This window comes from Paroedura picta, chromosome 3, assembly GCF_049243985.1.
Source record: "Paroedura picta isolate Pp20150507F chromosome 3, Ppicta_v3.0, whole genome shotgun sequence".
NCBI classification, from domain to species: domain Eukaryota; kingdom Metazoa; phylum Chordata; class Lepidosauria; order Squamata; family Gekkonidae; genus Paroedura; species Paroedura picta.
In genome coordinates, this window is record NC_135371.1 from 171,185,085 (window position 1) to 171,307,818 (window position 122,734).

The 122,734-nt window shown below is 50.6% G+C and overlaps 4 protein-coding genes across 15 annotated transcripts in view; 3 read left to right on the forward strand and 1 right to left on the reverse strand.

Moving 5' to 3' along the window:
- The window catches only part of LOC143831450 (myoD family inhibitor-like), a 17,854-nt gene extending 15,410 nt beyond the window's left edge, over positions 1-2,444 (forward strand). For all 5 annotated transcript variants that reach the window (XM_077324441.1, XM_077324444.1, XM_077324446.1 and 2 more), the window contains one exon: positions 1,427-2,444. In XM_077324441.1, the coding sequence (XP_077180556.1) occupies positions 1,427-1,701 (275 nt within the window). In that variant the 3' untranslated portion in view covers positions 1,702-2,444. The remainder of the gene's footprint in view (positions 1-1,426) is intronic.
- Positions 2,445-8,899: 6,455 nt separating this feature from the next.
- MAGIX (MAGI family member, X-linked) lies at positions 8,900-45,559 on the forward strand. Of its 8 annotated transcripts, none has more exons than XM_077329526.1 (12): positions 8,900-9,616; positions 10,193-10,281; positions 11,972-12,052; positions 17,575-17,753; positions 17,858-17,934; positions 22,946-23,491; positions 25,662-25,991; positions 33,663-33,812; positions 34,033-34,124; positions 36,650-36,793; positions 37,947-38,085; positions 42,563-45,559. In XM_077329526.1, the coding sequence occupies exons 4-12, from the start codon at positions 17,689-17,691 to the stop codon at positions 43,048-43,050; spliced, it is 2,031 nt and encodes a 676-aa protein (XP_077185641.1). In that variant the 5' UTR covers positions 8,900-9,616; positions 10,193-10,281; positions 11,972-12,052; positions 17,575-17,688; the 3' UTR covers positions 43,051-45,559. The 8 variants fall into 8 exon arrangements, with proteins under 8 accessions (XP_077185641.1, XP_077185636.1, XP_077185640.1 ...); XM_077329521.1 differs by having other exon boundaries at positions 11,975-12,052; positions 16,069-17,753; XM_077329525.1 differs by having other exon boundaries at positions 11,975-12,052.
- Positions 45,560-59,045: 13,486 nt separating this feature from the next.
- Positions 59,046-77,442, forward strand: PLP2 (proteolipid protein 2). Its single transcript, XM_077329545.1, has 5 exons — positions 59,046-59,256; positions 70,895-71,050; positions 72,883-72,978; positions 74,423-74,516; positions 75,582-77,442. The coding sequence occupies exons 1-5, from the start codon at positions 59,167-59,169 to the stop codon at positions 75,599-75,601; spliced, it is 456 nt and encodes a 151-aa protein (XP_077185660.1). The 5' UTR covers positions 59,046-59,166; the 3' UTR covers positions 75,602-77,442.
- Positions 77,443-77,921: 479 nt separating this feature from the next.
- On the reverse strand, positions 77,922-120,644 carry PRICKLE3 (prickle planar cell polarity protein 3). Its single transcript, XM_077329529.1, has 9 exons — positions 120,372-120,644; positions 110,036-110,121; positions 107,761-107,944; positions 97,602-97,715; positions 94,056-94,193; positions 84,049-84,252; positions 82,934-83,120; positions 80,607-81,113; positions 77,922-79,823 (listed from the first exon to the last, which is right to left on the reverse strand). Exons 1-9 carry the CDS (start codon positions 120,411-120,413, stop codon positions 79,174-79,176), a joined length of 2,112 nt encoding a protein of 703 aa, XP_077185644.1. The 5' UTR covers positions 120,414-120,644; the 3' UTR covers positions 77,922-79,173.
- Between the last annotated feature and the right edge of the window lie 2,090 nt (positions 120,645-122,734).

Genomic DNA, 122,734 nt, shown 5'->3' on the forward strand with positions numbered 1-122,734 from the left:
GGACTCAGAAGAAAAAAGGAAATCACGAGGCACCATGATATAGCAGTCTTCTCTGTGTTTATAGGTGAAAAGGTTATAACATAAAGTCTAAATGGTCAAACATATGATCAAACATTAAAGAGTTAACCAAAACGGGATCCTAGGTTAAGTGACCCCGCTTTCTGTTTTATCTTCGTCACTGGTTGCTCTGCAAAATGAATAGACAATATATGCATGTAGAATTTCAAAACATAGTTCATAATTTTACAAAGCAGCATAACATACCTTCCAATATATTGTCATAGTAGTAGTCGTAGTATCACATTGGCAAAATGCTCATAATCGTCTGGGGATTTCATAAAGTGCCCAGAATCCTAGGAAGGATTGAGGCCTTCATGAGGACACCAGAAGAGCCCTGCTGGGTCAGACCAGGGGTCCATCCAGTCCAGCCTCCTGTCTCACCCAGGGGCCAACCAGTTCCTGGAGGGCCAACAACAGGGCAGAGAGGCCGAGGCCTTCCTAAGAACATCAGAAGAGCCCTGCTGGGTCAGACCAGGGGTCCCTCCAGTCCAGCCTCCCGTCTCACACAGGGGCCAACCAGTTCCGCTGGATGGCAGCAACAGGGCAGAGAGGCCGAGGCCTTCCTAAGGACATCAGAAGAGCCCTGCTGGGTCAGACCAGGGGTCCCTCCAGTCCAGCCTCCTGTCTCACACAGGGACCAGCCAGTTCCTCTGAAGGCCCACAATAGGGCAGAGAGGCCGAGGCCTTCCTAAAAACATTTTTTAAAAGCCCTGCTAGGCCAGACCAGGGTCCATTCAGTCCAGCACCTTGCCTCACACAGTGACCAACCAGTTCCTCTGCAGTGCCAACAACAGGGCAGAGAGAGGCAAAGGCCTGATGTTTTATCAGGGCTGTGACAAGCCCAAGTACACCCAGCTGGCTGCATGTGGAGGAGCAGGGGGATCAAAGCTGGCTCTGGGATTAAGAGTTAGTGTGAGAGGGATGGGAGAGGAACTTACTCTGAACAAACAGGAATATTTCCCCACAGGGGAGTTTTCATTCCGGCCATCTACAGCCTGTACTGGTGCAATACATCCCAGAAAAGTTTGCCTGCAAGATGATCTGTGTATCTAGAGAGCCCCTCTAGCTTATGGTTGGAGCTTAGTCCAACCGTGCCGCTATGGGGAAAACCACTGGAGGTTGCAGCAGTTTGGGGAACCCCGCAGGGCAGGGGTAGTCAACCTGTGGCCCTCCAGATGTCCATGGACTACAATTCCCATGAGCCCCTGCCAGCATTTGCTGGCAGGGGCTCATGGGAATTGTAGTCCATGGACATCTGGAGGGCCACAGGTTGACTACCCCTGCCGCAGGGAACCGAGTGGCAAGGCTCCCCGATCCGTCCCTCCCTGCCCCCTAACTTTCTCCCTCTTCCTCCCTCCTTCTGCAGACCGCTGTGCCCACTGTGCCCTTGCCTGCCTCTTCTGCGAGTTCATCTCCCTCTGCTCGCTGGCTCTGGACTGTGTGGGCGGCGGGGGCTGCCTGAAAGCCTGCTGCAATGGGGACAGCGAAGAACCCCTGACGGAGTGCTGCTGCTGCTGCGGGGAGGCGGGCAGAGGGAATTTCCCCTGTGGGTTCGGCTGCGGGATGCTGCAGGACTGCTGCGGTTCTTCGGACTGCCTTGAGATCTGCATGGAGTGCTGCTCCATCTGCTTCCCGGCTTGAATTCGGGGCGGGGGATCCGGCTGCAGTTCCCCGGCGGGCCCTCCTTGCCCCACACTGAATGCGCGCGTGGTGCGTCTGCTCTTTTAAGAATCATCCTCCTTATCTGTCACAGCGCCTGGTAGCAGGCCATGGCACACAAGGGGCCCCGTGGACAGCAAAATCATCAAACAAGTTCCTTTATTTGGCTCGCTAGCCATACGTGTACGCGCACGGCTGAGCACGGTTATGCTCAACGAGGTAAGGCCTGCGTAGGGTGTTCTGATGCCAGGATGCGTCCTCGGAGAAGCACGATGTTACCGGATCTGGCTAAGCAGGATCTGGGCAGCCCAGGTCACGTCAGGCACGTTCGACTCCACTCAAGTCCTGAAATGTAATCGGATTGACTTATATTTTTCCTACTGTTATATTTTTCCTACTGTGATTGCAAGAAAGAACAACATTCTGCTGCTTTTGCAGACAGAACCAGGCTGGACCCACCGAGACCAACAGACTTTCACACCAACGCCGTGACGTCCCCCAGGCAGGCCAATGGCAAAGACTCCTTCGGGGATTCCCCGGAAACTTTGGTTCCTTTGGTGTGACGTGCGCCTCACTCCCAGCTGTTCATCCCATTGCCCCTGCCTTGAGCTTTCTGTTGTGGTTATTCTGCCTTTGTGCCTGGAAATGTGTCATTATGTTGCCCACAGGGACTGACTGACTAAAATAAAGGAATGAAGAGGGATACCAGCTCTTCCCGTCCTCTGTCCACGCCACTTGCAAGCCTTTCTGCCCCCTGGCTAGCAGACCTTTCGGCATTAATAGGCCCTCGGTCATGTGAACGGCTCTTTCAGAGCAAGTCAAGAAATATAGCCCGGTTCTCTGTTGCTGAGGGACTCCCGGGTCTTCGGCAAAAGTCCTTATCACTTCTGCAGTATGAGATCTTTTTAACTCACTAGCTTTTTAACTCACTATTGCTTATGCTTAGGGCTGATCCTGCGCTGAGCAGGGGGTTGGACTAGATGGCCTGTGTGGCCCCTTCCAACTCTATGATTCTATGATTCTATGATTTAGGATGCTTAGGGCTGATCCTGCGTTGAGCAGGGGGTTGGTTGGACTAGATGGCCTGTGTGGCCCCTTCCAACTCTATGATTCTATGATTCTATGATTTAGGATGCTTAGGGCTGATCCTGCGTTGAGCAGGGGGTTGGTTGGACTAGATGGCCTGTGTGGCCCCTTCCAACTCTATGATTCTATGATTTAGGATGCTTAGGGCTGATCCTGCGTTGAGCAGGGGGTTGGACTAGATGGTCTGTGTGGCCCCTTCCAACTCTATGATTCTATGATTCTATGATTTAGGATGCTTAGGGCTGATCCTGCGTTGAGCAGGGGGTTGGTTGGACCAGATGGCCCCTATGGCCCCATCCAACTCTATGATTCTATGATTTAGGATGCTTAGGGCTGATCCTGCGTTGAGCAGGGGGTTGGTTGAACCAGATGGCCTGTATGGCCCCTTCCAACTCTATGATTCTATGATTCTATGATTTAGGATGCTTAGGGCTGATCCTGCGTTGAGCAGGGGGTTGGTTGGACCAGATGGCCTGTGTGGCCCCTTCCAACTCTATGATTCTATGATTCTATGATTTAGGATGCTTAGGGCTGATCCAGCATCGAGCAGGGGGTTGGACTAGATGGCCTGTGTGGCCCCTTCCAACTCTATGATTCTATGAGTAACCAAAGTGCTGATGGTTTTTGTCACCACTCCAAGACATCATAGTGAGGGGCGGTATGTAAATTAAATGAAATGAACAGGGAGGGGGGGGGGACTGAGCATTCTTTGCCCTTTTCACTGTCCTGAGTAGAAACTCGTCAGCTTTTCGTTTTCTTGTATCCCTCTTCCCATGCTGAAATAAGGCACTTTCACCTCTGATACTGAAACGTGTTTATGAAGAAACAAACTTTGACGCCAGTGATGATTTAAGACCAACAAAGTTTAATTCTGGGGATAGGCCCACTTTGAAGTATGCATGCTCACAAAAGCTTATACCCAGATTTAAGCTTTCTTGGTCTTAAAAGATGCCATTGGATCGAACCTTCATACTAAACCGTGTTGGTGTGACTTATACGAAGCAATCAACACACTGGTGAACTTTGTGGCCTAACGGTGGCTCTCCAGACATCCCCTGCTAGCATAGCGCTGGCAGGGGCTCATGGTCATTGAAGTCCACGGACATCTGGAGAGCCAGTTTGGCCACTTCTGCTTTCGCCCAAGGCTGGAGACACGGCGTGGCTGCCCTCTGCTGGGGAATTGGAGGAATGAAGGAGTTGGTTTTTATACCCTGCTTTTCACTGCCCAGAACCTCTTGTGGCGCAGAGTGGTAAGGCAGCAGACATGCAGTCTGAAAGCTTTGCCCATGAGGCTGGGAGTTCGATCCCAGCAGCCGGCTCAAGGTCGACTCAGCCTTCCATCCTTCTGAGGTCGGTAAAATGAGTACCCAGCTTGCTGGGGGGTAAACAGTAATGACTGGGGAAGGCACTGGCAAACCACCCCGTATTGAGTCTGCCATGAAAACGCTGTGAAGTATTATCATGGCTGTGACAAGCCCAAGCTCACCCAGCTGGCTGCATGTGGAGGAGCGGGGCATCAAACCTGGCTGGCCAGATTTCTTATCTCACTACATATGCTGATCTCATCCAGTCCTTCTGTCTGCTTTCCTAACAATCCCCCAGAAGGGTCACGGTCCTGTTTTATTTGCTTTGGCATTTGGGATAACGGAATTGAAGAGTGGTTTGTAATGTAACATAATCATAGAATCCTAGAATAACAGATATGGATGGGGCCTCCTGGATCATCTAGTCCAACCCCCTGCACTGTGCAGGACACTATCGCTCATCCACTGTAACCTGCTACCCCCTTGAGCCTTTATAGCCTCTCCGTCAGATGGCTCTCCAGGCTCTTAAAAAATTTCCAAAGATGGAGAACCCACCGCCTCCCGAGGAAGCCTGTTCCACTGAGAAACCGCTGTCAGGAAATTAATGGTAAAATGTTGTGTGATTTAGAATGGAAGACTGAAATGTAATTCTCAAATGTGAGGTCAGAGCTCCACACTGCCGGTCACTCATGGGGTTGCCTCCACGCTTGGATGGGGACGAATGGAGCGTAGTGACAGGTTCTCTCTTAATTATGGGTTTCACAACTGTGAATGCATCTGTCTATTAATCTTTAATCTTGATGTCTTACTTCTTGGATGCTTTAGGATGCTTTGGGCTGATCCTGCGTTGAGCAGGGGGTTGGACTAGATGGCCTGTATGGCCCCTTCCAACTCTATGATTCTATTTCCTTTACTATGTTCCCTCCCTCCTAGAGTTGAACTCAAACATATAACAGTAAACATCTTCATTATGCAGTGTACTAATCCATGACCTCTGAGCCTCTTGTGGCGCAGAGTGGTAAGCGACAGAAATGCTGTCTGAAGCTGTCTGCCCATGAGGTTGGGAGTTTGGTCCCAGCTTGCTGCTGGGGGGTAAACAGTAATGACTGGGGAAGCCACTGGCAAACCACCAAATACAAGTCAGGGCTTGGCTTCCGAGACCTTAGAAGTTGCATGACCACACCTGGAATACTGTGTGCAGTTCTGGAGGCCTCACTTCAAGAAGGACGTAGATAAAATTGAAAGGGTACAGAGGAGAGCGACGAGGATGATCTGGGGCCAAGGGACCAAACCCTAGGAAGATAGGTTGAGGGACTTGGGAATGTTCAGCCTGGAGAAAAGGAGGTTGAGAGGGGACATGATAGCCCTCTTTAAGTATTTGAAAGGTTGTCACTTGGAGGAGGGCAGGATGCTGTTTCTGTTGGCTGCAGAGGAGAGGACGTGCAGAAATGGGTTTAAACTACAAGTACAACGATATAGGCTAGATATCAGGAAAAAGATTTTCACAGTCAGAGTAGTTCAGCAGTGGAATAGGCTGCCTAAGGAGGTGGGGAGCTCCCCCTCACTGGCAGTCTTCAAGCAAAGGTTGGATGCACACTTTTCTTGGATGCTTTAGGATGCTTAGGGCTGATCCTGCGTTGAGCAGGGGGTTGGACTAGACGGCCTGTGTGGCCCCTTCCAACTCTATGGTTCTATGATTCGATGACTGCATCAGACCCACTTAATCTGTTCTCTCAGAAGGCGGGATGTAAGCGGCTCACAGCTTAGCATGAGTTTTGTGTGGAAATGACTGTTTCAAAATCTGTGATCTGTTTCTTAGATGGGGTTCTGGGCGCGAAGCCATATCTTCAGAGTTTTTTTTCTCAAGCGAGAACATTGCTGAAATGGTAAAAAGGAAATGCTCAGGCCTATTGTTCAGGAGTCGGTGCCATTAACGGAGCAACATCACCAACATAATTAGAGAACAATGCAAAAAAGGAAAAGACGATGGTAAAGCAGAATTGCAACCCTCGGGAATAACACAGTGGAACACATGGCGTACAATAAACAGTGTAATATACCTAGACTGCAAAACAATGGGAAGGAAGTTTTGTTGACTGGCTATACGTAAGTGCTTCTCCAAAACACCGCATACGCACACATGCTCTCTCTCTCTCTCTGCTGAATTCGTCCCAGTTTGGACTTTTTAAAATGGGGAGCAATCTCCCTTTTGCCTCACTTGCCCTTTCTCCCTTCCTTCATGGGGGGAGTACATCAGGTCCCAATTAAACCCATTCCAATGTGCAGCCAGGAAAGTAAATGGTCAAAGTGAGGTGCATGTTTGGAGGGAACGTCTGCGTAACGATTCCATGTAAGTTATAGAATGTTCAATGTAAACTGCGCAGAGCTGCAAAGAAATGGGCGGTATAGAAATCCAAACAAATAAATAAATTATAGTATATAGTATATATAGTATATAGCAAAATTATAGTTGCTTACATCCTCTTTTTCAGAGCCTCTTGTGGCGCAGAGTGGTAAGGCAGCGACATGCTGTCTGAAGCTGTCTGCCCATGAGGCTGGGAGTTCGATCCCAGCAGCCGGCTCAAGGTTGACTCAGCCTTCCATCCTTCCGAGGTCGGTAAAATGAGTACCCAGCTTGCTGGGGGGTAAACGGTAATGACTGGGGAAGGCACTGGCAAACCACCCCGTATTGAGTCTGCCATGAAAACGCTGGAGGGCGTCACCCCAAGGGTCAGACATGACCCGGTGCTTGCACAGGGGATACCTTTACCTTTACCTTTACATCCTCTTTAAAATAGTCATCTGTGTGACTGAACAACCTGAAACCACTGTCTGTAAGGTACACCATCTAACACGGAGGTCCCCAAGATGGCATCCATGCGTGCCCACCAACACCTTCCTTGGTACCAGCCAAAAAGAGCGCAGGGCGGGAGCAGCTTTCCCCCGCAAACCTTCTGATTGGTCGCTGTAGATTTGTTTAAAGTGTTGCTTTGGTAGCAGCTTCTACCACCAGCACAAGGATCTTTCACTGAAGGAACGCTGTGGCATCCATCTTGTGCCTGGCTCCACCCCCTGTGGCAGCCATTTTTGTGCTGTGCCCACCAGGCTGTGTCATCTCTCAACCTCAGATGGAACACAAGGTCTTTCTGATTTCAGCAATCGGCCCAAACGTTCACATACACACACCCTGTGACTGAAGATGTGATCCTGTCGCACAAACAACAAGGCATCAGCATTCTTGGGCAAGACACAGGATTTTTCTCCTGTTTTTATTAAACACAGGCTATTTGCATAGCCTGGAGAAGAGCCTAAGGACTCCCTGGAGAAGAGCCTAATGCTGGGAGCAATTGCGGGCAAAAGAAGAAGGGGACGACAGAGAATGAGATGGCTGGATGGAGTCATTGAAGCCGTCAGTGCGAGCTTAAATGGACTCCGGGGAATGGTAGAGGACAGGAAGGCCTGGAGGATCATTGTCCATGGGGTCGCGATGGGTCGGACACGACTTCGCACCTAACAACAATTTGCATAGCCACAGTTCAATTCAAAGGTGCTTTACAACAATAAGTGGGTAAAATGAGACGATTGCATCCTTTTTAAGGAATCTGTCGCAGGGTTCGGGATCCGAGGACTGTAGTTTATAATTATCCTCTGTGGAAAGCAGGGCATTGCATTCAGAACCCCCCCCCCCGATGCTCCCTGGGTTTTGGCCTCTGGGTGACCCAGAGATCCTCTAGCCTGACCCAGCACGGCTAATCATATGTACGTGTGTTTGGGGCAGTGATGGTCTGTCTTCGTGGTGCTTGGGGGACACAGTGGGAGGGCTAACCCCTTTGGTGGACCTCCTGAAGGGCCCTGGGTTTTGGCCTCTGTGTTGGCCGGGAGGGGCCGCTGGCCTGCCTAGCAGGGCTGTTGTTGCCCCTGGGAGAGGGCCAGGAAAAAAAACATGCCTTCGGGCTCCAGGCGGGCTCCCTCCCGCTCTCGCTCCTTCTGCCGCCAGGCCACGCCCCCGGGCCCGAGTTCCAGGTCTCGGCGGGAGACTTTCAAGCGCCGGCCGGGAGAGAGGAGGGGCGGGAGGGGCGCAGTGAGCGGAGCCCTCTAAAAAGTGATCCCCGCCAACGGAGGGCGGGGAGCGGCAACGCGGGAGACCCCCCGGGAGCGCCAGGCCCTCCGCCGGCTCCGCTTCCCGCAGAGCCCCGGAGGGGAGACCGAAGACGGGGCGCGAACCCGGGAACGGGCGCTCCCTCCTCGGGGAAAAACTGCGCGCAAAATGGCGGCCCAAAGGGCCCCTGCGGTCGCGCTCTCCTCGCGCCTCGCAGCGGAGGCCGCGGGAACTACAACTCCCGAGAGGCCTTGCGACCAATGGGGACGCGCCAAGCGGCGGAGCCCGCGGCCTCATTGGCGGGCGGGGAGGTTGAAAGCTCGCCGCGCGTGCCGAGTCGGCCGCCTCGAGGAGCGGGGAAAGAAAAGGGCGGGAAGGGTCGGGGTTCGCCCCTGAGGGGAAAGGCGTCTGAGGGCCACGTTAACGAGCCAGTGGTGGACCGTCATGGCCAAGCAGGGTCCTTGTAATGGGAAGGCACCCCGCCATTCCAGTCACTCTCTGAAAGGAAAGGGGTGCAATGCACCCCTCCCCCTCACTCAATCAAAACCAGCAGCTCCTTCACTAGAATTGCAGTGGGAAATCTGATGCTTGTTTCGTCGTGGGGTGGGTGGGTGGGGGACAGGCCAGGAGGGAGAAGCTGTTTCTGGGCTGTGGGGAGAGGGGGGGAGACCTTGTCCTGCCCCAGGGGATTTCGGCTTCTGCCCTCAAGCCAGTCACCTTCAGCTATCACCTTTTCTCTCAAGAAGAGTTGGTTTTGCACCCCGCTTTTCACTGGCTGAAGGGGTCTCAAAGGGTCTTACAGTCACCTTCTCTTCCTCTTCCACAGGTACTCTGTGAGAACAGCTCTAACAAGACTGTGACTAGCCCAAGGTCACCCAGCTGGAGGAGCAGGGAACCGAATCCAGTTCTCCAGATTAGAAGCAGCTGCTCTTAACCACTACACCAAGCTGGCTCTCTGAGTTGGCTTTGTACCCTGTTTTTCACTGCCCGAAGGAGTCTCAAACCTCTAACCGGACTGTGACTAGCCCAAGGTCGCCTAGCTGGCTGCATGTACACCAAGAACACCCAACCCCTAAATTTCACAGTGCTTCTGAGCCAGGCAGACCCTATGCTTTCCCTTGCAGTGGGGTGGGGCTTGAACTTGGGTTGCCCAGCTTGGAATCTGGAGGCTGGTTACATAAGGAGACCCACCATTCAACGCATATGGGGAACAGTGTCCCCTCTTCTTATTTTTCCTATGGAGCAGAGCAGTTCACATCCAGAGTGGGGCTTCCTGGGTTGATGAGTGGTTTATAGAGGCACAGAACTTGGTCTCAGATGTGTGGCCAAGTGGCACAAGCTTGCAGACTGCCTGAACCAGAAAGAACAGGTTTGAGTCTGGGCAGTGCAGAATCGAGCCTGGAAAAGGGTAAATACATTTCTATGTTTTAAAAACAGTCACAACTAATCTGTTTTGAAGGACTGCCCAAGGAACAGGAAAAACCAAAGATCCTCTGGGGTTGGCTCGGCTGTCGAAGAGTGCTTGCCACCTTCAGGCAGCAAAAGAGAGCCATTGTAGCCATGCAGATTATGACACCCACCCACCTCTGGAAATATTTTTCAGGTTTTCCATCCTAATTCTGACAAATTAGCCTCTGGGGTGGGAGTTATGGACTAAACCGAGGAAGAAAACACAGAGCCACTTTTCTTTCAGAGAGTAGATGACAAGATGCCAGCCTCTTCTTAATTTTTTAATAGCCAGATTTTTTAATTACCAGAATGGCTTTATAATTGCGAGTTTATTTTTAAATAATAAATGTAGGAGATCCTTTCCTCTGGCCCCAATGACTGATTCTGTGTCATTTGGCGCTATCAAGGAGTGTATCTTGGGCCGGGATCCTTCCTGATATAATCTCTCTAATTCTGCTGGTTGCATGTCTTTTGATTTTAGCAGATAAGGCAAGCAAGACAATATCTCTGATTCAGCTTTATTATCTTCTCTCAGGAGGAATAAACGTTTGTCATCTACGGTCACTATGTGGACGCAGTCTCTAAAGGACGAGTCTTGGGACAGTGCAAGTTTCTGGATACAAGGTTTTGTTTTTGCTTTCTTGTTTAGTGGGTTTGGGCCCCACACCTATTGTGAAAATCTGCCAGCAGAATTGACTTTCGCATGACATGAGTCACCTATACTGGATCAGGGCATATATGTACAGGTTTCTGTTGAGTTCCTGACTTCTTACCAGTATCAGAGCTTACCTACCAGGGGAGTGTTATCTCTCTGCTGTGACATTGCTCATCTTATGAGTAGTGGATTTTCCTCAAATGCCACACATGTACCTGATTTCGATCAGGCCCGTGGCATGCATGGAGAATTTCCCAGCCTGCAAATTCCCAGTTATTCTGTTTGCTAATCCCCTATGAAAGTTGTTTATTCCAGTGGCCTATCACTACATCCTTTAGCAGTGAATTCCATATTTTAATCGCTGTCTGCGTAAAGTGGTATTTCCTTTTTTTCTATCCTGAACCTTCTGCCCTTTAGCTTCATTGGATGCTCTTGAGCTCTAGTATTTTGAGAGCAGGACAAAAAAGTTCTCTTTGTTGATTCTCTCCACCCCATGCATATTGATTATATGAAGTCCCCTATAAATGGTCTCTTTCCTAAAACCGAAAAGGCCCAGAATCTTCAGCCTTTCTCATAGGGAAGGTGCTCCAACCTGCTAATCATATTGGTCTGTACTTTTTCCAACTCTGTGATGTGTTTTTTTGAGATTCAGGTGACTAGAACAAGTATTCCAAATGAGGCCAGACCCTAGATATGTACAAGGGCATTATAATATTGGTTGTTGCATTTACTAATAATCTTGAACGTAGAGTTTACCTTTTAAACTACAGCAGCATACTGGGCTGACACTTCCATTAAGCTATCCACTATGACTCTCAAGTTCTTTTCCCCTCTCAGTCTTGACAAATTTGGATCCTGTTAGTATATACCAGAAATTGGGATTTTTGTCCCAGTGTGCATCACCTTGAAGATATTCACGTTTTTAAAAAGGGGAAACAGGCAGGTGTTGAAAGATTTCTTCATTCATATTCTCACTTTCTCCCCAATGCAGATCCAAAGTGACTTACGTTATTCTCCTCCCCATTGTATCTTCACTCCATTGTTGGCCCTCTGGGAGCTGCATGCCCTGCGGGAGCTTCCAGCATTCTACAGGGCCTGCAAAACAGAGCTCTTCCACCAGGTCTATGGTTAAGGCCAGTGCGGCAAGGAAGATCTGTATGGCCCCCCTTCCAGGATAGAGGGATGTGAATGGCAGCTGTGAGCTCCATCTGTGTCCCTCTTCCCACCCCCCACTCCCCGTGAGATTTCTATTGGAGGAATGATAGTGCTTCAAATTGTTATTTCCGCCGTATCTACTTTTTGTACTGTGACTAGCTGAATCTATGTTATGTTTTATGTCTGGGGTTTTAATGGGGGGTTTTATTGGGATTTTATTCAGACTATTGCAACCCGCCACGAGCCACTTGGGAGTGGCGGGTAATAATTTGAAATAATAATAATAATAATATCCTAATAACCCTTTTGAGGCAAATGTGTGAGTGGCCAAGAAGATTTATGGGAAATTGATGATTGGGGCTGGAAGTACGAACAAGAATCTGGTGGCATCTTAAAGGCTAAAAAGATTTATTCTGGTATAAATTCATCCCTGTGAAAGTTTATGCTGCATAAAATCTTGTTAACTATCAAAATGCTCCATACTCTTGTTTATTTCTGCTTCAGCAGGGCTCTTCCTCTACAGTTGGGAATGTGCTTGCAAAGCTGTGTTACTGGTGGATGCCTGCATTGTAAAGGAAAAACAAGGTATAAAACAACATTAATTCACACTAAGAACGAAACGTTGCAGTGGAAGGCCTCTGTTCCAGCGGCCCCTAAAGGCAAAAGTCTGCATGGCTTCAGCTGGGGGGGGGGGGAATCCACAGCCTTGCAGATTATCTGCTGCTGGGCTCTGCCATTGGCCAGCCCATCCGTCCTTCTCCTCTGCCTCCTGCTCCAGCATCACTTGCTACCGAGCAGGACCAGAAGGAGGGTAGCAATTCCTGTCGCCTTGGCTACGGCCAATGGTCCCTCCCCTGCTAACTGCTGCTATTTTGGGCAGCATCACTATCCCAACTGTACTACTGCACTCTCTGCTGCGGCTAGAGCAGGGGTACTTAGAGGGGCAGGAAATCCAAGGCAGAGGACAAGTCAGTGCACCACAGAACAGCTCTGGCGGCGGGGGCATCTTCAGAGGTAAGGCAAATTCTCCCCCCCCCCCTCTTCCCAAGCCTCTCTGTTCCCAGCATGGCGCGGGTCGGAGGATGAGCCGCTCTAATTGGATTGCCCAGTCTCCTCTGCAGGGGGGGAGGATGGGGTAGGCGGAGGTCACGAGGCAAAGGATCCAGGGTAGCAGCTTGTGGGGGGGGGGGGATCAAGTGGCAGTGAAGGTGACGAATAGAGCTAGATCCCAACCAGTGGGAGTGGCTGATAGAAGTGGGGAGAATTGAACGGATGATGGGGAGAGATGAGTAGAAGATGACAGCCTTGCTGGGGGGGGGGTTGATGGACTCATGCAAAGAGGGTAGCAAAGGGTTGGGGCAGGGTGCAGCTTGTCTCCTGTCAGGGTCACGTCTCCCCCCCTCCCTCCCTCCTCATTCGCCTGCCTGCGAATGCCTCCTGATCGCAGCAGTCCCATGGCACCGAAAGGCAGACAGATCGATTCCAGAGAGCAGGGATTAGCCCGGACCTTACTCCAGGGGCATGGCCTTAGCTCAGTCATGGTTGCCAAGCAGGACATGAAGAAGCCATGGAGGGATTTTTCAGGCCGAATCCTAGGCTTCCGTAACTGCTGATTGCAGGAGGGGATGGGCATGCTGATCAAATCTCGGTTAGATGATTTTGGTTGGGGTCTTTTCCATTTTTAAAAAAGAGTTATTTCTCTTACCTCTTGGGAATGGCCTGCTTTCTGAAGAGTTCTCTTTTAGCAGATCCTGACAAGAACCCCTTATTGTTATGGTGGGTCCCAGCTTGCGGGGGGGGGGGGGACTTGTTCCCTGATTTGTGGGAAGGATACAGAGATTTTTTACATGCTGAAATATGATTCAAGATAATGAAGTCCCAAGCAGACTGCAAAGACCTGCAGGAGAAGTTGTTTCTGCGAACTAGATGATTAGGCTAGCAGATGAGATCCAACAGAGATGAAAAGAATTGCACTTTGAAACAAAATAATCCTGTTACACAAACAATGCCTCTTAGTGTTAAGGGAGATAGAAATACTTGAAATCACTGCAGAATTCACAGCATCCACAGAGCTGGTTACTAAAACAGCTCAGAGAATGTGTGGAAGTTCTTGTTCTTTCAGTTCCAGAGTATAAAAGATACAAAAAAATGTGTGTAAGGGGGGGGGGGTTGCTTGATTAAATGTCTTATCTGGATATTCTGTTCATTTTGTATTATTTGAGTTCTGTCCCTACCTGTACAGCATTTCTAAGTACACCTGGCTCTTCAGCAAGTGTTCCATGAGATGAATTACCCACTTTAATTTTGCATGATACAAAATGGACCAGCTGCTGTTGGTATAACTGCGTGCACTTTTGAGGTGAAGAGATCTGTATAACTTGGAAAGGTGCATACTCTTGCATCATGAAAAATAGTTCACATTTGTCCTTCAGATTGTTCAGTGCTATCCTAAATGGAGTTGTACCCTTCTAAGCCCATTGACTTCACCTCTATAATTCCATTTGGAATTCCACTGTGAGTGAACTTACAGCACCAAAGTAAAGAAGAGCAGTGATTATCCCTGTATGTTAGGGAGACATCTAAGGTCATATAGTGACTGTGCTTGAATGAAATATACACCACCTCTTGAAAGCTGGTCTTCCCAAATTCCTCACCTACTCAGTGTCTCCTAGACCTATTGTTCATGATGGAACAGAAAATATTGCAATTGCACAGTTTGGTTCCCCCCCCTAATCGCCATTTAGACCCCTTCTATTGGTAAATATTTGAATACCATATTTGCCGGCGTATAAGACGACTGGGCGTATAAGATGACCCCCCAACATTTCCACTCAAAACATAGAGTTTGTTACAGTACATTACAGTACTATGGGCCACTATAGGCAGCTATGTCTATCCCAACTGAAGTGCACCCGGCGTACAGGACGACCCCCCCACTTGGAGACATGTTTTTCAGGGGGGAAAGTAGTCTTATACGCCAGCAAATACTGTACTTCTCTCTTTGCCTAGCTCCCTCCCATAAAAAAGCCCAGTTGGTGAGTTCATGACATGCTGGTTTTCTGCCTAAGAGGAACTTTATCACTTAAGCAGATAATCCTTGCAGCCTGAACCAGTCAAGTCCAGGGAAGCTTCACCACTCCAACTTCAACTGTAAACCAGGAAATTCCCCCATTCAGAAACCATTGACAGGTGGCCTTCAACTCTTCAGTATGCAGTATGTGCACTGTAAGAACTTCAGAAGAGCCCTGTTAGATCAGACCAGTGGCCCATCTAGTCCAGCATCCTTTCTCATACAGTGGAAACCAATTCCTCTGGAGGGTCAACAACATGGCGTTGAGATGCCGGAGCCTTCCCCTGTTGTTGCCTCTGAATGTTACTGTGACTAGTAGCCTCTAATAGACCTATTTTCCATAAAGCTATCTAATTCCCTTTTAAAGCTTTCTATGCCTGCGGTCATTACCACACCCTCTTTCTGCAAATCCCACATTTTAATCACTCGCTGTGTAACAAAATATTTCCTTTTGTCCATTCTGAACGTATCGCTATAACTTTGTTTCAGTGGGCCTCTATGAATTGTAATGGTTTCCACAGAATTTCCTGACTTGTAAATCAGGATGGGCAGAGCATGCTGCGATATTCTATTTATTGACGTTTCCAACGTGAGTCCGACTTCCTCCAGCATGAAAGCTGTTTTGGTAGACCGGTTGGAATGTACAGAATTTCCCTACCTTAAAATTGCTTATAATATGAGATACAGTCTTTAAAATAAAACAGAATTCTCAACAGAATAAATGTCCAAGGCATGAGTTCCCACTTCAGGGGCATAAACATTTTTTATAACTTGTATTTAGATAATGGTGCTCATTGGAGAGTTCAGAGAATGTCACGGTTAGACCCAAGGCTGGGTGTAGTTATATGGCAGGGGTGGCCAAACAGTGTTCCCCAGATATCCATGGACTACAATTACCATGAGCTCCTGCCAGTAGCCCATGGACATCTGGAGAGCCACCGTTTGGGCGCCCCTGTTAGATCAGTGGTCCCCAACCCCCGGTCCGGGGACCGGTGCCGGTCCGTAGATCAGTTGGTATCGGTCCACGGCTCCTCCTCATCCTCCTCCCTGGGTGCTGCCTTGAGGGCTGCCCTGCCACTCTGCCGCCAGCTCACCTTTGGTGCTCTCTAGCAGCCACCTTGGCTGGGGCTCCCCCTTGGCGTCGTACTGCGCAGCTGCTGCTGACAGCGCCCCCCAGTGGGCGACGGGAAGTCAGGGGCACCGGTGGGAAAGCAAGTGGAGCAGGAGCTCAGGCAGTGGCGACATCCATCGGCAAAAGACTACCCCCCCCCCCGCCCTGGGTCTCAGTAAAATTGTTACGCGTTGACCGGTCCCCAGTGATCAAAAGGTTGGGGACCACTGTGTTAGATGGCTCGTATGTGCTATGAAGGCTGAGCCTTCTTCAGGCAAAGAGGGCAGGCGTGGATATTGATCAGTGAGACTGGCAGGCAGTATGATGGTATGTCTGGGTTGGCCAGGCCTGGGATAAAAATAGGAGATGCACCATCGGAGCCCTAATGCTGATCAAACTCTTCTGTTGTTTTTCTTTCAGTGTCTGTGCGTGCACACTGCTCTTAATCTGGGAGGGGAATTGCCACTCTGGGAATGACGGGAAAGATCTGCAACCGTCAGCACCTTCCACTGATAGATCACTGGACCCAACTCATCATCCATAAAATCAAAAAGACAAGTGGAACATTCTGCCCTGGCTACCCTTGTTCTTCCTCACTGCCTGTTTGTGAGGGCAGAGATCAGCCTTGGTTGCCTATAAAAGTTCTGTAGGGTCAAGTGAATGAACGGCACTGTGTTTATTATTGCTAAAGCTCATACTGAATTGTGGCTTGGCTCCAAGCATGTTTTTCTGCCCAAGGAAAGGTACTTCAGCCAGTAGATGCGGGGCCATGATTCTTTTGCTCATTCTTCCCTTCACGCTGCTGACCCCCCACACCGCATCCTGTGCTATCTCTGGGGTCTGCTGCAGGCAATCTTTCATGTGGAACAGTGCACTGTAGCAAGAGAGGGGGGCCAGAACGTTCCATTTGTCTTGCTGATTTCCACTGGTGCTACTTTGGATCCAGCCAGTGTTAGCATCAGCCAGACAGGACAATCCTACCCAGTGGGTGGCCCTAGTGGGCCAAAACTTGTCCACCCATAGAAATAGCATCAGAAGTGCATGGCTGGCAGTGATTGAGTTTTGTTTGGCCATGCTGATTGCAATTAGAGTTGGTCCCAACCGCCATATTGCCCTGCTGTTTTCCCTGCTGTATTTTTCCTGCTGGAAGCAGGGCTGGTTCCATCGAGCAGATCAGGCAAAGATCTGTGAGTTCCCCAAATCCTGTGAAACCAAACAGCATTCTAGAATTTCTTTCTCTCTGATCCTTTCCCCCTACTTTATGTCAGAGCCCTGCCCTCATCCGCGACAGCCCAGTAGGGGAAGAACATCAGCATCTCTTCCCAAAGGACTGCATGGCCTGAGTTTGTATGTTTTTGAACCACAATGGGAGAGAGGACACCACCAACTTTCTTGGGTCCCATGTCCCCCTAAGCGCAGCAGCCTTGTCCTGCCTTTCTGGCTGCCTACCTGGGATTTCAAAAGCAGGTTGTCACGCTTTTCAGGTAATGCATAAGTAGCGAGATGCAAGTTTATACAGACCTTACTGAAGAAAGCCTCTCCACACATCCTGTGGGTTCAGACCAGTTTGGGCTTCCCGTGAGCATCCTGCATGAAACCAGAAAGGCCTATCGTACAAGGCTGCCTTATTTGTTCGACAGCCAAAGCGGTGGTAGGATTAAAAAGCAGTGGTCTCTGGTCTGGAGAATGCGGTTTATTCCCCATTCCTCCAAATGCAGCCAGCTGGGTTGTTTTGGGCAGTCACGGTTACCTTAGATATGTTCTTGCAGAGCAGTTCTCTCAGAGCATTCTCAGCCTCACCTACCCTGTTGTGGGGAGATGAAGAGAACGGTTTCGAAAGCTGCTTTCGGACGCCTTTGGGGAGTGACAAGTGGGGTATAAAACCCAGCTTTAATTGGAACTTGTTTGAATGTTTATGTCTCCCAGCAGGACAAAGCAAGGCAACCCCTGGGGGCCCTGCGAAGCCCCCCTGTAGGGTGTGGGGGGCACAACTTGGGCCCCCGAAGCGAGATCCCTGGCTGTGCAGACTGCGGGGTAGCCATGGGGGGTGCCGGCCCCCATGTGCATGACTGGGGATCAGAGCGGATAGAGCCCTGTGGCATCAGGTCAGTCCAGCTCTCTGTGCTCCTCCCAAAGAGGACTGGGGTGGCGGGAGGAAGAGTCACCCATTCCCTCGCTATATTCACCTTTTGTTTTCTCCTTCCCGAAGCTGCAATACCCGACAAAGCCCCCAGGTAACGTGTGAAGCTCGTATCCCAGCGACAGAGACCACCCCCGCCGCAGGAGGTGAGTGGGAGAGGGAAGCCGGTTTGGGGGTGTCAGTAGGATGACCTGAGGCCTGGAGAGGATGGTGTTAAGTAGAAATCCGTTTTTAGACAAGGGCTAGGAAATCAGCCCTGCCTGCTCCTTAGAAGGCCAGATCCTGAAGATGAAACTCAAATACTTTGGCCCCCTCATGAGAAGGAAGGACTCCCTGGAGAAGAGCCTAATGCTGGGAGCGATCGAGGGCAAAAGAAGAAGGGGACGACAAAGAATGAGGTGGCTGGATGGAGTCACTGAAGCAGTCGGTGCAAACTTAAATGGACTCCGGGGAACGGTAGAGGACAGGAAGGCCTGGATGATCAATGTCCATGGGGTCGCGATGGGTCGGATACGACTTCACACCTAACAACAACAACAAAGGAAATTTGACCCAATCCCACAAAAACTGAGACCTGGACAAAGGGTTCTTTAACCCCTTCTCTCCCGGTGCCTAGAGTAGAGGTGGCCGAACTGTGGCTCTCCAGGTGTCTGTAGACTACAATTACCATAAGCCCCTGTCAGTTTGGCCACTCCTGCTTTAAAGCATCACTAGCTATGATATCTCTTGCGGCACCTCAGCTGTTAGCGTGTGTACAGACTCAGGTAGCTGAGGTAAGGAGAAGGCTCTGCCCAAAGCCTCTTGCCATTCATGCTAGTGGAGAGCAAGTTGAAGAGCCCTTTGCCTTGGAGAGCGCAGCTAGGAGTATAATGTTGGGGCAGCGGGGTGGTCTCTCTCCTGGGAATGCATGACTTGGGAATGTGCTTATCCACAACTGGGAAATATATTCAACCAGTTGCTCCTGACCGTAAGAGGACATGTTTTTCCTAGACTGATACTAGGATTGTCTTGTATAGAGCTCAACTGTGATGACTACATCTGCTGTTGTTTCTCTTTTCCCCTTGGAGGTCACTAATAAAGGCTAGGAAGCAAAGGAAAAGCCTAGGCAAACTAACAGTGGGTCGGGGGGGGGGGGGGAGTGTTGTTGTTGCATGCTTTAAAATTTACCTGTTGCCTTTTCTGCCCCCAAGTTGTCAAAACGGAGTCCTCTGCCGCCTTAGAATATGGGTAGGTGGTATGTGCTCTAGGTTTACTATTTTAGTGGAGATGCAGCATCTCTGGACACTGCGTTGTACCACCCCCGCCCGGCCCGCTGAAGTGTAACTGCTGAGACTGCAGTTTTTGCCCCTCAAATGCATGAAGAGAGAGGGAAGCCTAGAAATAAATTGGAATGATTCTTCTAGCCAAATAAACATCATGAGAAGTCCAGAGCAATCTTAACCCCCTGAGGGCAATGTACTCTGATCTTCTTCACTCATTTCTTTTAGTTTTAGAGATCTTTTTTTTTCTTCTTGGAAATTATGAAGACATGGGGAGAAAAGCATTTTTCTGGCTTTTTTTTTCCAGAAAGAAACCAGATTTGGGGAGAAAGCTGAAATTCGTGCAATTCTTGACTTTCAGATCAAACCTAGGCTTACTTTGCTGTGTTAAGGCATATACCATTGTACTACATGAGATATTTATGAAAGTGTTTTTGGCATCTGAAAAACAGGACAAAGTTGTAAGTGGAAACCATAAATTTTGAAGCAAACAATAGATTCTTTATTAATTGGACCCTGAAACATGGGTCTTGCAGTCATTGCTTTAAAGAACTACCTGCAGCTTTGGATATTAGGTTATATTTGACAACACTGAAAACCATCAACTTTTCAATAATTAAGGTTACCAGCTCCACCTTGGGAAATACCTGGAAATCTCAGGGGTGGAACCTGAGCATGGTGACGTTTGGAGAAGGGAAGGACTTCAGTGGGGTATAATGTCACAGTCCCCTTTCCAAAGCAGCCATTTTTTCCAGTAGAACTTTGCTGCCTGGAGGGCAGTTGTAATCCTGGAAGATCTCCAGCTACCAACAGGAAGTTGGCAAGCCTTTCAGTAATGTCTCCTGATGAGGCACAGTCCCTCATACTACTTTTAGACAAGGTTAGTCTCCTATAAACATGCTGAACATGTATACAATGTATACCAGAATTATCATTATCTAATAGTTATATTGATATTGATACCGTTCTATGTAAATGAGAGGGGACATGATAGCCCTCTTTAAGTATTTGAAAGGTTGTCATTTGGAGGAGGGCAGGATGCTGTTCCCATTGGCTGCAGAGGAAAGGACATGCAGTAATGGGTTTAAACTACAAGTACAACGATATAGGCTAGATATCAAGAAAAAAATTTTCACAGTCATAGTTCAGCAGTGGAATAGACTGCCTAAGGAGGTGGTGAGCTCCCCCTCACTGGCAGTCTTCAAGCAAAGGTTGGATACACACTTTTCTTGGATGCTTCAGGATGCTTAGGGCTGATCCTGCGTTGAGCAGGGGGTTGGACTAGATGGCCTGTATGGCCCCTTCCAACTCTATGATTCTAAATGTTCCAAAATGTTTTATGTAAACCGCCCAGAGCCATAGGGAAGGGCAGTATAAGTAAGTAGTAAGTAAATAAATAAATATTACAGTTAATAAAAAATCATTGCATTATATACCCGATTCTCACAAAGTATTTTGAGTGAGTAAAACTTTTCCTTAAAAGGCATCTCACTCATTTCTACAATATAAAATATTTCATAGGAATTTTTAATTCAGTGTTTCCTCAAAAATCCATATTTTTTTTCCCCCTGTGGAAAGATTGAGAGAAAAAAAGTCCTTAGGGAAAAAATTGCTTTTTCCACATTTCCCCAGACCTTTATATTTCTGTTTGGGATCCTTTCTCTATCAGAGTCACATTTGTTTGTTGCAAAACATATGGTCATTATTTTGGTTGAACTGAAGACAGCTTCATCGTGTCTTCCCACATGACAGTGGATCACAAGCACTTTTACCAATCCTATCCTTCAGAGGAGAAATACTCTATTATATCATCCTAGAAAAGAGTAAGAGTCCAGTGGGCCATGAGTTTTTGTGAGTCGTTGCTCACTTATTCAGTGACTCATGAAAGCTCATCCCCTGCCACAAATGTTGTTAGTTTTAAGGTGCTGCAGGACTCTTGCACTTTTCAACTGCTACAGACAGACTAACCCATCCTAGAGTCGGTCCCAGATGAATATATCATTCTGAAGGCTCCCAAGGAAGGAGAAAAATACCCAAAATTTTCAGACTGGGGCAAGTATTTCTTTGAATTTACAGGACTCTTATCAGATTTAGAAATCTATCCTCAGACTCTATTCTGTTTTGCAGTCACTGGATATCTTTGATCCCACAACTGCTCTAGGGAGAATATTTTTTTCCTCCTCAATGTTTGAAAGGAACCAATTTATAGCCTTGCATTTTGGTCTTGCAGTCTGTAGCAGCGTACTTCATCTTGGCTAGAGCTGAAATGGATACCTGAAATTTGCCAAAATTTACCTTGTGAATTTTAATTTCAGCATCTGAATTCAAATCATGAATGTTAAATGTTTCCTCAAAATTCACATTATGTAGACTTGCTAGCATTTCTTTTTTGCTTTGGCAGGCATCTTTCTTCCTCTTTATTTACACATGCATCTCCTTAGAAACAACCACTCCCTTGTGCTATCCAAATAACTCACAAAAGATGTTAGTGATACTGTGTAATAGGTCTGAAATTTCACAAGCTGCCCAGTACTGTCCACACCAATGACATGCTTTCAATCAAATGTTATTTGATCTCAAGTGTCTTTATGTGTCAGCTATCAAGTCTAATCTATGGGTTGGATCCAGGGCTGCATATCCACAGGGGCCAGGACTTCCACCCATGAGCATAACTTTCTCAGCTCCCCCCTGTCATAGCAGCCCCAAATACCTCTGTGCTGCTTAGCAGGGTAGACATGGCACCAGGGTGTTCCAGTCTGAAGTCAGAGATGCAGTCAGGACAAGGACCATTCAGGAGTATAGTCAGAATCCAATGTCAGGGCAGGCAGCAAGTAGGAGCATGGTTAAAGGCAGAGCTGAACATAAGGCAGGCAAAGGGTCAAGGCATGGTCCGGAAGCAGTTCAAAGGTCCAACAGGCAAAGGTCAGGTTTCGGAATAGGCCAGGTAGGCCCTGTGCAAAGGAGAAACAGTATTCACAGCCGTTACATCCACACTGACGTGCTGTTGCATACCATTTATATAGGGCACAGCAATCCCCAAGTCCTGATCCTGGAATTACTTCCAGCCATTGGGTCCCTGCATTCAGCTCTCATCCTTCAAAGATTTCCCTCCTTCCAGTTCCCTGTGACAGCAAGCCCATAGGCAAGCACTGCGACTTCTCTCTTTAAATTCTTGTCTTTGCTGCTGTCTGCTCTTCTCTAATGGTATGCATGTTTCAAATGAGCCAGGCACTTGTTTTTCTGACAGCGCTGATGGTTCAGGGAAGAGAGATTTGTTATCAGGAAACAAACTTTCTGTAGGATCTCTCTCCAGAGAGTTTCAGGCTGTTTGCTGGTTGCATTTGGATCCTGACTGATAGAGCCAGATTCCTTGTCTCCTGAAGAGTCCCCCTGTGCCAAGGGCTAACTCCTGACGGCCCCCAAGACCCATTTCTGAGGGAGAAGGGACACCAAGAGCAGGACCTTAGGGGACATTTTAGGGTGCTGAGGGAGGGGAAAGCCGTGAAAGTCATTCTCCGTGGGCAGAAGTCCTTGCACCCATGGAAATGTTGCATTTGATCCCAAGCCTGTGCCTGAAAACTGTTGACAGGTTATCGCTTGCTAACCGTCAACTACCGTCAAATGCTAAAGCATGTTAGCTTCTAAATGCAGTCAGGCACTGAATGCCCATTTGATTAAACCCGTCAAATATCACAGGACATCCAATGCATATGTCACGCATTGGACCGATATTTAGCAAGTGACGGAGAAATACTTGGGAGTGTCAAAATTTGCAAGGGACAATTTGGAAGATGTTTTCTTGGAGCAGATTTCTTTCAGCCCCAGCCTTGGTTGTAACAGGCACTGCCATTCTCAGGCCAGGATCGTTCTCTCTCCCCCACACCTTTCCTTCCTGCAGTGAATGTCGTAGTAGTGGTTGACGGGAACTGCATACTCCAGTATACCCACCGGCAATCACCTTGTTCCTGCCTCTCTGACGGGGAGCCCCTCTTGCCCCGCCGCCCTCCACCAACTTATGGTGCTGTGCCCCCCAGCCCCACCATTCCCCGGGGCCCAGCCTGTGGCCAAGAAGCCGGACCACTACCCTCCCGCAGGATCCGGGGACTCAGCGTCCGCTGTTGTACCAAAGCTTGCCTGGGTGACGAAGAGGATCATGCCGAGCGGCACTTCCACCGGGGGGCAACCTGCAGCCGCCTCACCCCAGTTCCCTTGCCCCGCAGCCCCTCTGGGCCCTGGTTTGGAGTGGGATGTCTCAGCGGGGGCAGACCAGGGGCTCGGGTGGTGAAGATTTGGGACCGACAGAGATGCCCTTTGCTGGAGGAAGGAGACGTCATTGCAAAGGTGAATGGAGCGGACGTCCGGGATCTGAGCCCTGGAGAAGTGGAGACTGTCTTACAAGAGCATACGCGAGCCGGGGATGTGATCCTGCTGGTGGAGAGGAAAGGTAAGAGTCACCTGCAGGACTGGTCTAATTGTTTTTTTGCTACCTGTGTGTGGTGCTGTCAAGTTGCAGCTGACTCATTGCAACCCCGAAAGATTTCAAGGCAAGAGACGTCTAGAGGAAGGTTTTTTGCATACTATTTGTTTGTTTGTCTTTCGATTTATATACCGCTGCTTTTCCTAAGAACTTGTGGCGGTTCACAGAATAAAATGGTAAAAACCAGTAAAACCCCATAAAACCCTCACTGGGAAGGGGACAAGTAACAAGCGGCAACGACATCCAATCGATCAATCCCCTCCCTCCTTGTTTAGCCGGAGGCCAAGTCTTCTTCCACAAGGGAGTGGGTGCAGATCTACCAAACCATGGGCAGGGGTCCTAGTTGGAGTGCCGGGGTTCTGCCCTAGCCTCAACCAGGACTATGAAATGCTCCTGTCCACAATAATTCTACCTCAAGACTCAGTCACCTCACTCACCACCAATATGCATAGATCCAGCCTTTCTCTCTTCTATAACTGGCTACATTCTGGTCAGCCACTGGATGAAAGTCCTGTAAAGCAAGGGATGTCACCCCAGTTGACAAGCATAGTGTAGTAGTTAGGAGTGGCAGAAGCTAATTTGGAGAACCGTGTTTCATTCCCCGTTCCTCCACATGCAGCCAGCTGGGTGACCTGGGGTTAATCACCGTTCTCTTAGAGTTCTCTCAGCTCCACCTACCTCACAAAGCATCTGTTGTAGGGAGATGAAGGGGTGGCGATTGTAAGCAACATTGAGACTCCTCCGGGTAGTAAAAAAAGTGGCATACAAAACCCCCTAGCTCTTCTCAACCCATCATTGCTAGTAAGGGTTTTTCTGTTCTTAAAAAGCATAGAGCTAATGGATGCAAATTGAGTTCTCCAACTGTCTAGACAAACGCTGGTTGATTTATTTGACTAGTTATGCGGCACCAGGAATTTACATGGCATTATAAATAAATTTTATGTCATAAACAAAAAAAAGAGGCAGGTCATGCATCTGTTTTCCTGTTGCACCTCCCTACGGGCTTGTCGGTACAACCCTGCACAAAGTCACTTCCAACAGCTGCCTCAGGCAGGTGAAAAACCACAAATGCCACGAGTAATGCTGTCCAGTTATCCTCTACATATGGAGCCCCTTTGAGTGCTTGGAAACTGTCACAGTTCAAAGTGCCCCCCTAAAAGGTGGTCTGCGCACAACTAATGAGAAACCCCATATATGGGGCAAACAAAAGCAGATCCCCGATCCTAAAGAAAGTAGAGCTGAAATAGAACTTCATCCAACGGCAACAAATGCAATTGTTTTTTAAAGGTTTTCCTGTTCAGTTTTTTATGAAATCAACAATGTGTGATTTTTTTCACAGTTACATGTTGACGTCAGCGTTTGCAGTTTGATTGTTTTACGTCAATAACACGTTCTGTGCAGTATTTTCCTGGAAGCATGCCCCATTGAATAGACCTGAATAGATTTTTAAGACTTGCTTAGGCTTGCTCTCTGCATGAATGATTGAAGTTAGAACAAAATGTGTTAAATGCTACTATATGTCAGTTATTGGCCACTGCCCAATGTTGACTGCTCTATATAAGATCCAATCTGTTGCATGTTTCCTGGCACTGTATGCCTGTTTGTCATTTAATCTGCCCCCTTCCCCCAAAAAAGGGGGAGGCAAATACTGATTCTCACATCCACAGAAAACTGGCAGAGTTAGGGTGCGCACAGGGTTTTTTTTTTAATCAAATCTATAAAGCCCTGCACAGTTTAAATGGTAGGTGTGGGTATATAAACTCTATGGCGAAGGTGGAGGAGTTTCAGCTTAGTTGCCCTAGTTCTCACAGAGAGCGTGGTGTGTAATAGCGTTTGCAAATGTTGTAGGTGGATGTTAAATCAGTACTGCTTGGCCTTCTAAACTTTAAATCAGTACTGCTCGTTCTAAAGTTTAACAACTTTAAGACTCCTTGGGCAGTGAAAAGCAGTGTATAAAAAACAACTGTTCTTCTTCTACCTATTTTCTGTATGTCCTAGAGGCAGAATACAGAATACAAATGCACTCTGTTCACCGTGGTATTAATACCTTAACCTACAGGGCTGTTATGACGATTGCAACAAGATAATGTATGAGAATATGCAACTGAAATTCTACCTCTCCCCCTTATTCCTGCAGGCCACTTCTCCCGGAGACACCCTCACGAAAACTGCTCTTTCAGACGGGAACACCTTTTGCCCGATCCCCCGCACAACAAAGGAGTCCCGCGAGATACACCAAACCCTTGGGGAGGCTCTGCAGGTGACACTCTAGCTGTGACCAGTTTTGTGGGGCCTGAGCCCCGGGACGTCCTAGTGTGCCCAGCTCGCTGTTGCCAGAGGCTGAGGCGACCCCGGCCAGCGGGAGGGGTTGGAGAACCGACGAGCGGAATGGATGGTCCCAAAGAAGAAGACGGACACAACGCCAGTATCATTATGCCACCTGACGGCAGTGGAGCTGGACGTACAGGTGAGATTCTGGTGGTGGCACTACATGATCCGATGTGTGAATATTATGTGCTTCCCCTCGAATTCCAACCATTCCAGACAGAGGTTCAGCCAGTTCCATATAGTTGCATAAATGAATTAATACAGAGCTGGTTGCAATAGCTGGTTGCATCACACTGTCTGTTGACAGCATGGCACAAAAAATAGTCTGGATGGAATATGTTGAGCGGAACATGGGTTTTCCTCCAATATACTGGCCACCTGGGATTGTTATAGGTTGGATAAATGGCACACTGGAGAAAGCAGAAGTCTCTTTTCCACGTGTACCACAGTCCTGATCCATACTGGCCACTGTACATGAGCAGTTGGGTATGATTGTGGTACCTCCGACACTGAGCAGGGACTTTGTTGCTGTTAGGTGTGAAGTCGTGTCCGACCCATCACGACCCCATGGACAATGATCCTCCAGGCCTTCCTATCCTCTACCATTCCCCGGAGTCCATTTAAGTTTGCAAGGGACTAGGGGTGTGCAAAAATGAAAACGTTTTTTGAAGGTTTTGGTATATTAAACCCAAACAAAAAAATTGCAGTATTCCTGAATCCAAATACCAGTTTGCTATTCAGATTTAGTAAATATTTAGTAAATATTTAGTAAATATTCAGATTTAGTCAGAGACCATTATAGGAAGAACTGTCTGAGGAGGAGAAGGATTTCAGCAGGAATAGGATCCCATCCAGCCCACCTTCTGAAGCTGTCTTTTTCTTCAGGAATCTAAGCAAGGTGGGCCCTAGTCAATACTGGGATGGGAGGTCACCAAGGAAGGTGGGCAATGGCAAGCCACCTTAGAATCATGGAATCAAACAGTCCATCTATTCCAACTCTCTGGTCAATAGAGGAGCAGCCTAAAGCATCCAGGATAAGTCTCTCATCCTTGGTCCATCTCTCACTAGGAAAACACAGCAGCAAGAGTCAGACTGCTACCCTCCTGTTGCCCCCAAATTCTTCATCACGCCTCTACTGACCCCAAATTCCTTAATGCCACCCGCCGGATCTTTCCACCCCCCCCCCCCTTGGGGCATACTGCCTACTTTGGGAACCCCTAGTAAGCAGCTTACAATATTATTTTAATTAAAAAAGGTAAAGGTATCCCCTGTGCAAGCACCAGGTCATGTCTGACCCTTGGGGTGACGCCCTGTAGCATTTTCTTGGCAGACTCAGTACGGGGTGGTTTGCCAGTACCTTCCCCAGTCATTACCTTGCCAGTGCCTTCTCCAGTTTACCCCCCAGCAAGCTGGGTACTCATTTTACCGACCTCGGAAGGATGGAAGGCTGAGTCAACCTTGAGCCGGCTACTGGGATCGAACTCCCAGCCTCATGGGCAGAGCTTTCAGACTGCATGTATGCTGCCTTACCACCCTGCGCCACAGGAGGCTCATTTTATTCTATTATTTTAATAGAATGCATTATTCACATGTTTATAAATTGTTTTATGTACTGTTGTTGTTCTTATGTAAACCGCCCTGAGCCCCTGGGGAGGGCGGTATATAAATATAAATAAATAAAATAAATAAATAAATAAATAAAAACATACGACCAAAATTGTAAAATCTTAGTTTAAGACTGCTTTAATTAAATGCAGTTCTCAATAATGCTATCTTCAGTTGCCTTCTAAAGATTGAAAGTGAGGGGCTGGGCACCCCACCCGGGGGAGATGGTTCCATAGTCGTAGGGCTGCCACATAAGAGGCCCCCTACTAAACAAAAATTTTTGATCAGTCAGGCAATCAGGAGGACCACCTTTGATTGCTACTAACAGTTTTAAATTGTGGTTTTAATGTTTTTAATGTAAACCGCCCAGAGCCGTATGGAAGGGTGGTATAAAAATCTTAAATAAATAAATAAAACTACTCTATTTTATTTATACTCCATAAAACACCTGGACCTCCATCAGGAAGAAAGGCAGCTAAGAAATGTTATAAAAGTCAGGTACTGCATGTGCAGGAACCTACAACTCATGTCTGATATTTAACACAAGGTGAGAATACTCCTAAAGTAATGTGAAGTAATTGATCAATTCCCCCTCCCCCCTATCCATTATTTGGCATCAGAAAGCTGATATTCAGTCTGTCAATTTCTGAGCTTACAGGTGAACAGGATTTTAAAGAAATGACTCCAAGAAACCCCTGGGTCATTATAGGTGTGGGGAATGTGGAATCTCCTGTAAAGACCCATCAGTGCTTCTCATCAGAATTCTCAGCATTTTTCGGTACAAGTAATGACTGTCGTCACTTTTATACACCTTTGTGGCTGAAATAAGCCCCCTGATCAAGAATAAGAGTCTCTCCCTTGACACTTTTTGATAGGAAACTTATAGTGTATTTCTGTTTCATGGGCAGGAAGGGGGAGTAATTTGGGGAGGCTTACATTGGGGTTTGTAGGTTAGGGTGATGTTGTTCCGATTGGGAATGTGCATGAAGAAACACCTGTTGCCTGGTTCTACCTTGCATTCAGAAAAGTGGAACAGGAAATGCCAGACAGAGTGTAGTAACCTGGAACCTTTCCATGTACGCAGAACAACAACAGCTCTCTCCTGGCTCTGAACAGGTTAAGGCTTGGTCTTCTCCCCTCCCCTGAAAGTCCTTGGCTTATCAAACGAAGCCTCTGTGCGCAGAGGAATTCCTGAGAGGTGGACGGAGAACAGGCAAGAGGGTCCCTGGAAAAGCAGGGACAGAAGGAGGGGGGAATTAATCAACTCTCTCCTTTACCCAAACTGCGTTCCTCGCTGCTTCGTCCTTCTCTATCTACCTCCTGAAAATGCTGGAGCAAGTCCAGTCCTTCCTGCACCGCATCCAGGATTTCAAGCGTAAATACCTACCTCCTGCCAGTTTTACTTTGTAGTTTTTTGGGGGAGGAGGATTCTACATTCCAGAAATGGGGGAGGGGAGGAGGGGAGCACAGGTGCAATGACGTCTCCCTCTCCCTCCAAAGTGGGGTCGGGTGTGTTGCTCTCTACTTATAACGAGTGGAACTAAGATGTTGGTTTGGGTAGGAGGCATGCAGTTTATTAGGGGGGAGCTAAATATTAAAGAGTGGAGAGTATGTTTGGGAGCAGGTTGACAGCTGGAGCAGTCGTGTGTTGTTCAGATTGGGTTTGTGAGCAGGGATGTGGAATTTCGCTCTGAGTTAGGGAAGAGCCTCTGCTTGGCATGTGGAAAGGACCCAGGTTCAGTCCCCGGCATCTCCAGCTAAAAGGTCAAGGCAGTACGTATTGTGAAGGACTCCTGCCGGAGACCCTGGAGAGCCACTGCTGTACTGACCTTGATGGACCAGTGGTCTGATTCGATATCAGGCTGCTTCATGGGTGGAATTACAGCTCATCTCCGGACTACAGAGATCTGTTCTTGTGAAGAAAACAGAGGTTGGACTCCATAGCATTTTATCCTGCCTGAGGTCTTTGTCCTCCCCAGGCTCCACCCTGAAATCTCCAGGAGTTTCCTGGCCTGGATCTGGCAACCCAGCCCCCTCCATCCTCTGCCTGTGGCCAGGAGGACCTATTTGTGAGGGACATCTGTCAGCCCCAAGACTCCGAAGTCCCTACTTCAACATTGTGTATAGAAGAGGAGTGATCCAGCTCTTTCCTTGACTTCTGCTGATTTGAGGCACTGGGGTCGAAAAAGGACGTGAGGGTGTGTGTGCGTGTGCGTGGTGGAATGTATGAGGGTGTTGCAGTGTTACATATGTACTATGGGGTGTGAGTGTTGGAATGAGGGTGTTGTGCAGCCCCACATGCCAAGGAGGAAAGTTTATACAGAAGTCTGGGAACAGCGAAAATTGTTTTCTCGGAAGGAGTACCCTGTTTGTGGGGCTTGCTGTTGCATCAGACCTTAACTATAAAATCGACGAGAACACAGGTTGGTTTGAATAGAGGTCTGCTCCATTTTCACTAACTGCATTGGTGAGCAACACATTTGGAACTGAAGAGGCATGTCAAAATCAGAGTCCAGTGGCACCTTTAAGACCAACAAAGATTTATTCAAGGTGTGAGCTTTCGAGTGCAAGCACTCTTCTTCAGAGTCATGTGTTCGTCATTGTTGCTATCGGTGACAAAACCTTGAAAGTGAGGCAGTAGCCCCAAAGATCTATTGGTAGCTTTAAGCCAGAGGTAGTCAAACTGCGACCCTCCAGATGTCCATGGACTACAAGTCCCATGAGCCTCTGCCAGCAAAGCCTGCCAGGGGTTCATGGGAATTGTAGTCCGTGGACATCTGGAGGGTCGCAGTTTGACTACCCCTGCTCTAAGCTTTATAGAGTATTTAAGGACAATTAAGGGGTATTATTAACTGATATAAGAGCCTCTTGTGGCTCAGAGTGGTAAGCCAGCAGACATGCAGTCTGAAGCTCTGCCCATGAGGCTGGGAGTTCGATCCCAGCAGCCGGCTCAAGGTTGACTCAGCCTTCCATCCTTCCGAGGTCAGTAAAATGAGGACCCATCTTGCTGGGGGGTAAATGGTGATGACTGGGGAAGGCACTGGCAAACCACCCCGTATTGAGTCTGCCATGAAAACGCTGGAGGGCGTCACCCCAAGGGTCAGACGTGACCTGGTGCTTGCACAGGGGATACCTTTACTTTTACCTTTATTAACTGATGTATTATTGTTGTGATGTTGTTTTTATGGTATGTTTGTGAACTGCCGCAAGCCGGTTCACAACGGTGTAGAAATGTAATTAATAATAATAAGAAAGAAAGAATCTCATGGGTTTTGAGAAACTGTAGAAAGTCCCTGCATGCAGTGAACAGGAGTGGAAGGGTGTCCGGGTGTGTGAATTCAGAATGCAGGTGCATCTGCTTTGCGAGACTGGTCCATATTGATGTGGAGAAGGGGTGCAGCTAAGTCCTAATGGTCAGATATGGCAGGTAAATATTGACTTGGAGAAATTTGGAAAACTTTCAGGGCTGCTCTATTAAACGAGAAGGAGGAGGAGGATTTCCAGATTGGCATGTATCCCTTTAGTTTAGCACTGCTCAAGAGAAGACCTACACTTTCCATAGATGTGCAGGGGTGGGTCAAGCGTTTCAGCATAGCTGATGTATCCTTAAAGATTACATTTCCAGGTTAACACTGGCAGCTCCTTCTGTAGGTTTCACTCAAGGCAAATGCCTTGTGCCTTGCATACATATGAAAGCGCCATATCCTGCAGTTGTACATGTCACAGAAGAACTGTGCCTTTGCATATACAACAGGCCCAGTGCATGGATTCCCATGTGCAGCAGTGAGCGACATTTGTGCACAAACTTGCCAAATTGTCAGATCTGATAGCAGTGGTCACCTGTTGGGTCCTGGGTATAGTTCCTTCCCCACCCTCCCAACCAGCACAATGAAAGATAACTACACTTGTCATCTATAAAGGAATGCCGCGTGGATCCAGATACCCTAAAGCCAGTCCATGCATATAGTCTTAAATTGTCATATGCAAGCATGCCCCCTTTTTTTTTTTTATGCTTTGCCATGCATGGACCTTATTCAGGATCTGCTGGCAGAAACCAGTTTCCACATGATGCGACTTGCCGTTGCTGGATCTGGACAAATGTGTACAGGTCGCTGGTGTGTCCTTAATTTGCAGCCAGCCCCTGAGCTTCCTAGCAGGCAGACTTTACCTTGCTGTAGTCGATGCTGTTTGTGTGGTTTGGGAATTGAATTACCGTAAGCAGTTCTGCCTGGCTGGGGTGCATTTTTAGAATCTGAGCACCGCTTTTGAGCATGTTTCACACTTGTGTCGAAAACCACCTGTCTCCTACTGTTGCTCTGCATGTGGAAAAGACAACTATAGCTACAAACACAATTTTGCCGGGTTTTTAAAATGGAGCAATGGCCCCGCAGGGAAACTCGATTTACAACTTAATTCCAACTTCCTTGCAGTCTGGGGCTCCCTGTAAATGGAGATATTCCGTCTAAAGTGCAGTTCTAGTCTTTCATCATCACAATTTTTTTCTATAGAGGGGGACACATTTAGGATTTCCTCCCTACACAAACATACTTTTAAACCTTTTTTTGGGGGGGGGATTCTCATCAGTCTTAATTCTTGCCCGTTCACCTTTTTTCCTTGCCCCTCGCTGCTGTTCCTGAACACTACATATATGCAGCAGCACGCAAGAAATGAAACGGATGCAACGTCACAGGTCTTGTTAGGGAGAGTGGAGAGTGCAATTGAGAAATTATTCTTGTGGAATTGCATCTGAGTCTCCTCACAGGGCAACATTGTGAAGAGGCCAGTGCAGGAGAGGTTTCCTTTGCCATAGCGGGGTGGTGGTGGTTGCAGGGCCCTTTCCTACAAGAAGGGCACACTCTGTGGACTTCGATAGCATGTTTTAACTAGAGGAAGTGGGGGGACTGATCATGAAAGCCCTTTAAAAAGCACACATTATTTCAGTGCTGGCGAACAAATTCCCAGTGAATTGTGTTCCACGTCTGCATAGAAAGAAGTGGTGCCATTTAGACTTTGCGCCAAACTGGCTCTTGAGTGCTGAAATTGTGTGTCCTGTTGCCACAAGCACGGGAGGCTCAGAGTAACACAAGCCCCTACGCAGGTCAGACTTAAAGGCCAAAATCAAACGGTGCATTGTGTGGTCATTAGTTGGCTTGCGAGCCTACAGAAAGCGGCCTTCCTGTTCTGCACACCAGCCTGGGCTCTGTGGGATTGATAAGGGCTGCAGTTGCCTATCTGACAGAGTCCAAAGCTCAGCTGAGCCCTCCTTTCTCCCCCTGCCAGAGCTGTGCCCCTCCCTCAAGGGACTTAAAGGGGCAGCACTGTGGCTTGGAGCCGTATCTGGTGGTGCCAACAGAATTAAGACTGGTGAGATCTCTCCCCTCTTCTCCACGGAGCGATGTTTAAAAATTAAAAAAATAATTCCTGAAAGCATCCACCTTGGGAGGGCGGGGGATGGTGTGGTAGAAGCCTAAAACTAAACCTATTTATTTATTAAATGTTTATACCACCCTTCCCAGGGGCTCAGGACTGTTTACAATATATGGGATGCAATGAGTTACCTAACAAATAAAACATGATCAGATTCAGTATAAACCATTGTATTAATTTTTTTTAAAAAAATATTAAATCAAATTAAAATCCTTTCCTCTAACATTACCTCTCAGGGATAGGAGCCATTGCCTATCTCAGCAGTGGTGAAGGGGATAAAATGCCGAAGCAGAGTGTATGATGGTAGATTGGCTGTATTAGATGTATATTTTATGTGTATTATTATGTGTATTAGATGTATATCAAATATGCATTTGATATGAACATGTAGGAAGGCCAGGATCATTGGTGGATTTATAAGCCTCAGCCATGGGCCCGGCAGAACAACTGTTGTCTTTCAGGCCCTGTGGAACTGTTTTCGGTCCTGCAGGACCCTGATCTCACTTAAAAGAGAAGGCCCCCTCTCTGGTTGTGTCCAAGTTCACTTCTCTGGGGACCTTAAACAGATGTGTGCTGGTGCACAAGCTCCTCTGAGGGACACAGGGGAGAAGTGGTAGACTGCTTTCCTTGACGTGGAACATCAAAACACAGGAAAGTCTATATCAAGTTGAAATCTACTTTCCTGCATGGCCGGAGATGCGAGTCTGCAGAAGCAGGGCATCTCCTTTTCTACCTCTCCACAACTGTTGACCCATCTGCTCTTTCTCTCTCCTCCCAGCCAGCTCCTTGTTACCCCATCAGGAGGAGAGCCCCACACCTCAAGAGGACGGGGGACTTCTTGCACGGCTATCCCATGGAGATGTCGGGGGCGTCTTCCGCCAAGCAGGCAGCCGGGTACGCATGAGGGTCCGGAGTCGCAAAGATGCTGGTAAGCAAGTACGTGGGGTGAGAAGATGGGGAGGAGGCTGAGAGAGAGGTAAAGTGGGGAAGCAAGAGTCCATAGCAGATGGGATAAACCGCTGGCACATGGTACAGATGGACAGCCCAGTAGCAGGAGGGGAAGAAAGCAGACAGCAGGGAAAGAGGCCGAAGCACCAGGAAGGAAAGCTGTCCTCGTCAAACTGATTTCTCCCCCAATTTAATTCCAGGAGTTTCCAGCGATTTGAACACTGCTGATATAGATGTGGGTGAAAGTCCTCGGAGCCCCACCTTCCGCCCATCCCATGTCCAGGAACCAAAGGTGAAGGAACAGACGGTGGATGGGGAATGAATGGTTTGGGGACCACAGCAAGGTCGAAGGGAGGATGGGCAACAACCTAGTTAAGTCTTGTCCCTGTAGAGCATGCCCTGGGAACTCCGAGATTAGACTACCGCAGTGCATTTTCTGTGGGACTGCTCTTGAAGACTGTCCAGAAGCTATGGCGGGTACAGAGTGCAGCAGCCAACATCCTGACTGAAGCGGGTTGCAGGGACCTGCAGTCTTGTTCCAATCACAGTGGCTCCCAATTTGCTTCCAGGCTCAATTCAGAGTGTTGGGATTGACCCTTAAAGGTCCAGGATGGCATCAGACTAGCAAACATTTGAGGGACACACCTCTCAGTTGAACCTACTCATCCACTCCGGTCCTCTTCAGAGACCATCTGAAGGCAACCCAAAAATCGGCCTTCTCGGTGATGGGGCTAAAACTTTGGAACTCCCCCGCCCCCCAAGAGATCTGCCTATCTCCTGTCATTGTCTTTCACCTTCTTTGTTTTGTTTGTACCCCCCAGAAACTCTTATTGGTTGTGATGTATGCGTTTGTGTTTCTGTATGTCTTTTATGGAATTGTTTAAATGTTTCGTACCTCATTTTCAATGCTGTTTTGACGTTTGCTGCTTTGGGAACCTTAGAAATGTTCTAAATAAATTGGATAAACAGGAGACTGGGAGGGGGAGTTGAACCTGACCCCACCATCGCTGCCATTCCCCTTCTCAGTCTAAAACAAGCGCCTCAAAGGGCAGAAATGCACAATACTCTTGACACATGCCAGGTCACAGGTGTCTGGCTGGACTGGCAGACAGATCTACATTGGAGGAGATCACAGCGCCTTTGTTCTGTGCAGTTCTGTGGGGGGGGGAAGAACTTCCAGGTTCCCTCCCACCCTGCTTTCACTTAGGAAGGACATGTGGGGCTGGAGAAAAGGGTTGGAAATCGCCCCTGCCACTGGCAAAAGCTGGACAGGAGAGGAACCAGAAGCTCCTCCCCCTGGAGAGCCAGTTTGGTGTAGTGGTGAGGAGTGCGGACTTTAATCTGGCATGCTGGGTTCGATTCTGCACTCCCCCACATGCAGCCAGCTGGGGGGCCTTGGGCTCTCCACGGCACTGATAAAACTGTTCTGACCAAGCAAGAATATCAGGGCTCACCCACCTCACAGGGTGTCTGTTGTGGGGAGAGGAAAGGGAAGGCGACTGTAAGCTGCTGTGAGCCTCCTTTGGGGAGAGAAAAGCGGCATATAAGAACCAACTCTTCTTCTTCGTCATGTAATTTCCTCTGCTCTGAGCAAGTGAGTGCTTTCTAAAGAGTTTTCCCAAAGTACTTCTGTCTGCGAGTCCAGTCATGCCCCTGTGACCCAGTATGCATACAACATAGCCTGCCATTTAGCCCTTACCTGTCCTGAAAAAGGGGCGGGGCAAACATCCCATCTGTCTAATGGGCCTGTGAGGCTTGGTGCAGGAAGAACTGGAGGAGAGGTGTCCAGGTCCTCTGCATAGGCCTCATAGTGCATGAAAATGCTTCTAAGCTATCGGGAAAGGACAGATCCAGAAGGAAGCTGTCGAGGAAACTGGGGGAAAGGTTTTACTTGGACAAAGAGTGCGTGAGCACATTCCTTGCATCCATTGCTCATGAGATAAGGGAAACCAAGTCTGGGTTGAAATCATACGCCAGGAAACGTTCTCTGCAGCTGGCCTGTTCCTGTAGACTTCCCTTTTCCTGGAGACATAGCAAGCATATTTTGGAAGCCCTGTCAAGTCTTTTAAACATTGGGCTAGTTCTATGTGCCTGGGGTTCTTGTTTCTGTTTTTAAAGGGAGTGGTTTGACCTGGATTTTACCTGTTTAATTTTTGGAAGCAGCCCGGATAGGCTGGCTTAATTTGAGCTTATCTGTGTAGTGTTTAAAGAGTGGCAGGCTAATGTGGAGAATGGGGCTTGATTCCCCACTCCTCCTCCTCCACATGCAGCCAGCTGGTGATCTTGGGCTAGTCACAGAGCTGTTCTCGCAGAGCAGTTCTCTTAGAACTCTTTCAGTCCCACCCACTGACTTCACAGGGTGTCTGTTGCGGAGAGAGCAAGGGAAAAGCATTTATAAGCCGCTTTGGAACTTCTGGTAGTGTAAAGCGGAGTATAAGACACACACACACACACACCCTGGACTCTCCTCTTTTGCTGCAGTCGAACACAGCTACCCACCTAAACTAGGAATTTCATTAGCAGCAGTTGCTGTATCCAGCTGTGAAACATCGGCTGTTATCACATGATGTACATGCAGGCCTTAAACGACTTTAGACAAAAGTGGAACCTCCATGATCCAAAGCAGACTGCCTCTGAGAACAAGATGCTGAGAGCAGATGAGTGTGGATAGCTGCTACCACTGTGCCTGCTAGGGTGGTCCCCAGATCTCTCTGGCTGCCCGTAGATGGAGACGTAATACCAAATGGGCCTTCGTCTGGTCCAGTAAGACAGTTTTCACAGCTTTTCTGATTCCAACCCCTTTTGCTTCCTTTGCAGGAGACTGCCCAGTACTCCGTGGAGCTGGTCCGAGGACCCAAAGGCTTTGGCTTCAGCCTGCGAGGTGGCAGTGAATATAACATGGACATCTATGTCTTGGCCCTCATGGAAGGTGGCCCAGCCCAGCAGTGTGGCAAAATCCAGGTACATGATACTTTCTGGAGCAGGAAAGTGGGTGCAGTTCCTGGCGTCATAGTATTGTGGAAGCCAAATATTAGAAGCCTTCCTTTTCTTTGAGTGCTGCTTCACCGATGGAGAGGCTGTGGCTGCCTGGTACAGGTGCAAGCAGAAGGCCTCTGGCTCAATCCCTGGCAGGTAGAACCATAGAATCATAGATTTGGAAGGGGGCCTACAGGCCATCTAGTCCAACCCCCTGCTCAATGCAGGACTAGCCTAAAGCATCCATGAAAAATATCTGTCCAGCCACTGACTGAAGACCGCCAGTGAGGTGAAGCTCACCACCACTTTAGGCAGCCTATTCCACCGCAGAACTACTGACTGTGAATTTGGGGGAGGGCAGAGAGTGATTCTCTTTGCAGCGGAGGAGAGGACCCACAGTAACGGCTTTAAACTACATTAGGGAGACAAATATCTAACCATCTACCGTTCTACATGTAGTTTAAAGCCATTACTGTGGGTCCTCTCCTCCGCTGCAAACAGAATCACTCTCTGTCCTCCCCCAAGTGACAGCCTTTCAAACCTCCTGTCCCCTCTCCACCTCCTCTTCTCCAGGCTGAACATTCCCAAGTCCCTCCGCCTTTCCTCATAGGTCCAGTTACAAGGAACAGGTAGTAGGTGATATGAAAGATCCTGGAGAGTCACTGCCAGCTATAGTAGACAATACTGACCTGAATGGGCTTAATAAAAAGTATTTTAATTTGGGAAAAGGTCACAATTTGGTGATGGAGCATCTACAAAAGGTCCCAGGCTGTATCCCCAGCATCTTCCATTAAAAGGATTGTGTGATACCCAAAAGACTACCTGAGATCCTGGAAGACATCAACAGAGTAGACAGTAGTGACCTTGATAGGCCAAAAGTCTGGTTTGGCTTAAGGCGGCTTTATGTGACTGTTCTATCTTCCTTCCCCATCAGTGCAGACCTGGGGAGAGGAATGGGAAGGCGACTGTAAGCCGCTTTGAGCCTCCTTCGGGTAGGGAAAAGCGGCATATAAGAACTAACTCTTCTTCTGATGCATCCTACCCTCCCCACACAAAATTGACACCAGGGAATCTGAACTCAGGTCCTCAGTATCCTATGTTGTCTGACCCTCACTCTGAAACTCTCTGATGGTGACAGGTGAGCGACCAGCTGATAGAGATCAACGGGGAGTCTACAGCAGGCATGACGCACGCGCAGGCAGTGGAGCATATCCGTAACGGGGGTGGCCGGATGCGCCTGGTGCTGAAGAAGGGCAACGGATTCATTCCTGATTATGGTATGTCTGTGTCAGATCCCTTACCTCTTTCCTGCGCAGCAGAGATAGCCAGCCTCTAACAGACTAACGCAAGCCATGTAAACGAATTCCTGTAAAGATGGAACAGCCCCTAGAGTGGTTTGTTTTTTGTTTGGGGGTGGAGGGGCGGGAATGGTGCGGCACTCACTGTGTAGACCTTCTCTTCCCCTCCCCCATCACAAGCAACTTTTCCCCACCTGCCAAGGGAGAGGAGGCAACCACTGCTAACATCTCTGTTTCTGGAGAGATGAAGTCTGACCCGTAGTAGTAAATCTCATAACAAAATCCTCGCCAAAGTACACCTCTCCCCATCTCCCTTTGGAGGGTCTCTGCAGAGAGGCAGGTTCCGGGGCTTGAATATTCACCCCTCTCTCCTCTTCTCTTTTCTTTCCTGCCCCTGTCGTTCTACGTCCGTCTGACTTCCCCCCATATGCTACCCCAACCCACCTGTTTGCCCCCCCCCCGTCTAATCTGTGCCAACCTTCCTTTATCCTGTCTGATCTGTGACGGCTTCATCCTCCACCCTGCCTGATTCGTGCTGGCCTCGTAACTTCCCCATCACCTCCCCCCCCCAAGTCTCCATCTGTCTCCGCCCCACAGGGCAGCCGCTGGCCAGTCTGGCTCTCTGCGTGACCAACTCCCCCCGGGGGGAGCCCTGCTTCTGCCTCGTGGGACGGGTCGAGAATAAATGGTGGGTGCCCAGCCCCCCCTATTGTGTTCCAGACAGCCAATGTTAAAAATCCTCTGCAGGTGATAAGAGGTGCTCTTATTCTGTAGGGGAGATGATCGTGCTGGAGCCACAGCCTACTTCCTCGATGGTCACCTCTCCCAGCCCGTCCTCCCTCCAATTTAATACCCTTCCCCAGTCTCTCTTCCATATTGCCTTGCCATCATTCCAGTAAACCTTCTCCTGTATTCAGAACTGTGTGGATTCCACCATTCTGCACAGGTACAGGAAAGTCATAGGATTAGGTTTCAACTGCAACATCTCGAGGGTCTCAGGGTGAAGGCAGACAGGGGGCAAAGGAGGGAAGTCCCTTCCCCACACTAAAGCCAAGCATTTTGTTTGTTGGTGCCAATTGGCTTGTGTTTGTGTCATCATGACCTGTTCCATCCCATAGCTCCATGGCAGTTTTGTTTTTTGTTTTGTTTTTTCTTTCAGTGCAACAGTCTGTGGGGTTTTCTTTTTTTGTGTTTCAAGCGGTAGTACTCCTATAGAGGATCAGGTCGATTTCCACTAATTCGTCCCTCCCAGCTTCTCCAAAGCCGGAGAAATCTCTTCCAGGTTCCAAGCAGTGATGTGGGTTTTCTAGGAAAACTTCAACTGGAAACATTTCTGGAAAATGTTCCTGCTTGAATTTAAAGGACTCAAGTAAATATTGAAATGATGCTAAGAAAAGAACGCATATCCACCACGTACAAATATGGGGTCTTGTCTCTGCTTTGTACTCCACATGTAGCCCATCTAGGACTACATGCATTTGCTGGCAGGGGCTCATGGGAATTGTAGTCCTTGGACATCTGGAGGGCCGCAGTTTGACTACCCCTGATCTAGGATGATGTGCAGCACAGCAGCCCAGATATTTGCACATATGCATTGGGCAGGGGGTTGGACTAGATGGCCTGCATGGCCCCTTCCAACTCTATGATTCTATGTGTGGTAGAAAATTTTCCATAGAAAATAGACAGCACTGGACAAATTTCTGGAACTTTTTCTGATTGGTTGGAATTAGCCAATCTTAGACTACTGTTAGCAGATTGCTCTGTCCTGGATAGCCCAAGCTAGCCTGATCATATCGGATAACTGGGAGCAAAGCAAGGTCAGCCCTGGTTATTATCTGGATGGGAAATCACTGGAGAAGTAAAGGGTCACTAGGCAGAGGCAGGCAATGGCTAACCATCTCTGTTTGTCTCTGCCCTGACAAACCACTTTTGTCCTGACAAACCACTGCCCTGAATATCTCTTGCCTTGAAAGCCCTACAGAGTTGCCATAAATCCACTGCATCTTCATGGCAAAAGGGAGGGGGGGAATTCCAGCCAGTTTTTCTGATTTGCTAGGAATTTTTCAGTCCCTCATCCCTGGTTTCAATGGATCCGAGTGTAGATGAAGAAGAAGAGTTGGATCTTATATGCTGCTTTTTTCTACCCAAAGTAGTCTCAAAGTGGCTTACAATAGCCTTCTTTTTCTTCTCCCCACAAGAGACACCCTGTGAGGGAGGTGAAGCTGAGAGAGCCCTGATATTCCTGCTCGGTCAGAACAGTTTTAACAGTGCCGTGGTGAGCCCAAGGTCACCCAGCTGGCTGCATGTGGGGCAGCTCAGAATCAAACCCAGCTTGCCAGATTAGAAGTCCACACTCCTAACCACTACCACCAAGCTGGTGTGGAAATATCAGTGCCTCACATAGCTCACTGACCAGCTGAAGCAGAAGAAAAGATGTCTAGGCAAAGGTCCATAAGAATTACCTGCCAGAGAGTCTGGCTTTTCTCAGTGCAGAATTGTGATTATCGCTCCCTCCTCCTCTTTTGTGCATGTAGCCCTCCTCCCCTCCTGTGACCTTTGGTTGCTTCCTTCATTTTCCATTGCTGACTAGTTATTCAGGACTTCCCCACATTTGAACAAATGGCATGAACTGCAAGACTAGATTTCACTACCACCATCATTCACCCCACCAAAAAAACACCCTTGCAGAGCTCTTTTAAAATTTCTACCTTCTAGGGATCCAGCTGGGGTAAACCCAACACAACAACTTGCTGGGGCCAAATGACACATTATGATGACTCACATGTTGTGGCTGGATTTCCCTGACGACTTTCCCTGACGAAGCCAAGTCAGGGAATTTGTTTCTCATGCTCATGGGGCCTTGATTCACATCAGGAGCATGGCATTGTGGGTAGGAGAGGTTTCAGGCTTCCCTCTTGTGCCATTTTTCCCAAACCAGAATGGCCCTGCAGGGAGAGCCATTTGCCCTCTAGGGGGGACTGCAAATGTACTACCGTAGCCATGAATGCAACCTCTCACTAAAGAGCAAAGAGGGCTGTTTGGGCTGGAAAAATAGCACAAAACAGAGGGGGAGGGGGGAGAGGCCTTTTAATTTTTTTCCAGTCCAGGCAGAAGGTGATGAGAAAGACCTTGACCCGAGACCCTGGCTCAGTGGCAGAGCCCCTGCTTGGCATGCAGAAGGTCCCATGTTCAACTCTCGGCATCCCTAGTTAAAAGGACTAGGCAGGAGAGGATGGGAAAGACCTTGACCTGAGACCCTGGCTCAGTGGCTGAGCCTCTGCTTGGCAGGCAGAAGGTCCCAGGTTCAGTCCCCGGCATCTCCAGTTAAGAGGACCAGGCAGGAGGGGATGGGAAAGACCTTGACTTGAGACCCTGGCTCAGTGGCAGAGCCTCTGCTTGGCAGGCATAAGGTCCCAGGTTCAATCCCTGGCATCTCCAGTTAAGAGGACCAGGCAAGAGGGGATAGGCAAGACCTTTACCCAAGACCCTGGAGAGCTGACAATAGTAGACAGTACTGACTTTGATGGACCAAGGGTCTGACTCAGTATCAGACCCTCATGCCATGGTCCTGATCTGAATCCAGGCCCCATGAGATAGGGCTACAAGTTTCCTTTCAGCTGACACATGGCTGTCTGAATCAAAGGCAGGTCAAGGACCCCCCCCACACACACACACACACACACACACACGGCAGGTCAAAAACCATAGCTTCTTGTTTGATCGTTAGTTCCCCTTGGTAGGATCTTTCCCCATAAGAACACCCCCTACCCCCACTGGTTGGGCAGAAATAATAGAATGGTCACGTTTGCGCACACTCTTCTCAGAACTCATTGGAGGGAAGCCCTGACAGTCAAACTGGCTTCAGCAATCACATGGACAGACTCTGAGCATTAAACATTCCAGGCGCTGGATCCCTTCCCTGGTGGAAATGCCTTGCACTAGTCTCGAGGCGCATAATCCACTCTGGGGATCAAAGAAATGCTGAACTGAAGCCCAGGAAAGTGCAAATTCCCCTGTGAAATCCCAGACAGGGAATCAGAGGGAAATTTGGGGTGGGGAGATGCCTTAGTATAAATAACAGCGGAAGGAGTGCCAACTAGTGAATGCATTAATGGCCAAAAGATTGGTGTGGGTTGGATTCAGCCGAAAAGTTAAGAGAAGCTGCTGCCAGAACAGATATGTCCTTGTCTTCCTCCCCCCCCCCCCCCCAGGCATCCTGCTGCTTTTGTTGAAAGTCCTCTTAGGAGCAACAGGAAAGCCTTGAAAATAAATTGCCCAATGCTACTGGAGGGAGTTTCTCGTCTTCCCTAGAATGCTAGCAACCTTTTGCTTGAACCGCTATGCAGGCTGGGGTGGGGGGTGGGGCTTCTTTATGAACCACAGACAAACCACTGTGCCCTGAACTCTGGATCATCTCCAGGCCTAATGCCTCTTGTTCTACCTCTCTTTTTCCTAGACCAAGAGTTCAGCCAGAGTCCCACCAAACTGCAGCTGGCACCAGAGGCAGAGGATAAAGCCAGGCAGCGGCGTCGGAGGTCAAACCCACCCGGGCCCGTGCAGTATCAGGGACCGAACATCTGCGATGGGGGCAGCCAGGAAGCGTCGCCCGGTAACAGGCAGCAGCTTCCCAAAACCCGGCAGCCTAACCGGCAGCACCACGGCTTCAAGGCCCAGGGGGACGAAGACAAAGAAGAGGGGGAGGGGGGCTGGAGGCCCCGGGAGCAAGGGAAGGCTGCGGAGGGCAGCGGAGACAGCTGCAAGCTCCTCTCCCCCAGGCCAAGCCGGAAGCTACGCTCAGACCTGGTCCCAGGGCCCTGGCTTGTCCCCAGCAAGGAACGCCTCTCTCGGGCTCTGTGGGGCGTCTGCATGGGGCAGGGGGAGGAGGAGGAGCAGAAAGGCGACACGGGGAGGGGGAAGGGCATGGAGGTGAAGAGGCGGAGCTAGAGCCCACCTTGCTTGGCGCAGGGCAGAACTACTCAGTGCCTGGGGCAATGGCATGCCCGCCCCCCACAAACCTGGACTATGCAATAGGGTCTACCTTTTTTGGTGTGCGTTCTCCTTTCTCCCGTCATACTATGCAACAGAAGCCTTTGTTTTGTTCTCTGCTCCCATCCCTACTCCATACTATGCAATGGGTCCTGGCACCACCTTCTCCCCACCCCCAGGCCCTGGACTTGTGTCTTCTCATTGCCACCCTCCCTGTAATGGAATCTTCCCTCCTGCTGCTCCTTTCCGAGGACTCACAATGGTGTTGGCCCTGTCTGAAAAGCCTCCTGCCCTCACATCTTCTAGGGCAGGGGTGGCCAAACTGTGGCTCTCCAGATGTTCAGGGGCTACAATTCCCATGAGCCCCAGAGGCATCATGGACATCTGGAGAACCACAGTTTGGCCAGCCCGTTCTAGGGCGATGGTTCCTCCTGAGCAGCATTCCTAGGAGCCACAACGTCCTGCAGAAGCTGATCCAGGAGCTTCTCAATGAGAAGGTCAGTCATGGCAGATGCGTCGCCCCGAAAGCTGCCGTATGCATCAGTACGGTACTGCAGGGGGAGTGCCAAACATGTCCTCGGACGCGCTCTCAGTTTGTTCAAGGCCAGGGCAAATTGCAGCTGGCCAGATTGGGGGCAGACATGGCCAGATTTAGTGTTTTCAGTACCTTTTACCCCATCCTTTGCACAGGGAGCTCAGGGCAGCCTACAGAATTCTCCTCCCTCATTTTACCCTCACAGCAACCCTGTGAGGTTAGGCTAGGAGGGTGTGGCTGGCCTTAGATCAGCCGGCAAGCTTCCACGGCAGAGGGAAGATTCAGATCTGGGCCTACCAAATCCTAGTCAGACACTCTATCAGGCGGCCCTCCAGATGTCCATGGGCTACAATTCCCATGAGCCCCTGCCAGCATTTGCTGGCAGGGGCTCATGGGAATTGTAGTCCATGGACATCTGGAGGGCCGCAGTTTGACTACCCCTACACAATGTGCTGAGGTTCCATAAGAGGCACATTCAGAGGTTCTTGAGTTGCCCCAGGAACTGAGACAACAGGGAGAAGCTGTCCCACCAATCCAATAAGCTCGCCCAGCACTTAAGAGGGACAGGGCTTTTTCAGTGGCAGCCCCACAATTATGGAGCAACCTTCCCAGGGAGTTGCTCCTGATCCCCTCACTTTTGATCTTTCGGAGGGAGCTGAAAATCATTTTTATTTAAGGCTGCATTTGATTAAAGCACTGCCACATGGTGATATTCAATTCTGATTTTATGTATTTTGTATAAGGGTATATATATGTACCCTTATTTTGCGTGTTTTTGTAATACCGTAAGCCGCCTTGAGCTCTGCAAGGAAGAAGCGTTGCTAATTATACGTTTTAAAGTAACGAGCAGTTATTAAATCAAAACACGCGAAGGATCCCCCTTAGGCCCCCGAAACTCTTCCCTCCAGGCTTTTGTCTGCCAAGAAATCCCCTTTGCTATCCCACACCCCGCAGAAGATTCCGGGTCGCATTCTAGAGTTCACACAAAACTAGAACCTGCTGGCATCTGATGCAAACTGAGAGTCGGTCTGTCGGATGTATGCCAAACTTCCCTCTGGCTGCTCACAAGGGCAAGGTAGGCCATCTGCCTGTCATAGAACCTTATCTGCCATCGCTGATCTTGCGGAGGGACACCCACTAAATTTCGGAGGAGTCCCAGGTTGGGGAAACCCATTCCTTTCTTGGCGTGCTTTCCCAGGCTGTTGTGGTTTGCTCCCCTTCATGGCTGTCTCTTTGGCACAGCCCGGTCCCATAGTTCATCCCTTTCTCTCTCCCCTGGGCAGAGTAGTAGTCAACCAGCCTTCTGGACCCTTTTCATTCCACCGGCGCCTCAAGCCACCTCGGAGCTACCCAGGCCCGTGTCCCTGTCTCTGCCCGGAAGGCCACAGTTTTCTCCATTCTGCTAGTGCCAACTGGGGGCGTGCAAAAAAACCCCTCTAATTTTTTTTGTTTGGGTCCCAGAAAATAAAAAAAAGGCTATTTCTGAAAAATCCAAGATGCCAATACGGGAATGGTACAGTTGAGCCTGTCAAAGCCATTTTCTCCCCCAGCTTTTATTTGGGGATATTCAGCTAGGCTGGATCAGCTGGGGCAATTTTTTGGGAGTCCAATTAACCTAAGAAGAAAAATGCCAATTTTTTTAGAAAAGCCAGCCTGACCCTGGGGCTGGCTTGGCTTCTGCAGCACAGTTTAAATTCTGCTGTGAGACGCTGGTCCCAGGATCTGCACTCTGGGGAGAATCATAGTTGGAAAGGACATCTGAGGTCATCTAGTCCAACCCCCTGCACTATGCAGGACGCTCACAACCCTGTCGCTCATCCACTGTGACCTGTAATAGATCTGCACACAGTCCTACCTGGGAGGTCTCCGCTTCCACCACCCCAGTTGATCAGCTGTAGTGGAATATCCTCAAATAAAAGTTGAAATTACCCAGCTTCTATTCAGGCTCCGCTATACCAGCAGTCAGTTGGATTATCTGATCATTAATCAGCTTAAATAATACCTGGAAAATACTAGGAAGGTATTTTTTGTTGGCTCTATTTATGCCGAATGCACACCCCTAGTGCCAACCAACACATGCATGGTAACTGTCACGTGCTATATGGGGTAGTGGAAAGCCATGTGTGCCCGCACCAACCTTCCGGAGCCCTACCTACTCTGTGCCACAAAGCCAGTCCTGGTCCGGAGATCTGCATTCAGACTGAACTGTTCCTGGCAGGGGATCTCAGTTTCCTCTCTGTGATTGGTCACCATGGGGCCCCGGTGGGCATGATCTCTGCCCACTTTGCTTCTTTCCACCTCAAGGCTTGCTGCTGATGAGCAACTGTGAGATCAGCTAGCAAGCAGACCTCTTGCTTCTCTCTGGCAGGTGATGCAGCCTCCCAAGAACGAGGAAACAGCCAGACCCGTACCCCTTTGACAAAAAAAGCCCTGAATTTCCCCCTTGCCTGATCTTTCACGTGACCTTTTAGTTTCTTATGCCCATTCATCTGCCCAGGCACCCCCCCCCCAGCATGTCCAGGGAAGAGGCGGGGAGCCTCAGCGCCACCCTGGGTCACTCGAGCAAATGTATACCTTGTGCCCACCCCACCCCTACGAGCCAATGTGCATTGCATGCAGTGTGCGAACACAGACTGATGGGAAATGTGCATGCATCCACAAGGTGCAAACACTTTGCAGACCATGCTTTCTTTTTCTTTTCTTTTTTTACCCAATGTGTGGCTCATGTACATGCACATGTGTCAGTGGGGGGGAACCCACAAGAGGCAGGCATGCGTGGCACACCTGCAAACACCCCATTGCGTTCTGAAAGCTCAGAAAATTTACCTAGCAGGCAGCCTTCCACCCCCCACACCTCCCCCCACTCTGGAAGTTGTCGGGCAGGCTGGCTGACAAAATGTTGCTGGGTTTCCCGTCCTCCCAGCAGCTGCATTCTTAATGCCTGCTCTCAGGTGTATTGGCACAGGTTACTTTGCCCGAGCATAAGGGGGACGCTCTCTCTTTGCAGGCTCAGAGACATTCCAGCGTAGCCCACCGGCAGTTCTGAGTGACGGTGAACTCCGTATGAAATGAACCGTGGTTCTGGCTATGGGGATGATGTTGGTGGTGGGGGCCCCCAGGCGGAGTGTTCCTCTGGCAGCACAAGAACCACCACTAGGTCACGCCTCCTGCCCTCCAAGGCAGGATGTGCCAATGGAAAGAGCTCCTCTTCCTTGACTTAAAGGAAGAGAGATGGAAATTGGGGGGGAACCAGGGGAGAAAAAAGAGAGGGGGGGTGTTTTTAAAAGTTCCACGTTGCAGGATGCGGCGAAGGTGGTCGGTCATGAGGTGTCTGTCCTTGTGAATCATTGGATGTGAGAATTCAACAGGTGCAAGACATGCTTTTTGACATTGGTGGTGGCTAGGACAGGGCCGTGAAATGTCGCAGGCATGCCTGGCAAGTGAAGTTATGCAACAAATGATTTTTTAAAAAAATAAATATTACAAAGAAATCTGATTTTTTTCCCCCCAGAATTGTTTTCTGCTTAGCCAGCCTCCTAACCCAAAGACCCCGCCTCAAAACAGTGAGCCTTTCCAAGGCTAGCAAACGAGCAACTGTTTCTACCACAACCCACCCTCAGCCCAGGGGATCAGGGGGCTGCACCTGTGCTAAACAAATCACACAGGCCTCCTACTAGCTGTTAGCCACACACAACCCTGTAGGGGGGGCTCCCTTGTCGGTGTCCAAAAATGCATCTCCAACCAGTGTTGATGGTGTCTGACATGAGCATCTCCCATTCCACAGTGCACCCATGGGTGGCTCACCCCTGAATTAAAGCAACCGGCTGTACCAGTAGAGGGACCCTATTCCCTCCTGCCGTGTTCTATCTAACCATCAAGCTTGGCGGAAAGTTATTCGTTTTGCTCGGTAGAAACCAAAGCGTAGTTGAACTTGAGTTGGTGTTTCCAGATGGATTTCCCGCCTCCAAGATTCTGCCATAGTTCTAGGCAGCAAACCTTGAATCCTGAAAATCTTGGGAATTCATTGATACCTTAAGTTACTGGTCCCTATGGTCAAGGAAATGGGTGTGATTACATTAGGGCTACATCTTGTGAAATCTCAAAAGCCAAAGAGGGTCTCAAGGCTAAAGGTGAGGGAATTCGAGGAACTTGGTTCTTTGCAGAAGTCTTCACCCGTTCTCATAGCTAATGGAAGCAAAAGATGCAAAGAGGTCAAATAATCATTATGCCCATTTGCCTGACTGGTATCATTTCTATTGAATACTTCCTAGGATCATAGAGTTGGAAGGGACCTCCAGGGTCATCTAGTCCAACCCCCAAGTGATCCTTCTGCCACCAAAAATGTCCACAATCCAGCCGAGCCTGGAAGAAATTTACCTACCATCCCACAGCGGCAATTAGCAATTCCCTGGGTATGCAAGGAAGGGCCACAAGAGACAAACCCTGACCCAGCCCTTCCTGCCCACCCACTCACAATCTGCCTAAATTAATAAAATTACCATTTCAATCCTGGAAATGTTCTTGGCACAGAATTCCTGTCACTGCAGGATTTTTATTTATTTTAGTATCCCAGGTGCATACACAGCCCCGCCTTTCTGACTGTATGAACAGGAATAGACGGGTGTGGGAATGATGCTTGCTAAAGTGGAGAAATCATCCCTCAGAGGAGAGATATCCTACCTTATGGATATTTCATGGACACTTTAGGCTGATCTTGCATTGAGCAGGGGGGTTAGACTAGATGGCCTATATGGCCCCTTCTGACACTGATTATGTAGCGGGTGTGGTGTGGTTAGAGCAACAGCCTATAATTTGAAGAACTGGGTTGAATTCCCCACTCCTCCACATTTTGCCTGGTGGGTCACTTTGGGCCAGACACAGCTCTCCAAGCTCTCTCAGCCCCTCCTCCCTCCCAGGGTGTCTGTTGTAGGATAAGAGGAAGGGGAGGCAATTGTAAGCCACTTGGAGATTCTTTCAGATAGTGAAAAGCAGGGTATAAAAACCAACTCTTCTGTTTTTCCAGTTTTTTTGCAATCTTTCCCAAAACTGCTTTACTACAAAGTTTGTAGAAAGACTGCAGTAATGCCTGGATAACAACCATGTGAGTGGGCGAGATCCTATCTATGGGTCAGACATGCCCTCCCCCTGCATTAGGGGGAGTTGCGTTTTTTAAATTTAGCAACAGGATATCACTATATCGACCAAATTTTATAACTGATTCTCAGAGTTCCAAGCATTCATCTAAAAAGAACAACTAGCCCTTTTTGTTGCAGGCATATAAGGGGAAAGGCTTATCCCTACTACATGGCTAGAGAGTTTTGTGGGTTTTTTTTAATGAAAGTAGGGAATTCAGAGAAACTGATACACAGATTGCTACAATGTATCGCTATGAGAATACTCCACTGGCAATCTTTTTTAAAAATAAAACTCCAGTGGCCTAGGAGAAAGGAATGACCTCTGATTATTGAAGCAAACTGGAGAAATCTGCCATGCTGTATCAGCAGCAGGAGCAGCACTGAGGAACAAGGCAAGCCTGCCCCCCAGTGGAAATCAAGCCAGGTGGGGGGAGATGAATCCTTTGCAGAACTTGTCCAGAGAAGTTCCTGGGTGGGCCATGCTGAGCTATGCAGGGCAAGGGAGCTGACTTGGCTAAAGAACAAGTTTCTCAAGAGGAAGGAGTCAGAAGCCAGCAGCGCCTGAAAGACTTACAATGTGTTTATTATTTTTCATAATTATATACCGCCTTCCCCTGAGGCTCAGGGTGGTTTACATGGAACTGTAGAAAAACAGTACAAACAACATAAGTTGAACAATATCAATACAATCATCTTAACACAGCCCGCGGCGACTAAATAAAGCCGTAAGGGCTCAGGGGGAGGAGTTAGGGCGGGCTCTGTCTGGGATGAGGAAGGGTGCCGATTGGTCCCTTCCTCCGGACAGACCATCAGCTGATCATGTTAGAAATCAGAAGAATAAGAAGAGTTGGTTCTTATATGCCGCTTTTCCCTACCCGAAGGAGTCTCAGAGTGGCTTCCAGCCTTCCCTCTCCTCTCCCCACAACAGACACCCTGTGAGGTGGTCGAGGCTGAGAGAGCCCTGATATCACTGCTTGGTCAGAACAGTTTTATCAGTGCCGTGGCGAGCCCAAGGTCACCCAGCTGGCTGCATGTGGGGGAGTGCAGAATCGAACCCGCCATGCCAGTTTAGAAGTCTGCACTCCTAACCACGACGCCAAACTGGTATTCTGATCCTGTTGATTTGGCTCTTGCTGTACCAGACCAAGAAGGCCAGGTGCACCACAGAATAACTTGACTGAAGGTTTTGTCTGGGCCATCCTACTTTCTTTTCCTGTGCGGCAAGCCAGCCGGAACAGGTCTGGATCTGCACAGCATTTTCCAACACCCTGGACTAGGTCAGGATGCCCAGGAAACCCAAGTAAGCTTACTGGATTCTCACTGAAATTGTGGTACAAGAGGAGGGGGGAATTGTGTGCCAATGAGCCACAGAGCCCCCTTCAAGGATCGCTGCCTTGTTGTGGCAAGGGGGCTTGCGTAGTTCAGTGAAGCTATGAGCTATGCCGTGCAGGGCCACCCAAGACGGACAGGTCATAGCTGAGAGCTCTGACAAAAGGTGATCCACTGGAGAAGGCAATGGCAAACCACTCCAGTATCTTTGCCATGAAAACTCTATGGACAGTTCCAATAGGCATAACGATATGACGCCGGAAGATGAGCCCCTCAGGTCGGAAGGTGTCCAATATGCTACTGGGGATGAGCAGACGGCTAGTACGAGTAGCGCCAGAATGAATGAAGCGGCTGGGCCAAAGCCGAAAGGACGCTCAGTTGTGGAAGTAACTGGTGGCGAAAAGACAGTCCGATGCTGTAAAGATTTTTATTCCATAGGAACCTGGAACATCAGATCCATGAATCAAGGCAAGCTGGACGTGGTTAAACAAGAAATGAGAAGACTGAACATCGACATTTTAGGAATCAGTGAACTAAAATGGACAGGAATGGGTGAATTTAATTCAGATGACCATCAGGTTTACTACTGTGGACAAGAATCTCGCAGAAGAAATGGAGTAGCCTTCATAATCAATAAGAGAGTAGGAAAAGCAGTCTTGGGATACAATCCCCAAAATGACAGAATGATCTCAGTTCGAATCCAAGGCAAACCATTCAACATCACAGTGATCCAGGTCTATGCCCCAACCACTGCTGCTGAAGAGGATGAAGTTGATCAGTTCTATGAAGCCCTACAACACCTTATAGAAGCAACGCCAAAAAATGATGTGTTTATCATCATGGGGGATTGGAATGCTAAAGTAGGAAGCCAAAAGATAACCGGGATAACAGGCAAGTTTGGCCTTGGAGTACAAAATGAAGCAGGGCACAGGCTGGTAGAATTTTGTCAAGAGAATACAATGGTCATAGCAAATACTCTTTTCCAGCAACCCAAGAGACTACTCTACACATGGACATCACCAGACGGTCAACACAGAAATCAGATTGACTATGTGCTCTGCAGCCAAAGATGGAAAAGTTCTATCCAGTCAATAAAAACAAGACCAGGAGCTGATTGTGGTTCAGATCATGAGCTTCTTGTTGCAAAATTTAGGCTTAAATTGAAGAAAGTAGGGAAAAGCACTAGGCCACTCAGGTATGAACTAAATCATATCCATGACGAATACACAGTGGAGGTGACAAATAGATTTAAGGAATTAGATCTGATAGACAGAGTGCCTGAAGAACTATGGACGGAGGTTCGCAACATTGTACAAGAGGTAGCAACTAAAACCATCCCAAAGAAAAAGAAATGCAAGAAATCAAAATGGCTGTCTGAGGAAGCTTTACAAATAGCTAAGGAGAGAAGGGAAGTGAAAGGCAAGGGAGAAAGAGAAAGATACACCCAATTGAATGCAGAATTCCAGAGAAAAGCTAGAAGAGATAAGAATGCCTTCTTAAATGAACAGTGCAAACAAATAGAAGAAAACAATAGAATGGGGAGGACCAGAGATCTTTTCAAGAAAATTGGAGATATGAAGAGAACGTTTCATGCAAAGATGGGTATGATAAGGGACCAAAATGGTAGGGACCTCACAGAAGCAGAAGAGATCAAACAAAGGTGGCAAAATTATACAGAAGAACTATACAAGAGCGAGCTTAACATCCCTGATGACCACAATGGGGTAGTTACTGACCTGGAGCCAGACATCCTGGAATGTGAAGTCAAATGGGCCTTAGGAAGTCTGAGCAACAATAAAGCTAGTGGTAGTGACAGCATTCCAGTTGAACTATTCAAAATCTTAAAGGACGATGCAGTAAAAGTGCTACACTCAATATGCCAGCAAATTTGGAAAACTCAACAATGGCCACAGGATTGGAAAAGGTCAGTTTACATTCCAATCCCAAAGAAGGGCAATGCCAAAGAATGTTCAAACTACTGCACCATTGCACTAATTTCTCATGCTAGCAAAGTTATGCTCAAAATCCTACAAGCTAGGCTCCAGCAATATGTGGACCGAGAACTTCCAGAAGTACAGGCAGGATTTCGAAGAGGCAGAGGAACTAGAGATCAAATTGCCAACATACGCTGGATCATGGAGAAAGCTAGGGAGTACCAGAAGAACGTCTACTTCTGCTTCATTGACTATGCTAAAGCCTTTGATTGTGTGGAGCACAACAAATTGTGGCAAGTTCTTAAAGAGATGGGAATACCAGAGCATCTTATTTGTCTCTTGAGAAATTTATATGCAGGTCAAGAAGCAACAGTGAGAACTGAACATGGAATCACTGACTGGTTCAAAATTGAGAAAGGAGTTCGGCAAGGCTGTATACTGTCGCCTTGCCTATTTAACTTGTATGCAGAGCACATCATGAGAAATGCGGGATTAGAGGAGTCACAAATTGGGATCAAGATTGCAGGGAGAAATATCAACAACCTCAGATATGCAGATGATACCACTCTAATGGCAGAAAGTGAAGAGGAACTAAAGAGCCTGTTGATGCGGGTGAAGGAGGAGAGTGCCAAAGTTGGCTTGAAACTCAACATCAAGAAAACAAAGATCATGGCATCCGGCCCTCTCAATTCCTGGCAAATAGAAGGGGAAGAAATGGAGATAGTGACAGATTTTATTTTCCTGGGCTCCAAGATCACTGCAGATGGGGACTGCAGCAAAGAAATTAAAAGACGCTTGCTCCTGGGGAGGAAAGCTATGGCAAATCTAGACAGCATCCTAAAAAGCAGAGACATCACCCTGCCAACAAAAGTGCGTTTAGTCAAGGCTATGGTCTTCCCAGTTGCAATGTATGGCTGCGAAAGTTGGACCATAAGGAAGGCCGAGCGTCAAAGAATTGAGGCTTTTGAACTCTGGTGCTGGAGAAGACTCTTGCGAGTCCCTTGGACTGCAAGGCGAACAAACCAGTCAGTCCTAGAGGAGATCAGCCCTGACTGCTCTTTAGAAGGCCAGATCCTGAAGATGAAACTCAAATATTTTGGCCACCTCATGAGAAGGAAGGACTCCCTGGAGAAGAGCCTAATGCTGGGAGAGATCGAGGGCAAAAGAAGAAGGGGACGACAGAGAATGAGGTGGATGGATGGAGTCACTGAAGCAGTAGGTGCAAACTTAAATGGACTCCGGGGAATGGTAGAGGACAGGAAGGCCTGGAGGATCATTGTCCATGGGGTCGCGATGGGTCGGACACGACTTCGCACATAACAACAACAAAGAGCCACAGAGCCGGATTCCTCTCTGCTCCAGAGATTGTGTACAGAGCGCTTAAAGCAGGGCACCCGTGGCCACCTTGGGAATTCTGACATGGTGTGGTTGGTACCGCCACAAAAGATCCCTCAATATGGCAGCTGAGGGACGCTGAGCCAACCATGATGCTCCAAGAGAGAGCAATACAATTAGTTGCTTATTGCTGCAACACAAAGGCTCGCCATGACACAATTTACTCATTAGCTCCTAATTTCCTTTTTCCTTATAGGCGTACTCTTATGATCCTCATTCCATTGTCTGAGGAAGAGTGCAGGCACTTGAAAGCTGACTCCTTTAATTAATCTTTGTTGGTCTTAAAGGTGCTATTGGACTGAAATTTTGTTGTACAAAGACTTGAGGTTAGACAGAGGCAAGACATGGAACAGATTTCCCCCCTGCAGATTGGCTACCCAGGGCAGATACCTGAATTAGCTTCAGCCTGGGCCTTTGAAAGAATTAGTGTTTTGGGATAACCCAGTCCGTGGATTACCCAGTCTGTGGCGCCTGGAGACCTCCTGAAGTTGCAAATTATCTCCAAATCACGTAGATAATTTCACCTGAGGAGAATTGCTGCTTTGCATGGTAGGCTTTATGACAGCTGATAAGAATGCTTCCTTGTTTTGCTCAGGCAAAGTTCTGCTCACACACACAAACAAAACTAATTTCTTATTCAATAAGCATTTTAGTGATGCCATGCACACTATAAACATGTGATTTCTGAGGGTGTGGCAGAGAGGTGTGGCCCGCTGGCATCACTTCCAGGGTTATTCGAAGCCTGAAGAATATTTCAAGGGCTACTCCACGGTCAAAATGTTGAGAGAGGCTGCTAGATGAGGTGGAATTCCAGGGGATCTTCAGGTCTCACCTGGAGACTGGCATCCCTAGTGGGGAGAGGGCTCAACAGAGCATATTGTCAAGGAGTCTACCCTACAAAACAGCCATTTTCTCCAGGAGAGCTCTTCTCAGGCCTCTGGAGTTTAGTTGTAATGCTATGATGAGTATTGTAATTCTTGGAACACCTGAAGGTTGCAAACCCTGCCCCACCCCAGCCACCCCTCTCTTTCCTCATCTAGATATGCATTTTATTTAGGGTGTAGTCTGCACGGGGCTTTTTACTCAGACCCAGTTCGAATGAATCCCTCCCGTCTACACTGAATTCGATGTCCATTTTGATTTGGAGCACTTTAAATTTTCCTTCTGCAACAAGCATGATTGATTCATGGCGACCCTACCTTTCCCCCACGATATCCTGGAGTGAATATAAGACTCAGTGTTTCAAAAACTGCCATGAGTAAATGTGCAGCTCTTTGTGAATTAACTTGCTTCCACAAGTCTTCCCTGATTGGCCAGGGTGTCAGTTCAAAGACTTCCTAGTTCCCATTTGCAAGGATTGTCTTAAAGTGACTGCGCTCCAGAAACCCTAACTTCTCTCAGCAGAGATTTGCCTCTTGTTATTTCCCTCTCCTCTGCTGTCTCCAATCCTCTCCCCCCCCACCCCCAGGAAAAGAAAGAGTCTCCTACTGTGCTTGACACCCCTCCCTGTTCTGACCTTCCCCAAACACTTTCTGTTTCAATTTGGGGAGGGAATAGAGGAAGACCCGAGTTCAAATTGATCTGACTTCAGCAGGATCCACAACAGAAAAAAACAAAGTGCAGAATCAGCCTAGGATAACAGAGTCCTAAAAAATAAAACACAATGGGGAGTCCCGCCCTGAAACCTTGGGACTAGCTCACTCATGGACATTTCAACGAAAGACCAGCGTGTTCTGGAACACTCCCTGCCAAAGTGTAGTCACACGGGCCAGTTCTATGCCCTCACCCCAGTCCTTTACACCCCGAAACCATGACATTATGACTTTCCTGGCAGAGAGGCAAGCAAAGGGCACCCTGCCAGTCTGCTGGCACAGGCACAAGAGTCCAGAGACCAGGGGTGCCCTTTCTGTGAGTCTCCAAATGTCCACGGATCACATTTGCCACCCTCCATGGACAGGGCTTGGAGATCTCCCAGAATGGCAGTCAATCTCTATAGAATTCAGCTCCCCTAGCAAAAATGGCTGCGTTAGAGAGTGGAGTCTATAGTGCGTTAGGCCCGCCTCCCCTTCCCCTGGCTTCAACCTCACATCGGCAGGAATTTCCCAACCCAGGGGTGGGAACCCTACCTCACTCTACTAAAACCACTCCTATGGAATTCCATCCCTGCATTTTTACTCTAGAACAGGGGTAGTCAAACTGCGGCCCTCCAGATGTCCATGGACTACAATTCCCAGAAGCCCAGAGGCTTCTGGGAATTGTAGTCCATGGACATCTGGAGGGCCGCAGTTTGACTACCCCTGCTCTAGAACATTATTTCTCGCAGAAGGTGGTATATCTATTTTCTAAGAACAGAAAGCCATATGGAAACCAGCCCCTGGTCTTTTTTACTGGCCATGGATTGGGGTGGAGACCTCCGGAGGGCTTGGTCTCCCTGATAAGAGCAGAGCCTTTGAAGGCCCTTCCAAATGTAGGACTCGGAAAACTTTACTCCGGGAGCTGATACCAGCTTTGCCGCCCTTCGCTTGCGGCTTCCTGAGTGGGAAGAGAACATAGGAGTGGCTTTGAAATGCAAACATTTTCCCCTATCTGATGAGGCTGGAGTCTGTGCCACTCGGCCCACGGGGAAACCTTGATAAAACATGAAACCGGCAGGAAAAGAGAGACAGGGATTCCAAATCTGAGTTTTTAAAAAGGATTTTGATAGTCTGCAGAAGCCTTTCTCAATTTTTTGGGGGGGTTTGAGAACCCCCTGAAATATTCTTCAGGCTTTGAGACACCCCAGAAGTGGCACCATCATGCAGAATACAGTTAGGAAGCACACCTGTGTACACAGTCACCCAGGGCCCCTCCCCTTCCAGGGCCTTCATTGGACATTTTGGGAGGGGAGGGGGTTCAATATGGTCATATCACCTGATGATGAAGACTTGGTTCTTATATGCTGCTTTCATCTACCAGAAGGAGTCTCAGTGGTTTACAATCCCCTTCCCTTTCCTCTCCCCAAAATAGACACCCTGTGAGGGAGGGGAGGCTGAGAGAGCCCTGATATCACTGAAGAAGAAAAGTTGGTTCTTAGAGGCTGCTTTTCTCTACCTGAAGGAGTCTCAAAGTGGCTTCCATTCACCTTCCCATTCCTCTCCCCACAACAGACACCCTGTGAGGGAGGTGAGGCTGAGAGAGCCCTGATATTCCTACTCAGACAGAACAGCTTTATCAGTGCTGTGGTGAGCCCAAGGTCACCCAGCTTGGCTGCATGTGGAGGATGATTGGGAAATCAAACCTGGCGCTCCAGATTAGAAGCTGCCGCTCCTAACCACACCACCAATCTGGCTCTCAAATGTCTAACAAATAAAAATTAAAATTAATTAACTCCCACCCATTCGGAAAACCCTTCCAGGGCTGTTAAGATATCCCAGGTTTTCATGAAGCCCTGGTTGAGAAACCCTGCCCTGTTTGATATCATTTGCACATTCAAGGGACGTCTGCCCACACAGTGGCTTTATTTCTGCAGAAATATGATGCTCTTTTGAAGAGAACTCAAAAAGGCTGGACAGAAATGGGGAGTTTACCACAGCCACATCTTCTCTAGCCTCAGTAAAACAATTACCACTTATAAACATGTTTTGTCTGGTTATTATGTTGTCATTTCACTACATAGTAATGTGTTGCTTTTATGCCACTTGGTAACTATGTATTGGAATCAAACATTTCTGAATTTATTCTTGGTATTTCGAGAACTACCCCTGCATTGCTGCAGCTCTGTTTTCTTTTTCTCATTAAAACGTGGGCAAACTAACGCATTCAGAGCAAAGGGAGTTTGAGATGCAGTGTCCTAAAATCACAACTTCTGGCCAGAGATTCTGTTGTTTTTTTTTGTTGGGAGAGGGCGTCTTCTGGGCATGGAATTGGGGTCACTGTGGGTGGGCAGGTAGTTGTGAGTTTCCTGCATTCTGCAGGGGGTCGGACTAGATGACCCCGGAGGCCCCTTCCAACTCCATGATTCTATGAAAAGTCGTAGCAAATGTAATTGGAAAGTGGAAAGTGCCCCAAATTGAGAAACCGAGGCAGAGAAAAACTTCTGTGTGGCTATAACAGGCAAAAAGGCTTTGCTCCTGCTGGGGCTATCAAGTCTTGGAGATATCTGAAGGCGTGTACTTGCACACAAATGCCCGTAATTGAACTCTGTCAGTCTTAAAGGTGGCCCCAGACTCAAAGTTCTTTGCTCGAATTCTTTGGACCAACAGGGCTACACACCTGGACTGATTTTGCACTTATTTTGTTTATTTTTCCATTGTGGATCCTGCTGAATTTGAACTCGGGTCTTCCTCTATCCCTCCGCCCAATTGAAACAGAAAGTGTTTTGCACTTGATTGGTAGAGCTCAGAATGGGGAGGGGTGTCAAGCACAGCAAGACTCCCTTTCTCTTCTTGAACGAGGGTGGAAGAGGGCCATTTTGCAGTCTCAGTAAGGTCAAAAGCCAGCGCCACTGAAGGGAGTGGCCGTGTACACCCGTGCCTGCTTACTCAGAAGTAAGCCCCCCCTTATCCACTGGGCATAATGCCAGGGTTGTATATGGACAGGATTGCAATCTCTGGCCTAGATTCAGGTGTGCGGCCTTGTGGGTCTGAAGCAGCAGAACAAAATTTGAGCCTAACAGCACCTTTAAGACCAACGTAATTTTATTCAAGGTGTGAGCTTTGTATCTGGGTGAGTATAGATTCAAGGAGAAGACAGAGCAGCAGTAATTTACCCTTAATTTACTCTCTCCGTATTATCTGTACTGTGACTGTGACGATTCCCGTTTAATTGCTTTTGGCAGGACCATCATGCCCAGATAACATCCACCGCTGCTAGTTTTTTTGTATTTGACCTTATTTACACAACATGACAAATCCCTTTGTCAGGCTAAATCGCTCTTTTAAGAATTAATTTTACTGGTCTTTTAGTCAGGCCCCTGAAGGTGTAGAATTGATTCGCACATCATTGCCTGCAGAAGTGTGCATGCACAGGAAAACACACCTTGAATACAACTTGGTTGGCCTTCAAGTTGCCCCGAGACTAAAGTTTTAAGGCCTTCATGAGGACTAGCCACGCCAGTTCAAAAAGCTCTCCAGGAGGGCTGCTTTCTAAGAGAGCCAGTTGAGTTGCAGTGGTTAGGAGTGCGGACTTCTAATCTGGCGAGCCGGGTTCGATTCCTGCTCCCCCACGCGCAGCCAGCTGGGTGACCTTGAGCTAGTCACAGCACTGATAAAGCTGTCCTGACTGAGCAGGAATCTCAGATCTCTCTCAGCCTCACCCACCCCACAGGGTGTCTGTTGTGGGCAGAGGAAAGGGAAGGCGATTGGAAGCCACTATGAGACTCCTTCGGGTAGAGAAAAGCGGCATCTAAGAACCAACTCTCCTTCTTCTTCTTCAGTAATCTCAGGGCTCTCTCAGCATGCACAGGGGAGCTAAACCAACAGTGAGAACAAGACCTATCTCGACGGGTGGGGAGCGGCCGTGGTGCCCCCGGGCGCCACGTTGGGGACCCCTGGCCCCAAGCCCCGTTCCCTCCCCCCCCAATTCCTTCGATTCCTTCTTGGCGGGCGCCTCCGCCCTGCCTTAAAGGGGCCGCGCCCATCCCTCCCTCCCTCCCTCCGGAGCCAGCCCTGCCCGTCTCGCCAGCCCAAGGCCAGCCCAGCCGGAAGCTCCGCCGAGCGCGCCTCGCAGCCCCGCGCTTGACAGCGGCCCAGCGGCGTCTCGGTCGGCCATGGAGTCGTCGGGCGGGTCCAAAGGGTGCATGGAGCAGTTGCTCACCTTCGTGCGCACCCACAAGGGCATCCTGCTCACCACCGAGATCGTAAGGGCGCGCCGGGGGGTCGGGGGGGGGTCGGATCCCGCTGGGCGCTCCCCAGCACCCTTGCCCCGGAGCCAGCCCTCCGCGAGTCCGGCAAAGGGAGAGTGAAATTGCTGGGCGGGAGGAGTGTGTGGGGGGAGGGGGGCTGTTGCAGCCTTCCCGGGTCCCGGATTCAAATCCAGCACGTGGCGAGCGGAGCGGGGCTGGAAAGCGGGCGATCCTCTCGCCGGTTGGGGCTTCTCCGTCGCGGAAAGGGCTGCGCCGGACCCCCGCCCCCAGGCCCCCTGCTGCGGGAGGAAACGCCCCGGAGAGGAGGGGTGGGGGGGAAGCAGGCGAGATCTCCCGCCAGCCGCAGGAGGGGAGCGGAATTCGGAGCGAGACCTGTTGCAGGCGGCGGGAAGAGGCGGAGATCCCCCTCCCCCCTCCCTCCGGGACTCCCCGAAGGGCCAAGTCCAGCTGGCCGCTGCACCCCCCCCCCCCCCAATTGGGGACCCCTGTCCCGCGGACGGACAGCTTCGGCGCGGCTCCGGATTCGTTCCGTGCAGCTCCGGATTCTTGGCATGGGCAGGGGAGGAGAGAGAGGGAAGGAGGGAGGGGGCGAGAAAGAACTGGATCTCCTCCGTTAGATCCCGGGGACAGTCGCGCCCGCCCTCTAGCCGTGGCTCTCCGGAGGCTTGGCGACCCCCGCGGTGTGTTGCGAGCAGACCCCCCCCCCAAAGGAAGGGGTCTAATTCAGGGGTAGTCAACCCGCGGCCCTCCAGAGGCCCATGGACTACAATGCCCATGAGCCCCTGCCAGCAGGGGCTCATGGGCATTGTAGTCCATGGGCCTCTGGAGGGCCGCGGGTTGACTACCCCTAATGCACCCCCCCCTCCCCAAATGGCCCCGCGCTCTTGTTTGCCCGCCGCGCCAAGCGCCCGCGGAGAAGCGCGTCGGAAAGGAAAGCGACTCCGGATTGCGGTCGCGAGACCTCCCCGGGCTGCTCCGCTCCGCTTCGCTTCCCTCCCTCCGCCGCCGCCTCCGGCCATGTTTTTGGGCGCGGCCGGCCGTGCGCGGCGGGCGCCTCCCGTGCCTTTGCGCTCCGGTGACTCATCGGCGCACACAGACCGGCCTCTGTGGCTCTGGCGGCTTATGGGCGACAAAAGGGACCCCCCCACACACACACACACAGGCCGCCACCCACCAGGGCAATGTTGCAGGTGCGCCTGCATGCAAGACCTTTGGGGTTCCCTTTGCACGTGGGAACAGGAGGAGATTTTCGGGCTTGTGGGTTCTTTTTTTCCTTTGGCGGGGCTCCAAAGAAGTTGGGATTTTTCCACGCAGCCTGCCTTGGAGCTTTCTCCAGAACTTCACATGGATTCTGGAGAACTCAGAAACTTGCGCAAGCCAAGGGGAACGCGGAGCTTCATAACACAGGCCATTGAGTGCGCTTGGGTTGCCTTTGGTTCCACTCCACTGCTTGCAATCTCGGTGCTTCTTTTCGAGGAAGCCCCACCTGTTGGATTTCTGTTTTTTTTTTCCCCCCTAGGGGAACCCCCACCAAGGCAGGAGTACCTCTGGAACAGGGCTTGTTGCTTAAAGAGAGCCGCGCACGTTGCATAATGCACTTCCAGTGTGTTTTTGCAGCTGGGTTTTCCTGTGGGGAACAGGAAAATCTACCGGGAGGGAGCGGGATTTAGCTTCCAGCGCATGTTTTGAATGGGAGCGTTGGCTCTGGCGGCTTGCAAAATGATGGCGCTTCCAGGCCTGTGCATCATAGTGGAGTCACTCTGCACACCTGCGCATTAGATGCTCCTAGGTGGGTGTGCCAGCTGCACCTCCCTTTTTGAAAAAAAAAAAAAACACACCATCCAACCGGTCAGTTCTGGATGTTTCAAATTAGGGTTCTGTCTTCGCTAATTAATTGCAGTTTCGTGCTCCTGACTGATGTGGTTTTGCTGGCATTTTTGTGCTGCTTAATTGCCAGCACCAAAGCTTAATGAGGGAGCAGGGTCTGTTCTAAGTAAACATAACGTGGCCTTGGATAGATAGAACGTCAGGTAGCTTACCTGTGGGCTCTTACCTTACTGCTGTTTTCCAGCGTTTCATAAAATTGTGAGAGGCAAAGAGCCTGTTGCTAATTTATTATATACTATCTTCATTGGTGCCCTGCTTTTCTCCCTACTGGCAGGGGCAGCCAAACGGTGGCTCTCCAGATGTCCATGGACTACAATACCCATGAGCCCCTGCCAGCTTTGGCAGGGGCTCATGAGTATTGTAGTCTGTGGATATCTGACAAACCACCGTTTGACCACCTATGTCAGTATGGACCCACAGCGCCTCATGTTTTCCTCTCTTCCGTTTGTCTGCACAACGGCCCTATAGGGAAGGCCAGGCTGCAAGTATATGACCGGCCCAAGATCACCAGCGATCCTCCACAGTAGAAACAATGGGATTAAACTTGAGTCTCTCAGTTCCTTCCCCTGACCTAGAGGACCCAGGCTAATCCAATCTCCTTAAATCTTGGAAGCTAAGCGTAATACTTGGATGGGAGGCCTTCAAACCCAACAGAGTCACCCGTTTGTGCATGCCCAGGGAAATGCCAATCGCCGCTCTGGGATTGGGAGGCATCATCTGGGCATGGAAATGGAGTCACTGTGGGCGGGCAGGTATTGTGAGTTCCCTGCATTTCCGCAGGGGGTTGGACTAGATGACCCTGGAGGGCCCTCCCGACTATGATTCCAAGTCGGCAGCCCCTTGACGGCACTTGCCACCCGCACCACACCCGGATCCTGTAAACGGCTCATTGATATTGTGCAGAGAATCTCTTGATTTCGAATATTTGACAGACCGTGGCTTGTGATTTTGGTAGCCTTCCTCAGTACACATTAGCATGACCACGTCTTTGCACCGCCTGTCCGTGGCCTGCAGAACAGGTGGGTTCTGTTTATCCACCCGTCCACCGTCTGCGGGGAAAGCCAGTGAGGTATATCATAACTCGTATAGATAATCTGCAACGCATACAGGTAATTCGCAAGGCCCCACAGAAGGGGAATGTACCCAGGGCGTGTCGCAGCCCTGACCCGTGGTCCCAGGAGAACGTGGCTTAATTATATCTGAGGCAGCGCGCAGGCATGCGGGTATTTTGGCTGCTCCACCCCACCCCTGGGAAGAGGCATTCGCTGCCGCTTTGCCCAGGCAGGAGGATGACGGGAACGGCCTGTGCGGTTGTAGGCGCAGCTGCGGCTCTGCCCTCTGCCAGGGCACTTGGCTCGGCTCTTCCCTAAATCTCTCCGCTTGCGTGAATGATTAACCAGGCCTCTTCCCAAGCAAGCTGCACGACTGGAGGAGCGTAACGGAGCCCGAATCCAGCGTCTTGGGAAGGCGTGCGCGCGGCGGTGGGGGACTCTCGGCCTCCCTCTTAGAAGGCCCTTCAAACAAGACACGGACCCGCCCCGAACAGAGGCCCAGATCTGGAATTGCAAAAGCCCCAGGTGGCTCCTTTAAGGCTGCAGGGCTGGGCGGGTGATATCAGCCTAGGAATGATAGATTGCGTTTTTATTAGATCGTCAACAGCAGGCCCCAACAAGACCCATCAGGGCAGCGAATGGAAAAAGCAAAAGCATTCTGCCCGCCTTGCCGCGCCACGCCCCGGCGCTTGGAAGACTCTGGCGCTCTGCAGCATACATAATCTGAGACCATTCTTCTTTTTAAAAAATCACAACCTTTCTCAGGCACGGTTCCCCAACGTGGTGCCCACGGGCACCGTGGCCCTTGCCATGTGTTTCGCTTGGCGCTTGGCAGGCTTGACAGAAAGTGGGCGGGGCCGCTGTCGGGTGGGGCTTGTTATTGTCGTGTTCTTCAGGAAGCTGAGCGGGGTTGGGCCAGGTCAGCAGTGGGATGGGAGACCCCCGAGGAAGCCCAGTGAGGCAGGAGGCTGGACTGGATGGACCCCTGTTTTGATACAGCTGGGCTCTTCTGGTGTTCTCATGAAGGCCTCGGCCTCTCTGCCCTGTTGTTGGTCCTCCAGAGGAGCTGGATGGCCACTGTGTGAGGCAGGAGGCAGGATTGGATGGACCCTGGTCTGACCCAGCAGGGCTCTTCTGGTGTTCTCATGAAGGCCTCGACCTCTCTGCCGTGTTGTTGGTCCTCCAGAGGAACTGGTTGGCCACTGTGTGAGGCAGGATGCTGGACTGGATGGACCCTGGTCTGACCCAGCAGGGCTCTTCTGGTGTTCTCATGAAGGCCTCGACCTCTCTACCGTGTTGTTGGTCCTCCAGAGGAACTGGTTGGCCACTGTGTGAGGCAGGATGCTGGACTGGATGGACCCTGGTCTGACCCAGCAGGGCTCTTCTGATGTTCTCATGAAGGCCTCGGCCTCTCTGCCGTGTTGTTGGTCCTCCGGAGGAACTGGTTGGCCCCTGGGTGAGGCAGGATGCTGGACTGGATGGACCCTGGTCTGACCCAGCAGGGTTAGAATCATAGAATCACAGAATCATAGAATCCTAGAGTTGGAAGGGGCCACACAGGCCACCTAGTCCAACCCCCTGCTCAACGCAGGATCAGGTTCTTCTGAGGTTCTTCTTTTCCGCTGGATCCTGCACACTTTTCCTTCCACATTCGCCAGGTCAGATCTGCGTCCCACTTCACACATGGAAGAGTCCGAAATGGACCCAGTGGGGAAGTGGAAGGAGAAGAGCTGCTCTTTTTGCTGGACTTAAAACCCTCTTGGACTCTTTGCCCCTCCTTTGCTGGACCCAAATCGTGTCCAGTTGGGGTCTTACTGTGGCTGGATTTGAAGCCTGGCCCCTCTCTTGTGTCCCAGGGGCTCCCGCAGTGAGCTGCCTGCCTGAGCAGGATAGTTTTCTTCTCTCTGCCTGCTTGAATTTACGCATTCAAGCCAAAGAAATGAACGCCCGTGTTTCTCTTGGCCGAATGTCCCAGAACTCTGTATTGCGTATATATAAGGCAAGGTATGTCCAGTATAGTTAGCTCACGCTTAGCGTAGACCTTCCTTAGCGTGGCTCATTGCCTGTCCGTCTGGACTTTCCCTCTGTACGTGTTCAGGAGCCCTTCTTTCGCCACCGTACAGGAAACACTGCTTCACACGCCTCCTTATAATGGTTTCCTGTCCCTCTGTTCACATTGTGTGGTATCCTTGTTTGATAGGGACGGCCCTGGAACCTGAGATGAGCTCCCAAAAGGTCCATGGCCCAGAAAAGGTTGAGAACAGCCAAAGTAAATGTCCTATGTATCTTAGGATGCATGCTATGCGTGTGTGTATGTTTGCATGACTTCAGATGTATATGTTTACATGCCTTCACATGTATATACACCTCTCCAGAGTTGGGGGGAGGGGAAGATCTACGGGAAGAATAAGGACCATTTAAACCAATGGTTCTCAACCTTCCTAATGCCGCGACCCTTTAATACAGTTCCTAATGTTGGGGTGACCCCCAAACATAAAATTAGGCAAGTGTTCTTTCTCAGAAATTAAACCAAAACTGACCAATGGTGTGAAGATCCATTGTTCAGGATTGTCTGTAAATTGGTTTTTTTCCTGGGGTTTCTCAGTTCAGTTCTACCTCTTGACCCACCATGCCGATCCCGCTCTTTTCCGCTGCTCTAGACAGACGAAGGCTCTATCTCGATCTACCCCGCAAGGCTGTTGTGTAGATGGTGCCCCCCCGCCAAGCTGCTCGCCCTGCTGCAACCGCTGTGAAAGGGTCATTCGACCCCCAAAGTAGTCCTGACCCCCAGGTTGAGAACTACTGATCTAAAACCGTAAAGCCAAGTGTGAGCGTTACGGTTTCATAGAAATTGCGGTTCAGTGTGTGTGTGTGTGTGTGGGGGGCGACACAGATGCTTCAATATCAGGGCATGCTGAAATTCATTGCGCCAAGGAATTTGGGAGCTGCTATCCAAAGTGGTTCATTCTAGTAGCGTGTGTAGCACGTGCTACAGGCCCTACAGTTAGGCGGCACTCACATTGTGACGATTAGGGGGTCTTGCGGACCGCAAGAACAAAAGAAAGGAAGTTGCCGATTGCTTCCAAAACTCCAGCTAACCCTGGGAGGGGTCCAGCATAAATAGCGAGTAAGTCTGGTGCTACGGGCCCTGCACATCCTTAAATCAGGGCTGGCTGCTGTGTGTTAAAATTTAAAAAAAAAAACATTATATTTATTGGTCATCATGTTCTGTCCAGCTGGCTTGTGTAAGCATAAAATACAATCAAGTCCCCAAATCCCCGTAAAATTCAAGACTTGAATTTAAGTCTTTAAGATAAACTGGCTTGTGTTAGAGTGATCTTTTTGACAATTCAGTAAAACAAAGAGACGGAATCTAGCTTCCGAAAGCATCTGGCATCCCAGTTTCCGCCTGGGCCAGATATATTAGCTCGCACCAAAGCTGGAGAAACAACTTGAAAAGAGAATGCTATTGCAGGGTTTTTCAACTAGGGTTTCGTAAAACCTGGGGGTTTCTTGACGGCCCTGGAAGGGTTTCCCGAAGGGGTGGGAGTGAATTGATTTTAAATATATTGTTTAAATTTGCTAAACGTTTATCGGGTGATATGACCATATATGGTCATGTTGACCCCCCTAAATGGCCAATGATGGGCCTGGAGGGGGGGAGAAGGGGAGGAGCCTTGGGTGGGCGTGTCCACAGCTCTGCTTCCCAGCCATATTCTGCACGATTGTACCATTCCTGGGGTTTCTTGAAGCCTGAAGAATGTTTCAGTGGGTTTCTCAGTGGTAAAAAAGTTGGGAAAGGCTGGCCTAGTGGCTAGAGAGCCCAGAAAGCGTGGCAGATCTCGGAAGCTAAGCGGGGTCAATCCTGGTTAGTACTTGGATGGGAGACCTCTACTGAGAGAAAGTTCCTCTTGGAGACGCAGCATGGTGTAGTGCAGGGGTAGTCAAACTGCGGCCCTCCAGATGTCCATGGACTACAATTCCCAGAATCCCCTGCCAGCATTCGCTGGCAGGGGCTTCTGGGAATTGTAGTCCATGGACATCTGGAGGGCCGCAGTTTGACTACCCCTGGTGTAGTGGTTAACAGCAGCAGACTCTAATCTGGAGAGCCGGGTTTGAGTCCCCGTTCTTCCCCCCTGTGCAGACAGCTGGGTGACCTTGGGCCAGCCCAGTTCTTTTAGAGCTGCTCTTGCAGAGTAGTTCTCTCGGAGCTCTCTCAGTCCCCCACTCCACTCCACCGTGTGTCTCCTGTGGGGGATATTTCGGGAGTTTCTCAATGGTAAAACGGATGAGAAAGGCTGCTCCAAAATAACAAAACAGTTCCGGTCAACTAATACCCAGAGAAGACGTGTGGCTTTTTTTTTTTACAAAAGCGTTTCAAATACACCGTTTTATTTTGCCGTTTGCAGTGATTTAAGTGTGACCGGCAGTCGGGTTGCTGCGTCTTTCTGGAGCTGTGGAACATGGAAATGTGGTATTACTTGATGACAACACACCGCCCTGCCCCAGGCCAGCCAGGGAGGGAAAAGTTTCCCCTTGCTGATTTCTAACATGATCAGCTGCAATGAGGGAAAAAGAGGCCGGGCCATTCCGTTGAGCCAACTGTCCAAATGAGGTCAGGATACAAATAGTTGTGCTAAGTTTAGTTACCGCTGTTCCGCCTCTCGAAAATTTCTCTTCCCGTCAGCCTTTGAACCCACAAATAGTCCCTCTGGGAAACATTTTGCCCCTTAACAGCTCTGGATCTCTGCCGGAGGATGGGACCAGCCCTGGCTAAGACAATAGTCCGCCCCCCCTCCGGCTTTGTTTTGCTCTTCTTGCAAACATGTTTTGCTTCCTACAGAAAATAGGGGTGGATGGACTGTTTGCCTAGAGTGGTGCAGTAGTTAAGAGCAGCGACTTCTAATCTGGCCAGCCGGGTTTGATTCCCCGCCTCTGCACTTCTAGCCAGCTGGGTGGCCTTGGGCTTATCACAGCCCTGATAGTGCTGTTCTCACAGAGCAGTTTCTCTCAAAGCTTTCTCAGCCTCATCTACCTCACAGGGTGTCTGTGGTGGGGAGAGGAAGGGAAGGCGATTGGAAGCCACCTTTGAGACGAATTCGGGCAGTGAAAAGCGGGGTATAAAAGCCAACTCTTCTTCTTTTTCTGGGCTGGAGTTAAGTGGAAGTGAAGGGAGTCCCCAATCATTTTTCTTTCCCAGGAGGAGGATCTAGTCACATTCAGCCGTTTCCAGAGAAGGCCGAGGCAGCAGCTGTGTTAGGCCAAAGCAGAAGAAAAGTTTCCTGCTGCAACTCATGTTCACAAGAGGGACGGTCGTTCAGGGACAGAGCACCAGCTGTGGAGAAGATCCCAGGTTTAGTGCTCAACATTTCACGTTAGTACAGGACAAGGTGGCAGAAGGGCCTAAGATCTTGAAGTGCCGCTGCTCAGGATAGACAACAGAATCTAACAGACCGAACTGTTGGACTTTTGGACTTGGTTAGTACTGAGTCCCTCCAGAAAATTAGAGCTGCAGAGTAACAGAGCAGAAAGTATGCAGTTATTCGTTACCTTTGCAGGTGATACACAATCCAAACTCACATAGCTTTGAAGTTTAAAAGAGAGTAATCTTTACTGGAAATATTTAGACTGTACATCATATTCATCTGCTTCAGTCTCCTTTCTGAAAAGGTAAAGGTAAAGGTATCCCCTGTGCAAGCACCGAGTCATGTCTGACCCTTGGGGTGATGCCCTCTAGCGTTTTCATGGTAGACTCAATACGGGGTGGTTTGCCAGTGCCTTCCCCAGTCATTACCGTTTACCCCCCAGCAAGCTGGGTACTCATTTTACTGACCTCGGAAGGATGGAAGGCTGAGTCGACCTTGAGCCGGCTGATGGGATTGAACTCCCAGCCTCATGGGCAAAGCTTTCATACGGCTGCCTTACCACTCTGCGCCACAAAAGGCTCTTCTCCTTTCTGAAGCAGAGTACAAAAGCTGGAAAGGTAGTTACAAAGAAATACATTGCAACATGCCCATCCATCAGCAGATGGAGAAAGCTGAGCTTAACAGACTTTGTTAAGGAAAAGACACATATTGGTCTTCTTCCTGAAGAAGCAGGAAGTGGGAGGTGGCTGGCTCAAGCAAAGGGAATTCTCAGAGAGCATGTGCCAGGGTTTTTGCACTGTTCATGGCTGCAATCCTGGCACTGACCACCTGGAACCCCTAGTGAGCACACAGGTGAAACCGCTTAACAACAACCCTTCAGAGCTGACTTCACCAAATTATGTGCCGATCGCTTTTGAGGTGGATGATTTCTGTCCTCAGAGACCCACGTGTAAATAGGCTGCATTCTAGTGATAAATTAACCCTTGATCCTGGGGTGGCTACTGATGCTTTTCCTAGCACCCATCAAGTGCCTGGAGAAAGTGGACAGGGCCAGACGGAGCTTCCGTTTGGCCCAAGATTCGATCGGCTGTGCAGATTTCTCAAAACATTGTTTTGGTATCAGCTGCTACCCGTAGCACAGGGATCTTCCCTGGCCCGGCCATTTTGTGGCTCCACCTCCTTTGGCAGCCATTTTGTGTGTCAAAATTCCATAGGTACCCATAGGCTCAAAGGGGTTTAGGGACCCCTGTTGAGCAAATCTTTCATCATCCTTGCGTGTCGTTCTTGATTCCTATCTGCTTTTTTGCTCCGCTGTTCCACGGCATGTGTCCCCTCCCTCCCTTTCACTCTGCCGGCTCAATCCTGCCTGTCCCTTTAACTGTGTTTCAGGCCCGAGAGTCTCTGGCCGCACTCCGAGTTTGTTTAGCGGTTGCCCGGCAACGACTCCTCCTGCTCCCGCAAGCTCTCCCCCTCTCAGGCTCTGCACACCGGGTACTTGTCCCCACACCTGATATTTTTAGCAGCCAGATGTTGCCGCACAGCTGCCCCTCTGTTTCCCGGGAAGCAGGCCCCGGAGCTGCTTCCAAACCTCTTCTCCACGGCAGCCCAATTGCTGGGGAGGGGAAAGGGACCAAGGGACTTGGTTAGTACTTGGTTAGACCAAGGGACCAAGCCCTATGAAGATAGGTTGAGGGACTTGGGAATGTTCAGCCTGGAGAAAAGGAGGTTGAGAGGGGACATGATAGCCCTCTTTAAGTATTTGAAAGGTTGTCACTTGGAGGAGGGCAGGATGCTGTTTCTACTGGCTGCAGAGGAGAGGACATGCAGTAATGGGTTTAAACTTCAAGTACAACGATATAGGCTAGATATCAGGAAAAAAATGTTTCACAGTCAGAGTAGTTCAGCAGTGGAATAGGCTGCCTAAGGAGGTGGTGAGCTCCCCCTCACTGGCAGTCTTCAAGCAAAGGTTGGATACACACTTTTCTTGGATGCTTAGGGCTGATCCTGCGTTGAGCAGGGGGTTGGACTAGATGGCCTGTGTGGCCCCTTCCAACTCTATGATTCTAGGATTTCGAGACGGCCCCTCTGATGAGGGCAGGAAAGCTCTGGGCAAAATAGAACCATTCCGGAGGGCTTTTTGCACAGGTTAAAGAGGACTGGACTGTAATGAAACGGCAAAAAGTTGCATGGGTAAAGGACGGGGCTGAGGCCTAGGGGAAATACAGATTTTGTTCCTCATAGGAAAAATGTACCGGACCACAGGGAGTTTCTACACTACTGAATGTCTCACATTCAAAAGCTCCTGCTTTATTTCAGCTCTTTTGCAGCATCCGGAGGCTAAGGGTGTCCGAGCGGTATCTCCAGGTGTGTGTGTTTGTGCGTGCCCACCTGTGCCACGCCGGCTTGCAATCCCACCACACTTTGCACAAGGCTGCAGGGGAGATTCCTTTCGTTTTGTACTGTGAACGCTGCTGGTTGCCTCCCCTCCAATCCGTCTTTCCAGTCAATGCCAACAGGGAGCTAAGTCTGCTGGTTGTCCTAGGCCCCTGGGACAGCGCATCTTGGTGGATTGAGCTCCCGGAAGAGCTGAGGGCCCTGCCGGAGTTGCCAGCTTTCCGCAGGGCCTGCAAGACGGAGCTCTTCCGTGGGGCGTATGGTTGAGGCCAGGTTGAGGTCCTGGAGTGACCATCAAGGGATCCACTAGTGTTAGTGAAATCTCACAAACTCTTATGCACGGCCATCTTTTAATGTGTCAGGTGATTTATAGGGGTCGAACTGTTTTATTCTTCTATTGTGAAACCGCCACGAGTCTTGGAGAGTGGCGGTAAAGGTAAAGGTATCCCCTGTGCAAGCACCAGGTCGTGTCTGACCCTTGGGGTGACGCCCTCTAGCGTTTTCATGGCAGACTCAATACGGGGTGGTTTGCCAGTGCCTTCCCCAGTCATTACCGTTTACCCCCCCAGCAAGCAAGCTGGGTACTCATTTTACCCACCTCGGAAGGATGGAAGGCTGAGTCGACCTTGAGCCGGCTGCTGGGATCGAACTCCCAGCCTCATCGTCAGAGTTTCAGACAGCATGTCGGCTGCCTTACCACTCTGAGCCACAAGAGGCTCAAGAGCGGCGGTATATAAGTCCAAAAATTGAATGAATGAATGAATGAATGAATGAATGAATGAATGAATGAAACTGCCTGGGAGAAAAATGAAAGGTCAGCTGCAAACATGAAAGGGTCCACCTTTAATCCCCGCCGCCATTCTGGATGTTTTCGACATGCCTGTCCTTGGGCGTTCTCTTTTGACGGGTGGTTCTGTTTCTCTTTTCCCCTAGGCCCTGTGTATCCTCATCCTGATCTGCTACGGGGCCTCGGTAACGCTCGGCTACGTCTCACTGGCCATCTTCGAGTTGATCTACACCATCATCATATTTATCATCTTTGCTTTTGAATTCAATCTCCAGATCTCTTTTATCCACTGGGGATGGACGGTAAGGCCTTGGCTGCGTGAGGATTTTGGTTTACATTTTTGCGGGGTTTTCTTTGGAAACTGCAAACCTGAAGCCGGCAGTTTCTCTGTTGGCCCGTTCCCTTCCCAGAGGCGAGTAGCGGGCATGTCCCAACCAGACAGCCCTTATTTTACACCAGAGTGTTATCAAGATCGAAGGGACTGCTTTGCCCAGATTTGGATATTTTCCTGGCTTGGTCTGAAAGTGCCTTTTGAGGGCCTCAAGGCAGAGGTTCCTGGCATCAGGGCCGGCTCTGGGTTTTACAACACCCTCCGCACAGTGCTTCCTCTTCCCTGCCCACTCCGAGGCCCTGCTCACCTCCTGCTGCTCTCCCACCCACCCGTGTTACACCCCCCCCACCTTGGCCTCCTACCACCCATGTCCACAACTGCCTGCACCAACCATGCAAGGAACTGAAGTGTGCTGCAAGAAGCACAAGTAATAAGAACGATAAGACGTGGTCAGGAACAGGGAGATCAGCAGCAATGGGCCCTCCAAGAAGTCCTGGGCCCAGGCAGGAGGCCCACCTTGCTGCAAGCCAATCTGGCCTGACCTGCAGTCCCAGTCATTCATTCATTCATTCATTCATTCATTCATTCATTCATTCATTCATTCATTCATTCATTCATTCATTGTTTAGGCTTATTGCCCGCCACTCCCAAATGGGCTCATGGCAGGTTGTAACTGTTCCTATTAAAAGCCCCATTAAAAACCCCATTAAAACTATGATTATGATGATGATGATGATATTTATTATATTTATTATATGTATTATATTTATTCCCCGCCACTCCTGGAGCCGGCTCATGGTGGGTTACAGATGTCCAATAAAATCCAAGACATTCATCCGTATATAATAACAGACTCCTAAAACCTTTTAAAACCATGGCGGTCTACAACCCACTAACCCCCCGCCCCCCCAGAAATCTAATACAGGAGTGGGAGGAGGGAATGTAGATAGCATAGCAAGCGCTTACGTTCTTAACCCTGGGGGGCCCATCAGATCTTCCTCGCCAGGCCGGCCTCAACCGTAGACCTGGCGGAAGAGCTCCGTTCCCCTGCAAGGGCTGGGGCGCGTTCTCCCCCAGTGCACGTCCTCCTCCTGAGCGTTGGGAAACAATTTCCCAATATCCTGTCTGCCTTGCACGGACAAGACCAGGAGGGCTGTGCAGCTTGGCAGCACGCAGCAAAACAAAGTCTGTTTTCCATGCCTTCTGACTCAGCAGGGTGGAGCTGCGCTCCCCTGGGGGGTGCGGACTCACCTATCCTTGGAGGTAAAATGGGGCAGTAGAGATGGGACCAGGAGGGAATCTCCTCCGCTCACTTGGAATGAAAACAGAAAAGAGCAGGGGTAGTCAACCTGCGGCCCTCCAGATGTCCATGGACTACAATTCCCATGAGCCCCTGCCAGCGAATGCTCATGGGAATTGTAGTCCATGGACATCTGGAGGGCCGCAGGTTGACTACCCCTGTTTTAGAGGAAATAGCAGCTCTTTATCCGTGGTTCCCAAGGCTTTTCGGACTGGGCCCCCCCTGCCAGTTTACATCCCTGGTGCCTCCCCACCTTCCTCTTACTGGTGTTAGGCCTGCCAAAAATTCAAAACATACTCTACGGCCGATGCTTCTTTTGGGTTGTTGTGCAGCGGCCCTATTTTAGTCTGCGAACAAGACACCCAAGTTCTTCGTAAAAGGTATTCATAAAAGCCAAAAGGGTTTGTGGTTTTGAGGATTAGGATGAGGCCGAGGCCGTGATCAACGAAACGGCACATGGATGGATTGGTTTCTAAAACGTTTTCTCCCCTCGTTGTCTTTAGGATTTCCTCAGGGCTCTCATTGGGGCTGTGGCCTTCCTCGTCACCTCCCTCATTGTCCTCATCAACCACCACGACGGAGCCGGCATCACCGCAGGGGTAAAAGCCGCTACAGGTTTCCAGGAGGGGAAGATCGGGGAAGGGGCGACTCAAGGAGGACTGGGACCCCACTGGGGGTCAAGGATGCCAGCCTCCAGGTGGGGCCTGGGCATCCCCTGGAATTCCAGCTCCTCTCCAGACTGCAGAGATCAGTTCCCCTGGAGGAAAGGGCTGCTTGGGAGGGGGGACTCTGTGGCCTTGGACCCCACTGAGGGTCAGGGATGCCAGCCTCCAGGTGGGGCCTGGGGATGCCCTGGAATTCCAGCTCCTCTCCAGATTGCAGAGATCAGTTCCCCTGGAGGAAAGGGCTGCTTGGGAGGGGGGACTCTGGCCTTGGACCCCACTGAGGGTCAGGGATGCCAGCCTCCAGGTGGGGCCTGGGGATCCCCTGGAATTCCAGCTCCTCTCCAGACTGCAGAGATCAGTTCCCCTGGAGGAAAGGGCTGCTTGGGAGGGGGAACTCTGTGGCCTTGGGCCCCACTGAGGGTCAGAGATGCCAGCCTCCAGGTGGGGCCTGGGGATGCCCTGGAATTCCAGCTCCTCTCCAGATTGCAGAGATCAGTTCCCCTGGAGGAAAGGGCTGCTTGGGAGGGGGAACTCTGTGGCCTTGGGCCCCACTGAGGGTCAGGGATGCCAGCCTCCAGGTGGGGCCTGGGGATGCCCTGGAATTCCAGCTCCTCTCCAGATTGCAGAGATCAGTTCCCCTGGAGGAAAGGGCTGCTTGGGAGGGGGGACTCTGTGGCCTTGGACCCCATTGAGGGTCAGGGATGCCAGCCTCCAGGTGGGGCCTGGGGATCCCCTGGAATTCCAGCTCCTCTCCAGACTGCAGAGATCAGTTGCCCTGGAGAAAAGGGCTGCTTGGGAGGGGGACTCTGTGGCCTTGGGCCCCACTGAGGGTCAGGGATGCCAGCCTCCAGGTAGGGCCTGGGGATCCCCCAGAATTCCAGCTCCTCTCCAGACTGCAGAGATCAGTTGCCCTGGAGAAAAGGGCTGCTTGGGAGGGGGGACTCTGTGGCCTTGGGCCCCACTGAGGGTCAGGGGTGCCAGCCTCCATGTGGGGCCTGGGGATCCCCTGGAATTCCAGCTCCTCTCCAGACTGCAGAGATCAGTTGCCCTGGAGAAAAGGGCTGCTTTGGAGGGGGACTCTGTGGCCTTGGACCCCACTGAGGGTCAGGGATGCCAGCCTCCAGGTGGGGCCTGGGGATCCCCTGGAATTCCAGCTCCTCTCCAGCCAACAGAGCTCAGTTCTCCTGGAGAAAAGGGCTGCTTGGGAGGGGGAACTCTAGGGTCTTCTAGCTTACCTTCCCCAGGCACCCGCCCCAAATCTCTTGATTTTCTCCAACTCGCACCACGTTGGGGACCCTAGGGCTTTGTTCACCACTGCAAGTGTGTGCGCACAATGTAAAAAGCCAGTGGGTATTAAAGCTGATTTTGTATTCCGCAGGTGTTTGGGTTGCTGGCCGGAATCGTCATGGCCTACGATGCCTACACTGTGTTCCCACAGCTAAGGAAGCCGCATACAGCCGTCCCCAACCCTGGTGAGTTTTCCCTGTTGATGGACATGAAGAAGTCCTTTCATGTGGCGGTTACCAACTCACAAGTAGACCTTCCTACTTCAGTCTCACTGCGTGGACTTCAGGGTGGGGCGGTTATCTTTTCAAGTGCTTTGATTGACAAAGGTTCCTGTTCCGCAGCTGCTCATTGGCTGAGCTGCTGTGATGTCACGGAAGTTCCGTTAATGAGAGATGGGTCTAAGTTGATGATAGTCATGTGGATGAACAGGAGCCCTCCCAGTAGAGGCGAGGAGGGTCGGTTGGGCTGCAGAACAGCTTGCTAGAGCCAGAAAGGGCAGGAGGAGCTGTCTGTGGTTGTCAAGGACCAGTGGGTATTCTGTGCAGGCAAGGAAGCTCCGTGGGGAGAAAGGGATTGAGATGGAGGGGGAGTTAGAAGGCAGGGTGAACACAGGAAGATGCCTCGTACCTCATCAGACTCTTTCCAGCAGCTCTCCAGGTTCTCGGGTCAAGGTATTTTCCGTCATCTCCTGCCTAGTCTTTTTACCTGGAGAGGCCGGGGATTGAACCTGGGACCTTCTGCCTGCCAAGCAGAGGCTCTGCCACTGAGCCAGGGTCTCAGGCCAAGGTCTTTCCCATTCCCTCCTTCACAGTCAGAGTACCTCAGCAGACAGTGGGCTGCCTCAGGAGGTGGGGAGCTCCCCCTCACTGGCAGCTTTCCATCAATGGCTGGACAGATCCTTATCCTGGATGCTTTAGGCTGATCCTGCATTGAGCAGGGGGTTGGCCCAGATGACCTGTAGGGCCCCTTCCAACTCCATGATTATAACCCAGCTGACATTGGGCTAGCCTGGGCCATCCTGGTCAAGGCAGAGACAAACAGAGGTGGTTTGCCATGGCCCGCCTCTGCGCAGCAATCTTGATATTTCCTCGGGGTCTCTCATCCAAATACTGACTCTTCTTAGCTTCCGAGATCCGGCTACCCAGGGGGATCTTCTTGTAGCAGTGTGTTAATTTATCTCTCTCTCGGTCTGGGAACTGGCTGGGATAGCATCGCTCAACCTTCCCCTTTGTTGTGTCCGCTCCTTACAGACACGTCGGGAGGAATCTGAAACCATCTCCGGCCACGAAACTCCACACTGGACCCTTCTCCTCTCGTCTCCCGCTGCCTCTCCACGAGGAAGACTCCCCCGCAGCCTTTAAATTCTGAGCATCCACGCCTCCCCCCCCAGAGGCCTGCTGATCCTTCCACGAGAGAATTTGATCCCCCTTTTTGCCCCCTCCCCAACGTCTATCATCCGACGTTTCTCTTTTCCGACTCACAGAGGAAAAGAAGACACCTTCGGGGAAAGAATAGTCGTCTCTCAATTGCAGGGGCCGTGGCGGGGAGGAGAGGCGTTTAGAGGATAAGGCCATTCTGTTCCCGAGACTTGGGTGGTGCTGGACCTCCACGCTGGCTGGGGTTCGTCACCAGTTGTCTTCGCGAATCTTCGCCATTTTCAGTCCCCCTTAAAACGCTGACAGCGGAAGACACTTCCTAGGCCAGTGGGGAGGACCATTTTGGCTGCAAAAACTGCACGTGAGGCTTAGAATGGCAGGAGGGCCTTCCTGCTTCTGGCAGATATTGGGGTGGGGATGGGACCCCTGGATTAGACCTCTAATTCTAGGAGGGGAGGATGAGGGGCAAAGGTGATGGTTAGAATTCAGCCTCACGCCGCCGGCTGTAAATGGCTTTCCCTTTTGATATGCTTCAGTTCCCCCCCTCCCTCGTTTAATAGGGGGCGGGGGAGACAGGTATAAATAAGTAAAAATGGGAGGAGACGGGTATAAATAAATATTTCCAAGCTGGGTGCTTGCGTGTATTTTATGTTTAGCTCTGGCTCAGCGGTTTCCCGAAGTGGCACCCGTGGGTACCATGGCAACACCTTTCCTAATAAAGTGTTTTTAGAAGGTGGGCTTGCCCACCAAGGCTTCTGATTGGCCACCGGGGGTTTGGTCATCTGCACCAATTTTTAAAATATCGCTTTTGGCAGTAGCTGCCACCACCGCTCAAGAACCTTCACTGCCTGAATGAAGATCAACCGTGGCAGCCATTTTGTGGGTGGCTCCGCCTCCTTTTGGCGGCCATTTTGTGTCAGAATTCCAAAGGTGCCGGCAGGCTCCAAAAAAAAAAGCCTCCGTTTGAGAGATCATGGATGCAAGGCATCAAGTGTGTATATTTTTTAAGAAATCTACTTTTAAACTTTTCGAAGGGGCAAGAATTTACGCGATAGCCCGTTTTTTTACATCCTATTTATACTGATCCCTGCTTTGAGAGGGATGAATATTTTTTTTTGTCATAGCTTTTCTATCAGATTGGAATGCCAGGTTTCAGGGCTAAGGGGAGGCCTGCCTGAAAGTTATGGCTTCGGGCAAGCCAGCTGGGTGCCTGCAAAGATAATCAAAAGCGTCCTTGGCAAACGCCTAGTGAATTCTCAGAGGCCAGAGGGCTCCTTGGAGACTTCCAGCCATCGGGACGGGAGCTGGTGATTTTGTTCCTTATCCTTCCCCATAATTAACATAAAGGGAGCACTTAGTACTGCAAAAATAAGCTTCCCCCCCTCAGGAATTATGGGTGATAGCTATGCAAATTTATACAGGTCACACCATGGAGCTCTTAGGAAAGAAATTGGGCTTACCGGTGCAGACAGTCTAATCTATTTTTTTAATTCATGGTTGCTGGGGACGGGGACTTGGATATAAGCTGTTTTGTTCTTGGGAGATTAAGGCTACAGGGCGGTCATTCACCACTGGGGACCGGAAGAAAGAGGGGGGAGGAAAGGGAAGTGGGGTCCAGTATCCGAAACAGCCAGGCTTCCCAGCTCTCTTGTCTGTTGCTTTCCCCCCCTGCTGTCAGCTTCAATTTGTGTGTGCTTTATGGACAAGATGGAATAAAACGATTTTGCAGACAAAATTAAGAGTTTTGTGTGGTCTTTCGTGTATGCTGGCGGTCTGAGCCAGTTTGGTTTTCCAAAGGCATGATAAAGCAAGACTCTATTATTAGTATTATTATACTTTAATTAGGTAGCCTCTTGTGGCGCAGAGTGGTAAGGCAGCAGACATGCAGTCTGAAAGCTCTGCCCGTGAGGCTGGGAGTTCAATCCCAGCAGCCGGCTCAAGGTTGACTCAGCCTTCCATCCTTCCGAGGTCAGTAAAATGAGTACCCAGCTTGCTGGGGGGTAAATGGTAATGACTGGGGAAGGCACTGGCAAACCACCCCGTATTGAGTCTGCCATGAAAATGCTGGAGGGCGTCACCCCAAGGGTCAGACATGACTCTGTGCTTGCATAGGGGATACCTTTACCTTTTATACTTTAATTATTATTATAGTTTAATTCAAGGCCCTCCAGATGTGGCTCTCGCAGTCAAATTCGCTGAATCGGAATGCTTTTTCATTATATTTTTTTATTTAAAGTTTGCTTAAATTAAAACCTTAATTAGAAAAAAAACAACAACACTCGGACATATATATTTTTTAAAATTGTGGAGAGATGCACAAATCTGTGGATTCAGAGATGGGGAAGGAATTCCAGTGGCATGGAGAGGTTGGGGGCTCTGCCCCCCATATTCAATTGGAAGGGGGGGTTGTTTCAGTTGAGGAGAGGTGTTCAACCGCACCCCTCACATACATACCAACATTGATATACTTAAACACAGCCAAACACCTTTATAGAGAAAAACGCACCCCCAAAAGCTTGAAACCATGCAACCTCGTTAACAGTCTAACATTAATAATGGCAACTTGAAAGGCTGAGGTTCAGAAAGATCCTCCGGGAGACGTGGCAAAAGATCAGAGGTCACAGTGGACAGGTCACAGCCAAAGTTCAAGGGTTCCCAGGTAAAGAAGCTAACAGGGCACAGAGTGCAGAAGTTTAAGAGGATCCTTCCTTTGCTCTCAGGCAGGGATCCCCAACATGGAGCCGGTGGGCGCCATGGTGCCTCTCAAGTGTTTTCAGGAAGGGGTAGGGGGCCAGGTGCCCAGCAAGGCTTCTGATTGGCCACTGGAGATTTGCTCGGTTGTGCCAGTTTTTAAAACAGTGCTGTGGCAGCAGTGGCCGTCGCAGCACAAGGATCTCTACTGCAAGACTAAGGGCAAGACCGCCATTTTTGTGACTGGCAACTCCTCCCGCGGCGGCCATTTTGAAGCCGCACCCAAAGGCGCCTGGAAAGGACCAGAAAGGTTGGAGACCCCTGCTCTGAGGGCTCGAGAGGAAAGGGTTACTCAGTGGTCAAAAGGTCACAGTAGAAAGGTCAAAAAGGCAACAGCGGAGAAATCAATACAACCGAGGTCAAGAGCACCACCACAGACCGGGAGTTTACGGGTCAGTATTTTTTGGGGGAGGGGGAGTTTACGGGTCTAAAGGTCAAAGGTCACCATGAAAAAAAAATGCCAGCACTCAAGTTGTCCCTGAGGAAAGGAGAGAAGATTTTCAGTGGTGTCCCCGAGGTCACTCCCAGAGGTTGCCTGGCAACGAGATGCGGGTCGAAGGTGAGAGGTCAGAGTGGAAGAAGCTAACATCACGAATGCCAGATTCAAACCCAGCAGCCCCCCCTCCCCGAATGGTCAACACTTAATGGCTCCGTAGACCCAAAGTCCTGAGTTCACAGTGGGATCGCCACAGCCAGAGCCTCAAAGGTGGACGGTTTACGCCACGACGCAGTTCTTATCCCGGACGATTCGTAGTCTCCGGCGCTGCTGTTTCCGTGCAGACTCAGCGGGCGGCGTGGTCTCTGCGGGGCTAGCCCCGCCCCGTAGGTGTGGGGGCAGGGGGATAGGCTCTCCCAAAAAGTAGCCTTCCTCCTCCGAGGAGGAGTCGGAAGAATCGGAGGAGCTGAAGTCCCAACCGGGGGGAGGGTAGCGGTGGTGCCAGGCAGGAAACGCTCCGTCGGAAGCTGAGTAGGGGAGACTGTTTCCCCTGCCCAGTCCGGCCCCCTTTCTGGGTCTCCACCCCTGGCCCCGCAGGTTCAGAGAATTGTCAGAAGTCGAACGGAGGTAGCGCCGGCTGGCCTCTCCGTTCTGAAGCAGCTGGGGGTTTAGGCTGGGTTGCTCAGGGCAGGAAGGGCTTGGCTCTCCGGAGACGAGAGGCTCTCGGAAGCTGACCCGCGGGGCTCCCGCCCGGGCAAAACTCTCCGCCCCTGGCTCGTTTCCTTCGCTGCGTCGTGTCCGGACGGGGGCTTGGAGTTTGGAAGCGGAACTGCAGCTCCAATCCGGGATTTTGGAAGGAGGCGTCCCCAGCTCGGGCATCGAGTGGCGCAAAGGAGAGGTGCGCTGGAATCGAGGCCGGATCTCAGGGCCTGTGGGAGAGAGAGAAGGGTTAGAGCAGGGGTCCCCAACGGGGTGCCCAGGGGAAATGGCATTTTGGGGATATGGTATGATTTTAAAAGTCAGGATTAAGATTAACAGCAATGGTTTCTCCACATAACTCTCTCTGCCACTGGGCTCAAACTTTCTACCTACCCACCCACCCACCCACCCACCCATCCATCCATCCATCCATCCATCCACCCACCCATCCACTCACCCATCCACCCATCCATCCAACCAGCCACCCACCCATCCATCCATCCACCCAGCCACCCATCCACCCACCCACCCACCCATCCATCCATCCACTCATCCACCCACCCACCCAGCCACCCACCCACCCATCCATCCATCCACCCACCCACCCATTCATCCATCCATCCATCCATTATTTATTCCATGATTTATATACCTCCCCTCTTGGTTGCCCATCTCAGGGCAGTTTACAAAATCTGGAACAATGAAGTCATCAAATACGACCCAGTTCAAATTATTATAAAATTATATAAACCCACCATTTATCACTGTTGCATCACATGGATTATTGAGGTCAAGCTGTATGATTACCCCCAATCAGGCTGGTCTGGTGGTTTACAGATGGACAAAGTAAATGAATGGAATAGAACAGAACGGACTGGCTGGGGCCACAGATGCTAACTTTGCAGGTGTTAATCTGAGCCCCAACCAAAGGTCTGGCCTGGGGACTGTGACCCCAAAGCCACTTTGGTCTGGATTCTCTCCCCAATTCTCCACCGTTCTCGGCTTTACTTCACCTGTGCCTTGTTCCTGCGGAGTGGCCGGCGGAGGGCAGGTGGAAGTTCCCCGGGAGGTGCATTTCACAGGCTCCTTGCCCCTTTGGCTGCAGCCCGAGCCGTTGCTCTCCGGCTCCGAGAGTTCCTCCGTCTCCGTGGGCGCCTCCTCCCCAGGCAAGCCGCTCCAGCTCCTTCGGGTCCTGGGGGCCACATGGGACGACGGTGGCTGGCCCCCGAACGAAATGGAGCGGGCAACGCGGGAGGACGGTGAGCGCTGGGCTTGCACCCGCCGCTGCTGCCAGCTGATCCGGCGGGAATCCTGGGAGCGGGCACTCTGGAAGGCCGAGTCGCAGGAGTCGGAGCCGTTGGGGTCTTCCCCCAGGCTGCAGGCCCGAGAGCAGAAGATCTGGCCCTGCTTTGGCAGGAATGGCTTTCCCAGCAGGGGCTGGTGGCAGCGGGAGCAGCTGAAGCAGGCGTCGGTGGCGTGCCAGTGCTGCCCTTCGTAGGTCATCTGGCCCTGGTCGATGCCTGGGAGGGAAGGAGGGAGGGAGGGAAAAGCCAAGACACTTAAGGGGGATTACTGGCAAATTACTCCAAACGCCATTGAAAAAGCAGACAAGAACGATCAAGGAAAACGTTGGGAATGTCGAGCTATAGGTGGAACATTTTAAGCATACATGGTGGACCTGTAAAAAAGCGAAAGAAGGAGAGTGGGTGTAGTGGTTAAGAGTGGCAGCTTCTAATCCGACAAGCTGGGTTTGATTCCCTGGTCCACATGCAGCCAGCTGGTTAAGCTTGGGCTAGTCACAGTTCTGGTAATGCTGCTCTCACAGAGCAGTAACATCAGGGCTCTCTCAGGAAGGGAAGGCCACTTCGAGACACATTCTGGTACAGAAAAGCAGGGTATAAAAGCCAATTCTTCTTCATCTTCTTTATACTCTGCTTGTCACTACCTGAAAGAGTCTCAAAACAGCTTACAATTGCCTTCCCTTCATTCTCCCCACAAGAGACACCCTGTGAGGGAGGTGAGGCTGAGAGACCCCTGACAGAACTGCTCTGCAAGAACAGCTCTAAGAGAACTGTGACTAGTCCAAGGCTGGATTCATGTGGAGAGGGGGAATCAAACCTGGTTCTCCAGATTAACAAGCCATTTCTCTTAATCACTAAATTCGTGGGGGGAAAAGCAGAACATACTAAAATTTGAATTCCCTATGGAAGCAAAAATTATGTTACTAGGAATATTGCCAAATGAATTGCCAAAAGTATTGGAAGAGATGTAGGAGTATATTGTGACAGCAGCTGAAATCCCCTACACAGCAAAATGGAAATTAGATGTCTGTCCATATTTAGAGGAACGGGAAAACAGATGTGCCGAGTAGGCAGTAATGGCAAAAATGATTATTTGGGAAATACATCAATTTCAAAATTCAAATTTGCAATGCAAGCAGAAGATAAACCTAGAGTGAGAGACAGTTTAAAAATATCTAAAAATGTATTGCAATGCATACAAATGTATTATACTGCAGAAATATGAGAATAAATTTCGAACATACAAGGTGTAAGAGAGCCCTATGAGGAAAGGCTGAGGGACTTTGGAACGGTCAATCTGGAGGCGAAGAGCAGAAGGGGGGGGGCAGGATTGCTCTCTTCAAGGACCTGAAAGGTTGACCCATATTAGAAGCAGCAAAGGAGAGAACTAGAAAGAAAGAGCTTATACCACAGGCAGTGAGATACCGGCTGGATATTAGTACTGAGGTCTTTACAGTAATAAGGGCACTTCTGCACATGCTAAATAATGCAATTTCAATCCCCTTCGGCAACCGTTCACAAGTATACCTTGCCATTTCATACAGTAAACCCCAGTTCCAGGGCAGTTTGGAAGTGTGCTCTTTTAGCATGTCCGAAAGCACCCTAAGAGTAGTTCAGCAGCAGAAAGGACAGCCTACGGACGTGAGCTCCCCCTTGCAGCAGCCAGATGAACCCAAGTCAGGGACGCTTTATGCTGATCCAGCCTTGAGCAGGGGGGTCAGACAAGACGGCCTCCACGGCCCCTTCCAACTCTTATGATTCTACGATTCACTTCTCAAACCAAAAGTACAGGAGAGAGGAAGTCCTAAGCCATCAGGCCGACTCTGGCTGGGAAAGGTTGAGTCCCAGCACAGGAACCTTTCAGGGGATCAGCAAACAGAGGTCTTCCACATCGCCTTTTCCCTGATACTTTTAACTCTGAGAACCACAAGGGCTCTTCCAGTGGGCCACAGCACCTCCCCGAGAGCCGGGCAGCCTCTGCCAAGACCGCCCTGCCCTCCCACCCTCGATCCCCTGGCCCAGACCCCGAGCCGCCTTACCGATGTGCTCCCCGCAGGCATCACAGTACTCTGCATAAAGGCTCTCGTAGCAGCGGCAGCAGTAGGGGCGGCTCTGGCGCATGATGTACCGCTGTCCGCCCAGCGCGTCCTCGCACTCGAAGCAGCAGAAGTGGCGCATGTGCCAGTGGCGTCCCTCGGCCTCCGTGCACTCGTCTGCAAAGATTATCTGGCAAAGGAAAAAGGGAAAAATGGATATTTGAAAAAAAATTAAGAATGGGCCAGGGGAACGGGAGGGGTTGGGAGTGCAAGACTGGGAAAGTTTGAGAAAGGGAAAAAATGAGTGTTAGGCAGGAGCTGGGAGGGGAGCGCATGGGAGGGAGAGTGCCACAGGAGGGGCGGGAAGGAGGTAGAGAAAGCGGGGAGAATCGGGAAAATGTTTTTTTTAAATATTAAGGATCAGCCAAAGTCAGACAATGGGAAACTATGAGCGGGAAAATTCGGGAGAGGATGAATAAGTGTGAGGGAAGAGCTGGGGCAGAGGCAAAGGGAAACTATGAGCGGGGAAATTCGGGAGAGGACGACAAGTGTGAGGGGAGAGCCGGGGGGGGGGAATGAGTCGCAGGATCAGGGGAAGGAAGAGCGCAACAGGAGAAGGTGGGAAGCAGAAGGAGTAAGAAGGCATAAAAACAAAACATGTTTTTTTGAAAATGAAGGATCAGCCAAAGAAAGGTGATGGGAACACATGACCAGGAAATTCCAGGAGGGGAAGAATTAGTGCGAAGGAAGGGTTGGGGAGGGGGGACTGTGTGCCCATTTTGGGAGAGGGATGAGTGTAATGGGAGGGGGTGGAGAGGAGACCAAGCAAGAGGGAAGGAACCAAAACTCTTTGTTAAAAAAATGAAGGATCAGCCAAGGGGAGGAGATGGGAATATATGACTCGGAAATTTCTGAATGCGAAAAATGAGTGTAAGGGAAGGGTTTGGGGGGGACGATGACTGTGTGGCAGGAACGGGGGAGGACAGAGTGCAACAGGAGTGGGGGGACAGGAGACAGAGCAAGAGGGGCAAAAGGGGGGGGGGCAGCAGGAAGAATAGGGCTTTCCCTCCTCGACTGCAAGTCCCCCCTGGGAAGTAATTCCGCACACGAGCCCTCACCTCGTCACAGGCCTCGCACCGCGGCTTGAGACGCTCAGCGTGATGCCGCCCGCAGTAGATCTTCCCGTCCTGGTAGAAGTAGATGAGATCCACGAGGAGCTCCCGGCAGGTGGTGCAGACGAAGCACTGCGGGTGCCAGCAGGCCCCGTGCCCGGCCCGGCTGGCAAAGACGGCGATGTCCCCACCGCATATCTGCTTCCCGCACTGCCGAGGAAAGGAAACCGGCCCTTAGTACTCGCATGGGGCTTTGACAAAGCCCTTTAAACATGATGCTCATGCGCTCCTGGCAATGCTGAGGGATTTCCAACTAGGCCTCTGTGGATCCTCGGGGCTCCATGAAAGCTCCCCAGCCGTTCCCCTAGACCAGGGGTGGTCAAAAGGTGGCTCTCCAGATGTATGTGGACTACAATTCCCATGAGACCCTGCCAGCATGTGCTCATGGGAATTGTAGTACATGAGAATTGTAGGCTCATGGGAATTGTAGTCCATGGACACCTGGAGAGCTACCATTCAGCCATCCTTACTGTAGATCCTACTCTAATGCAGGGGTAGTCAACCTGTGGTCCTCCAGATGTCCATGGACTACAATTCCCATGAGCCCCTGCCAGCGTTTGCTGGCAGGGGCTCATGGGAATTGTAGTCCATGGACATCTGGAGGACCACAGGTTGACTACCCCTGCTCTAATGGACTCTGCCAAAAACATATTCCCAGCATTGCATGAGAACAGGGAATCTTTGAAACCAGATCCAGGTTTGTTTGTTTATAACCAGATGCAAAACGCGCCGTTCCGGCAGGGAGGGCAGACTGCGCGGTTTCCAGAGAAACTTTATGCAGATCAAAAGCTCAAGTCCTGCGAAAACCAAAAAGGTTATTTATCTATTTATTATATTTATATACAGCCCTCCCCCGGAGGCTCAGGCCGGTTTACGTAAAGCATAGGAGCAATACAAGAAACAACCATAATATTAATACTACTAACTGATAATTATAACAGTGGTAACAGTGCAAACAGGTCCAGGAGCAGAATGCATGGATGGATTTCTGGCAGGGAGGGAGCAGCGCCCTGCAGATGTTGTTGGGTATGCCTGGTCTCAGCCAAATGCAGGCCCTGCGGAACTGTTTCAGCTCCGTCAGGGCCCTGTCCTCCTCCGGGGGCTCGTTCCACCAGCTAGGGGCCAGAACAGAGAATGCTCTGGCCCCGGGCGAGACCAGGCGGGCTTCTTTAGGGCCAGGGACCATTAGCTGGTTGTTGTTGGCGGAGCATAGAGCTCTTTGGCAGGGAGGCAGTCCCTCAGTCCAGGCTGTCCTCAAACCCAGGGATCCTCAACCTGTGGTCCTCCAGATGTCCATGGACTACAATTCCCATGAGCCCCTGCCAGCAAATGCTGGCAGGGGCTCATGGGAATTGTAGTCCATGGACATCTGGAGGACCACAGGTTGAGGATCCCTGCTCAAACCCACAGCCTAGCTCTCCCCTGCTGAGGCCTGCTGTATGGTTTTGATGCCTCTCTTCTCCTCCCGGTCCATATATATTTTTTAAATATCTCAGACTCCAAATAAAATTGCGTTGGCATTCATGATGCTTGTTTCAGAAGGCCGGCTTCCTTTCCTTCGTGCCGTCAGACTCCCAGCCCTAAAGATTCTCTCCCACTCTCCGTGGGCTTTTACACATCACGGGTCACCAGGTCTAGGCGGCAGACTTCGCATGCACGCACGAGGGGAATGCATAGGCGTGTTGCTGTGACTTGCTCGAGGAACGCAAATTAAAGGGCACGCACGCCCGGCCGGCCGTTCCAGTTTGTCTTTTCAGAAACATCATAGCATTTCCAAGGCCTGCTTTTGACTAGGAGGGGTCAGAGAGAGCGTGTCATAAACCGGCTCTCTCCGTGCTTAGTTCAAGGTGCTGGTTTCACTAATTTACTTCTTAAAACAATTAGACCCCACCTTTCGTCTTGGCTCAAGGCCGTTTGGGTGTCTAATTGTTGGTGTTGTAACTCACTGGAGGAGTCCCTTAACTGTAAGCTTTGGGCGGGTCCCGGTTTTGGGTATTTCTGGGAAGAAGTTATCAATTCTGTATTAGAGTGTTCCTTGACCTTTGAGGATGCTTATGTATGTTTAAAGCTACCTGCTCGTCTCTTGCAGGCTCAGTGACAGGGTTGCTTGATGCCCCCTGGCCACTGGTAAGGAATGGGTGTGTGTATGTGTGTGTTACAATTACCAAATCCAGGTTGGGAAACTCCTGGGGATTTAGGGGTAGACAGGGACCTCAGTGGGGTCCAATGCCCACCTTCCCAAGCAGCCCTTTCCTTCAGGGGAACTGATATCTGCAGTCTGGAGAGGAGCTGGAATTCCAGGGGATCCCCAGGCCCCACCTGGAGGCTGGCATCCCTGACCCTCAGTGGGGTCCAAGGCCACAGAGTCCCCCCTCCCAAGCAGCCCTTTCCTCCAGGGGAACTGATCTCTGCAGTCTGGAGAGGAGCTGGAATTCCAGGGGATCCCCAGGCCCCACCTGGAGGCTGGCATCCCTGACCCTCAGTGGGGCCAAGGCCACAGAGTCCCCCCTCCCAAGCAGCCCTTTCCTCCAGGGGAACTGATCTCTGCAGTCTGGAGAGGAGCTGGAATTCCAGGGTATCCCCAGGCCCCACCTGGAGGCTGGCATCCCTCACCCTCCGTGGGGTCCAAGGCCACAGAGTCCCCCCTCCCAAGCAGCCCTTTTCTCCAGGGGAACTGATCTCTGCAGTCTGGAGAGGAGCTGGAATTCCAGGGGATCCCCAGGCCCCACCTGGAGGCTGGCATCCCTCACCCTCCGTGGAGTCCAAGGCCACAGAGTCCCCCCTCCCAAGCAGCCCTTTCCTCCAGGTGAACTGAGCTCTGCAGTCTGGAGAGGAGCTGGAATTCCAGGGGATCCCCAGGCCCCACCTGGAGGCTGGCATCCCTGACCCTCCGTGGGGTCCAAGGCCACAGAGTCCCCCCTCCCAAGCAGCCCTTTCCTCCAGGGGAACTGATCTCTGCAGTCTGGAGAGGAGCTGGAATTCCAGGGGATCCCCAGGCCCCACCTGGAGGCTGGCATCCCTCACCCTCCGTGGAGTCCAAGGCCACAGAGTCCCCCCTCCCAAGCAGCCCTTTCCTCCAGGGGAACTGACCTCTGCAGCCTGGAGAGGAGCTGGAATTCCAGGGGATCCCCAGGCCCCACCTGGAGGCTGGCATCCCTGACCCTCCGTGGAGTCCAAGGCCACAGAGTCCCCCCTCCCAAGCAGCCCTTTCCTCCAGGGGAACTGATCTCTGCAGTCTGGAGAGGAGCTGGAATTCCAGGGGATCCCCAGGCCCCACCTGGAGGTTGGCATCCCTCACCCTCCGTGGAGTCCAAGGCCACAGAGTCCCCCCTCCCAAGCAGCCCTTTCCTCCAGGGGAACTGAGCTCTGCAGTCTGGAGAGGAGCTGGAATTCCAGGGGATCCCCAGGCCCCACCTGGAGGCTGGCATCCCTGACCCTCCGTGGAGTCCAAGGCCACAGAGTCCCCCCTCCCAAGCAGCCCTTTCCTCCAGGGGAACTGATTTCTGCAGTCTGGAGAGGAGCTGGAATTCCAGGGGATCCCCAGGCCCCACCTGGAGGCTGGCATCCCTCACCCTCCGTGGAGTCCAAGGCCACAGAGTCCCCCCTCCCAAGCAGCCCTTTCCTCCAGGGGAACTGAGCTCTGCAGTCTGGAGAGGAGCTGGAATTCCAGGGGATCCCCAGGCCCCACCTGGAGGCTGGCATCCCTGACCCTCCGTGGAGTCCAAGGCCACAGAGTCCCCCCTCCCAAGCAGCCCTTTCCTCCAGGGGAACTGACCTCTGCAGTCTGGAGAGGAGCTGGAATTCCAGGGGATCCCCAGGCCCAACCTGGAGGCTGGCATCCCTGACCCTCAGTGGGGTCCAAGGCCCTAGAGTCCCCCCTCCCAAGCAGCCCTTTCCTCCAGGGGAACTGACCTCTGCAGTCTGGAGAGGAGCTGGAATTCCAGGGGATCCCCAGGCCCAACCTGGAGGCTGGCATCCCTGACCCTCAGTGGGGTCCAAGGCCCTAGAGTCCCCCCTCCCAAGCAGCCCTTTCCTCCAGGGGAACTGACCTCTGCAGTCTGGAGAGGAGCTGGAATTCCAGGGGATCCCCAGGCCCAACCTGGAGGCTGGCATCCCTGACCCTCAGTGGGGTCCAAGGCCCTAGAGTCCCCCCTCCCAAGCAGCCCTTTCCTCCAGGGGAACTGAGCTCTGCAGTCTGGAGAGGAGCTGGAATTCCAGGGGATCCCCAGGCCCCACCTGGAGGCTGGCATCCCTGACCCTCAGTGGGGTCCAAGGCCACAGAGTCCCTCCTCCCAAGCAGCCCTTTCCTCCAGGGGAACTGATCTCTGCAGTCTGGAGAGGAGCTGGAATTCCAGGGGATCCCCAGGCCCCACCTGGAGGCTGGCATCCCTGACCCTCCATGGGGTCCAAGGCCACAGAGTCCCCCTCCCAAGCAGCCCTTTCCTCCAGGGGAACTGATCTCTGCAGTCTGGAGAGGAGCTGGAATTCCAGGGGATCCCCAGGCCCCACCTGGAGGCTGGCATCCCTGACCCTCAGTGGGGTCCAAGGCCACAGAGTCCCTCCTCCCAAGCAGCCCTTTCCTCCAGGGGAACTGATCTCTGCAGTCTGGAGAGGAGCTGGAATTCCAGGGGATCCCCAGGCCCCACCTGGAGGCTAAACCTCTAAACACACTAGTGTGCGCTAAAGTCTTTTTCTTCTTTTATTAGCAAGGACAGAGTCTGGATATACAAGCCGTTTTCAAACCAAAATTTTCATCAGTCACTCACTAATAAATCCTTAACACATCTCCTTATTTATTAGAAAATTCTCCAATGGCATTTTCTTAGCTCTGTTTACTGGAATTCCAAATATCGAAGTGGCTTTCAGCTCTCAGTCTATCAGTGGGGGACACACTATTTGCCAATTTCTAACTAAGGCTGAGAGCCTCTTGTGGCGCAGAGTGGTAAGCCAGCTGTCTGAAAGCTCTGCCCATGAGGCTGGGAGTTCAATCCCAGCAGCCGGCTCAAGGTTGACTCAGCCTTCCATCCTCCCGAGGTCGGTCAAATGAGTACCCAGCTTGCTGGGGGGTAAACGGTAATGACTGGGGAAGGCACTGGCAAACCACCCCGTATTGAGTCTGCCATGAAAACGCTAGAGGGCGTCACCCCAAGGGTCAGACATGACCCGGTGGTTGCACAGGGGATACCTTTACCTTTTAACTAAGGCTGACCCTGCTCCTCATCTGAGATCTGACAAGATCGAACTGGCCTGAGCCATCAGGGTCACAGTAAAAGGCCACTGATCCATTCGAAGTCAACAGCGATAAATAATAGAAGGTTGTCAAAAATTCAACCTCCCTCCACCTCTCTAATTTTCTGGAAAAGCCATTAAATGGAAGGTAAAAGAGAGGGTGGAATACCTCACCTGGGCTCTAGGTGTCGCTGTTGCCCTAGCATAATCTACCCTGGCAGTTCAGAGCAGCCTAGAAAAGCAAGATCTCCGCCAGATCTGAGTTTTGACAACTGCCCCAACTCTTAACGCACACCCCCGCCAGTGGGTTGGTGCTGCCTTCATTAGGACTGCCCTATAGTGCTGGGGATGAGGGTGCAATCTAGAGAAACCCCAGCTTGAAGCTTGGAGGAGCCGGGAGAGACCCTGCCCCAGGGGTTCTTTCTTCTAACCTTTCCCAAATGTCAGTCGGAGAATCTGAAACCCCACAGATGGTGTCCACCACGACCAATGTGCTTCCTGCTCCCAGTTTCTGAAGTTGTTCATAATTTGGGTATCGGGGGAGGGTGTCGAAAGAGGACCACACCGTAAAAACAGGAGAAAAAGTCATACTGGATCAGACCGGTGGTCCATTTAGACCTGCATCCTGTTTCACACAGTGGCCAGTCGGTAGCCCTGGAGGGGCCAGTAAATGAAGCACAGAGGCCAAAACAGGGGAGCTCTGTCAATGGTCTACTACATAGTTTTAGTGACTGAGGGAAACCTCCATGTCCAGAGGCACTAAGCCTTTGAATCCCAGAGCCGGAACATGACATCAGGAGAAGGCCTCAGCCTCTTTGGCCTGTTATTGGCCCTCCAGAGGAACTGGCCCATGCGGAAGCCTCCAGCTGACTGTAGCAGCTCCCAGCTGCTGCAGCCCATCCAACCTCATCCTCTCTATGCTGCTGCCAGCCCGTTAATCCACCCTCTGGCGGCACCTGGCATTTTCTTGTTTCCAGTAAAAAAAAAAAGAAAACCAGAATGGGACGAGGAAACCCATCCAGCTTCCTCTCGACGGCACCAAACCCAAGAGGAAAGCAAGGGTCACTGGAGGGAAGTCCAGTGGGAAACCGTGCAGCCACAAAGGAAGAAAAGGCAGTGATGAAGCCGCCCACAGGTGACTGTAGCGGCTGTCGGAATGGGAAGTCACTACAGTCCTTCAGAGGCTCCACGGTTGGGGCAACGTTTCCCCAGGACCTGCCGGTACAGATGAAACCCACATGAACGAAAGCGGAGTTGTCGCCACCTCCGACGTACGAAAGCAGGTGGAGGACGGAGCTCCTTCCCACCAGACAATGACCCACAAACGACCCGAGATAGCAAACGAGGGAGTGTCCTGGAATCACCCTGGAATGCCTTCCCGCTGCCAGCAGATCACAGCTTCTGATTGAACAACCGCTGCGAACGATTTCAGGTTCCCCGCTCGGATTAGGCCAGCCCAGTTCCGAGAACAGATACTACACTCCAGGTGTTTGAAGTCACAGAATCATAGTTGGAAGGGGCCTCCTGGGTCATCTAGTCCAACCCCCAGCACTAGGCAGGGCACTCCCAACCCTATCACTCACCCAGTGTCACCTGCCACCCCCTTGAACCTTCACAGAATCAGCCTCTCCGTCAGATGGCTCTCCAGCCTCTGCTTAAAAATCTCCAAAGATGGAGAACCCACCACCTCCCGAGGAAGCCAACCACTCTGACTGTCAGGAACTTCTTCCGGAGGTTTAGACGGAATTTCTTTTGAATTAATTTCATTCCCTTAGTTCTGGTCTGTCCCTCCGGGGCAAGAGAGAACAACTCTGCTCCATCCTTTCCATGGCAGCCTTTTAAATACTTGAAGATGGTGATCAGATCCCCTCTCAGTCGTCTCCTCTCCAGGCTAAACAGACCAAGCTCCCCCAACCTTTCCTCCTGCGTCTTGGTCTCCAAACCCCTCACCCTTTTTGTTGCCCTCCTCTGGACACGCTCCAGTTGGTCTCCATCCCTTTTCAACTGGGGTGCCCTAAACTGAACACAGGACTCCAAGTAGGCCACGGACATAAAAATCAAAGGGGGGAGAGTAGACCGAGTTGTGGTATTGGGGGGGGGTCTGGGCTGTCTTCTCAGCTCCTGCCCTTCTTTCTGACCTACATGAGGCACAAGCACCGTCGTAGTATTAAAAGTGTTGGGGGGAAAAGCAAAAGGAGGGCGAATTGTGCGGGTGGTGACACCACTTCCGTTGACACAGCACTTCCAGGAGGCACGGCAGGGAGGTGTGTCTAGCGGACATCACTTCTGGGGGTACTCAAAGCTTGAAATTTTATTTCAGGGGCTCCTCCACAGTCAGAAGGTTGAAAAAGGCTAGTCTGGAAGGTTCTAGCAAAAACAAGTCCCGATTGGTTAATCATTATCAGCTGACCTCAGTTAGCCAGGGAATTGTAAATGGGCTAAGATTTGTAAGAGGGCCGGCTAGCATGGACTCTGATCTGGAAATCATTTTTGGAAATGGGTGACAACACAGACGGAGCGCTAGAGCTGAGGCCTTTGATTCAATGGCTGGAGAACTGGGCCGTCTAAGACAACCCTTGAAGGTGTTAGCTAGTCCAGCTAGTTTTTCTTGTTTTTCAGTGTTGCACGGTTACAGTAGTGAGTGGCAGACAGATCAACTTGTATTTTGAGACAAAGTCAAGGGGGTAGTTTTGCTGGTCCGAAGCAAGAGAGAAGAGTCCCGTGGCACCTTTAAATCCAACAAATTTTCATTCTGGGGATACCCCAAGGGTGGCCAAACACTGGCTCTCCAGATGTCCATGGGCTACAATTCCAGATGACCAGGGACTCATGGGAATTGTAGCCTATGGACATCTGAAGAGCCACAGTGGGCTCATGGGAATTGTAGACAATGGACATATGGAGAGCCAGAGTGGGCTCATGGGAATTGTAGCCTATGGACATCTGTAGAGCCACATGGCCTCATGGGAATTGTAGTCCATGGACATCTGGAGAGCCACAGTGGGCTCATGGGAATTGTAGACCATGGACATCTGGAGAGCTACAGTGGGTTCATGGGAATTGTAGACCATGGACATCTGAAGAGCCACAGTGGGCTCATGGGAATTGTAGACCATGGACATCTGGAGAGCCACAGTGGGCTCATGGGAATTGTAGACCATGGACATCTGGAGAGCCACAGTGGGCTCATGGGAATTGTAGACCATGGACATCTGGAGAGCCACAGTGGGCTCATGGGAATTGTAGACCATGGACATCTGGAGAGCCACAGTGGGCTCATGGGAATTGTAGACCATGGACATCTGGAGAGCCACAGTGGGCTCATGGGAATTGTAGACCATGGACATCTGAAGAGCCACAGTGGGCTCATGGGAATTGTAGACCATGGACATCTGGAGAGCCACAGTGGGCTCATGGGAATTGTAGACCATGGACATCTGGAGAGCCACAGTGGGCTCATGGGAATTGTAGACCATGGACATCTGGAGAGCCACAGGGGGCTCATGGGAATTGTAGACCATGGACATCTGGAGAGCCACAGGGGGCTCATGGGAATTGTAGACCATGGACATCTGGAGAGCCACAGTGGGCTCATGGGAATTGTAGACCATGGACATCTGGAGAGCCACAGTGGGCTCATGGGAATTGTAGACCATGGACATCTGGAGAGCCACAGTGGGCTCATGGGAATTGTAGCCCATGTACATCTGGAGAGCCACAGTGGGCTCATGGGAATTGTAGACCATGTACATCTGGTGAGCCACAGTGGGCTCATGGGAATTGTAGACCATGGACATCTGGAGAGCCACAGTGGGCTCATGGGAATTGTAGACCATGGACATCACAGTGGGCTCATGGGAATTGTAGACCATGGACATCTGGAGAGCCACAGTGGGCTCATGGGAATTGTAGACCATGAACATCTGAAGAGCCACAGTGGGCTCATGGGAATTGTAGTCCATGGACATCTGGAGAGCCACAGTGGGCTCATGGGAATTGTAGTCCATGGACATCTGGAGAGCCACAGTGGGCTCATGGGAATTGTAGACCATGTACATCTGGTGAGCCACAGTGGGCTCATGGGAATTGTAGACCATGGACATCTGGAGAGCCACAGTGGGCTCATGGGAATTGTAGACCATGGACATCACAGTGGGCTCATGGGAATTGTAGACCATGGACATCTGGAGAGCCACAGTGGGCTCATGGGAATTGTAGACCATGAACATCTGAAGAGCCACAGTGGGCTCATGGGAATTGTAGTCCATGGACATCTGGAGAGCCACAGTGGGCTCATGGGAATTGTAGCCCATGGACATCTGGAGAGCCACAGTGGGCTCATGGGAATTGTAGCCCATGGACATCTGGAGAGCCACAGTGGGCTCATGGGAATTGTAGATCATGGACATCTGGAGAGCCACTGTCTGGCCACCCCAGCATATCCCCAGAATGAGACTTAATTGGCCCGAAAGGTGTCACCGGACTCAAAACTCTTGTTGTTTTTTGGAGAATTATCTCACTAAACTTTAGATATGTTTTCACCAAAACTGGTTTCCTTGTGCACGCTAGCTCTGGGAACCTGCGCTGTTCAGCTTGGGACCCCTTGACAACCGCCAGGTGCCCAGATCAAGGCCTTTCCGAACCCCTTGGCCCTCATCATTTTGCTCCCTGAGTGCTCCCAACACCACTTTTGAGACACCCCGAGAAAGAACGAAGCCCACTACCTGCTCACAAATGGCTCCGGTGATGGTGACGGGGAAGAGTCGGACTGTCCCCCGGCCAAGGTTCTCGCGCTTCCGCTGCTGAGAAAACAACTTCAGCTCCTTTGCCTCCTCCTCCTCCAGCGAGCTGCAGTACTGCGCCTGGAGAGAAAAAGAGCATCATTCGCGAGAGCCCCAGGGCTGCCTCTTCTCAGTGCTTCTGGGGCAGTGTCCAGGCTCACCATGGGGCTGTACCCTTAGGGACCTTCACACTACACAGCTTGGTGCAGTGGGTAGGAGATCTAATCTGGAGAGCCAGGTTTGCTTCCCCGCTCCTCCTCCACATGCAGCCAGCTGGGTGACCTTGGGCTTGCCCCAGCACTGATAAAGCTGTTCTGACTGAGCAGGAATCTCAGGGCTCTTTCAGCCGCATCCACCTCACAGGGTGTCTGTTGGGGGGAGAGGAAAGGGAAGGCGATTGGAAGCCGCTTTGAGACTCCTTTGGGCAGAAAAAGCGGCATATAAGAACCAACTCTTATTCTTCAGTAATATCAGGGCTCTCTCAGCCTCACCCACCTAACAGGGTGTCTGTTGTGGGGAGAGGAAAGGGAAGGCGACTGGAAGCTGCTTTGAGACTCCTTTGGGTAGGGAAAAGCGGCATATAAGAACCAACTCTTCTTCTTCAATAATATCAGGGCTCTCTCAGCCGCACCCACCCCACAGGGTGTCTGTTTTGGGGAGAGGAAAGGGAAGGCGACTGGAAGCTGCTTTGAGACTCCTTCGGGTAGAGAAAAGCGGCATATAAGAACCAACTTTTCTTCGCTTCTGACCAAGCAGTAATATCAGGGCTCTCTCAGTTTGGGAAACCCCTGAATATTCGGGGATGGAGCTTGAAGAAGACAGGCACCCTATGGGTGTACAGTATCAATGAAGGCCACCTTCCAAAGCATCCCTGTTCTCCAAGGGAGCTGATCTCTGCAGGCCAGAGACGAGCTGTAATTCCAGGGGCTCCCGAGGTCCTTTACTAGAAATGGAGCTGGGATGTGAGGTGAAGTCCTCAGACAGGGCACAGCAAACAAGGAAGGACAAAGCATCTCCCGCCTTTCCTGATTGGTCAAAGTTGGGCACGTGACAGTTGCCCAGCTCCCCAGCAAAACCTTTGCACTGCACGGTGTGCTCCCACCTGAGAGCTCCGCCCACTCTCTGGAGCACATGCTGCATTCCTGCATCTTGACCTCACCCGACCTCTGTCCTTCTTCGCCTCGCTTGCTTTCCCTCCTTCCTTCCTTGTCTGCAGGAAATCCCCAACTCGCCACCCCAGCCTTGGGCTGCAGCCCAAGCCCTGTAATAACCAGCCCTTGGACCAGGCGCGCCTTTGGGACGGCCGCCCGGATTTATTTGCGCTGCACCTGCCCAGCCAGGATTGTAACCTGAGCTCTCCTGCAGCAAGGAGACTGGAGCTGGTGTCCCCCCACACCTGCCCCCTGGCCCAACAGCTCCTGCCCATGGCATCTGGCACCTCTCCCCAGTCCTCTGATTATAAGGAAGGATAAAGGACAGCCCCGGAGCTGCTTTTGCCACACTAAATAAGTAGGATCCAGGCCTAGATCTCTATCTTCCTTTTTCTTATGAAGCCTTAATCACTTCCGATCCCTCCTGGCTCAAAAAACTCTTCTGGACGTTTTCTAGCTTTTCTTCCGCCTGTTTCCGGAACAGGGCCTGAAGGCAATCAAGAGGTATGCCGGAGCCCTTTGCGGGCCTGGAAGGAAACTGTGTCCGTCGTTCCAAAAGTGTTTGGCACAGTGGACAAAACCCAGGGGCCACCCGGAGGTCCCCAGCAGGGCCAGAACTCCAGAAGCCCTCCCACCGTGGCCCCCTAAGCGCAATGAATACAGAGTATCCCAGATGTAATAGAAGCCATGTTGGATCAGGCCAATGGCCCATCCATCCAGTCTAATACAATGGCCAAAAGCCAGGGGCCATCCGGAGGCCCACAAGAGGGGCCAGCACTCCCAAAGCCCCCTTGCTGATGCCCCCCCCCAGCACCAAGAATACAGAGCATCCCTGCCCCAGACATAAGACAAGCCATTTTGGACCAGGCCAATGACCCATCCAATCTAATACTCTTGTTTTGTGCAGTGGCCAAAAGCCAGGGGCCATCCAGAGGCCCACAAGAGGGGCCAGCACTCCCAAACCCCCCTTGCTGATGCCCCCGCAAGGAACAAGAATACAGAGAATACTACCCCAAAACACAGTTTTCCACCTAGACCGTGTGGACAACAGCCACGGATGGCCCTCTGCTCTGTATGTTTGCCCAGTCTTAAAGGGGACTGTAGTCCCCACCACTTCCTGCAGCAGTGAACTTCACCCCATGCCAATGACCTTTGGGGTGAAGTTATGCCAGTCGGAGAGAAAGGCAACTTTCCCAAGCTCACCTCTCTGGCTGCACGCGGAGGAGGAGCAGGGAATCAAACCCTGTTCTCCAGATTAGAGTCTGTCACTTTACATCACTCTCCGATGCTTTACTCCGCAGGGCCTGCAAGACGGAGCTCTTCCGCCAGGTCTATGGTTCAGGCCGGCGCACTAAGGAAGATCTAGACCCCCCTCCTGGGTCTCTCTGCTGGCAGAAGGAGATCTATAATCCCCTTTGTCCACCCCGGGAGGTGATAGTGGGTGGGTTTTTAGTTGATTTTTTCACCGCGGTATATATTTCTGGATTTGTGTCGGATTGTCGTGTATTTTGGAGTTTTAGGGGGCGATTTTATTGGGGATATTTTATGCATATTGTAACCCGCCACGAGCCTTTTCGGAAGTGGTGGGCTAGAAATTGAATGAATGAATGAATGAATGAATGAATGAATGAATGAATGATTGAAATCACGACACCACAACAGTTTTCAAGCGTCAAACTTTGCATGAGATGGCGGGAAAGGATTCTCATTCTTACACCACTGAGCAGCATTTCTCAACTTTTTTTTTTTACCATTGACAACCCCCTGAAACCCTTAGAAGAGGCACGATCATGCAGAATGTGGAAAGCAGAGCTGTGGACACGCCCACCTGGGGCCCCTCCCCTTCCCACCCCTCCAGAAGAAGAAGAAGAAGAAGAGTTGGTTCTTATATGCCGCTTTTCTCTACCCGAAGGAGGCTCAAAGCGGCTTACAGCTGCCTTCCCATTCCTCTCCCCACAACAGACACCCTGTGAGGTGGGTGAGGCTGAGAGAGCCCTGATATCACTGCCTGGTCAGAACAGTTTTATCAGTGCTGTGGGGAGCCCAAGGTCACCCAGCTGGTTGCATGTGGGGGAGTGCAGAATCGAACCTGACATGCCAGATTAGAAGTCCGCACTCCTAACCACTACACCAAACTGGCTCTCCAGGCCCCTCATTGGCCATTTGGGAGGGATGTGGGTCGAAGTGACCATATATAGTCATATCACCCTATACAATTTTTAAAATATATTAAAAAATCAATTAATCCCCACCCATTCGGTGGGCCGTCACAAAACCCCAGGGTTTCATGAGACCCTGGTCGAGAAATCCTGCCCCACATTGACATGCCCCTCCTTACCTCACTGTCGTGGGGGGGAAGCTGGTGCAGCAGCTGGCGGATTCGGTATCGTTCTCCGGGGCTGTTGACATAGGGGACCTTGTCTTCCGGGAGACAGCTGAAGAACTGATAGACCTGCGAGGGAAGAAAGAATTTCGAGTGGGTCAACAGGGCGCTTCGCAGAGGCTGGACCTGAAGCCCAGAAAGATTCTTCTTGGTTTTTTAACCAGCGAGAGACAGGGTACTGTAGCGGTTAAGAACGTCGCCTAGGATGCTGAGAGGCCTGCGTTCGAATCTTTGCTCTGGCGTGGAAGCTTGCTTGGTGGCGGTAGACCAGTCACATCTACCTCACAGGTCCTTTGTGACAATAAAACCAAGGAAGGGGTAACAACGCAGAGGAGAAAGGCAGGGCGTAAACAAAGTAAAACTATGATAATAAGAACGTAGTAAAACTATGATAATAAGGACGTCGTCTTGTCCATCCTTCAAGGGACTCCGGGCTCCAGACTGGATTCCCTTCTTGCATTTTCTCCCCAGAACAACTCGTGTGAAATAGGTCAGGCGGAGAGACAGAGTCACCCAGTAACTTTCGTAACTCGAAGCCAGGCCCCGGGTTCCAGTCCTGTGCCGGCTCTTCCACTCCTCTCCCATGCATGTTTTCCAGGAGTTCCCCGGGGCATAAAGACGCCACAGACCTCCAGCAGCACCTTAAAAGACCCAAGTTGAGCGGGCTTTGCCAGGACAGAATTCATTTCGTCAGGCGTGTGAGTCCAAAGCTGTAATTGGTGCTCGAGTTATTAGCAGTGCTCCCACACACCAGATGCAGCACCCAACCGGGAGAGCCCTGGGCAGTCTGTCTGTCCGTCTGTCTATCGATTTGTACACTGCCCCTGCTCAAGCTACCCGCCTCGAGGCAGTGAACAACAACAATAAAATAATAAAATCTGGATGGACAATAAGCCAATCAAACAATGTCCATAAAGAGTTTGTCAACACGCCAATAAAAATAGCCATAAATATATAAACAATAAAACTGAACCACTTTCAGCGCCCGGAGTTCGTTACAGGAATTGCATAGGTGGTAATCCCGGAAGTGGAGCACCTGCAAGGGTGACCCCACAAAGAGCACATGGGTTGTGACGCGGGGACAGGCAACAGTCAAGCACCTCCAAATGTCTCTTGCCGGCATCCGGACAGTCTTAGGATCTCCTGGCTATATTACACTCATGCTATATGATAGCTAAATAACTAAACAGATTGCCAGATGAAATTAGCTTTAACTAATGTGAGCCTCTTGTGGCGCAGAGTGGTAAGGCAGCTGTCTGACAGCTTTGCCCATGAGGCTGGGAGTTCAATCCCAGCAGCCGGCTCAAGGTTGACTCAGCCTTCCATCCTTCCGAGGTCGGTAAAATGAGTACCCAGCTTGCTTTGCTGGGGGGTAAAACGGTAATGACTGGGGAAGGCACTGGCAAACCACCCCGTATTGAGTCTGCCGTGAAAACGCTAGAGGGCGTCACCCCAAGGGTCAGGCATGACCCGGTGCTTGCACAGGGGATACCTTTACCTTTACCTTTAATGTGAGGAATTAATATTTTGAATACAATTTTTTTTTTAATTCAGAAGGGGAAAGACGGTGCAAGAAAAGAAAACAGACCCTGCATGTTTCATTGGCAGATCTACAAATATTAAGCTGGTATATAACAAGATATTTTTCCAAAATGCTTATTCTGCTTCTCCTGAGTTTATATTGCCGCTGTTCGCATATCTCTCATCCAAATGGTCTCCAACCACGGAGGGAAAACAAACAGACCAGCGAGAGCTCAGGTTTCACTCCTAGCTGACTAGCCAAGCCCTTGTGCTCCGCCCACACAGGTGTGTCACGGCTCTAAGCTTCGGAGCTGGCTGTAGACCCAGACGTCTCTGGGCTGGACGGCCTCTCCCTGTGCCCACAAAACACTCCCTCCTCTTTGGAAACCGGAAGCAAACAGAAGTCCGGCCACTCTCTGGAGAACTGCCAAGCCCCTCACTGGCGGCGGGAGACCACCCTGCCTCCAAGCAAATGATCCCTGCTGCTTTTGGCCAGGGGTTAGGCAGTGGGGAGAATATCAACAGCATCCTGACATGCGGATCTAACTCCCCATGTGCCTGGAAGTGACTTCAATGCCTTGCAGGAGGACACTCTGGCACTTGGACAAAACTCTGTAGTTAAATGGGCCAAGCTAGGGTTGGAAGACACCTGAGGTTTTGGCAGGGCGTGGGGAGGGTGGAGTTTCAGAAGGGGACGGAACATAGCAGGCGGATGACCACAGAGTCCACCTGACAAAGCTACCATTTTATTCGGGGAAATAGATTTTTGGAGAACAGGTGGATATTTCTGGGCCCCATCGGTATGGGCAGTCTGCCAGAGAGTAGAGCACCTGGAGGCTTAAAGAACAAAACAAGAAGAAACGACTTTGTACAGAGAGAGAGAAGAGCAAGAGAGACCTAACTAACTGTCTAGCTGTTGTTCTGTCTTCAGTCAGTCTGTTCTGGGGGCAAGCAGGGAGGAAGTGAGTTTAAAAAAAAAACAGGAAGTCTCCATACAAGCCAATCAGGATGCAGGTGGAGATTTATTTCCAAAAAAACATCAGGAAGTTCCCACTCTAACTATGCATAATACACATAATACACATCTCCTTCGATGCCCTCTGTAGGAGTCTTAGTTTTTTAAAAAAAATCATGCACATGACAGATCTTGCAGATTCCAACCATCTGGAGGGTGGCAATCCAACTGGTGATGCACCGCATTCACCTCTGGGTAAATGGGGAGTAATGTTAGGGTATCACCGGAAAAGGGAAAGCTAAGTCTCCCGCCAGCTGCCAGGGGGACGAATCTGATCCTACGAGCGTCTAACAGCTGCTCCTGCTTTCAAGAATCGGAACTCAGCTCCTCAGCTGCACGGACCTCCCGAAGGCCGAGGTTCTCGCCTCATTTGGCTGCCACAGACTAATCCGGAGGCTCACCCTACGCCGAACAGCCTCTCGTCCTCAAAGCGGGGCACCCACACGACCAGGACAGCTATTTTGCGACCCACCCTGCTTCCCGCCCACGCCGTTTCGTGGCAGCGTCCGCCACCCTGTCTCCAAATCCCCCGAGCGTGTCTCTCGGAGGCGGATAACTGCGGGGAGCACTCCCAGCAATGAAAAGCGCTCGATGCCCTGTAAGCTGCTTTTAAGAAGGGTTTACTAATTCCATCGCAGCAGGGGACCTTGTGGGAACGATCGGGTTACACAACCCGCGCGCCCAATAAGCTGCGACAGGGCCGGCAATTAAATTAAGACGATACTTCTGTTAAAGCCGCCTTCTCTGCTTTTGGGGGGAAAAACAACACAGCTTTATGCATTGAACAGCAAGCCACACAAATCATTGATATACTCCACACACACACACACACACACACACACACAAAGAGTTTGTGTTCCTTTCTTTTTTGGCCTTGATGGACTGGTGGTAAAGAAAATTATTGCAAACTTCTGACTGCTGGCTATAATTCTACATCCTGTCCTGGTAGAATCATAGAATCGTAGAGTTGGGAGGGACCTCCTGGGTCATCTAGTCCAACCCCCTGCATTATGCAGGACACTCCCAACCCTCTTGCTCATCCACTGTCACCTGCCACCCCCTTGAACCTTCACAGATTCAGCCTCTCTGTCAGATGGCTCTCCAGCCTCTGTTTAGAAATCTCCAAAGATGGAGAACCCACCACCTCCCGAGGAAGCCTGTTCCACTGAGGAACCGCTCTGACTGTCAGGAACTTCTTCCGGATGTTTAGACGGAATTTAGAATAATAGAATCATAGAATTGGGAGGGACCTCAAGGGTCATCTAGTCCAACCCCCTGCACTATGCAGGACACTCTCAACCCTCTCACTCATCCACTGTCACCTGCCACCCCCTTGAACCTTCACAGAACCACCCTCTCTGTCAGATGGCTCTCCAGCCTCTGTTTAAAAGTCCCCAAGATAGAGAACCCACCACCTCCCGAGGAAGCCTGTTCTACTGGTTTAAGTCTTTGCTTCTGACCGGGCAGAGAAAACAGCCTGTTCCCCTCTGGAGTGTAGTTTTTGATAAGCTCTCTCACGAGACCAAAGTTTATTTTATAGCTGAGAGAGTCCTCCTCAAGGTTAGAGAAATGGAGGGAAAATGTGTCACTAGGAGGGGGAGATAAAGGAAGCAGCTTTTCAGAACCTTTCAGCAACTTTTGAGGGGGCTGGCTTGGTGGCTGCAGGGTGGTCCCGTGGGATGTCCATGGGGGGTGGAGACCCCAGGTTATTGGCGTGACCCGTAAGGGCATCACCTCTCCCCACCTTCAATGGGAAGTTATTTAATCTCATGTAATTGTATTGTATTCCACACAGATTTGGGAACTCCTCTGTGTCTATATTTCTTCTGCAGTAAAAATATAAAAAGGTTTTTCATTGGGGATGGACAAAAGATCCCTAATTTGGTCGTTTGAGCCTTCTGCTTTTAATACCTCCTCCTAAAAAATTGTTCTGTGAGATCTGAAGACTAAGGGGAAGCCTGAAAAAAGTCGCGTTCAGAGACCGGAAGGACCCCAGTGGGGTATAATGCCATACAGAAAACGCAGGTGTTTTCTCCAGAGGAACTGATACCTGTCATCTGGGGATCACCTGCAATTCTGTGAGATCTCCTGGTCTACCTGGAGGTAGATGTCCTTAGGCTGGGGTCACAACTGGGTCAGGGCTACATGCCTCAGTTGTTCCTTCTTTGCTACAGACATCAATAGCTGCCAGGTCAAATTACACGGGGACCACATTTCAACGTTTCAACAGCGCAAAGTCGGCCCATCTCTCTTGACCTTTGGCCTCCCACCAAAGAGGGCCCCAGGAAGGGCTACTCTGATGTTCTTATGAAGGCCTCAGCCTCTATGCCCTCATGTTGGCTCTCCAGAGGAACTGCTTGACTGTTATGGGAGACAGGAGGGTGGACTAGATGGGCCACTGATCTGATTGAGCAGGATTCTTATGAGGTTCTTAAGAAGGCCTCAGCCTCTTTGCCCAGTTATTGGATCTCCAGCGGAATTGGATGGCCACTGTGTGAGATGGGATACTGGACTGGATGGACCCAGGTCTGATCCAGCAGGGCTCTTCTGAGGTTCCTATGAAGGCCTCAACCTCTGTTGTTGGCCCACCAGAGGAACCAGGCAGCCACTGTGTGAAACAAGATGTTGGACTAGATGGACCACTGGGCTCTGCTCATGTTCCTATGACCACAGTGACCAATCTGGAGATGAACATGGTTCTTTCCTTCCTCACGTCTACCTCCCGCTCTTCTCCTGAAGAGATCAGAGGAACATAGGTGAGATTATCCAGTTCCTATCCCTCTGAGGAAGGTCAGAGAAAAACGAATGGCCCAAGATCACCCAGTGAGGTCCAGGAACCAAGCAGGGATCTCAATCTTCCATCTCCCCTGTGCAAGTCCAACTCTATAATGCCCTGCCATGATGGGGAATGGACCCGTTCTCTCTGTCCTTCCATTTGCCCTGATCATTAAAACTGACGGGTCTTTCCACTGGCTCCTAAAACTCTATTAGATGCTTCAAGAAACAGCTTTGGAGGGAGAGCTATTTGCCCCGGAGTTTGCTATAGGCTCTAGCCTGCTTTTGTGGGGAAGTGTTTCCAAGAGGTTCAAGAGAACCTGGGGGGCAGAAGGACCAAGACCAAAGTCTGAAGAGGAGCATTTCTATAACACTGGCAGTCTTCAAGCAAAGGCTGGATACACACTTTTCTTGGATGCTTTAGGATGCTTAGGGCTGATCCTGCGTTGAGCAGGGGGTTGGACTAGATGGCCCATATGGCCCCTTCCAACTCTATGATTCTATGATTCTATGATTTAGAATGCTTAGGGCTGATCCTGTGTTGAGCAGGGGGTTGGGACTAGATGGCCTGTGTGGCCCCTTCCAACTCTATGATTCTATGATTCTATGATTTAGGATGCTTAGGGCTGATCCTGTGTTGAGTAGGGGGTTGGGACTAGATGGCCTGTGTGGTCCCTTCCAACTCTATGATTCTATGATTTAGGATGCTTAGGGCTGATCCTGTGTTGAGCAGGGGGTTGGACTAGATGGCCTGTATGGCCCCTTCCAACTCTATGATTCTATGATTCTATGATTCTATGATTTAGGATGCTTAGGGCTGATCCTGTGTTGAGCAGGGGGTTGGGACTAGATGGCCTGTGTGGCCCCTTCCAACTCTATGATTCTATGATTCTATGATTTAGGATGCTTAGGGCTGATCCTGTGTTCAGCAGGGGGTTGGGACTAGATGGCCTGTGTGGCCCCTTCCAACTCTATGATTCTATGATTTAGGATGCTTAGTGCTGATCCTGTGTTGAGCAGGGGGTTGGGACTAGATGGCCTGTGTGGCCCCTTCCAACTCTATGATTCTATGATTCTATGATTCTATGATTTAGGATGCTTAGGGCTGATCCTGTGTTGAGCAGGGGGTTGGGACTAGATGGCCTGTGTGGCCCCTTCCAACTCTAGGATTCTATGATTCTATGATTTAGGATGCTTAGGGCTGATCCTGTGTTCAGCAGGGGGTTGGGACTAGATGGCCTGTGCGGCCCCTTCCAACTCTATGATTCTATGATTCTATGATTTAGGATGCTTAGGGCTGATCCTGTGTTGAGCAGGGGGTTGGGACTAGATGGCCTGTATGGCCCCTTCCAACTCTAGGATTCTATGATTCTATGATTTAGGATGCTTAGGGCTGATCCTGTGTTCAGCAGGGGGTTGGGACTAGATGGCCTGTGCGGCCCCTTCCAACTCTATGATTCTATGATTCTATGATTTAGGATGCTTAGGGCTGATCCTGTGTTGAGCAGGGGGTTGGGACTAGATGGCCTGTGTGGCCCCTTCCAACTCTATGATTCTATGATTTAGGATGCTTAGTGCTGATCCTGTGTTGAGCAGGGGGTTGGGACTAGATGGCCTGTGTGGCCCCTTCCAATTCTATGATTCTATGATTCTATGATTCTATGATTCTATGATTCTATGATTCTATGATTCTATGATTCTATGATTTAGGATGCTTAGGGCTGATCCTGTGTTGAGCAGGAGGTTGGGACTAGATGGCCTGTATGGCTCCTTCCAACTCTATGATTCTATAACCACAAGCTTGCTCCTGACACACTTTGCTTGTCCTCCCCCTCTTCTCGGGATGGGACCTGCCAACACAAAGGGAGAATAGCTTGTTGGCACAGCTGCTGAAATGCTATGATTATATCCTTCGACGGGCCAGACGTGACTAAGAGCGAAGCGTAGGGACGGCTCCGGGTCAGGAAGGCCTAGAGCAGGTTCACCCCAATTGCCACCTCTTGACTTCATAGGGCCCTAAAGCCACCCTGCCTCTTTGTTTTGGTCCTTCCACCTGCCACTGGCCAAGTTTCACCAATTACGCGCTCTTTCCTCCCTCCCGACTGGATCTTCCGGATTCCTGGCCCTTTCGCCATCCGGTCAGCCTCCGGTTCGGATACCACCCGCTGGATGCTGGGGCATCCAAAGGCAGCAAGGCCGGGAGGAGGAATACGAGGAGGGAAAAGAGCAGATCCTCCCCTGTATGACAAGCATTGAGACAGCGATCCCTCCTTCCAGCTGGGGCCAGCGTTGCCAATCTCCAGGGGGCACCTGGAGATCTCTAGGAATTAGAACGGGTCTTGGTCTGTTTAGCCTGGAGAGGAGACGACTGAGAGGGGATCTGAGAACCATCTTCAAGTATTTAAAAGGCTGCCGTATGGAGGATGGAGCAGAGTTGTTCTCTCTTGCCCCGGAGGGATGGACCAGAACCAGTGGAATGAAATTAATTCAAAAGAAATTCCATCTCAACATCCGGAAGAAGTTACTGAGAGGTAGAGCGGTTCCTCATTGGAACAGGCTTCCTCGGGAGGTGGTGGGTTCTCCCTCTTTGGAGATCTTTAAACAGAGGCTGGAGAGCCATCTGACGGGGAGGCTGATTCTGTAAAGGCTCAAGGAGGGTGGCAGGTGACAGTGGATGATTCTGTAAGCTGCTTTGAGCTGCACTAAGGTGTCTAATAAATGTTTTGAATACATAATAAAAACAAGTACGGACACAAAGAGATCTGGGCTGGGGGGCCATGGATAAAGACGGGGTTGGGAACCTTGACCTCCATGTTTTCTCAAACGTTCTGAGAAGTTTTAAGGGGGTGGCAGGTGACAGTGGATGAGCGAGAGGGTTGTCAGTGTCCTGCACAGTGCAGGGGGTTGGACTAGATGACCCAGGAGGTCCCTTCCAACTCTATGATTCTTGTAACACCAAGGGGGCAGGCAACACTCACGGCTCCCCTTAAGTCTTGTTGCTTCCAGGCTCAAACACCCCACACAACTCAGTAGATACCATAAGCCCCTCTTCACACATGGACTCTAACTGTGAAACATACCAAGAGGAGAGAATATCTAACCCGGTTTAACAGACCTCAGAGAACTCTGGGAATGACTGTGGAAACACAGAATGTCAAACAACATTCAGCCCCCTCACCAGGCAATGATCCTCCCTAGAGAAAAAGTGATGCCATCGAAAATTGATGTATGTTTACAATGCAGATATGCTCTAGGAGAGTAAATGTGTTTCATTTTGGGTTTACCTCATTTAGAAAATGCAAGAATCACTGCATTTCCTAAATACAAATGAACATATTAATTTCACCGTTTCTGTACAAGCAAGGTTGCTTTTTTCCCCCATCTCTGTCTAATGTGAGGGCAGTTCGGTATTATTGCTAAACTCAAGTGATATAACCAGATATTTCCAGAGCACGAGGAAAACCTGGACTTTCCCCCCTAAGGGATTTCAGGGATTAAAATAGAAATTCTGGGAGAAACTGAAGCAACTGGAGTTACTTCTGTAACTATCGATACCAAGCTGGTATTGGAAGGTATGTTTAATTGTTATTTATATATTTAATTTCAGAGTTGTAATTGTTTTCATCCCACTTTTCGATCCAGTGGGGACGACTCCAAATACAAAATGCCCAAATAACATCTAAAAGAAAGAAGAGTTGGGTTTTATACTCCGCTTTCACTACCCGAAGGGAGCCTCAAAGCGGCCTCTCCTTCCTCTCTCCACAACACACACCCTGGGCGGTAGGTGGGGCTGAGAGCTCTGACAGAACTGGTCTACTAGAACAGCTCTAATAGAGCTGACTGGCCCAAGGTGAACCAGCTGGCTGCACGTGAAGGAATGAAGAATCAAACATTAGACTCCACTGTCTAAGAAACAAACATTAGACTCCTGATTAGACTCCACTGTTCTTTAACCACTACCACACACGGGCTTTCTAAGAAGAAGAGTTGGCTTTTATAACCTGCTTTTCACCACCTGACAGAGTCCCAAAGTCGCTTGCAATTGCCTTCCCTTCCTCTACCCACAACAAACACCCTGTGAGGTAGGTGGGGCTGAGAGAGCTCTATGAAAACTGCTCTACAAGTACAGCCCAAAGAGAACTGTGTAGCCTAAGGTCACTCAGCTAGCTATAGGTGGAGGAGGAGGAGAGGAAATCAAACCCAGCTCTCTGGATTAGGGGCAGCTGCTCTTAAGCACTACACCAAGCTGATTCCCCCTTGCTGCTGTTCAATTATAAGGAAGGCCAAATGTCAAAGAATTGAGGCTTTTGAACTCTGGTGCTGGAGAAGACTCTTGCGAATCCCTTGGACTGCAAGGCGAACAAACCGGTCAGTCCTAGAGGAGATCAGCCCTGCCTGCTCCTTAGAAGGCCAGATCCTGAAGATGAAACTCAAATACTTTGGCCACCTCATGAGAAGGAAGGAAGGACTCCCTGGAGAAGAGCCTAATGCTGGGAGCGATCGAGGGCAAAAGAAGAAGGGGGCGACAGAAAATGAGGTGGCTGGATGGAGTCACTGAAGCAGTCGGTGCGAACTTAAACGGACTCCGGGGAATGGTAGAGGACAAGAAGGCCTGGAGGATCATTGTCCATGGGGTTGCGATAGGTCGGACACGACTTCGCACCTAACAACAACAACAACAACAACAACCAATTGTAACGCCCCTTGCACAAACACAGCCCTTTGTTTCGATGAACGCTGGTAACACAAACGCAGAATTGGGCTTCGACTCAAAGCGTCCCCGTAATCTTCTCTTAGCATCACCTGTTCGGGCTTCAGTCCGGGGGGCACCCAAGCGTACTCCTCCGAGGCGCATCCTGAGTCGTCGTCCGAGATGGAGTGCCGCTGAAAATCGGAGATGAGCCGGCACATCATCCTTTCCAAGTCAACGGGCACGATCCGCACCGCGTGCTCCTCCCTCGGGCATTTGCAGTGCTGGCAGATCTTCCTGCGGAGAAAAGGAAACGCAGATAGTAATACAAGTCCTGTAATACCCTCGCCCTGTAGCTAATACCACTCTGCCAGCCTCAAGAGGTCCTGTAGCAAAACACAACAACCAGGACAGTTGCTCAACGTCTGAATAGAACTCAGTTCACCCATCGGGTCTTAAGAGATCCTGAATGCATGCTTAGCACGCCACTTCCTGGGATAAGCGCTCCCCCTTAGGGATGAAAACAGCCACACCAAAATGCTGTTTTGCACTACAATTAGTCTGCAAAGCCTCAAGAGATCCCTCAACTACCAGGTATTAAGGGAGAAACAGGGTTCCGTGCGGAGCCTTAATAACAGTTTGGTGTCTGGGAAAGGGATGAACGTTAGAGGTCGCGGTCTCATTCCACCTTCATAACAAGTTCCCACAGTGGGTAAGACAAAGATGTGGCTGAGATGGACTTGGAATATCTTGAATTCTGAAAGGGAAAGTTGTTTTGATAGGCCATGCCTATGCTCACAAGATCCAGCTGCTGGATCAGTCCAGGGGTCCCTCTAGTCCAGCATCCTGTCTCACATGAGCCAACCAGTTCCTCTGGAGGACCAACAACAGGACAGAGAGGCCAAGGCCTTCATAAAAAGGTAAGAAGGGCTCTGTTGGATGAGACCAGGGGTCCACCTAGTCCAGCATCCCATCTCACTGAGTTGCCAATCAATTCATCTAGAGGTCCAATCGCAGGACATTGACGTCAAGGCCTTCCTAAGAACATCAGAAGAGCCCTGCTGGATCAGGTCAGTGGCCAGTCTAGTCCAGCATCCTGTCTCAAACAGTAGCCAACTAGTTCCTCTGGAAAGATAACCACAAGGCATAGAGGTCGAGGCCTTCATAAGAACCTCAGCCCTGCTGGATCAGACCAGGGGTCCATCCAGTACAGCCTTCTGCCTCACAGAGTGGCTAGCCAGTTGGAAGGCCAACAAAACAGCAGAGTTTCATAAGAACTTCAGAAGGGTCAGACCAATGGCCCATCTAGTCCAACCTCCTGTCTCACACTGCGGCCAACCAGTTCTTCTGGAGGGCCAACAACAGGGCACAGAGGCCGAGGCCTTCACAACTCATCATCAGAGCCTTGATGGATCAGACCAGTGATCTCTCCCTCCTCCACCACTGCCTAAGATCTCCTGAACTCAGTGCGAGGATCATGCCAACACCACAAAGCCAGCAATGGGTAACATTCCACAGTTTAATGGTAAATCTGCTACCAGGCTCTGGTCCTACTTAATGAGTTCAGAGATGGAGGAGGGGGAGATGGAAGAGGGGGAGATTTCCATGCTCCTCCTCTCCACACAAGCCACTACAGTCTGAGCAGGTAGCCCGGGCGGAAAAACCACGTTAATAAAGGAAGAACACAGCCTAGTATAATAATAATAATAATAATAATAATAATAATAATAATAATAATAATAATAATAATAATAATAATAATAATAAAGCTTTATTGGCATAACAATAAGAGGCAAGTACAGCCAAGCAGGGTAACACAGCCTAATTGTCGTGGCGAGAGCAGAAACACAGAGGCACGGTGAAGCAAACAGGATGGGGACCGCTCCGGAGGGGGGAATCGTGGTGTGTGATGAGAACTGACAGGAACGAGACACGCTTCCACTCCACTTGCTCGGCTGTCACAGCGCAAATGGGAAAAGAGAACATCGTGGACCGATTGTGAAAGACAGAGGGGGGTGGGGAAAGGACAAAGCTGACGAGGGAGATGGTTTTTTTGGGGGGGAGGGAAAAGACCCGAAAAGAAAAGCAAGAGACGTTAAGGAAGGGGATCGATCGTGACAGGAGCTCCAGGGAGAAAAGGCCAAGTGGGAGAGTGTTTTTCGCTCTCGGGAAAACGAGAGGTGTGAAAGTCAGACTGGATCACCTCGCCGAGAAAGACGGAGCAGAAAGGAGTCACGGACAAAAACAGGGTCACGAGAGAGAGAGAAAGTGAGCTAATGAACAGGAGCGTGGAGCATACGGGATAGATAAACGGGGGTAGGGGGTGGGGGTGGAGCCAGATGGTCAGAGGGGAGTGGCCTGCTGGAGTGAGGGAAGATGTTCTACTACCTCCATCCGTGTACTAGGAAACCCGGACACAGCTCCCCGCAGGCTTGACACGGCTGGCCCCGGTCCGGGTCCTCCACCTCAGGTAGCTGATGTGGGACAAAGAGGTAAGCAATCAGACACCAAAATACCACCAGTAACACCAGCATTCATAGAACAGAATCAGAGAGTGGTCCCACCCCCTGCTCAATGCAGGATCAGCCTGAAACCTCCAGGATAAGGATCTGTCCAGCCATTGCTCCCCACCACTCTGCAGTAATTTAATGTGCCCCCACCCGCTGGGATGGCCAGGAAAGATTCATCCAGTACATCACTGGGAACATGGCCAGTCCCTTCTGGTGCAGCCAACTTACACAATGTTGTTCTAAAATGGATGTTGTCCATTGTCGGTTCAATTCCGAGTACGTCTGGCCTCAACCAGGGCCAGGGCCTTTTCAGTCCTGGCCCTGACCTGGCAGAACGAGCTCCCAGAAGAATTTAGGGGCCTGGTAGGACTGGGTCACAAGAGCCTCTTGTGGCGCAGAGAGGTAAGGCAGCAGATATGCAGTCTGAAAGCTCTGCCCATGAGGCTGGGAGTTCGATCCCAGCAGCCGGCTCAAGGTTGACTCAGCCTTCCATCCTTCCGAGGTCGGTAAAATGAGGACCCAGCTTGCTGGGGGGTAAACGGTAATGACTGGGGAAGGCACTGGCAAACCACCCCGTATTGAGTCTGCCATGAAAACGCTAGAGGGCGTCACCCCAAGGGTCAGACATGACCCGGTGCTTGCACAGGGGATACCTTTACCTTTAGGACTGGGTCAGTTCTGCAGGGCCTGTAAGATGGAGCTCTTCCGCCAGGCATTTGGTCGGGGCCAATGAACAGCACAGCGACTCTGATTAAACATCACTCAGGCTCCCTCTATATCGATAACCCTCCCCCCGAAAACCGAACGCTCTTAAATGAAATAATCTGGCTACACAGCTGGTACGACTGTTCTTAAAATGGTTTTAAAGTTTTAATGTTATATGTAAAATTCTATTTATTGCGTAGGTTTTATTTTATAAATAGTGCTGCAAGTCGATCCGAGCCAGGACGCTGGGAGGGGGCGGGGTATAAAAAGAAAAATAAATAAAATTTAAAAATACATAAAAGCAAATCAAGGACGGGGGTTTATTGCTGCAGGTTTCCTATTGTTAATGAGGGATCTCCAGGGCTCTAGGGTAATTTCAAACAGGGCAGCTTCCCCTCCCAGCCTTTTTCAAGGTACGATCTTCGTCAAAACTTTTGGGGAGCGAACATTCTAAGTTGAGCGCTATAGAGTTAGACCAATATGGAGGTGCCAAGGCATCTAAATGGGGCCACTGTAGTCTGGAGCTGAGCTGTAATTCTGAGTCAGGAATGACCAGACGGCACCTAACAACGAAAAAAGGCCAACAATCCCAGGACCTAGTCTGACGCTGCAAACGTCACACCACACCAGCCCCAAGAGAGAGCTGGTTTGCAAGCGCAGGGCTATTAAATCTACTCAGGGAAGGAGAGCGGAATTGCGGCAGACATCCCAAATCTACGGCGGAACTTTCTTAGACTCGAAGGCTTCTTTTACAAGGCCCCTCAGCTGTTGCCGTAGCTCCACGGGCCTGTACGGACATGGGGAAGTGAGGCGTTTCCGCACACATGTGCTTGCGTGTTTCTTGGCAAGACTACGCGCGCGTCGGCCATTCGTGTTGTCCGCGGACATGGAAACGGAGGGGTTCTAGGATTATGGCTCTGTGGACAGAAATCCTGTGCCCATTTAGGTGTGAGCCGGAGGTATAACCGGTGCAAATTCCTGGCCGGGAATTGTGGGACGAAAGGCAGCTTCGCCGGAGCCGGAAGGAAGCCTTCGGCAGGCCGGGACCTGTCCCGGCTCAGTTCGGCAAGGCATAAACAGAGGATGTTGGCTCCGTGCCACCCCAGGTGGCTAAGAGAAAGCGGGCAGTACAAAGCACGGATGAGGGGAGGCGGGGACGCAAATGGCCACAGCATACCTTTGGATCGCTCTTGGCTCCTTGGTATGAATTCCATCCTATTTTGAGGCTTGGGGAAAGCGAATCTTGACTTGTGAAACGCACAAAAGATCATTTTAGGTCAGTCGTACGGGTTCGGAGATAGATCCAGGTGGGCAGCCGTGTTGGTCCGCAGGAGCAGGGCAAATTTAGAGTCCAGGGGCACCTTGAAGGCCAACCAAGTTTGGTTCGAGGTATGAGCTTTCGTGTGCATCCATGCACCCTTCCTCAGATACAGGTTGCTCATAAGTGTCACCCAGTTTTCCGGCATTTCTCCATCTCTGGCCTACCCAGTGGATCTAAAAGTTTTTAACAGCTCCTGATGACCTTAGACCAGGGGTAGTCAAACTGCGGCCCTCCAGATGTCCATGGACTACAATTCCCATGAGCCCCTGCCAGCGAATGCTGGCAGGGGCTCATGGGAATTGTAGTCCATGGACATCTGGAGGGCCGCAGTTTGACTACCCCTTCCTTAGATTATAGTACTTCTGCTCACCTGTCTGCACCCTGCCCTTTCAACTGTCCTTTTGGGGGGGATATTCTAATCTGCCTTATTCAGTCAGGCTCTGACAATATGTCCCTTATCTGTTGGTGGACAGAGATCCAAGGATTACGCTGAACGTGACCAAGTATCTCTCCACTGTATTTTAAAGGAAAATACGGTGGAATCATGTCATAGGATCATAGAGTTGGAAGGGGTCATCTAATCCAACCCCCTGCAGAATGCAGGAAATTCACCGGCCCACCTACATTGATGCCAATTTCATGCCCAGATGATTGCCCCCCCCAATAAAACCCAAAATTCCTGGCCAGTCTGGCCTGGAAGAAATTCATTTCCCAATCCCGAAGTGATGACTGGAATTTCCCTGGGCACATAATACCAGAATGTCTTTATTATAATTATAATGAAGAGATACTTGGTCACGTCCAGCATAATCCCTGGATAAAGGCTCCTTTGTTTCTCGCTTAAGATCGCTGGATCTTAATGCTTACTAACAACGAAGGATACAACAAATTGGGGAGGGAGGGGGATCCAAGAATTGCTCCCATTTCCCCACGATCAAGAATCATGAATTTTATTACTGACAACATTATACCACGCCTTCCCACCCAGCTGGGGATCCAAAGCGGTTGGCATGGTTCTCCTGGTCTCTGTTATATCTTTACAAGATCCCTGCAAGGTAGGTCAGGCCGAGAGCATGGGCCTGGCCACAGATCATCCAAGAATCCCTGGCAGGGTGGGAATGTAATTCTTGGTCTCTCTGACACACTAACCTACAACATCACACTGGCTCTTAAAACTATCCCTGAACCATGGTGTATAAGTGCAGGGGCAACCCCATGTTTTCAATAAACCAAAAGAAAAAGGCTAAAAGAAGAAGAGTTGGTTGTTATACCCCGCTTTTCACTGCCTGAAGGAGTCTATCGCCTTCCCTTTCCTTCCCCCACAACAGACACCCTTAGGTCGGGGGTAGGTGGGGCTGAGAGAGCTCTGACAGAACTGTTCTGTGAGAACAGCTCTGACAGAACTGCTCTATGAGAACAGCTCTGTCAGAGGACTGCGACAAGCCCAAGGTCACCCAGGTGGCTGCACGGGGAGGAGCAGGGAATCAAACCCGGTTCGCCAAACTGGAAGCCACCGCTTTTAAGCACCACACCAAGCTGGCAAATTAGTAAAATGGAACGGTCGCCCGGCCAGGATTTCGTGCTCAAGGGCAATTGCCAGAATAGGTGGTAAATCCGTGAGTTACATCAACTGCCTTCTTGTCTTGCTGATTTCTAAAAGAATATGCACTACAAAACGCTTGACACATTCCCTAAAGGCCCTGCCCTGACATGGATTTTTTAAAATAACTACCCACTGTTCTAAGGAAAGGTGCTCAGCCCATGTTCAGAAGCGCTAAAATTTGGGGGGGGGAGTGGGGGAGGGACACCTCTAGCTTGAAATTTCCCCATTTCCCAAGGATATCCCCCATTAAAAGAGGCCAGATCTGACTCTAAAATATCTTACCCGGCATTAGAGACTTCCCCGAGCTAAATTACTCCTTTCCCTTCACATCTGTCAAGTGTCCAGCTTAAAAGGGATTTGGGGGGGGGGGAGGGATCTATTTCACCAGATGCAGCTTTGGAGAAATCAAATCCACCAGGACTGACAACACGGTCCGTCTTCCCCCATATTCAGATTTGGGATCGGCCATATGTAACCCCTCAGCTTCTCTCTCCCCCCCACCCCCCACCCCCACCCCCCACACAATTCCTCTCTGTTCAATAATTGCTTCTCTGCTTCTGCTGCCACCATCCCTCAATTGCTCAACATGACCCAGAAATGCCTTAAATCAGGGATAGTCAAACTGCGGCCCTCCAGATGTCCATGGACTACAATTCCCAGGAGCCCCTGCCAGCATTCGCTGGCAGGGGCTCCTGGGAAATGTAGTCCATGGACATCTGGAGGGCCGCAGTTTGACTACCCCTGCCTTAAATCATCCAGCAGTTAACTGGAACAGACCGGGGCGAAGGAGAGTTCCCAATTAGGGCATCTCAAAGACAGAACTGGGAGCCCCAAGCGGTCATTCTCCTGCAAAGGCTCAAACCCCAGGCCTAGGGTCATCTCCATGTTGGGGGCTTCCCAAAACTAACTCCAAGAGAAGGTTGAACAAAACCGGAACATCACACAGAAAGCCACCGATACCAACCCTGGCTACGTCTCACGCAGACCCCAAGATGTCCACTGTTCTGGTCCTTCTGGATCAACCCTAATTCCCCGCCCTCCTGCTCTCCTCCTCCAAAAAAGAGACATGGACCTAGCTGGAACTGGTCACCTGGGTTGCATGGACAGCCTTCTCTTCTAATCTGGCGAGCAGGGTTTGAATCTGTGCTCCCTCATATGCAACCAGCTGGGTGACTTTGGGCTAGTCACAGCATTGATAACTGTTCTGACCGAGCAGGAATCTCAGGGCTCTCTCAGCCTCACCCACCTCACAGGGTGTCTGTTGTGGGGAGAGGAAAGGGAAGGCGAATGGAAGCCACTTTGAGACTTCTTCGGGTAGAGAAAAGCGGCATATAAGAATCAACTCTTCTTCTTCTTAAGTAATATCAGGGCTCTCTCAGCCTCCCCTCCCTCACAGGGTGTCTGTTGTGGGGAGAGGAAAGGGAAGGCGAATGTAAGCCGCTTTGAGACTCCTTCGGGTAGAGAAAAGCAGCATATAAGAACCAACTCTTCTTCTTTTCCTCATCTGCCTTATCACGGAGGGTGTCCATCATATGAACACTCAAACTAAGGAGTATCCTTCTTGGTCAAGGGCTACAATACAGCCTGTCTAACGAAGGACCGACCGCAAATCTCCAGCAGAATCTCTGGGCCAATAATCCTTCTCGCGCCTCCCACCCATTTCTCTGGTGACGGAACCTCTGTGGCACGGAAGCCCACCAAAGTTACTAGCCCATTGAGACCCCTTCCCTTCACTGGCTCCCCATCCCCTTTGGCATCCAGCACAAACCCCTTCCCTTCAAAGCTCACTGCAGCCTTGCCCCAGCTTATTTTATCGGCCTGGTTTCCATGCCTCTTCCTGCCCATGACCTCCTCCTCCACCTCTACCAGCTAGGTGTCGTGGTTTAGAGCTATGTCCTCCAATCCCCTTGGGGCCAGACACAGTTCCCTCAGAGCTCTCTCAGCACCACCCAGCTCACCGGGTGACTGTTGCGGTGAGAGGAAGAGTAAGCGATTGTAAGCCTCCTTCGTGTACTAAAACGCAGGGCACAAGAAAACTAGCTCTTCATCTTCTTCTTCTACCATCCTCTGACATGAAAAAAGATACCTCCTTCCTTTAGAAACTCCGCCCATTCCCCTTCCTTGCTCCTTATGGCTGGAATTCCCTCCCCAAACACCTCTGTGATGCCTGTCTGTCTTCTTTCCAATCCCTCCCTGGCACCATCTCTTCCGAGAAGGCCTTGGCTCCCTCGGCCCCAACAGAAAGGAAGCCAAGGGACACCTACGTGCTGTTGTGTAGATCTCCTAGGAGGACAACCATCTCCAGGTGACAGCGACTACCTCATCTGGAGAAAATGGTTGCTTTGGAAGGGGGATTCTAGTGCAAGGGGTGGCCAAACTGTGGCTCTCTGGAGGTCCATGGACTACAATTCCCATGAGCCCCTGCCAATGCGCTCATGGGAATTGTAGTCCATGGACCTCCAGAGAGCCACAGTTTGGCCACCCCTGCTCTATGGGCTTATACCCTGATGAAGTCCTTCCCATCCTCAACTCTGTCCTCCTCCCCTTCCCAATCTCCAGGAATTTCTCAACCTGCAGCTGGCCACTCTACTTATAAACCTGTTCCCTTCAGCTAAAGACCACCTTCCAAAAAATTAGATTTTCAGCTCCTCGGGACAAGGAGGACTGGTTCTTTTCACTTAGGGATTCACGTGGGTAGCCATGTTGTTCTGAAGCCAAAGAAAACACTTCTTACAATGTATCTGAAGAAACACCTGTGTACATGAAAGCTTACACCTCAATATTTAGGTACGTGGGACAAACTCCCACCCCTGTTTCTCCCACTCTCTTAGGGCAGGGATTCCCAACCAGGGTTCCACAGCAGAAGAAGAAGAAGAAGAAGAAGAAGAAGAAGAAGAAGAAGAAGAAGAAGAAGAAGAAGAAGAAGAAGAAGAAGAAGAAGAAGAAGAAGAGTTGGTTCTTATATGCCGCTTTTCCCTACCCGAAGGAGGCTCAAAGCGGCTTACAGTCGCCTTCCCTTTCCTCTCCCCACAACAGACACCCTGTGAGGGAGGTGATGCTGAGAGAGCCCTGATATTACTGAAGAGGAAGAAGAGTTGTTTTTTATATGCCGCTTTTCCCTACCCGAAGGAGGCTCAAAGCGGCTTACAGTCGCCTTCCCTTCCTCTCCCCACAATAGACACCCTGTGAGGGAGGGGAGGCTGAGAGAGCCCTGATATCACTGCCCGGTCAGAACAGTTTTATCAGTGCCGTGGCGAGCCCAAGGTCACCCAGCTGGTTGCATGTGGGGGAGCGCAGAATCGAACCCGGCATGCCAGATTAGAACTCCGCACTCCTAACCACCAAACTGGCTCTACGCAGCCTGTCCCAGAAGTCCAAATGGCCACTGTCATCCCCAGATGTCCCTGGAGCCCACTTGCTCCATTGTGCTACAGGCCTAAACTCCTTCTCTGTAATGGAAACGGTAACTGAATCGATCGATCAATTGGCTGGCCCCCGCATCTTACTTCTGCGCCCACTTCTCCGAAGGGGCATGTCACCACTGTCGGGGGTCCTCAGAATCTGAATAATACTTCAGGGGTCCCTCCAGAATCAAAAAGTTGATAAAGGCAGTCTTAAGGATGCCTCAAGCTGAGGAATCCACAATTCTGGTAATTTCACAAAGCCGCCGGTCTGATCTCTAGTAAAACGGTTAGATACCATAAAACAGGGGTAGTCAAACTGCGGCCCTCCAGATGTCCATGGACTACAATTCCCATGAGCCCCAGCCAGCAAAAGCTAGCAGGGTCTCATGGGAATTGTAGTCCATGGACATCTGGAGGGCCGCAGTTTTACTACCCCTGTTGTAAAACAAAATCAGAGTCCAGGGGCACCTTTAAGACCAACAAAGATTTATTCAAGGCGTGAGCTTTCAAGGGCAAGCCTATGAGTCCATAGTCCTCAGACTATGAACTGACCATCATGACAGTGGGAATATATAAGCAAAAGTTAAACCTGTTAAATTAGGAAATTGTGTCACAACATCCAAAGACAGCCATATGATAATTCTTTGCTAAAACGGCTACACAGTCCTTTTGAGTTCAGTTGTACTTTACAAAAACATAGGAGAAATATAATTGTCTATGTCAGAGATCGATGGCTTCCATACCATGAAACCCTTGCTGGTTTTTAAGGTGCCACGGGATGAAAATCTTAACAATGCTGGGGGCTCCCTAAACCCCCCTTCCTCCTCCCAACCCACCCACATTTCTTCTACAATTCATGATCGGCCCCCTTTGAACATGCCTAAAATGTATATCTCAAAAAGAGAGAGATCAAATCGATGAAATAATGCAACCAATGGACGATTTCACAGGAACAAGGGATGTGCAGCTTTAAAAAACGTATTCAAATAAACCCCCCATTTTATCCGTGGCCAATATTTGCTCTCTAAGGTTCTGCAGCACCTCCAGAAGATAACTCTAAAAATCAAGTTAGAGCAAGACGGGTTAGTCTGTTGTAGCCGCAGGAGCAAGCCGGAGTCCAGGAGCACTTTACAGATTAAGACAATTTGTGACAGGGGAGGAGCTTCCGGAAGTCGCTGCTCCCAGATGCCAAGATGGGTGGCCCTGTTAGTCTGTCTGCGGCAGAAGAAAAGAGCAAGAATTCAGGAGCACCTTAAAGACTAACGTGATTTGTGACAGGGGAGGCGCTTCCGTGAGTCACGGCTTTTGTGTACGAGTGAACTTCGTCAGTTCTGTCTGAGGGATGCTCGTACACAAAAGTTTAAATCTTGAATCAAATCTTGTTGGTCTTAAAGGGGCCACTGGACTCCAACCTAAATCTGTACACATGAAGCTACCTCATGATGCATCAGAGCTGTCTCTCAGACTGGCAGCAGCTCTCCAGTGTCAGGTCAAAGTCTCTCCCATCCCCTCCTGAATGGTCCTTCTAACTGGAGATGCCGGGGATTGAACCTGGGACCTTCTGCCTTCCAAGCAGAGGCTCTGCTACTGAGCCAGGGTCTCGGGTCAAGGTCTTTCCCAGCCCCTCCTGCCTGGTCCTTCTAACTAGGGATGCTGGGAATTGAACCTGGGACCTCCTGCCTGCCAAGCAGAGGCTCTGCCACTGAGCCAGGATCTCAGACCAAGGTCTTTCCCATCCCCTCCTGCGTGGTCCTTTTAACTGGAGATGCCGGGGATTGAACCTGGGACCTTCTGCCTGCCAAGCAGAGGCTCTGCCACTGAGCCAGGGTCTCAGACCAAGGTCTTTCCCCTCCCCTCCTGCCTGGTCCTTCTAACTGGAGATGCCGGGGATTGAACCTGGGACCTTCCGCATGCCAAGCAGAGACTCTGCCACTGAGCCACGGCCCTTCCTCAGCAAGGAGGGCCCCCAAATGTTAGATGCAGCCAGCAAACACAGCAGGATTTTCTTCTGAGTAAACATGCAATTGAGTCCAGGGGCCTTCCCGTGTGTTTCTCTGTGGAGCCAGCAGAACATGGGGAGACATGCCTGTTGCATGTCCATCCTGTGCTTTGCATTTGAAATACACATCAGCATCTAAAAGGAGGTCCCTGAAAGACCATCAAGGCCACTGAAATTCCCTCCTTTGCACTACCCTTCATTTGAGCACACGGATGGCATGTGCGCATGGACGCTCCTGGCTGTAAGCCACAGGGAGACACATGTGTTTAAATGTGCAAAACTAGAGCACCTACTTCACACTCTGAAAGCAAGAAACAATCCATGTTCCGTGATCCTAAGCCTGCATTCTTGCCTGAGAGCTCAAGTCTCCACAGAGGCCTTCTGTGTGCCATCAGCCAGTGGGCGTTAAGCAGCGCACTGGAACCTGGTCAGCGCACAATGCTCAACCCACCTCCCACCAAGGCTCCACGTTATGACAAAGGGCTCCAGTGCATGCATCAGCGCATTCACGTACTGCCTGCGATGACACACAGACAGGCCAATTCTTGTGGCTCCCCCTCGGCCAAGTGCCCACCACTCACGTCACCCCAGATCTGTGGGGCGCGGCGTCCACGGGCAGCTCTGTGGCCGTTCTTTAATGCGTTTGGAAACCCACAAAAGGGCGCACCTTTATGATATTTTGAGGCCAAACTAATCGCCGCGTTAACTTCTCCGGGCTTGTGTCCGGAAAAGGGGATGCGGAGGACCCTTATGGAAAGAGCCCCAGATGCCGTTTGGGAAAACCCACCTGCACCAGGTCTTTCGGTCTCCTTTGGCATGCTGGGGGGAGGGGGCAGAGAAGCACAGATCCCGGGCAATGTGCCCACAGCAAAGCTACAGTTGGTATTGTCAAATGGGGGACCCCCCTGCCACCCACAGCCTGCCCTGCGATGCCCCACGGATGGTCGTGGGTCCCTTACCAACCAGGCAAGCAGCCTTGGTTAGCCCCGGGACGGGGGGGGGGGCGCAATCCTGTGCCCTGGCCGCCTGCCCAGCGACGCCCCCTCAATGCTGCTGCCCCCCACCCACCCACCCACCCACCCGCGGGCACCCTCAGGGCACCCTCCGCCCCAGCCGGCCGTCCCCGCGCTCTAGCCCCGCCACGGGCCCCGTCCGTGCCCAGCTGCCCCGCGGGGGACTCACGTTGCGAGTGGATCGTCGGCGCCGCGAGCCGCGGTGGAACATGGCCCCGATCCACCCGCCGACGCCCGCGCCCGCGCGGCTCCCCCGCCGCCAGCTCGGCCCCCTCGGCGCCCGGGCGCTACAACGGCGGACGCCGCGTCTGGCTGCCCTTCCCAGGGGAGGAGGAGGAGGAGGAGGAGGAGCGGCCGGCCGGACCCGCTCCGCCCCTTCGCCGACGCCGGCCCGGCCCGCCTCCCTCCCTCCCCGCCTGCCTCGCCGCCCTCCGGCTGCCCCGGCGCGGCTCCGTCGGAGAGGCGCCCCCGGAGAAGAAGGGGGGATCAGGGCCGGCGGCCGCGCCCAGCAAATGGCCCGATCGAGGGCGCAGACAGAGCCGGACGGGGAGCAGCGGGGCTGGCCAGCTTCAACTGCAGTTCCACAGGCCACTGTCCGCCAGGGCGGCGCCATTGTCTCTCCGGGCAACACTGCCAGCCTCGACGCCTCGGGCTCCAGCGCGTTGAACGCGCTTTGCTATTGAAGCCGGGGGAAAAGGCGCCCGCTGCCAATGGATTGGGGAAAAGGACGCGATTTTTTTTAGCGCTGCTACTGAGAATGCACACAGAGGGGCGAATTGGATTGAGCGCAGCCCCAATCTGCTAAAACCATTCATTCCTGGGCAACCATTGATCCCTGGGGGGGGGGGGGGGAGACTGGGATGCCCTGGAATTCCAGCTCATGTACAGATTACATAGATTAGTTCTCCTGTTGGAAACGGCTACTCTCGTGGGGGGACTCTGTGGCCTTGGAGTCCCCCCCCCCTCAGTGGCTTGGACCCCACTGAGGTTCAGGGATGCCAGGCTCTAGGGGGGACTCTGAGAGATTATAGCTCATCTCCAAACTACACAGACCATGACTTTATTAAAGCAATCGCAAACTGTGATTTTAAATTTTGAAATATTTTGAGGTACTCTGTTCTGTTTTGGCCTTGTGGTCTAATGAACAAAAGTAGCAAATAAATGTTTTTAATAACAAATCTTCCACGCCCAAGAATCCAGAAGCTTTAATTCTTGGGGCAAATGGGTGTCTTCCAGGGAGTCACCCAACCCAGTTTTGAGCCTGGCACAGTGGATCCCACTCCTGTCCCAACAACTCTCCATCAGGAGACTGCCCAGTGACACTGCAGCCCCACGACTGGGTGGGGTTGCCACCTCTGGTTGGTGGCTGGAGATCTCCAGTTATTATAACTGGTCCCCAGATAACAGAGACCTGTTTCCCTGGGGGAAATGGTTGCTTCAGAGGGTGGTCTTGGTGACGTTATACCATACTGAAGTCCCTCACCCTCCCCAAATCCCATCCTCCCTAGTCTCCACTCCCCAAATCTCCTGGAATTTCTCAACCCAGAGCTGGCAACTCTATGATCTGGGAATACTTTTTTTTTGTGCTAAGAGACCTTGGGTCAATATGTAATTGTGTTGGGGTATGCCAAATCTGTACTGTGCAAGATTTAGTCAGACTAAAACTACCAGAGCATGACCACACAGCCCAGAAAAGCTACAACAACCAAAGGGAAAGACATTCAGCTGAATGCAGCATGATGGACCACATTCAATGGCCTTCTTCAAGCTGCAGTGGAAGCAGACTGCACCCCCCCTCCTTTGGTATGCCCCTGGACAACCTCATGCATGGGATAATCCAAGCAAGGCTTGGTCAGAGGCGGTTTGCTTGCCTCTGTGAAGTTGTTGAGATATACAAGATACCATGATAAAAAGAACATCCTGCAGGGGGCATCAGAGGACATGTATATTTAGCATAGTTAGATCAGGAACTTCATGATATTTTTCAGATTATTTCCTCCTCTGATTGCTTCAGTGGGAAACTTCCTGCTCCTTTGGGCTTACTTCCTCTCTGCTTGCCTCCATAACCACCAGACTGAATGAACAACAAAACAGACTGCGGGACTCTCTCCTCGTTCATTACAACGTTAGTTCTCTTCCTAATAAAATCATTTTGTTCTTTTAACCAGCCTGGTTATGTTTTTTAAGCACAAGATAAAAGGGAAAATGAGAAATAATAGAGAAAGAGGTATGCAGGAAGAGAGAAAGATACAGATGAAGCAAGAATCAGAACTGTCTTGACAAGAACACGAGAACCAGGGGATGTAAATGACAGTAAAATGTCACTAGTACGGAGTCCCCAACCTATCTGAGTGTATGGATGCCTCTTGAATTTGGATACCAAGTGGTGGGTGGAATCACAAAATGCCAGCCACAGGAGGTGCGGCCAACCACAAAATGGCCACTGCAGGAGGTAGAGCTACTCAAGAGGAAACTCAAGTGCAGAGGATAAAACTAGCAATTTTAAAAATACACTAAGAGAGAGAATAAAAT

Coding starts and splice junctions, on each gene's coding strand:
- MAGIX (XM_077329526.1), top strand. CDS start 17,689: ATGGGGGGTGCCGGCCCCCATGTGCATGACTGGGGATCAGAGCGGATA. Junction 36,794..37,946: donor AGCAGTGTGGCAAAATCCAG/GTACATGATACT, acceptor TGATGGTGACAG/GTGAGCGACCAGCTGATAGA. Junction 38,086..42,562: donor CGGATTCATTCCTGATTATG/GTATGTCTGTGT, acceptor TCTTTTTCCTAG/ACCAAGAGTTCAGCCAGAGT.
- PLP2 (XM_077329545.1), top strand. CDS start 59,167: ATGGAGTCGTCGGGCGGGTCCAAAGGGTGCATGGAGCAGTTGCTCACC. Junction 59,257..70,894: donor TCCTGCTCACCACCGAGATC/GTAAGGGCGCGC, acceptor CTTTTCCCCTAG/GCCCTGTGTATCCTCATCCT. Junction 71,051..72,882: donor TTATCCACTGGGGATGGACG/GTAAGGCCTTGG, acceptor CGTTGTCTTTAG/GATTTCCTCAGGGCTCTCAT.
- PRICKLE3 (XM_077329529.1), bottom strand. CDS start 120,413: ATGTTCCACCGCGGCTCGCGGCGCCGACGATCCACTCGCAAC. Junction 110,122..120,371: donor GCCGACGATCCACTCGCAAC/GTGAGTCCCCCG, acceptor GTCCCACATCAG/CTACCTGAGGTGGAGGACCC. Junction 97,716..107,760: donor CCGGACTGAAGCCCGAACAG/GTGATGCTAAGA, acceptor CTTCCCTCGCAG/GTCTATCAGTTCTTCAGCTG.